Source organism: Liolophura sinensis, chromosome 6 (assembly GCF_032854445.1).
Source record: "Liolophura sinensis isolate JHLJ2023 chromosome 6, CUHK_Ljap_v2, whole genome shotgun sequence".
Taxonomy (NCBI): domain Eukaryota; kingdom Metazoa; phylum Mollusca; class Polyplacophora; order Chitonida; family Chitonidae; genus Liolophura; species Liolophura sinensis.
Genome location: NC_088300.1, coordinates 74,575,104 through 74,683,135, shown reverse-complemented (window position 1 = coordinate 74,683,135; position 108,032 = coordinate 74,575,104). Strand labels below are relative to the sequence as shown.

The window sequence follows — 108,032 nt, the reverse complement described above, 5'->3', positions numbered from 1 at the left end:
GCCCTTATTTTCGCGGAAATGTGTTTGCCGCGAAATCCGCAGATGTTAATACCACGCGAAAAAGGCATTTACACTAATTCGATGAACCTTTTCCAGAAATTGCCCTATTTCAACATGTTGGATAACACGTGAGGAATTTAGCTTGCTCTTTCACAGGTGATCACTGGGTTCAAGGTCTTACCTGAGGGAAACACACAATATATACTTGAGGAATGGGTCGTGACATCGATTGATTGGTTGTACCCAATAGTACTCAAGCAAGGCTCTTTAGAGAGGTGATACCATAGACGTTTGCAACACGTGACTAATTGTGAAGTCTGTAAAACCCCATTATGAAGTTAATCTGAGAATGAAGTCTCAGAAATGTCTGCAAAAGCTGGACGCGCTTCAGGTGGCCTTTCTTCACTGGTAATAATAATAAATCTAGAATATTGTCTTCTCCCGTGAACTGAACATTTTACTTTCTAAAGTGTGATATTTACTAGATTAAAAAATGCACCGAGGAAAAGTGTGAACCTCAAAATATATCGTCACTGTGGCCAAAATTTTACGAACATGTTCAAATCTTAAATGATCAAATTTATTTAGTGTGTGTATCACCATAGATCTGAATACAATAAAAACACAGGTAAACTGTGAATATATACTTTCCAATCGTACAGAGCAATATGACAAAAGAATTTGAATTTCTAATTTTTAGATATCCGAGAGGAAATAGATAACGTTAAGTGTTTATATAGAGGACATTAAAAGAAAGCGTGTTTCTGGCATTCTGTACAATTTAAATTACAAAAAAATTGTGGTAGGTCGTCAGTTTCCCCGGGGTTCCTCCAACCATATAAAGAACACGCCGTCGTATAAGTCAAATATTATTGAGGACAGCGTAAAACACCAATGAAGCAAGTAAATAAATTATATTAGCAAATAATTTATAAAACTTACAGAGCTTTGAGGTAGGGTGAATCTCGTGGATTCTTCCAACGGTAATATTTAAGCCATATGTTAAAAAAGGGAACTTGATGAAGCATTACTGGCGTTTAGCAGGTATACCGCGGTATTTGACGAAATCTGTATTCACTGTACAGTAGTCATATATGCTGCTTTTCTTTAGCCCTCTAACAAGTCTTGTCTGAACCTATCTCTTTCCTTGGCCCTCAATGAAAAAAACACCATCTGTTCATTTCCATCTGTTGATAAGGTCGTGCATAACCAAAACTTATGATCTAAATATTAAACATTTTACATCAGTGGCCCAAAATATGGTTGTCCATACAGTCTAGGTTGTGTAGCATATATAGCAGGTTTCTTCACGATATTTGTTTTCTGACCAGTACTTGAAGTAAAAGAAAACTACAATATGAAGTAAGGTTTTATTTCTATTTTTCTCTTGACAAAAATCTAAGAGATAAATGAAAGCATAATTATGTATAGTTTTAAGTGGTCTATTCAGTGATGCCTACTTCGACCTTTAGAGGTATTTTTCTTTAGTATACGGTTTGCAGAAATGTTACATTTCATTTTAAAACTTCCACATTCGCTCAAAGTCATCGTATTTGGCGCGCTTTCACCATTTCACAAAAACTGCAGGTTTGCAAACTGAATATTGAATTCGTTCTGACGAAACAATTGATACTGTGAGCCATCCAGCTGGAGTAGATTAAAGAAAACACAAAATCCGGTCAGCCGGACATGTGTTAAACAATTTCTATCGTTTCGACACTCACCAAAGTTGGGAACCCGTCACTAAATAGAAACAGTGGCTTACGCTTCTAGGCTTTCACTCACATAAATATACTGTGTCTGTAACTTTCTCTATTGATGAGTGTCGCAACGTAAGAAATTGTTTGACATATGTCCAGTTGACCAGATTTAGGGTTACTTTAATTACTTCCAACATTTCATATAGCTACTAAACCCCTAAAGTTCAGACCCTTAGTTAACACGGGCTTATGTTGGTATCGAATAATCTAAAAAAAACATTACACAGCAGTTCGCCCGTGTGTCACGTTGCGTCCCTTGCGTCAAGTGCGTCAAGGTATACACATCTTCCTTGAGACCCGCCATGTTTACATGCAGTTTTATAGATATGGACACTTGTGTGACGGAAGATACCACGACGTGCTCATATCACAAGGTATATGTACTACAATTTGATTTACATTCTTTAACGGCAGATCCAGTAAAGGCGTAAAGTGTCACGGACAGAGGATATCAGAGTGCCCAGGGTAAACCTCCTGGTTTTTTGGCAAAAGTTTTATAATGAATTTCATTTTGTGAGAGTAGTATAGGAGTTCCCACTGACTGTGAGCTATTTATATTTCCAAGCTGTGTATAAACATCTAATTTACAGTATGTTGCGCTTCGGTGCATGTGAGCAATGCTTTACGCGAGAACGTTCGTACAGAAGCTGATAAAGGAGCAATTAGTGAGTGGCTTGGTTGGACCAACTTGTTTCAGGCAGGCAGTATATCCCCTTCGTATGGCGTTCCATGTTTGAAAGACATTACTTTTTGTTTGGAAATCCCACGTACAACCGTGTCAATATCAGGATTAAATTGTAACCTCCAATGACATGTGCAGTGTTTTCTTACTAGATATAGGGTTGTTCCTTTACAGATTACGTTCCCCTGTGCAAGATCAGTTTTTCAGTCAATCGTGCCAGTTTGCATTCCAATCGTGTCATTGTAGAATTTTAGGGGTGCTTAACATTTTCCTTTGTGTGCAGGTCAAGTACATGCCGGGCTTACGTATTTTTTCATGACGGGTGTATAAATGCTGGCCTTTTTCTGTTTATTTCTAAGGCTTTTAGTTACTCAGCTCAAAGTATAAACATGCAACAAAACTTCCCTCCAAAGCGCTAGGTACCCCGAGATAGTTGCCAGATCGGGATAAAATTTTACACGCACTATCGCAATGATCAAGCCGACACGGTGTATCAAGTATTATACCGTAGATTCAGCTAGGCTCTCATGAGCATTTCATTCCATCACACATCCAACATTCACTGACTTTCTCGACAGCCAGTATTTAAGTTTTACTCCATACTGAGAAATACGGCCAGGATTATGGTCCAAGGAAAGACAGCAGAGCCCACGGGAAACCCACTTCCATCCGCGGGCTGCACACAGACCTTCCCACGTGCAAAAAGGAAACCACTATGAGCTGGACTTGAACTCAAGGCGATCACATCATGATAGTCTCCTAGGTTTGACGGCTAGTAATCTTTCACCATTACGTTCTTGTCATATTCAGCAGGTAATTTAGTCTACAATCTTTTGTTGCTATTATCACCATGGATGACGACTCTGATAAAAATATAACACTCACACGTGTGTAGACAAAAGCAGAGATTGTCACCATATGGATAATGACTCGGAGGCTGATGAAACTATAAAACTCAGACGCGTGTAGACAAAGCAAAGATTGTGACCATTATGGATGTACTACCGTGGCCAATGTTTCCGCGTGCGAGGAGCCGATTTTCCAGCAAAGGATACAATGACTGAAGAACAGTACATAGTAGTAGCAGTAGCATGCAAAGAATTTGACTTTGACAAAAAAGTTACTATGCATTAAAGTTTGCAGAATAAGAATTAGATTATACAAGAACATCTCACATTAATTTCGTTATACGCGACCTCCGAATACGTATTTACAGAATAAATTACGCTTTACCTAAAGCACACTGGCCACGTGACACTTTTGCTAGGTGGTGAGTATTTAACAACTCCGCATGCTCTGTCTTGCCAATTTTGTGTGTCAGTGGATAGTCAAATTTAAACCATTGTAAACGCTCACCCATTCAGTCTTTTATAAAGGCATGCATTTCGACGCCATGCCAAAACTGACGTTAAACGAACGTAATCAGGCGGTTGATATGCTTGTCGCAGGAGGTCGCAAGGCGGATGCGTTTGTCACAGAAATACCATAGCAGCGCTCGCCCCACGCCAGAGAATTTTCCAGGACGTAAAGGATCGTCTGCGCTCTGGACGTCCACGGAAAGCGACGCCTGCGGGAGATCAGTGGATTCGCTTGACACACCGTATAAACTGACGTCGAAGACCCGTAGAAACCGCTCGAATCATTCTAGGCCATCGTCGCATAAACCCACAAACCTTAGGAAATCATCTGCAAGGATTGTGTTGCGCACATCATCCCGCGATACGTCCGTCGTTGACGCCACAGCATCATCAATGCAAGATTTGGCGTCCTGCACACTGGTGGCCAAATGCACAGTTTACGGATAAATCACGTTTCCACTTTTCTCATTCATATGGGCGTCAACGTGTGTAACGTCGTCGGGGTGAGCGTTACTTTGACGTCGGTGTTTTAGCTGCGGGGCAGTGATGGTATGGGACGGTTTCAAATGTCTTGTTACTTTAATGAGACGGAAATGCACAGAAATCATTGATGCTCGGTCACACCAGTTACCGGGCTTACCAACCCTCGTTTTGACCCTGTCTCTGTCAATGACCTTGAACACACGTTAGCAATGTGACTTGAACAGCCATTTTTTTGCCTGCCTATTGACAATAGGTAGTTCGTCGACCATGAATAAAAAAATCACAGTATGTACTGGAAAGTGGAAGAACAATATATACAGTGCAACAAAAGTAAGTTCCCTCCAAAACGTTGTTTGATATCTCCCGTGGTATGTACCAGATCGCAATGAAATTCTGCACACACTATCCCAGTAATCCGGCGGACGTGGTATATCAAGGATTAACGTGCAGGTGCAGTTATGGGCTAATGGGCATGAGAAAACTGAAAATCGGTCTATTTGAAAATTTCATAAAATGAGTCAACCAGATTTTTCAATGGCAATTCTTTATTTTATCACAAAATTCGATCATTTTGACTAGATGACCAGTAGTTTTCAATATCATGTGTAGCCGCCACGAGATTGCATCACATTTCGACAGGGCGCTCGCATTGTGTTGATGAGGCGTGCGATACGACGTTGCGGGATGGCTAACCACACTTCCTGAAGGTGGCGCCTCAAATCGTCAAGAGTGGACTCCATTCCAACTCGACGATAAACTGATTGTTTCAACTGATCTCAAAGATGTTCGATGGGGTTGAGATCCGGAGAACATGCGGGCCACTGGATCCGGTCAATGCCTTCAGTTTGGAAGAAGTCATTCACAATCTTTGCACGATGTGGACGCGCATTGTCGTCCATGAAGACAAATCCATCTCCAACGGCGGCTGCGTAGGGCCATACATGAGGTCTGAGAACTTGAGCAACGTAGCCAGCAACGTTCAAGTTTCCCTCAACAGGAACCAGATCGGTCTTGCCTGTCAAATTGATGCCTGCCTTGACCATTACGCTGTCACCACTAAAGGCCGTTGCTGGCTGTACGCAGCAGTCTGTAGGCTGTTCACCCTGCCGACGCCACACACGTCTCCTAGAATCAACGTGACGGAGACACACACGAGTTTCGTCGATGAAAAGAACGTTGCCCCATTGCCGTCTAGTCCATCGAACGTGATTTGTCGCCCATTGCAGACGCGCTATCTTATGACGGCGGAGAAACAAGGGTTTTTCACCAGCCGCCCGGGACGTACTCCGACGGATTTTAGACGTTTCCTGATTGTTTGGGCACTCAACCGTCTTGCCCCGACACCAGCATGATCTCGAACCTCTAGTTCTGCAATTCAAAATGGATGTTAAGTGATATGACAAGCAAGTTGAATCCGCGCTAGAGTCGAAAATGGCATTGGTTTTTTTTTTTTTTTTTTTTTTTTTTTGGTGTGGCACACTCAAACCCTTATCCCTGATGTCGTCCTGTTCCTTAGTGTGACGTTTACGATTCGCCGATCTTGTCTTTGCGTGGTTGCCCTGGGCCTTCCACTTCTTGGCAGGTCCTTGACATCTCCCGATGCGAGAAACTTCGCTCGCAATTTCCGAATGGCGTTTGGTGTCACCCCCATTCGACGTGCAACCTGTTTTATAGGGGTGTTAGCCTCCAAAAGGCCAATTGCAAACGCCCTGTCCGTATTACATAATCGAGGCATGGTATACCAGTGTCACAAAACGTGCAACATTGATTGCCCAAGACTTGTGGACAGTAATGTGGGCGAACCCGATCCGAGAACCTGTTATTGACCATCTCAGACCTGATGCAGGTCATGTTTAAGCGCATGAATTTCTTGTGGTATGTGTCATGTCCTTAATGCCCACTGGCACGAATATTTCAGGAGTGGTAACATGAATTCTCTGATATCAAAATTTGGCGGTGAACAATCTGCTTGACTCCTTTTATGAAATTTTCCATAAAGCGCACAACTGCAACTGCACGTTAATCCTTGAAATGCCACGTCCGCCGGCTCACTGGGATGGTGTGTGCAAAATTTCCCTGCTATCTGGTACATATCAATGGAGGTATCAAACAACGTTTTCGTGGGAACTTATGTTTGTTGCACTGTTTATTTATATCTATGCAGTCACTGTATTGAACGAGTATATATGTCCAAAATATGGCTACTTTCAACATGGTTGTGTAGTGGCCAGAAAAATAGGCGCCTGCTTTAACCAGGCTATAGGCTTCATCCCCGAAATTTAAACAAATCCGTCAGTGATGTTAAGCATCACAAACGTATCCATGAACGTTAAATACCCATGAACTGTATCAAAGGTTGGGGGAATCACAGAATATGAAATATTCCATAAGCCAAAAGATGTGCACCAATTACAAACCTCTTATGTGGTCAACTTTAGCCTCAACTTCGTGTACCATGGATGGTCCTCTGATTCGTTTGCAAAACGCAATCGCTACACACCCATACCCATATAGGCCGTGTCTTTCAAGAGGGAAGCATAATTACGACAAATTCCACATTTGTCATGTAAATAGGCAATGTACATCCACTTAGGTTCCGATTGTTAATAGAGCCTTGTTCTGGTTTCACGTCACAAGTAACTAAGTGTCGTACAATATCAGCGTAAAATCTTCAGTGTGGAGGCGGCCAACATCTGATGGGTGGAAACCAGGCATAGCTCAAGGAAAACACACGACCATGGTTGCCATGCGGTTAGATGCAGGTAACGATACATTTTATGAAACCAGTCTTATGGGAGATTATTTCCGAAAAGAGAACAATTAGATGTCATATCCGATAAATACGTTTATGAATCATGTTTATTGGCAGACCTGGGGAAATGGATAGTGAAATGCGAGATATAACATCAATGAAAATGTATCACACTTAAGATCTGGCTACATACTGCTTTGAGAAAGTGGGTAAACAGCAATGTGGTAGTATTCCACACAATCTCACAGAAAATAGTGCCACGTAGTGATTGTTTAGAAAATAACTCCACTACCTGACGCATGTGCACGAAAAATGTCCCCAATGGAGGATTAATTCTATTTGTTGTAGGAACTGACCCTACGAAATCCAGAAACCATCTTGATTACGTCTACATCTTCATCTTTGTTTTAACCTCAATAAAAAGTACATTGGCACAGGCCTTTGAAAACAAATGATAAAATTTACTGACAAACATCAATATCTATGTTAAACTTCAGATATTTGACTTCTACATTTTTATTACAAACACTCTTTATCTAAATTCCATCACAATTATGAACTCTCATAACCAACGTATGTCAAGGAAATTCAAGACGACTTGCATAAAATCTATTGACAATCCCCTTCCCTTCCCCACTCCCCCAGATGTTCAAACAATGCTGCATCCTTAATCACTGTACAACTCTGGCCTTATGACATATAGTACAAGAAAGAATATTTATACTAATATTTGGTGATGCTATATACAAGATCAATATCACATCTAACTGAATCTATGATCGTGTCACACCAACAAACACAATAGATGACACACGTAAACTGGGGAAAAGGCTCGTATTTGAAGAGTAACTGTGGTTTCTTTTCTGTTGGTATGAACATAGTGTCGACAATGTATTCCATTCCCAAGGTATGTCTCCAGGCTGTTTGATGAGCATCACTCCCAAAAGCAGTCCAAGACTCAAATATTAACCTGTGATAATTGAGTTCATCAGTTTATTAACGCCCTCTCTCCCCTCCCCTAGTTACCTGGACAAAAGCACTAGTCAAAACACAGTGCTACTGGAATTAAACACTGTACATGTTCTGTAGGCCAAGCGACCATAAATTAGAAGTCTATCCTGTTTGACGGGCTGGAGTGACAGACTTGAGATCACAACCTCAGTTCTACATCACATTTAGTTCAGTTCCCAGATAGCTCGCCCACACGAATCGGATATCCCACTAACAGCCCAGTCAGAACAGGAACAACAGCGTCAGCACACAACAGCTGCCGGCTGACATTAGTTCTTGTCTTCTTTCTTCTCATCTTTCTTCTCGCCCTCTGGGGAAGAATCTGTGGTCGATTCACTGGACCCTGACGAGCCCTGCGCTTCTTTTTCTGAGGCCATCTGTAATTACATTATATTCACACATTACGCCAGTTATAGTTTTTTTCTATTCTGGAGGTATTTTTTTTATATTTCCGTTTTAATCGAAAATGAAATTAAGTTGTTTGTCCTGCCTCAGGTATGGCAATTAGTAACAAGTTACAAACAATTAACACAAAAAGAGCCTATTAACCGGATTAGTGTTCATCTCTTGTACGTCACTAGCTTGGCTCAGGTTACTAATAGCAACAAGTGTCAGTGAGATATCAATTACACCAAACTAATTATGCCCCCAAACTTGTCCAGTGCTAGGAAATAACTCACATACATTATTACTGCTTGTTGTACCTTAATACAGGATTTCTAGCTTAAAAATACTAACAACAGATCAAGAATACAAATCCTGGCCAACTTCTAGACATAGGGATTGTAAGGGAAGGTCAAACTCAGTAACGAATCAACGTTTTCTAAATTAATAATGGAAACTCTTCTTAACAATTTCAGGAAATGTGTTTCCTGTGCTTAACTATTAACCTAATGAAATACAAAAACACTGCAACATGATGGCATAAACCTCTCCATGAGTGGATCTCATAAGTCTGACTATCAATTACTCTCAAATTTGTTTGTGAAACCATCTTTACGAATGTCAAGTAGGCTCAGTTACAGTCTTCAGCATTTCCATTACAGATAAGAGACGAAAAATGACACATCACCGCCTACTGAGTACTGGTGTACAATATCACAGATAAAAGGTACCCTGTAAAACGTATCCATTTAGTAACTGAAGCTGTAAATTATTCAGGTAATCCCAGTAAGGTAATATGAAGTACAACAACAAAGCTATCACCTGTATATTGGCTCAGAAGGAAAGACAAACAGTTTAAGCTATACATTTCCTGTTCGTTTAATGCACCTTGCTGAACGCAAATGCCCACCATCTGGAGCAAAAACCAGTTCACATTACCTTTTTGTAAGCCATCTCAAAGAGCTTGAGTGATGCTTGCTGAAGATCAGAGGTAGCTTTCTTGATGTTCTCTCCAGACTCATTCTCTTTATTGGCCAGCAGGTTGCGGACATTGGTGATGTGTTCCTTCAGCTTGTCACACTGCCAACACAAACACATTATTAATCCAGGAAAAATCAAATATAGACAACTTAGATAATTTGTGATAGCTAGAATAAGCAGAAATCTGAACGTGGCTGACCACAAATGTACAAAATGTACACAAGAATTTCAAGTACATGTGTTGATGAATTTACATTGTTCGATAAAACAACATCAATTATAAATTCAAAATTCTTACATCTCTCAAAATAAAGTCTTCAAATAATGGATGATGATTTAACAAGCCAAGCACAACTGCTTTTATGACTGCTTTATACGGGAGTCGCAAGTGTGTTGTCTGAGGAAGAGGACGCTCAGGCCTACATGACCAGAGCATATCGAGTGTGTTGCCTGAGGAAGACGACCCTCAGACCTACATGACAAGAGCATATCGAGTGCGTTGTCTGAGGAAGGCAACCCTGAGACCTACATGACCAGAGTATATCAAGTGTGTTGTCTGAGGAAGACGACCCTTAGACCTACATGACCAGAGTATATCAAGTGTGTTGTCTGAGGAAGGCGACCCTTAGACCTACATAACCAGAATATATCAAGAATCCTTGAAATTTTTTATGGAATAATGTATTTTCTAAGAGAACAAAACTCCATCCATAATGCCTTGATGATGTCCAAGAAAACAAAGACATCGCTGACACACTGCTATTATATATCACTGGATTGGTGATGAAAAGTCTTTGTGGGTGGAGGGAAGATTGCTCCAAAACACACATTTCCATCTTATTTACAGAACTGCTGAACAGATTGATTGATGAAGTATTTCATCAAAATTCCCACTGCTCAGGTAGGCAACTCTGTCTTGGCCACCTGAAAGAATTGTCACCTGTAAGGAGATTGGCCACCTCATTTTGCACTGAGTATCTCTCTACCATTCGGTGTTTATTAAGTGTACTGTAAACTAAATGCACAATATGGAGATTGCCATATACCAGGAGCAGCCATCATGCTTGAGGTGACACAGGTCAGCTGAAATAATGTTTGTCCCTTCACTAGTGCTCAAGCATGTCTTTGTTTTCTCACCTGTGGTAGGCTTTTACACTTGTAAGCAGTTTTTTACGCATTTACATTGATAAAATCTTGACACATACACGAGATGCCTTGGGGCATACTTGTTACAATTTGGCCGTATAGATTTTTCTGGGAATATTTTGTTATCAGTTTATGATAGGTTATTTTGTTAGGAATTTTGTTCTTATTTGTTTCATAATTTTTGTCATTTCCTTTACAACCATGACTAATCATGCTAGCCAAATGTTATGTAAATGTTTTCATTCTAAACACAGATCAACTTACATATAGGTCACATGTTCTGTCATAGTTCACTTCATTACACCCTGTATTAACACAGATTTTCTAACTTTTTAACACATCAATCCTGTATGTCAAGTAATGCATGCCCTCAATTAAAACAAATGGCTTCTAAAGGCTAAATCAGTATATGGGCACTTAAAACTGGATCAAGCGACTGTTTGCCAAGTTTTGAAGGGGGAGATTTTGGGGTGGAGTGGGAGATTGTATATGTGTGTGTGTTGGGGTGTGTGTGTTGGAGGTGAGATTTGGGGGGGGGGGGGGGGAGTGGCTAAGCCTTGTACCTGTGAAAGAGTGTCACTACACACATACACACATCACGGCAGTATCAACGTACAGGATGTGTTCCTTCATAAAACAAGAATATAGCTGCCCACTTTTTTCATGAGCAAGTTATCCCAAATGGTGTCAAATGCAAGAGTTTACAAATAAAAAGATCATGAGTATCAATGCTGATACCCCAATACAGTCTGATCATTCATGTATTTTTACAGCCATACAATAAATATATTCTCTGGTATATTCAGAGTGCTGTATACAAAATTTTTATTGTTCAATACAACAAATGATTTGCACCAATCACAAAATACTCCATGTAACATGTCATGTACAGGATTTTCCTCAAAGTAGTTTTCAAGATATGAGCAAATTGCAAAATATGACCATCTTGTTACAAACAAGTGGACGTAACAGGCTAATTTCAAAGATATGCGTTCCACACTAAATATTTAGGGCTTTTGTTTCACTCATGCTGGTTTTCACACATGAGCGGAAGGTCGTTCATATTATTAAACAAATATCACATGTAAACCAACATGATCTGATGTGATGTTACAAAATTTTATCAAAAGCGGGCAATATTTATAGCAGGTATCATACAATATGAAATGCAATGACCAATCAGACTGAAGGACCTCAAGGAAAATGTCAACCATAAGTGCAAATCAGGATGGTTTTCGAACTTGGTCAGAGGTTCAACACTGTTAAAGTACTCAAATTGTTTTGATCAAAATCAGACAGTAGTTTGAAGCAGTCACAGCACAGGAACCAACAGCCAATCAGTAAACAGGAAATCAACAAATAGGCAAATTTACACACGGATCCATCAGGTCCTCAATATTAGTCTCCGGTTACATAAAATGAACATGCAATGAACAAAATTTGATAAAAAACCCACAAATATTTAGAGCACTATCATGCACAGAAATCAACAACCAAATCAGAATCCTGTAATGCTTATTCATGAAATATGCCAATCCTATGCACGGCTTGGTTATATATTTGATCTGACGTCTGACATATACAATGTAATCTGAGTGTCTGGATTCTCTTCTGATCTGATCCGTGTAAATAACAGAAACTGACTAGAATCCACTCCTCATCAACGAAATCATTCCATTTCCAAATCTTATGTATCATTATGGATATGACTGCTTTTCAACTTTAATCTCCAGTTACAATTTTATAAAAATCAAAATTTTGAACAGTTTTGGAAAAGAAAACAATGGTCAATGGGAACCACTGCACTCAATACATATGCTAAACTTATCCATGGATTGGACTCGTTTTCATACTTGACCTGAGGGCTTGCAGATTCAATAGTTTCAGGATTCTCCTCCAGCTGGTTTTCACAATACAAGCATATCAGACAACCATATAGAAAGCAATCGTTATAATAATGAAAAAGACTGATGGGACACCAACCCAGCCAAACTACAACATACCTCATCTTTGGGCAGCTGGTCTTTCCCCACTACAACATACCTCATCGTTGGGCAGCTGGTCTTTCCCAAACTACAACATACCTCATCTTTGGGCAGCTGGTCTTTCCTAAACTACAACATACCTCATCTTTGGGCAGCTGGTCTTTCCCCACTACAACATACCTCATCTTTGGGCAGCTGGTCCTTGTATTCTTCCACCTTGCTCTCTGTATCATGATAAAGACTGATGGGACACCAACCCAGCTACACTACAACATACCTCATCTTTGGGCAGCAGGTCTTTCCCAAACTACAACATACCTCATCTTTGGGCAGCTGGTCTTTCCCCACTACAACATACCTCATCTTTGGGCAGCTGGTCCTTGTATTCTTCCATTTTGCTCTCTGTATCGTGAATGATTCCTTCTGCCTGGTTCACGGCTTCCACCACTTCCTGTCAAAATAAATCCATGCCTCATTAAGGTAACCATAAAACTGGGTCTCATTACTCTAACCATAAATCTGTAACTCGTTACTGTAACCACAAACCAAGCCTCATTTTTGTGACCATACATCCATCTCATATTACTGTAAACACAAACCAAGCCTCATTATTGTGACCATAAATCCATCTCATATTACTGTAAACACAAACCAAGCCTCATTATTGTGACCATAAATCCATCTCATATTACTGTAAACACAAATCAAGCCTCATTATTGTGACCATAAATCCATCTCATATTACTGTAAACACAAACCAAGCCTCATTATTGTGACCATAAATCCATCTCACAATACTGTAACCACAAACCAAGCCTCATTATTGTGACCATAAATCCATCTCATATTACTGTAACCACAAAACCAAAACTTATATGGTTTCACCTCTATTTCACCTACAATGAAGGGTTTTTCTTGACATTTTTCCTTCCACTTCTGAATCCTACCAGCTGATCTTATATATATTTATGATTTTCTTTTGTGATCCTCAAAGGATATATGTATGTATATCTTAAGATTACTGTGTTATATGAACTTACTGAAACATACAGTTTTAAAACTGCTAGAAATGCATCCAAATTTCAGATTTCATGCAAGGGAACTGCAGCCTGTGAGAAGAGTAGCCCTGTAAGTGATCATTTTAAAGGATCTCACAAGAAGACTTAAAAAACTATAAGAAATGAATTAAATCCAAGGAATAATAGACACTTCCTTTTCTACCGCAGTTATCACAGCATATACCCAGTGAATGAAGTCATTATTTCTCTTCAATCTGTACTCCTTTTTCAAACTGATCAAATAGTCCATTTTAAACAACCAGAAGATCCACATGTTGAGAACCAGTGAGATTACCGTATTTCTTTATGTGATATGTTCACGCTGTCAGGTTGTTGGGTGATTATTCTACCGCGCTGTTAATATAATATATATATTAAATAGAAATGACCTTTCAAACATCGAGTGTTTCATGCAACACACTGGCTGGTGCCTTTACCTCCCCAAATAATATCAGTTCATGTTGTTTATTTGTACAAATGAAAGAATTTGAGTTTGTTTACTTGTTAGATTTGCTTTTATGATTTACATTATAGCAAACTATCGGAATTTCCATCAGACATAAACGTGTTACTTTGCACAGTTTAGATATGGCTTTTCTTTTTACACTTTTGATATTCTAGACCCAGTCGATGTGACCTGGAAAAAGAAACATTTGTTTCATGACGTTCCCATCTGAGCTCTGCCTTAGCACGTCATAATAAATGTACAGCAAACTTTTACACTCCTACATCACGTAACAATAAGACAGGTCATATGCCTCTGTGAAGCATCTAGGTCCACTCCAATGGTCAAGCTTGTCATTGAATTGGTCTAAAATACATGACTTCCGTGGAGGGAGTGAAAGAACGTCAGCAATACAGCTCATGAAATATGCCGTTTATGCATCATTTTCTTCATTCTTAGGGGTAGAATAGGCTTTCGTCTTGGTCTTTGTTGTGTAACCCGATATCGCTGTACCTTGTTTTGTACCAAGTCAATTCCCTTGGATGCTGTACATTCTTAGGATTTAACTCAGTATAATACAAGGTTCAGGAGTATTGGGTTACACAACAACCCCTTCCCCCCCTACGGCGGTGTTAAACCTTCAATCAGACAATGCCTGAAGTCCTCATGGAAAGATTTCAAAAACAGTTTTGAAATGTGGAGCAAAAGAGAAAAATACAGATGTCAAGCGCTACAAATGAAACTATGGCAGTCAGCAGCAGTAAGTACAACTTTGAGTTTGATATTTACGGAAAGGCAACAATTTGAGCTTTCTTGGTAAACAGAAAAATACTGACTTTTGCCAAAAAAAAGCTTTCTATGAATTGGAAGTACTGGTAATTCTGATTGTAAATATTACTAAGTATTATTCTGATACATTCATTATTCTTTTAGTTCTCAAGACCTGTTCAATGTTTATCAAGTAACAGCAAATGTTACCTCTGTTGTTTAACCTATCAAAAAAAAAAAAAAGGTCAGCTTTCAAGGACACTCAAATGGCATTATGGTGAACTATATTTGTTCGTCTTAAACATACACTTGCTAATAGTTCTCAAAGAAATCCTTGAAAAAACACAATGGTACACTTAAGAAAAGCTAGGTCACTTCATACTTATTCCACTGAAACTGCTGAAGTGCTACACTCAGAGTGAACATTCAACATGAATCATGATTACAATCATGCTTCAATACTGTTGACGAAAAATAAAGACATCACTGTGTAGCTGTCAGTGTTTCTAGCATGTTTCAGAAATCTAATGACTAGATTTGTAGGGAATTCCTGTATATTTCATTGCTCTGAAAACTTTTTGTAATATGTCATATTTATATCTTTACAGGATGCAAACTACTCTTCACACTTCTGTATTGGATACCAATCACTCTTCACACTTCGGAACTGGACATCAATCACTCTTCACACTTCTGAACTGGACACCAATTACTCTACACACTTCCGGATTGGACACTGATTACTCGACACACTAATGTAATGGCTACTCACCTTTTTCTTTTTGTCTTCCTCTGCATATTTCTCTGCATTCTTCACCATGTTCTCAATCTCGTCTTTACTCAACCCTCCAGATGACTGGATGACAACTGGCAATCAACAAAATAGAGATCTTACCACACGTCTAGTTCTATCAGGTTACACTAACAAAAATGTTTCAAGCTGTACATGCACACAGTCTTTTCTTCTGATTGTTAACATGCTAGATGTTGGCATGTAATTTAGGGTAATTAACGACCTCGTTGTACATCAATGATGAAATAGTACTATCTGTGAAACCTAAGCTCGGTATCTACAGTACCTTATGAGATAGTACCCTAAACACTAATTCTAAAAAGAGACCAAGTCTTTGAATTTGTTCAATTACAGTGATTAATACGCAGACAGGGAGTCAACCATGGAACATCCCAGGTATTACTGTGCTCTAATATGTTCATAACCTGAGCTCAGTAAGTGTTTCACTTCTCAACATACCAGTCTCACCATACAGCTTAACATTTCTTTAATGGGATGTTGACATCAAAAGTACAACATTAGCTCTAGCTTTCCTGTGTACAGGCAAGCTAAAAATTGTTGTCTAGTATGTCAGGACATGGTCACAGATATCTATTAATAGGGCATATACATATGGTAGACAGGCAGAAGGATTTCGGTTTCCCAGGTTAAAAAAAATCATGAAACCAATATTGGAGGATTTATGCAGTTTCCATGGTTTTGCAGTCACTGACTCAGTGAAAGTTTATAATTTTAAACGAAATGTTTGGGGGATTATGGTACTTTTCACTTCACGAAAATAAATGATCATTCAATCTTCAGAAAACACTTCACACCAAAATTTATGTGAAGGACTGCCATTACAGTGGACTCTCACAACACCGACATCTTGATTATTTATTTATTTATCTGATTGGTGTTTTACGCCACACTCAAGAATATTTCACTTATACGACGGCGGCCAGCATTATGGTGGGAGGAAACCAGGCAAAGCCCAGTGGAAACCCACGACCATCCGCAGGTTGCTGAGAGACCTTCCCACTTATGGCCGGAGAGGAAGATAGCATGAGCTGGCCTGACACCTTGATTAACAGACATCTTGTCAAAACTGACAACATTTCTTGGTCCGTTTCTGCTCCATTTTACAACAATGTTAACTGACTCGTCTATTCTGAACAAGGACAGTAGTTAGCAGTACAAATATTTCCACTGGGTGTTAATCTGTTTTGTCTGATCTGACGCAGCGTGTCGCATGACGTCCAGTGGAGTCTGAGTTTCACTTCAACTTGCTTGCTCGCCAGGTGACTGAAGATCAGTGGGAAGGGAGATAATCTGCTCATGTGACCTTTGCCCACTTCAGCAAGTGGTGATCCCGTCTTGATGCTGTACCTATATCCCTGCGGAGACCATACTTTGTTGCTATGCATCACTGTGCTCTTTAACAAGGTTAATTAAACGTATATGTATGTACAATACACATGTTGTTGTTGTTGTATGCTACTTGCCCATCTTTAATACACCAACATCTTGTCTACACCGACATTTTTGTTCTGTCCAGAGTATGGTTGGTTTACATAGAGTCTACTGTAATTATCACAGGTAAAGTGGTTCCTATAGCAGAAATTGCTGGGAAGCACAAGAATGTTCCCCAGATCAAAAGTTTATGGAACCTAAAAAATATTTCCCGAAAAAATTTCAGAATATTTTCTGAAATCCTCATGCTTGCTAAATCTCTACTGATGCAATGGCTGATGTTCACAGTATACACAGACGGGTAACACTTACTCTGCTGCTCCTTTCCAGTGCCCTTGTCACGCGCGGAGACATTAACAATGCCATTAGCATCAATATCAAATGTGACCTCTACCTGTGGAACACCTCGAGGAGCTGGAGGGATGCCCACCTTTAAAATTAAGTTACATATATCAGAACAAGGCAATGCAGACAAGAATATAACAAAACAGAATGACACAAGATCATTTTGGCTTTCTTGCACCCCTTCCTGCTTCATCAGAATAAAACAGGGACAAGATGTATCTGCCCATGACAGAACAAGAACACAAACTGCTTCTTGTGAAACTGTTTTCTCAACAAAAACAGGAATTTATTCTGGCTAAATGTATGTGAAGGCCATGTCCTAAAGTAGCAATTTTCTGTAATATTCTGCTATGCAAATTTCACTCACACACACACACATCCTGCCAGCAGACACCACAGTAATCCTCACAGGTACGAGCCTACACCTGTGCAGAGAATCCATCTGTTCTTTATAGTATATAACAATAATTAATCTACATGTTGCTGTGATTCATAGACTACAGTCTGCAGGAGACCCCAGTTGGTTTACACAACAGTTTACTGTACACAGTACTGAACGGCCAGTTTAACAACAGCAGCATGTCACCCTGGAGCTGGGACTGTGATTCGCAAACAATGATACATGACGACATGCTATGGACAGGGATGGAAAAGCAGAATGCAACTGTTTAAAAGTGAAAAACAAAATATCTAATTCTGAAACCCAGATTTCAATTATTTTCTCTCATCAGGAAGTACTCACTAATTTCTTTTCTATTAATTACATTTCACTATAAGATACAGTGTTCTATTTAATTCTATAATGGACTATTAACCAATTTCGGCGTTATATGATGTCAAATGTTATTCACCCAAACGACTTTATTTAATTTAAGTTGGAATAATGATAATGTACGTATATACATAAGCAGAGATCCCAGATGGTGTTAACAGCAGAGAAAATGAAAAAAAACAAATATGTGGCAAACAGCAGCATGTATACACACTATTACCAGGTAACATAATAAGCCAAGTCAAGGCTGCCGTGTGACAATGTCACTATCATTACTGAACTGATTTGTGTTTAACAACATACTCCTTAATTTCTTCCTTTCATGTTTGTGGTGGCAGTCAAGTTTGAATGTGGATGAAACCTAAGCAGTCAGGGTAAATCTCCTCCCTTTGCTAGGAACCAGATTAACCTGCTAACTCAATGCCAACAGGGCCTCCGTGGCTCAGTTGGTTAGCGTGCTAGCGCAGCGTAATGACCCTGGAGTCTCTCACCAATGCGGTTGATGTGAGTTCAAGTCCAGCTCATGCTGGCTTCCTCTCCGGTCGTACGTGGGAAGGTCTGCCAGCAACCTGTGGATGGTCGTGGGTTCCCACTGGGCTCTGCCCGGTTTTCACCCACTACAATACTGACCGCCGTCGTATAAGTGAAATATTCTTGAGTACGGCGTAAAACACCAATCAACTAAATAAATACATCAATGTCACCATTTAACAGGAGACGATTGGACTACGGCCTGCACGCTTGTTAATCGATGTTGTTGTGGTTTATATACCAAAGCCTCTATGGAAGCCCCAGTCAGTACCCACATCAGGCTTTTCTGTACACAGTTCTGAACGGCCAGTACAACAACAATACCATGTTATTCTGGAGCTGGGACTGTGATGATGGATTTCATTATTACACTAGTAAAGTATATCAAAAATAGATAACTATACATATTATAGTTATGTATATATCATATATTCTCCCTTTATGTGAGCTAATATTGAAATACAGTATTTATCTACTGGAGTGAAGTCATAGGTTTATCCCATGCCAATTTTTACACACCCTTGACAACTGTCTAAGAGTTTATTATCAGCTGTCATTTCTCTGCTCAACAGTTGGAACTGTCCTAACAGTTTATTATCAGCTTCTATCTCTAAACTCACCAGTTGGAACTGTCCTAACAGTTTATTATCAGCTTCTATCTCTACACTCACCAGTTGGAACTGTCCTAACAGTTTATCATCAGCTTCTACCTCTCTACACTCACCAGTTGGAACTGTCCTAACAGTTTATCTGCTTCTACACTCACCAGATGGAACTGTCCTAACAGTTCATTATCAGCTTCTATCTCTACACTCACCAGTTGAAACTGTCCTAACAGTTTATTATCAGCTTCTACCTCTCTATACTCACCAGTTGGAACTGTCCTAACAGTTTATTATCAGCTGCCATCTCTCGCTCCCCTTGATGCACTTTGATCTCCACTTGTGTCTGACCATCAGCAGCTGTTGAGAACACCTGTAATCATAAACACATCCAGGTATTGCAGGAAGGAGTTGTGAATCAGCCAAACCATAGTTAATGTCATTCAGGCCTGACAATCAGTAATAGCAGGGAATTCAAAAATGCCCTGCTGGCCAAGACTGGGATTGACCCCGCATCATGATGGTGGGTCGTGATGATAAAACGACATGAGTCTTCATAACTCCACCACAACCCAATCTAACAAAGCAGTGATGCCAGTCTTACCAATAAACTTCCCAGCTGTTTCTTACATGTAGGCTACCATATAATAGAAAACCTTCACATAAGCCAAAATTAAGCTGTAAAACAAAACATGTAAAAAACCAAACCATTTACATGTAGTTCTTGCCTTGTATCAATCTGCTTTTATTACAATAAATAAAGGGGTAGCCATAACAGGGTAGTATATGATTATTTTGACAACTAAAGGCTTACCTGACTCTTCTTGGTAGGTATGGTTGTATTCCTCTGTATCAGCTTTGTGAAAACTCCTCCCAATGTCTCAATACCCAGAGAGAGAGGAGTAACATCCAGCAGCAGCACATCTGTAACATCACCAGCCAACACACCTCCCTGCAAACGGAAGGAAAAAGATCTAAACACAAAACTCCTATGTCATAATCCCTCGAGAGAATATCTCCAGTTCATGAAATGAATCAAGCTGCACAACAAAGAAGACTTCCTAAGATAAAGATATCTGAATGTCACAGAAATGCTGTAGTACCCGCAGACCTGGTCAAAACAATATACGCACGTGTTGTGGGGTAAAGGGTGCAGGAGTAAATCTATGAGGCAGACAAACTCAAAACCTCACCCACACAAGCCTACAGCGGACGCAGGTACTCACCTGTATAGCAGCACCAATGGCCACAGCCTCATCGGGATTGACAGACTTACTGGGTGCTCTACCAAACAGATCCTGTACTGTGGTCTGAACCTAAAACCATACATTACAGTCAATTACCACTTTATACATGTACTTGTTCAGATAATAAATTAGGGAAGTTGAAACAAACACTGTACTGTTTTCTCGTATTATAGAAAATGGTACCAGTAACAGATGAATTGGAAATAATATTGAATGTTACCAGTACCAATCTCTGTCAAGACCATCGAACAATAAACATGTTGCAGAAAACGTCTTGTGTCACACTGAACAAGGCAAACGTTTCTTCAGTTTGTTGTTCCAAAGCTTTGGCCCTGCAAACAGGTGAAATGCTGTCAACAGGAATTTGACATACTTTGGTAAAATATCACTGGAATTAATTCAGCAATCTACTGACAATGAAAAATTGTCCATCTGTCATCTGTTTATTCCTTCATTCAGCCTAAATTTAAAAACTCCACCCATTATCTTCATATTTTTCAACAGTAAGAACTGTGATTTTCAAAATGTCTTACCTTGGGCATTCTTGTCATTCCTCCAACAAGAATTACCTCCCCTATATCTGATTTTTTCACCTCTGCATCCTGGAGAGCTTTTTGACAAGGGCCCACAGTTCTCTTCACCAGTTCTTCCACCAAACTCTCGAACTTGGACCGCGACAACTTCAAGTTCATATGTTTGGGACCGCTAGAATCCATAGTCAGGTACGGCAAGTTGATGTCAGTCTGCACAAAGAAAGGAAGCACAAATCAGCACTGTCACGCAAAGCCATAACTATGCTCAAAAAACTACCCTGCTCAAATGACAGACATGACATACATGAAAATACAGTGATCAACACTTACAATCCAATGCCCATGCACAAAGACACACATGTATTTATTTAAATAGTTTTGGGACTGTCAAATAATTTATCTGGCAACACATCAATATGTGGAGGTTTATCCCACAACTTACCACACAACAGCACAAAATTTAAAATTTCTTGAAGGCTGGTGATTCTTAAAGGGTTCAATGCCAGACACTGGAAGTGAGCCAACAACTTGCAACAACCACTTCCTCACCACAATGGCCAAATCAGCACTAAAGGTATATCAGCAGTTTCAAGAGAAGTGGATGTACTATCATACCTGCAGTGAAGACGAAAGTTCTATCTTGGCTTTCTCTGCAGCCTCTCTTAACCGCTGCATCGCCATCGAGTCTTTGGAGACATCAATTCCTTGCTGAAACATGGAACAGGATTAACCAGGATTAGAAATACAAACACACCGTTGGATTATGTTCATCAGCATTAAATATTTCAAATACATGTACCAGCATACTTATTTAATGAATTAGTGTGTTATACCACACAAGGATATTTCACTTATACAATGGCAGACACTAGGCAGAGTCTGGAGGAACTCGTGCATTGCTGACAGACCCTTCCCACACATATTGCAATCAAGTTAATTTTAGAAGAATATTATGTTATACTAGTTATACTAGTTGGTTTAGTAGTGCCATTTGAATATTGTTTTTTCTTTTCTTTCAAAGTTAAACGATCTGAATATGGGTTGATTCAAGTTTCATATTCATCAGTGCTTGGACTTACATCTCGTTTGAACTCAGTGACCAAGTAGTTGACCAGGTGGTTGTCGAAGTCCTCTCCCCCTAGGAAGGTATCCCCATTGGTGGACTTCACCTCAAACACACCCTTCTGTATCTCCAGGATGGAGATATCAAAGGTGCCTCCTCCTAAATCATACACTGCCACACTGTAAAAGCACAAAATATAAAAATATTCTCCATTAGTCTGCAGTAATCTTAGCCGCATTGACCGGCCTGGATACAAAAAAACAAATTATTGCACAAGCTGCACACTGTAGTCCATCGGTAATCATAAATGGAAGACATTTCTGCAAGTTTCTTTGAAAGTTCGTATTCATCATGAAAGCCAACATGTACGAAAACTTGTGTGACACAGTCTAGCATAAGTATTCTTTTCAAAATATGTATACATGAGGGACAACGGTAAAAGATTTTAATGGCAAATTTAACCCTGAGGAATGTTTTTACATAACCATTACAGCATCTGCAAAGGACACACCTAAAAAGCCAAAGCTTACATTTGTATGAACACACCTGACTACTCACATTTTGTCCTCGGATTTGTCCATGCCATAAGCCAGGGCAGCAGCAGTAGGCTCATTGATGACCCTCAGGACATTCAGTCCAGCTATCTGACCAGCATCTTTTGTGGCCTACAAACACAGACATTTCAATGTCTCAAGTTGTATTATCATGAGCAAATGCCTTGGCTACTTCATTCATCAAATCCTCCAGTGTTTAGACTAACGGGCAAGGTTAACCGTTCTAATCACAACCTTTATAGGTGACATTGCTACCATGCATGAAGGAATTTTATAAAATGAAACTTAATATGATGCATACTAAGGGCTTTAAGCCTGAACGAAAAAATGTACCCTTGTTAAAAATAGTTTTAAAACAGCTTGATCAGTTTGGGTGCCCTATAGCCCAGGAGCCCAAAGTTATCATGAATTACCGATAACAGACATTTACATTAAATGATGCTGAGTAACTGGTGTCCTTGTGTCTTTGTATTTGTATTAATTAATAGTGAGCCCCTGATTGTCATGTTGTGTGAAGTAGGAGATTGACACATAAATTTAAGTCCAATTTTCAATGAGATTAATGGGCGTCATTTAAGAAGTAGTTCAAATCGGCAGAGACCACTCTATGTTTCGACCATTGGCCATAAATGTGTTTCAATTTAAGCCCAGTTTTATCTGTCCAGACTAAGTACCAAATACTCCATATTAGGAAGAATCTGGTGTTTTCACCCCAATTTAACTTAAGTACATCAATCCATGTCAACCATCATCCCATTTTATGGGAGGCCTGACAGTGTGCTGATTCACCTGACAGTGTGCTGATTCACCTGACAGTGTGCTGATTCACCTGACAGTGTGCTGATTCACCTTACAGTTTGCTGATTCACCTTACAGTGTGCTGATTCACCTTACAGTGTGCTGATTCACCTCACCTGTCTCTGAGAATCATTGAAGTATGCTGGAACAGTGACAACTGCATTCTTCACCGTTTGTCCCACATAGCTCTCTGAAATAGATCACCACAACTCATGTAAATTACGCTAAGAGAAAAGCTCAAGACCAAGACGTTTTCCAGCGGCACTGTTTCATGTACAATTATATTCTGATCTTAAAGGACAGAAGCTGAAATATTCTTCCATGTCTTAACAGACACCTTTATCCACAAGAGCATTTCTAACAGCCAAAAATTTTTTCTTGGATCCGATTTTTCACATAACGGTAGATGAGTTTGAAATAAATTATAGTTTAAAGGAGATTTTAAAATCTTGGGGCCAAATACAACAAGGGACATTTTGCCATAAAATGCCCTTATTGCAACTGTCAATCAAAGCTTGTAAAACAAGAAACAAAACAATTTCAGTGGTGAGAACTTTCACATGTGTAACCTTGAAAAAAATACATGAACAACTGATCAACATATCTGAATGAAGTTAATCCTGAAATGTGTGAACACACGAGCTGGGATACTGGGAACCTACCTGCTGTCTCTTTCATTTTCACAAGAACAAAGGCTCCTATTTGACTTGGTGAATACACAGTTCCATTTGATTCCACCCAAGCATCACCATTCGATGCTTTAACAATTTTGTATGGAACAGTTTTCCTAGAAGACAGGGACAGAAATAAATGAAAATGGTATAGCGAATGTAGATACTAATATGGTTTTTGAGCAGTGCCTACTGCTACCCATTTCACTTCCCAGCCATCAACTATGTTCATGTAGACGGCAAGAAAGCAGTCTGTCAAGAGTTAAGGTAATCACCACACCTGGTCAGGTATCCTGTAACAATCCTCACCACCAAGTCAGCACACGGATTTGAACCCCGAAAGTCAAAAGTCATATTTTCAGTCACAGTTAATAATAGAAATAGCAAAAATTAAGCTTTCAGCAAATAATGCATGCTTTGGTAATTCAAATGGCCATATTTTAAACCAAAAATAAGTAACATAAAACTCAAACTTCACCTGTCTACCAACTCTTATACAACCAAGATGTATATGTATGTATAAAATCAACGGGTATTGGTGAGACTCCTGGGTCACTCTGCCATACCAGCACACTAACCATCTCGGCTGCCGAGGTTTCCCAAACGGTATTTATCTGATCTATACCGTTTTCAACTTCCAGTTTAAGTAGTTAGCTTAGTTACACCGTCACAATATTGTAACAAAGTTAAAAATGAAACATATAACCCAAATGAATGAAAGTCATACCCATACAAACTTTATATTCACTACAGGGATCAAAATTAACATTAAAAATATATCCAGTTTCACAAAAATCTGAATAAGAAGTAAGCGTGAATTTGCAATATCTGAGACTCATCCTACAAACTGCTACAAACTGGCCAAAGTGCATCACAGGAGAAAAAATAAAACCATTTCACTGTACATGTACGATCATAAACCCATACATACTTACATATCTTTCTGAACTTCTGAATCATCAAAGCGACGACCAATAAGTCTCTTTGTTGCAGAAAAGGTGTTATTTGAGTTTGTAACAGCTTGTCGCTTGGCTGGCATGCCAACAAGTCTTTCACCGTCTTTTGTAAAGGCCACCACAGAAGGTGTTGTTCGTGCACCCTCAGAATTTTCTAATACTTTTGGAGTTTTTCCTTCCATAATTGCAACACACGAATTTGTTGTTCCCAAATCTATTCCAATCACATGGCCCTTGACTTTGTCGGAGCTGTGTGGAGAAGACAAAAATACAGAAATAAATCTTATACAATATGTGCAGAAACACACTGATAACCGTTCATATGGTGCCTGTGCAAATGGGTTGAATAAAAAGCCTTTGTTCATAATGTAATTCTTCAACCTTTTTCCATGGTTGCAAGGAGTCTATTTAAACATATTCTTAAAACACTATTTCTCGTATTCTGATAAAATTATACTTTTTATTAAGTTCTGAAAATGATCACTGACAGCTGATCTTTCACATGAAAAAGATTGACGGATTAGGGTAATTTAATTCTCATGATCTTTGCTTCACTCAACCTTGCGATTATTAAAAATTTATTTCAATGTAACGACAAACAATAACAAACCATATCTCAGATATACCTTCATATAGAAACAGCAGACTACTTTGAATAACATTTACCAATACAAAAGACAAACCACCATTTCAATCAAAATAGGTCTGAAAAACATATCTGAGATATGTAAAAATCAGAGTGCTGTCACATTGTACAGTGACATTGATTCATTGAAGAATTGGCTTTTCACAATGAACAAGCAGGTCAGCAACCAATAAAGGCAGCAACCTCGTCTTTAGAACAGCCAAATATTTATACATCCAGAGAATAAAGGTAAACAGGGCATGTTTTTTCCATCATTACTTCAAGTAAGTTCAAGAGATCGAGTGCAATCCAAGGCCCCTGTAGAACATTGGGTTCAGTACATTTCCTACTGCCAGACGCTGTCTTTTACTCAATCAAAAGGCATCAAATTTCTCCATAGTTATTTATTTATTTGATTGGTGTTTTACGCCGTACTCAAGAATATTTCACTTACAAGACGGCAGCCAGCATTATGGTGGGAGGAAACCGGGCAGAGCCCGGGAAAACCCACAATCATCCACAGGTTGCTGGCTGACCTTCCCACTTACGGCCGGAGAGGAAGCCAGCATGAGCTGGACTTGAACTCACAGCAACTGCATTGGTGAGAGGCTCCTGGGTCATTACGCTGTGCTAGCGTGCTAACCAACTGAGCCACGGGGGCCCCTTCTCTATAGTACCTTGTTACGCTAACCTAAGAACAAAAGTCACGAGAATGTATAATTAATAAACACAGGCCAAACAATAACCTCACTGTAAATAAATAATCTTTAAACTTGGTGTCCCATGCAACATGTAAAAACAACTTACGCATATCTTCGATCCTGATGCCATGACTGTCTGTTAAGGAGGCGAGATAATGGGCCCTGTCAAAAAGCAACATCACAAATGATTTATTCAATTTATTTATCCGATTGTTGTTTATTGTCATACTCAAAAATTAAACTTACACGTACATGATGGCGGTTAGATCTATAGGTGGAGGAAAAAAAAATGAGAGGTAGGGACTTTTCACTGAAGTAAAAGACAGAGCGATATGAGGGTGTGTCAAATCAGAAATTAAAAAAAATAAAGTCCTGTTGTCTGGGACTGGTTTTAAAATACACCGGTAAACATTCCTTACCATACATTCAACATCTCTAGATAATTCTATCCCTAAATCTTCCAACTGTGATGCTTGTGAAAGCCATGCAAAATCGCAGAATGCTGAAGTTCGGCTATTTCACTTCCAGTTAATGGAAAAACCAGACTTGACTCCAGGGTTATTAAAAAGGAGAGAGTAAATATAATTTCAAATAAAACTGACACTGCTGAATACTTTAGGTGCATATCAGTAAGTTATGCTAAATTCAGCACCAATATCGGTCTCTGTGACGTATTTCTCTTGACATCAGTAAAACACATGTAGACTTTTGAGTTAAGTCCCTTCTGTTGTGTTTTTCCTCAATGCACAGGCTTGACCCGTTTGGGTTAAGGTTTTTAACTGTTATATGGAAATTCCTAGCAAGTGATCTTTTTCTGTTGTCGCTAATTATGCAGTACCTTTAAGCAAAGGCAAACGCTGTCAAACCCCTTCCACATCATAGTTAATTTCTCTCAAAAAACATCACTAGTAATAGTAGTACCATTCAGAAAAAAATATCTTGTGCAACCTACTGGAAAAACACGATTGAATCGCTGGAATAGCTAGAGTATGGCATATGGGCCTGATCAAATAATTTTCTATACATTAGCCACTTTCTCAGAGAGCTGTTTTTGTGTATGTAGATCTGACAAGGTACTCGTGTGTTATTACAAGACCAACGTAAATTTTTTAATGTGGCAACATCTAGCGGCACGTCTCCATGAGGTCAGATATGTGAGCCTCACTTTCGTACCCTCAACAATGACAGGAGGCCAGCGCACCAGAGAAAAAAAGAGAGTTGACAAAGTTTAACCCAAATTCATGGTTACAGAAACTGCCTTCATTGCTATAAAAAATCTACTCTAAAGCAAGTAGAAACATGTGGGGGCGGTGCGGTGGGTGTGCCAAGCAGGTTTTTAGGTTTATTTTGTTATTTATTTCCAACAGAGTTGTTCCATAACAAAGACAATAGGTCTGGACCTTCATTAAGAACGAAATTAACACTTAGCAACAAGACTCCAAGGACACTAGGCCAGTATAAGAAAAGGAGTTGGGGAGTCTTCCAGAGCTAATTTACAGCCTACCTTATATGCAGACTTGGGTTGTTGTAAAGACTAGGATTATATTTACGTGTTCCTTTCCAATGAGTAGTGACGTCACTCTAATCATGCTCCGTACATAGGGCCGAGTTGACAAAAGAATCGGAGGTGCACACAGACGGCTCAAAATGTAGGTCAGCACACTTCCGTAAATATCCACATAATATGAACCCCGCTAAATGCCTATCCCATTACCTGGACATAGTGGTTATATTGTCAAGACATATTCAGAAAATACGCTTACTTGTATTAGTGATGCCATGATAAAGCTGCTGGAGGGATAAGGACATAAGACGGTGCATGCGCCAGCAAAGTTAGAGTTTGGATAATTTCTGTTTTTCGCCAAGTGCCAGACCCACGGGGAAGCAGACAAGGATCAAGCAGCTACCTCATTCATGCCAACCTACTTTGACTAATCAGTCTATTTTCACATCCACACATTTGCCATAAACAAAGGCAGGGAAATCGGTATCATATGAGTATACATGTAGAACATACTACCACCACCACACATGACATGTCCACATGCGCATTCCAAGTTAATCACATTACACTAAAAAGGCTGTTATAAATAACTAGTTCTTCACAATCAATCACGTAGGGCAGTGGTATAGCCACTGGACCACAGGCCGCAGATGTTATGTGACAGAAGCTCGACTCAGACAAATTCCCCGATGAAAAGGTGAGTGTCACAGTTAGATAGATACGCTTCATTCATGTACAAATATTCATAACTCACTATGTTACATCCCTTCATGACAGGTACACAGGCTGGAACATGATGCACTGGGTGGGGGTATATTACCCAAATGTACGGTAATGCTGACAATATCAATCAACACCTACACTTTTTAACCCCCAAAACTAAAACATCTCCCCATTTTATTCAGATTCCTCACTAAAAAACACACCCCCTTTTTAGACACTTGATGAAGTAACCAACGGGACTTCTCAGGAAACATGTGAAAAAATACAAACAGAAATGAGTACGTAAATATAATCGTAGTCCTTACAACTCCCCCGACTTGACTTATACTAGTTATAGCAATGGATCATTTGAATTGGCATTGAAGCAGTATATTCCCACGGGCTAAATTACAACACTAAACATTAAACAATGTTCATACACGGATATGTACCACCTCGTAACACCAGACCTGCGATAATTCTGTATATGTCTGCAGTCGAAATATTCAGCCCCTCGCCCTGCCGGCCCTTACACACACTGTAAAGAGCCTTGTAGAACAACAACAACAACATACTGTTGGAGTGGCTCTGATTAACAAATAGTTTCTTCTTTCATTAAATAAATATGTTGGCGGCCTGATTTATGAAAAACGAACGTACCAATGACAAGTCAGACAAATGCTGCACCAAAATAAATGCAAAAATCCATTCTTAAAAAACTTTCTGACGCAAGTGCGCAGCACAAGGTCGCCCAGGTTTTTTACTGGGTCGCAAAAGGCGACTGGAAGATGCATCCATCTACTCACCTTTTTTGATATGTGCGAAATGTTTCTGACTGTGTTTAATTTACAACCTGCCATAAGGCAATTTGCGGTGAATTTTGAAGCTGTCAACATTTTCAAATACTCTACTCTTCTTCCTAAAAACTGAATTCCCTCAGCCTGCGTGAGCCCCTCGCACGTGTGGTGAACACTGTCAATCTGCGCTTGCGTCAGAAAACTGTGCGCAGCGCCATCCTCAGAGAAAAAAAGTAAAATACAGTTACCTCCCTTAGTTCTAATGATTTGGACTCGTATGGGTGTAAGTGCGATACTTAGAGGTGATCTACACCGAAAATGACGGTGAATTTGAAAACAACTTTCAGCACAAGAGTATTTGTAGGCGCTGCTAACATAACATTCGAAGACATTAGCTGTGGAAGCCGACAAAGGGTTTCAGCACAGGTGCAGAGACTAAAACGGGTCGGAAGTTGCCGGTCACGTGACCATCCTTTCGCGTCTAAAGCAAAATGGCCGACAAATGTTAAAGCATTGAGAAAAAGGTCACTTTTTGCCAATTCACTAGCGACCAGTAAGGCCTAGATGTACAAAATAACTCCACGAAAGCTCTGCAAAAACACTCAGACTATCTGGAAAGCTGACAATTATATAAATCCAATGGAAACAAGATCGCTGACAGCGATTCAAAAATAGGCATTTTCCCATGCAATGATGTCGGGAGAACAGTTTTCTTCACCTACGCCGTTTGTTACTAAGGAGATCACGTGGTCTCTAGCTTCTGATCCGTCTTTTAGAATAGGCATTCGAAGTTACCTCTCAGTCTCAGCAGCATAATCCAGTTTGAGTTGCATCTGAGTTTGACTGCATGTCATTTAATCAAAACTAATAAAGTTGTTCCATTGCCATACAATGGGACGAAGCAATGGCGTAGCAGTCAGAAGCAATGGCACAATATTGCAAAGTGATGGACTGATTTGACAGAATGAAGTTATTGAATAAAGCGATACGGAGTGAGTTCTGATTGTTTAATGTCGTACTTAATTTATCAGTTATACGACGACGAAGGAGTCCTTAGAGCACATGTATGTGTAATGTGCCTCCTTGTTGCAAGACGGATTTCCACCGCTCTTTTATCTAGTGCTGCTTTTCTGAGACATCTTACCGAAGGCAAGTAAGCTGCCCCACCCGAGCCATTATACTGATACGGGTAAACCAGTCATTGCGCCATACCCTTAATTTTGAGCGTCAAGTAAAGAAGCTACAACTTCCAGTGTTAAGGTCTTAGCTGTGACCCAAGATTCACCCTGACCGCCCCCAAAAGCGGACACTCTACCGAGTCATCGGGGCCAATCAAAACAATACTGTGAAGCGATGACACGGTACTGCAAAGTAATAGAACAATGCTAGCAATGACACAATAGGGCAAAGTCATGGAACACTGGCATGACTCGATCATTTCACAGTATTGCGTCATCACTTTCTTGCATCGTTCCACCACTTCATTCCATCAGTTGTTCCACAGCTTTGTTCAATCATTCGATTGCTTTGCTTCAGCATTCCACGACTTCGTTCTGTCTTCCATCCAAGAATCCTCACGTGAACAAAACAGCTGGTGGCATTGTGGTAGTCTACTGATACTTGACTCGGGCAGAAAATTTTCCAAATGACTGGTATTGGAGATACCTATATGAATTTTTTAGCCTGCCTTTTATTCCTCAACGACCTCTTTGGTTTTAAAATGAATTTATCAAGAATTCTGTGGGGATATATTCCGATTTGTTTGAAAAACAAAACCTCTTGGCATCTGATAGTTTTAAAGTGAGGAGAGGTGGACAGCAAAGGTGAGCATTCCATGCATAATTGTATCCGGCCTTTCTCTGAACCAATATCGGTATTACTTCAATACAACTATACATGTATATGCTTTTATGCAGCAACTTGCGTCACCCAAAAATCCTTTCAATACAACTATATGTGCTCTGTGCAGCATTTACAAACAATTTCATCACAAATATTTATGTAGATATTTACTTCAGATTCACTTTTTAGACAAACCAAGGAGTTGGGGGGAAGCATTTACACCATTAGCCAATACCACTGGATTGTTCCATTGAAGAAGATCTTCTAGGCGTAACATTGGTGATGCAGGTGTTTTCAGATTCATTTTTATAGCTTGTGGGTCTTAAAATCTTGAGATAAATACTTTCTTGCAACGACATGCATATTAGTATAAATCCCACTTATACAGGTGTCGATGATTTGAGCACAATGTTAATGACCAATGTTAGACTGTAGTAATCCAAATTAAGTCTGCTACCATGCATCTACAATATATCCCAGCAAGGATTATGGTAACTGACCCTACTCTTAATAGATCATTTCATAACTCGGACAATCAAGCTTCCAAGACTTTAGTAGGTTGTTCAAACGTGAACCAAAACCTTAAGCTGGATTTGAATCTGAAGACCGATGCATTGCCAATAGAACTTAAAACCAGACCAGGATTATATACATTTTCGAACCTCTGGGAACAATGTTTATCATGTGTCTCAGAGACTTAAGTCAAAAATTCAAACACAGCTACAATTAAAATGTTGTTCTTCAGGAAGATTAAAATTTCTACACTGTCTTTACTGTGGAAATATTAAGCAACAATTTCATTTCCTTTTCTCTTTTTTTTTCTTTTACACACTTGCAATTTATGACACTGTAAATCTTAACCTTTTGAACCTATAAAGCACTTTTTGCAGCACAATTTATGCATACAATTATGAAAATGGTGCTAGAAATGATTTGTCATAAATGACGCAAGCTTTCCAAAATTGTGAACATTATTCCTTTACATCCCATAGTCACAGTGTTTCAAAATATTGGTTGCACATTCGGTTGATAAGGTTGAAAAAATCTGGTTAAGTCTTGATAAACAAACCCTGGGGCCGGCTGTTTAAAAGTGTATTAAAAGTTAAGTGAGGTTTAAATTTTAATACCACTCTTGGTTTAATACAAAACCAATGACACTTCAGTAAAGACTAAAGTTAATACTTAATTTAAATGTTAATATAATTATTAACAACTGGTCCCAGACTTAGCCTACAGCAGGTAAATTTTGAGCTCCAGGGTTAATATGTTTATACATGATGTAGTGAACCAAACACATTTGACAAATTTATGGGAAATGAGCTGTGTTTTATTTATCTCACAAAAATATAAACAGAAACAAGCACGTTCAATGCATCAAGCAATAATTTTCATGCCATTTTCTCTCCAAAATTCTCTATATCCCCATCATGAAAATATCCCTGAAAAATAAACTCTTTCCATTCTAGGACATGGATCTGTGACAATTTCCACAAACACATTTGAGGGGGGGATAAAGAGATAAGCACTACCATGTTTTGGTTCTGGACGAATTTCATTCGTATGAACAGACCATTGCATCAATTCCTTTGAATCATCCATCATACACATACTCTCAATGTGATTCTCCACTCCAACACTAAAATGAAAACCAAATAGATCAAAGATAAATGCAAGCTAAAATGTAACGCTTAGAGTATACATAGTGTATCAGTATATCATCTACATGTAGTTTGTACAAGGCTAAGATATAAATCACCTGTAACAATATAAACAGCTGGACCCTGATGGATTATGCTAAGTCTCAGTTATCCTTGATAGCACTACCACTTACACCTCAACACAACCACAGCAAAGATATTAATTACCGGGATGATAGGTAATATATGGTGAAGAATAAGGATAAATGACCAGCTTCAAAACAGCTGTTCTTTTTACATTGTGCATGTCATGCACTAAATACACATATCAGAAGACTCTAATATCAAACTTCACACAAACAAACAGACCACCAGTTGACAGTCATCATAACAAAACTGAAAAACAATTTCTGAACAAATCTGCTATAGAGGCTTTGACATTAACAGCAATGCTATCAAGAACCAAAACTAGTAATGCCCACAAGAAAATAAAGAAAAATTTTATTAGTGCTTCTGTTACCAGACAGTTGTCTGTGAACGCACTGGATAGGATATTGCAGATATAATAAGGCATTTACCTTGCATGTGAGATCAAAAGGGGAAAGGTTTACCATTTTCTAATCTCCCAAACAACTAATAATTCAGTAACCCACAGCATTTAAACAACACATCACTACAGTGAAAGAAACAGCAGGAGCTCCACAAACATTTTCTAGTTAAGAGCAATGAGTAACACTGGTATTTCCTTGGTAAGTTAGTCTCTGAACAACAGAGCTCAAATCCTGTTGACCTAGTTAAAGTTAAAGCTTAGTATCCTAAAAGCAATAAAAAAAAAGAATTTCAGAGAAATATTTTGAAAGAGTAGGACCACGAGAAAGATCATCAATAATAATCACAAAAAGATGTTTTCAGATATGAACTAATCCAATACATGTGTTCTAAAGTTAACAAGTAAAATACATGCACCATTTCTCATGACAACTGGTTGGATATATTGTCGAAATAAGACTAACAAAAAAATAACCGACTGACAAATGACATGGATATATTTTTTTTATGAAGTTGAAATTACTGTTAAATTGTTAGAAATCCTTTTTATGTCTGTCACCATGCTAAATTCTCCTGATCACATCAAAATGTAATTCAAAGTATGAAAATACTACTGATGGCATACAGGTAAGAACTATCCTTGTCAGAAATAGAACAACTGTTCAGAATTCAATTGATTTACCAACACTGTTGAATCCTGCAAAATGTCAATTTCTTTACACATCTGTATCAAGAGTAAAAATAACTGAACAATAATGAAAGATTATCAAAGTTGACTGCATGGAGGAATGTCTCTTCACACTGAGTGTACATCAGGTTGAACTTGTTAGCTCTGCGATGGAGTTGCTTAGTAAGTACTTTCCTTAATTCGGCCCCCATCACCCTCAGACACAAAACGCTTTCGGCCCCTACAATACAAAAGCATAATAATCTATTAAGCTCCAATAACTCTGGCATTGCTTGGTATGGACAGAATCTGAGAAAATTTAAAAAGATGTATATTCCTTGGTTGATATGCTACACTTCCCAGCTCTTGGTACACTACACAGCTCAAACTGTTCTGAATTAAACCTAAAATGAGCACAAAACAAAATTAAGTTCTTTTAGCAAATTCATGTTCCAAATGAAAAAAGTAAAGCTTCTCAAGACAGCTATTCAAAGTAAACATTTATTTATTTGATTGGTGTTTTACACTGTTCTCAAGAATATTTCCCTTATATGACGGCGGCAGCCAGCATTATGGTGGGAGGAAACTGGGCACACCTTCGCCGCACAAAGCAAATACACTTCACAATGAAAATGTCCAACAAGTCTACAGAGCTTTGAATAGGATCATTATTATGATCTAATGCCCACCTCTGTGGTATTTCCTTCACCAGGGCTTCAGTAATCACTTTTTCTCTCAGGAGAACATTACAAAACTTCTCCAGCAATATATAGGCAGCTGGCACATCAATACTGATTTCAGGCATTTCCTCAAACACACGACGCATTCCCTAAAAATAGCAAAAACAGAATGGATTTGTTTTTCCATTGTCTTCACGATAATTTATCACGTTGAATATCTAGAAAAGGTTACATTATTATTTTTACGCATCAACAGCTTCCCATCAGACTTTCAAACTTAAAACTTTTATGTTTAAATAAATGCTTATTCATTTATTTCACCAGTATTTTCTATCGTACTAAGGAATATTTCACTTACACGACGGCAGTCAGCATTATGTTGGGATGAAACCAAGCTAAACCCACAACCATCTGCAGCATTTAAGTATACATATATATACACAGTGTTCTCTGTCAATACTATTGTTCAATAGTATCCATGAAGCCATTTAATTTCGTATCAAATTAAGCAAAATGCAATAATGCCTCTTCTAAATTTTCCTGTTAAATATTTTACTTTCTGCCAACAAGCAGAAATGTAGGATAGGTGTGAGAAAGGTCAATGAATGTTGAACTGTGCGAAGTGGGCAGAATTCTCACCTGAGCCATTTGGTCAACAGTAATAAGAACAGAATCACAGAACAGTTTCAGCAGTTTGCTCATCATATTGGCCACCCTCTCAGAGGAATCCTCTATCACCATGACGACAGCCTGAGGGAAAGGCATACATCAGAATATTTAATACATAATCATGTATGCAGCAACATTGCAGCTTCGAATTCATGATCTGTAGGTTTAACCTGTATGAACACACTGCTGAATAGGAGTCACATGTACAAATGCATAAACCTTTAACTGCAGTGTACATACACAGACATACACAAAGCATTTTGTTTAAGCTGTCGTATTATATACATATCATTTTAGGTAAATGAAGGGCAAATTCAAAATAGCACCAAGCTTTTCCACATAAACAGGCAACATTGTCATAATGATTTATTTTCCACAAGTGTTGAAGGCTGTTCTCAGTGCCCTATACTCATATGTACAATGGATACATTTGTCTGACCCTAAGTGTAGCAGTACTTTTAAAATAAACTAGTGATCTGACTAGTTGGTATCCCTCCCCCTCTATCAAAAAAAGAGACTCCAGAGGTTGGGCTATAAACATACATTAATAGCACCCTATGAATAGAAATGTCCCCACACATGGTTGTCAATCTAAAAAGCCACTACAATACATCTACACACATACTTTTTCTGCATTAAATGATCTTATATTAACATTCAGCCAGTTTGTCTTCAAGCTGTCTGAGTCGAATATAAAGGACATCCTCTTAGTTTCAACCAGTTTACTGACTGTTAAGATTTATTTATTTTTTTTTAGTTTCACGTTGTACTCAAGAACATTTCACTGATATGACAGTGGCCAGCATTATAAAGACCCTTTTGAAGCCTAAGAGGAAGAGCTTGTCATATTAAACTTAAATTGAAGGCGTGTATGACTGATGGCACATTAACCCCAAATACATGCACATTCATTCACAGAAACACTTAACTAAGAATAACAAGGTAAGTAAATTTTACAAAAGCTTTCATTGTAAGTGGGAATACAGCAGCTGGGATTACCTCATAGACTAGTTCATGGTGGAAGTGTGGCACTTCAAGCTCCCTCAGGCACCTGGCAGCCTCCTCTAAGTCACCAGATGACAGATACTCCTTCAGTAACAACTTCATCTGGAAAGTAAACACCCATTCTTTACTGGTCAATACTCATGGCTGACAGAGGTGCTTTCCTGCTTCATTACCGGCTGATTCGGGTGTTAAGTAAGATGTATTGCAAAAGAAGAAATCTGCATATTTAAAAACTTTAAACACATATTTTAACATTTTGGGAGGATATGGGGATTAGAGGCAAAAACAATAAGACACATCAATATGTGTCATTTCTGAAGGATTTTGGCTTTTGGGGAGAAATATTCAAGCTAAAAAGCGTGACTACCTGCTTAATAAGGAATTTTACAGGACGGATCCCGCCACCAGTGCCCCACACATTGTCCAGCCGCACGATGCCATGTTTCATTTTGAGCAACACATCTGCCTTGTCCAGGGCTTTACTGGAGAGGGATGAAAATAAAACCATGGTAATCAACAACTACTGTACTAAAACGGTTTCACTTGCAAGTGATACATTCTGTGTAAAAATAAAATGGTAAAATATGCCTTAATAAGTAATGTGAAAAAGAGCGATTTTGCAGTGCCTTCTTCCATGTCTTCTATTTCCATCCACGACCATCTGCAAGTTGATAGCAGACTTTCCCACGCACGGCTGGAGAGGAAGCCAGCATAAGCTGGACTTGAACGTACAGCTACTGCATTGGTGGAAGGCTCCTGGGTCATTGCGCCGTGCTGGCGTGCAACCCCCGTCGGCCACGGAGGCCCCAACATGGTACTAAAAGCATTGCTTCACGTCATAACCTCAACATAAGAGTATATAGTTGAATGCACATATAACAGACCACATCTAGCTTACACACAGCCAGACAGGGTCCCTGGTATCCAGGGCTTCCATAATCTTTTTGATCGACAGGATGTCCTGAAAAGGTAGCCAGTTACCAGACAGAATAAATCAAGTAAAATATGGGCCTTGTTCAAACTAGACAGCTACCTGCTCAATTTTCAGCAGAAGTAACAGGCTGCAAGAAGCTGCTAATCGACTATTAATAAACCCCATATGTATCACATAATTGTTTTCAATATTCTCACCTTGCATGAGGACAATCCACTTTTCCTTTATAACTCAACACAAATTTGGGAGGGAGACAATCATCAGCAACAGCTCTTGCAATGAACTGGCCAACAACCTATAACCCAAACAACAAGCTCAGATCATCACTATAAAATGTAACCACAGCATTCAGCGTATGCTAGGATGTACATGCAGTTGATTTATATACTTGTTTCATGTGTGGTGTATGAAACCTGAGTAAACCACTAACATTTGGCAGGTAACTGACCAACTTCACCAATGTGTACGAGAGATTTTCACCTATGGCCGAGGTTCAGGTTGAACCATTATGTCTGTCTCAGCAATCTGAAGACAAACATCTAAACCTCCTTGGAACATGTACAAACTGTTCTAAAACTATATGTCGGTATTCTACACTGTAAGAGGAATACAATTCTACAAAAGGCGAAAAGTTTGCTATGTATTATCACAAGTGATAAAATCAATGACATAAAATATTCTCAATTCTTACAAAAGTCTTGGCTCAAACTATCTTTTCCCCTTTTGCTTTGTGTAGCCTCTTGACAAGATATTCAAATTGACTGTGAATCTGATCATCAGTAGTGAACTCACTGTGGGAGCTTCTGGTGTGTCGATTGTGAGATCAGACAGACTGGTGAGAACGCTGTCGAAGCCCTTTGAGATATCTTTGCCGCGAAGTGTATTTCCATACAGGTCAGAGATGAGTTGGGACGTAAGCTCCCTGTGCGTGGCTTTGCGGTCTAGAGCCATATTAATAGCCAGCTCTGTCACCTTTGGCTTGAGCTGACCAAGATTTAATCCTTGAAGGTTTTCCTAAAATGCAAACAAAATGAGGAGCACAATTAAATGACATATCAACATGTAGAGTACGTTTTGCCTTATTTGGTGAGGCATTAACTTAAAAGATCAGAATATCACCAAAATACATGCAGTACAAAATGACACTATATACATTTTACATGTGTCAGGGGTATTAAGACATAATCCAGTGACAATGAACTATCTCAGATGACAATATACTTGTATTTCCAGTAGACAGATTCCAACATGTACAACCTACATAAATGTAGATTTACTTGCAAATCTGACAAAAAAAAACAAAACAATAAATTTATTTTAAATTTATTATATACATGAATCACACAGTACTGCCATCTTGCCCTTATAATGAAAGGCTTACCTCCACTTCCCTGCTGTCACCATTCTCAAAATACTCTAACAGAAGAGGTTCCACAACCCTCTTCAGTTCCTCATCCGTTACTGGAGGTTCAATGGACTCAACCACATATTCATCCTGAAAATATGTCAAATGTGGAACTCAAGAAAGTTTTAGCACTCAAAGCTTCTCATAGCATCTAGCATGTCTGGAAGCAACTGAAAGTATCTGATCTGCAGCGAACAACACCAGACTCCGTAGTTGGCCAGTTTGCCCAGCTGAGCAGTTTGCACACAGCTGATTAATGATGTTTCACATGCAACAGTCACATTACTACATCAGAGCAGATGTCTCGAGTATTAGTTGACCAATGCGCAAATTGAATCTGGTCAGATACTGGTACATGTACATAACAATGTTCAAAACTGCAGAGCTTTCCCAAGCTTGTCCACCTTGCCAAGGGTCCCAGATGTTCAGGGTTAGAAGTCGTCCAAACAACACATCTATGTGTCTGACCAGCCACAAATCTACTCTTTTAATTACCAACCACATAATACCTTATAATAAACGTTGACACTAGCACAAGAATATAAAATCTTTAAGTGAAGTGAAATTTTATTTTATCACTGCTTGTGTGTGTGCTGTGTACGTCTATCATTCCTTACTTCCTCAAAGCCTTGATCCAAAATTCACCTCACTGGCAATTTACAGTACACATGCTATACACTATTTAAGATAAACACGGAACACAAACAAGAGGGCAGAGTTCACTATGGAGTTACCCTAAACAAATATTACATTTTACCCACAGCTCTACAGGAAATTCACACCAGATTTTAGCACTTAAGGTCCACATTTAATGTTTCAGATCAAGTTCTAAAAATAATCTAAGTGTGTTGCAAGCTCTCCCTGTAAGACTGATTGCAGACTTCAAATAACTAAAAACAGATCTGTCAACAGGTAAAGCTATTTAATGAGTTCTGGGCAGCTTGACCTAGTTCATGCTGCATCAAATACTGCCACATTATAAAGCCATTGCACCTCTAGGGCCCCGGATGTGAGTTGACCTAGAAACACACAAAACACCTATTCACTGTTCAAATCTAACTAGATTGTCTGAACAGTGACTGGGCAGCCCAGAAAGTGACAGCTTGGTGTTTAGTAAACAGAAAATGCCTGGATAGGAGCCAAGCATCCAACCTTATTGATTGAGCACAGGTGGGCTGATCTCAAGTACAGATTCGTCCAGTATGCTGAATATCACATGTAGCTTGAATTATATACCCTACACCGATGTTCAAATGACATCACTGACAACTTATTGGATATGTTAATTAAACTACGCTCATACATATGTACATATGTCCCTTGGTTCACAGGACCAGTGCATACATTTATACGTACACTGCATCTCAAGAGAATATGAAGCCTCCATGTAGAACACAGAAAAAAATGCCTATCACAGTTAAGGGTCATCAATAATATCAATAGAGCTATGAGTTCTGACCTAGGGCCCATATACATTACAGTTGTTAAATCTTCCTCATCCACAGTTTTGTGCGGCTAGATCCTTCTGTGGCTCACAACAAAGCCAACTCTATCTGCAGTTCACATTGTTCAGTATGTACACGTATGAAGGGAAGATACAAGGGCATATTCTGGTTTACAACAGGTTAAATTTCTCCAGTTCAGTCAAATGTGCAAGTAAAGAAATTCACAAATAAATTTAAGAAGAACAAAATCATGGTGAAGAAGAAAAACTTAATATCTTACATATGTGGGGAAGACATATCTACCTCTATACACAGTCATTCAGGCTACACAATCAAATATATAACAATCATTGAAATGTCATGTAGGAATGCAGACTAGCCCAAATTAGTTGCCCTCATACTCTAGTCTGTCATCTACAAGCAGCCATAAAGACAAAACAGTTGTCTTCAATTATGACAGGAGAAGACATACAAGTACACAGATCCTCACTACTTGCTCAGGTTGTGTACAGGACATTGACAGTGATAATGATAAAGGAAGAAACTTGGCCTCATATCTCATATCTATATCCTGGGAAGTCACGACCTCTAGTCCCACTAGCTCCAAGTTTAACTGTAAACATGCCCCATATACATGTATGTATCAGTTTTAGCTCAACACTCTTGATTTCAACTTTTGTAGCACAGCAGGGGGCTCATATCTGGAGAAGTCTTCTTTACTATAAACCTATAAACTTGGCGAGGTGCTTTTTTTTCTTGTTTTGAATCTTTTTTTTAAGCATTAAGGAGTCCTATACATATATGCTGGTACGTAACCTTGAGATTTTCATATTTCAATTGCACAATCATAACCTCGAGTAAACCAGGTCAAAACATTTGTTCTTTTTTTTTTTTACTTTGTCATCCTCAAAGTGCACATGCCATTAACTGAAATTCTCTCAGCAGAAAATTGTCTGAATTAATTGTGCATGTAAATATACTTAAACCATTAAGAGAAAACAATACATGTATCTCACAGGCCCACAAAGCCATTTGAGAAGGCAGACAGAAAGCTATAATTCTAGACTTACGCAAGAGGTACCTATATCATATCAACAGCATTGAACAGTTATCGTTATGTAATTTAACTGCCAAAATCAGTGCACTAATATTAATAAGCAGCCTAATGCCAAGTACATTCTGAAGATGCAAAGAACTGAACAAAAGCAGAAATGACATACATGTAAGTTGGGGATAACGCAGCACCAAGTCAACTTACAGGTATTAAAATCATTGTACAAAGTTTTGAGACACTACAAGATCCCCTTGACAACAGAGGGATATACAGCTTTTCTGGGCTCTCACCTCACTTTCAGAGTCGTAGTTGGGATCACCAGAATCTCTGCACTGGCCATCTTCAAACATTTCTATACCTGGCGTTCCCCATACTCCTTTACCACCCGCTCCACCTGGGGACAGAGACGCAAAGTGCAGCCACTGATCATACAGCTGAATGTAACTATGAAGAAGTGCATAGGCAGTCAAAACAGGTTGAAATATTTGACAGTGACTTAACCACGCCAATAAGACAAGATAATTTAATACTGAAAACAAACATATCAAAAACAAGAAAAAAGTTGTTCAAATATCTAAACTCTATATAGCCAAAGCATTAATGATAATGAGACGGGCACAAAATCTTTTTATTTATCTCTAGTCAATGTCTCCAGTAAGTTCATTATTGATTAAAATGATTTGAAAACCAGTTTAGATGTGGTGGAAATAGGGGATATCAAGTGGGCTGTGTTTGTCGCTTTTCTGCCTATACAAACTGTACATGTCCAAATTATACATGATCCTACAGATCTGCCAAGACCATCTCATAACACGTCCTACAGCAGACACTCATTTTTTCAGCATTATCCACCCACAGTTTCACTTCCATAATCTTTAAGCTTCATCAAAATATTTCTACACTTACTTATTTCATTGTACAAAGGTAAGCACATGCACCGAGAATAAAAACACACAGGAAGACTACTTTATCTGTTGTGAGTCTATGTGTTAGAAGTGCAATTAACCATGTGCTACAAGTGCAATTAAACATGTGTTACAAGTGCAATTAAAAATGCTCATGTGCTGGAAATGGGCATGTTCACGCATCTATAGCTCATAATGCCAGCAACTGATTGTTAATTAACATGTAGCTCCCTGAAATCCTGCAGTTACTCAAGTGGTATGATTAACATTAAATGTCTACCCACTGGTCCTAAATAGATATATTAGTTTCTTTAATAACACCGGAGATTGTTGTAAACCCTCAACCAGCACACACAGACAGAAATCAAACTATCAAATAGTGAAAAGTTACTAAAGTGACAGTAATACATGGAACCATATGATATCAGACCTAAACAACTCCTTTCCACTTTGGACAACTTGAAAGCTACGTATTGTTGAATACACACTGATGACCATGAAGGTGTCCACTCCTACATCTTCAACGATATCACCAGAATATGGGTTGATAAAACAGGGTTATAGGGAGACTCCTTCAAATTAACAGTCTAAGCCAAAGTACATTATAACATGCTGTTTCGAGATTCTTTACATAGGATGACAAAAGGTAAAATGCATTAGATGCTGAGCTTTCTAAAGAATCTGAAGTCAAGAAACAGAAAAATGTCTCCTCACACTTTCAATACAATTTAATGTTCACCAACTACATGCATTAACCCTTTCATCTCCATAGCTAGGTAAAAATTGACATGTACATGTATGTATATCCGGTTACAGTAACAAGCACGCGTTTGTGTAAATTTGGCCATGAATATAATTATTCCTAATGTATAATCTATAAGCAATGAACTGTGCAAAAATCATTAATTATTGCACTGTGAAATGTACTTGAGTATTTTATTTATCAGAATTTCTTACTACAGTTAGCTTATTCTGAAGAGCTTCCCAATGAGACATGCTGATGTCACAAGGGGGTGGCGGTGGGGGTGGGGGGGTCGTAAGATGGAGGTTGCTTAGTATTAAGTTAAGGGAGGTTCCAGGGATCTACCCATGGAAAACAGCTGCTTTCTAGAGGAACAAAGCCTGCTTTTGTCCCAAGCTTTTGTAAGATTTTCATCTGGTGAGATTATTATCTGAAAAATCTGAGAGGTTTCTGATATTAAAAATGAGGAAGATAGCCTGCTAGATCAGGAATTTATGCAATTACATTGCGGGCACAATCATATGAAGGTTCTCCATCTTATTTGTCCCCTAGCTCCTCAACCCACGTTCCATGTGAGTGAGTTAAGGGTGACTAGATTCATTCCAAAGGATCATCCATGTCCAATTAACATGTAAATATCACTTTAACATACTACCATAAATACTAATCATAATTCAATATCAACTGAAAACATGGGAACATATACACTCGTTCTTTTTCTTTTTTTTTCTTCAAAATCAGTAATGTCAACCCTTCAAACTAAAATTTAAAAAAAAATCACAATATTTTACTAACAAATGGGCCAGGGCAATGTATACAGAATGTGAAAAATGTTTACACAGGGGAATCTGGATAACACTGAATCAGTGGATGCATTACTAGGTCACAATAATAATATTATAATTAACAGTTTGGTTTTGTTTCCCTGCTAGCAGACCCACATGTTTCCTTTGTCATATACCAAATGCAGACAGTGCAGAAAACAACAAAGTTCTCCAGACACGGATGTTAGTTTATAAATGAAAACAAAGGTGTGAATTCTTCACTTTCACAATGCACTGCTTGTTTACAAACAAACCATTCTGCCGCATACCACGTGGTACTGGGTGTATTAAAAGCCTCATGCCGACTCCTGCATTTCTCTCAGAGGAAAAGCCGTGAGTTAACTACACCTATCTTCCCTCACCTGAAAGCTTATAGAAATTATAAACGTCTAACCGTCGGTTACAAAATTAGAAATAATATAAGGATTTTGTCAAATAAACCAAGATGACATCATCGTGATCAATACCTTTCTTCGGCAAACCTCGGCCTCTTCCGTTTCGGGATTTTCGACTATTTTTAGAAAATGCTGCACGGTTTCCAAGAGAACTAAAAGTTTGTCCTTCGGGATCAGAGTCAGACCTCATCAATTGCTTGCTTGGTCGTTTTGCCTTCTTAATAACTCTGTTACTTTTGGAACTGTCAAGCAACGCCGAGTCCGTTGTAGACCGCGGCAAGTTTCCGTTGAAGTCGTCAAACCTAAGCTCGCCATTTTCACCATTTTCGACCGCCTGGTGCTTGTTGTTGATGTTGCCTTGCTGCTGTACAACCTCCATTATCTCTCAAAGCTTCTTTCAGAATTACCCTGAACAAAACTCCAACTCTCTGTTGCAAGAGACACGGGGCTTACAAGTCAGCAGAGGAAGCTCAACAAAACTGTGGTGTAGCGTGAACAAACGATACTCACAACAAAACAGACATGAAATTTTTAACGCAACTTCGGCAAATCTCGGTTAGTCAGATGACCCGTTTCCTATGCTCTTATTGGTCAATGCTGGAGGTCAAAGATCTCGGTCACCTTGACCGTGTTGTTTTTCCTCGCGAGTGTTTGGCTGAGCACAGCTGACTATGTGGCTGATGTGGCCACCTTGCCGCTATTCTGGGGTCCTTAACCGTAGCTCTCCCCGCGCAGGAAAGATATATACATACCTGTGTATATATAAGTGCGTTCAAGCCGTTGTTTGTCATATTTGCTCGTTTGAAAGACGTGTTACGTTAGGTAGATAATTATGGAAGCTGTCAATTCAAAGCCATCGATTAAAGGATGTTGTGACTTTAGCTCAGTCTGCACTAGGACACTGTTGTTTGAGCATATGCAGAGCTACATGTGCATGCTGTATATTACAATACGTTATATATCCTACGATATTAATAGCCTTTGTACAGCGCCTTTGTTCGTATAGAAGGCTGTTCAGTCTAATACAACTTAACTACCCATAAATATATATATATATATATATATATATATATATATATATATATATATATATATATATGTATCTTAGGAGTTTTACCTCGTTCCATAAATAAATGTAAACCTTTAATTTATTAAATAAAATTCCAACTGGATGTTCGTTTTACCGGTAGTTTTTGTACAGTATGCCTTGGAGTCCAATACGGCATTTAATTAAAGCAAAGCTTCATAACACTTTCGTTTTTGCTTTTTTTTAGTATTTGTGGTTCGTGTAAATCCAGATCATGCTGGCTTTCTCTCCGTCCGTAGTCGGTGTGAAGATAGGCCAGCAAGATACGGATGCATGGTTGGACGTGACTTTCCCCCAGGCTCTGCCCATTGTCCCACATTACATGTGCTGGCCGCCGTCATATAAATTGAAATATTATTGAATACGGCGTAAAACAGGAGTTAAATAATAAATAAATGCGGTAAATATTTTATACCTTAGAATCCATATGAAAGTAATATATGTTAATGATGATGTCATCACAAGTATTGTATGTATATTGAACTCAAGTTTTGCACATCTGCCTATATATAAGGATTCCAGCGTTGATGTCGTGTGTATACCCGTGAAGTTAGCTCCCAGTTCCAGGTCCCCGGTTAGACATTCAGAAAGTAAATTTGTTCCCAGTTCTCGGTTCCTGTTGTGTGGTGCATGCGCACATTTATCGTGAATTACAAAACTCATTATTTAGTCTTTCGAGTATTAGAATCATTATAGCTGTAAGTGTTATAAGGCAAATATCGGAAAGAGTAGGTATGGGAACCACAGAGTTCATGTTTTTCACACATCCACGCCATATCAAGGTAAATGCACTTAATTGTATTGAAATGAAATTTTTACATTCAGAGTTGGTATATGTGTCTTCTACAGGCGAGCCCTTTATATTTTACACCCGGTAGCAGTGCGACCAAGCCTACTTTCATCTGTGTTAATGTCATATATAAATGATGTGGTTACAAATTCAAGTAACTCTATCGACGTATATGTACTAATACTTAATTAGTCTTAATAGCATAGATGGTATACATTAGGTGTGTGTTCTACTCCAGCTGTATGTAGGCGTTTGTAATGTTTTTTGGGAATAATCAACAACAACGGAGTGTAAGACTGATTAATATACCCTCAGTTATTGTGAAACAAATAGTTAGCATACACTCGCTTAGTGCTCATTTACAGATTAATTTTAGTGAATACATAATTTCACAATATATATTCCCAATTTAGACACATTTTATACTTTTTTTTGTTTTCATTTTTACATTTTACGTTCTGCATGGTGTTTAAACATATACACATATGTGGTCATATATTGGGTTTAACAAAATTACAAACCTTGATATCGTTTGGCTTCAGTTTCTATCGTGAGTTCAGTGTAATGCCAGGCATATAAACCAGGCTGCGGCCATTCAAAGATTCACGAGTACAGCGCTGAACATCAATCAATAAATAAGTACATATTTCACGTATATGCATGTTTATGACGAATTACATGTGTTTTATACATGAAGTTCCAGCTGTGAAAAGAGCATACTGTATGCATAATCCTTCATGTATACCTCATGTATATATGCTACATCTTTAAAACGCATTTAAATTATAGCATATTTGTGCACTGTAGGCCTACACCGTAACAGGACAATTCCGTTTGATGTCTTCTTAAATGCACGCATATGGTATACCTTCTCGCCCAGAATAAGATCTAAACATACTTATAGCATCATAATATGTATTTATTTACTTATTTGACTGTTGTTTAACGCCGTACTCAAGAATATTTCACTTATACTACCGCGGCTGGCATTATGGTGGGGGGAAACTGGGCAGGGCCCGGAGGAAAACCACGATCATCCGCAGGTTGCTGGGAGACCTTCCATGGCCAGCATCATAAAATGTTCGTCACCAATTAATGGAACAATGGGGAAAAACATGCCATTCCTATGTATACGAACAAATATATATTCATCGGGGAGATTCAAAGCCTTCCATAAGCATGGCCATTGATATTATAAGGATATCTGACTAGTAACTGAATAGCTCTTCTCTGACGTACAAAGGCATGCGTGCATGCACTTATATATATATAATCTGTGCAATACCACATACATGTTTGGCTTGCTCTTCAGATTCCAGTGAAGTTTGCATGTCCTGTATAACTAAGAAGTATCAACGACCATGCTGTAGGCCTGAATATGTAATAGAATCAAATGAATACGGCGGAAAACACACATATGTATGCCAAAATTTCAAATGTGTTAATTAAAGAACTATTCAATAAAAGAGCAGTAATCGAATGAATGAATGATTATGGCTTAACGCCACATTGTCAGTATTTCAGCCATGTCGTGGCGAGAACATATTTGCACCATGCAGGAAGCCGTGAATGGTTTTCGATGTGATAATGAAAATATTCAAAATGAAATAAAACAGACAGACATGTTTAAGGCTAGTTAAGAGAACCAAACCTTATATGATTAAAACTCGAAAACTATGATCGAAGATACTGACGAACGCCAGGCATGCAGATGGGCCATATGGATTATCAAGTTTTGGCCTAGAGAGACCTTGGCTTTTCGTTTAAATTTGGCTGTTTCATTACTTTTTAATCAAGCGTAAAACCACACAAACGTACTTGGCTTGTATGGTATGTTGCCGTATAGCGTTTGTATGTCCGTCACGATTTGTCCATATCAAGTAAACACTTGGAGTCTTGAAGGCATGTAACCACTATAAACAAATTTATACCACAAGTACGCTTGGAAAAATCCTATTCATCGATCACTGGGGGACATTTAAGTTATATTTTGGCTTGTACCAGGCTTATATAAACACAATCCCTTTGTGGCATTTTTTTTATCGAATTTGTATCACATACACACCTGGTCGTGTATACAAGAAACCTTGTTTTTTTTAACTCACCTTGACATGTTTTGAAAGGTCGTTGTTTCTGTGACTGTTACCTTATAGACATTCCCACTGTCTCTTTCATCCCGGCTTATATGCACATATGTACACTTGGAGCTTTACGTCCTACTTTGCAATTTTCAGCCATATGATGTCGAGGATTCATTGCAGGTGTGTGTTGGCCTACATCATGATTCTGCCCGCCAAGTGAGGCAGCAACAAGTGCCATTTTCTTTGTCTTTGGTAAGTCCCAGCTAGATCTCCTGACTTATAGGCAGATACTCTAACCATTATGCCACCGAAGCGGTAACTTGGCTTATACCAGTTCGATGGGTATTTGGTAGACGGCCCCCTTTTGTTTTAGAACATATTTTAATTAGGGAACAAAATTCCTAGTAAAATTACAAAGTTGATCTGGTACCAGAGGAAAGTCTCCAAAATCTACAATCTGTATAAGTTAGACTTCAAGCTAATAGATAGAAATCAAAATCGACTGAATTTGGTTTGTAACTATATGAAGATCTATACTTCAGATGCTGGACAGCGAAAGCATCATCCATGATCATAACAGTTCTCGTCTCTGATAGCATTTTGAATATGATATATGTATTTTATACTTTATATTTATTTTATATGTATTTTACATATTTTATAACACCACTAATGCATCATCATATATTATTAATATGAAAAGGAAAAAAATCGCTCGTGGCAGTTTATGCGTGTGTGGACCAAACTTCTCTTGATTGCGGTATTTTATTTGATTGGGGTTTTACCTTGCACTGAAGAATATTTCACTTATATACGACGGCGGCCAGCATTATGGTGGAAGGAAACCCACGACCATCTGCAGGTTACTGGAAGACCTTCCCACATAGGAGCGGAGAGGAAGCCAGCGTGAGTTGGACTTGAACTCACAGCGATCGCATTCGTGACACTTCTGGGTCATTGTGCAGCGCCATAGCACGCTAACCACTAGGTTGTGATGGTCTCCTCTTATTTGCAATGTATTCGACAGTATACGACCGGCAAACATATGGTTTGTGATTTAATGCATGCAATCATGCACACATAAAAGATTTGTTAGTAAGGCTCTGTTACCACGACGGAAATAGCGACTCCTGCACTGTCAATGTCAGTTTGTTGGCATGACATCCTCTGGTGTTTAGCACATTCAGGCAAGTTGAACGCATGCAGTTGAAGATAGTGGAACGCATTCATGTTTCCGTTGGCCGGTTGTAGACTCACATGGCGAGTAGGAGTAGGAGTGCATATAAGCATATTATTGCATTCTCAGTGGAAGAAAAGATTTTCAAACCTTGACTGCATGCATTCTTCATGCATGAATTCGTCAGTCATATGTGTGCCCTATAGCCGTGCTTGCCGTCGGTGTATCTGAAGTCGTCTCATCTTTGCAATGCACATGAAAACTTCATGTTTAGCGGGTTTAATGAAGGTCGCGCGATGATCTCAGTGTACAGAAGAACGCCCCAGCCCCGCCTTTGGGCGAGTCAAGCTGACCTATCAGTTCTAGCACAGTCTGAAGTTCTCTTGCCCCCAACAGCATGACCTGTAAGCGTGTCGACCAGGCCGCCCTGACCATTCTGAATCAGCATTTGTAATACAAACCTTGCAACAACCCTCTGTCCCTCATATAAGTTAACGCGACCTTGAAACTGTGAAGATGTAATACTTACTCTATATATAAGATCAGTAAAAGCCTATATGCATATGCATACACGCAGTTGTAAATTTAGTTGCACGTACATTGCGTCACACAAGTGTTTTTTTTTTTTTTTACTCGCGCACATGTTATTGCCACTTCATACAGCACACATTGGCGGATAAAATCTTCCTGATAAGTACAGAAACCTCTTATCGAAGTGGATACCAAATTCGTTATCATTTGTTCAGCGGCAGTCCTGATACTAACTATTAATGTGTAATTCACATTTGAACCGGTATACCACACACGCAAACCCAACTAAGAACTGCTAATATTTCATACATTCCAGCAACCATGATTATTTTTTGTAGTGGAAAAGGGTAGCCTAGCTACACATACACATAGAAAATGAAGTATGAGCGTATATATCCAATACTACATGTAGGTCTGTCTTTTCTTCCTCTTTTCGAAAGCCTATTTTAACTAAAAACTAGAACCCATGAGTTTGGAAAGGGACCTGGTTCTTGTGCAGTGCAATTGCAGGGTGATTATAAGGTATTAACCACACAACTGTGGGTCAGCTGCTCTGACGATGACGAGTAGTACCGAACCACACTGACTAATGTGGTGTATATTAAACCGTTCTGTGACTATCGGCTGCAAAAAGATTAGGTTTTAAACGATGTTATGGTTAGATTTTTAGGGCCAATATTCATGGGATGAAGATGAATGTGCTGTAACATAGTGATTGAAATGAATTTTACTCTGACAAATGCCGAAACTAATTTCTGTAAATCGGAGCAGTGCAGTGGTTTGTGCACGGCAATATTTGTCTCCCGAAGAAAGAAATTCTCACATTTCCCGAAATAAAAAAAAAAGATTGAACTTACCCACAACAAACATTTTTTTAAGCATGGTCTTTCAGAGTCTCTGGAATTGTGACCATGTTTATCATGCAGCTAAAGTGCGAACAGACAAGGGTAAACCTTTATTGTAGGTGAACGTAATTTGACTGACACACGGCGGTAGCACAGTCTGACACAAAAGGCAAACAATGAAGACGAATGTTCAAATTTTAAGACGAAGATAATGGACCGCTTGAAGCGAGTATCTATATATGACGTCATTAACTTTGTTCAGTTCCAAACAACATATTTGCTAGTGTTGGAATAGCTTGTTCGTACGCATTGTTAGTCATTGGAATAGTAAATTTCAACGACAGGAAATTTCTCCAAAGGTAATAAATATACATGTATAATAAAATCATGGATGGCGGTGTCCAAAATCAATGATTCAGCATTTGATTCACTAGTGGTACAGTGGTTCTACCGCGAGTACGCCATAAACTCTAGATATGTAGCCTAAGTATACCTTAATTTCTCATTCATTAGGAGATTAACTGTTTACATTGTTCTTTTATATTTTCGTGCATCTGTCTCATTATGCACCGGGATATACCATTAAATGTAAGCCGTTATAATAAACATAGCAGAAGATGGCTGGGGAAGGATGCCATTAGCGAAACAAAATTGTTCTCCTGGCATATTTCCATGGCATTGACAGATTGATGCATAGTTTACCCATTTATTTGTTGGATTTACACGTATCTTGCATCCAAAAAAATGCACTTTAAACGGAAGAGGAGGGATGTCGTTGTTACGGACCCAATACATTTTTTCTGAACGTAGAGGTACATTTACACACAGCAGCAATCAAATATATGGTAAAATACTAAATCAAATCCCAATTTGCCACAATATACTTAGCAATTATAGCTGTATCAATAGTTAAACACTGTGAGAAATACAATGGTACCTGATCTGAATAATTTGCAAAAAAGAAACATTTCAGTTATAGCTATCATTAGCTCTAATTTCCACCCCAGCTCTGGCGACTAACAAAGGGGAACTACTCTGCAATTGTCTCCTGTCTGGCACGGGTGATCCGGATCCAGACCAAAATGTAAAGACTAAACTGCCAACATGTGCACCGATTCCATTCAAATCCCTGTGTATCCTTTCCCGAGAATTTGCTGATAGATAGACAGACGGACAAACGCTGGCAAAAATATGTATGTGTATGCACCTCAGGTGCATGACAGGTGGTTCATGGGCTGTGGGTAGTTTGGACGTGTTCGGCAACTCACTTATGTATACACCCCATGCAGCCGGCATTTTCCATTTGATAACATAAACTCAATAGTATTATGGGTCAATCTTGACATGATCCGAATAGTGGAGAGTGTCTACATGTAAACAATTTCTCAGTGTTGCGACAGACATTTCTACTGGCGGTGTCAGCATTTTCGGGCTAGGTTTCGTCGAGTTTCAATAGATTGCAACATTTTGTCACTTCATGCGTTGATCCACAAGCAGTAGGTAAGGTCTGTTATCTGCAAAATAGCAGTTTTTAATAATGCGGAAACATACAATCTTCTTGTCCACATGAACATGTTGTTGCAGGCCAGCTAACTGGGCGTTCTTACAGCCAGCGCTCGAATCCATCTTATGCTGGAAGTTAATTGAACTAAATTCTAAAATTAAACCCCGAGGTCATCGATTTCTAATATTTCAATAGGCTTCAGCGTTTAATTTAATTAAACGACAAATTTATTATGAGAAAGACTTAAGTGTTGGCATCATTTCATGCCTGTACCGGTAGGCCCACTGTTCTTCTGAAAATACATTGTGACAATGCTAGCCAGAAATTGGGAGAAATACGTATGTTGTTTTTATTTAGGTGGTGGTGACATACACGATTTCTGCATATGTCCTTGTTGGTGGTGATTGCAGACCTATACAGTAATCCTGAGCTAGAACTTGTATCAGTTATATGTATGAGTGTGCAGTTGTAAGACACAATGCCTCCAACGCTATCCAATCCTCAGCTGGGAGCAGGGACACTGGGATTATCCTCTAAGCCTGGTGAGTTTGTATTGTTGAAATAGCATAGGTCAACTGAAAGAAATCATCAAATACTGACTCCTCATCAACCAATACTTATGAGATATTTATATTGTTAGGAATGGATATGCAGTGTTGAGATGTTTATTGAGATTTAATTTGCAGTAATAATTTAATTTAATGTAGGAATTATTATCATAATTAATAGATGTATTACTAAATTATTAATGCTGGGAAATCAACCTTTTACTTTCATTTGATTTTTGACTGTAGATTTAGTGACCGGCAGTAGCCTATGTTTTCTGATGTCGTTAGCTATCAGAGTTTCTTTATATATGTACTGTATATGTACTTTCTGTGTGTTTTCAACATTGAAAGGTAATCTTAAGAGTTCCACCCCAGTGATTGGATTAAAGTCCTATCAATCATACCTGTCCAGCAGTCATGCTCTACTGTTATCTAACAACGATGCACAAGTTCTGGATAGCTCAATCTGTGGGCAACCCCAGAGAACCTCTGCAGGACGACTTGACACAGCTGTCTTCCAGCGTCTACAGTCTTCCCCTGATATTCAAAGGAAGAAAAAAGAAATGATCTTGAAGAAGAAGAGGGCTGCCTCTAAGAAAAGTAAAACCCCTGTCCTATCAGCATCTAAGTGTTCAAATGTTTTATTGAAAACTATTGATTCAAGCTTGGTAGTCACCTCACCTGGATTAAAGAAAACCTCACCTGGCTTAGTGAAGGCATCACCTGGTTTAATGACAGCCTCACCTAGGCAGACAAAGCTGACACCAGGTCTGATGCAGATGGATAAAGGCCTAACAAAGACTTCATCTAGTTTGCTGACTTGTCAGTCTGCCCTACTGAACAGCTTTCCTCAGATGAAGAGTGCTACTCCCACCCTGGGAGTCACCACTCCCTGCAGGTATTCAACACCTGTAACTACATCCAAACTGAAGAGCTTGAGTAGTCCAGCAGGCCTGGAAAACAAACTTCTTCTGTCTACCACTGGGAGTGGATTACGCAGCAGTGCTCTCTCTTCTCCCCTGTCCCTGCTGACACAGACTCCTGCAGGACATGGCCCATCTCCAAGTCTGACCAAAGGTACATATTCAGTTTTACATGTATCTCAGTTTTTGGCCATTTATGCTTTATTTATATTGAATGGTATTAAATTATTGAGCTGTATTTGGCCACTGGCATGATTACAACATACTACATTGTATTTAATTGATATGTTTTGAAATATTAATTTCACTAACTGCTTCATGGATTTGTGAACATTTATCAGAGAATAACCTTATGCCACAGAGTTTAACCTCAGACTTAAGATAATGTACTCATTTACAGGTGTCCAGTTATTTGATTTGTTCTTCTAGATTCAAATCTTCTGAAGTACACAAGTACAACAGGTACGAAGGGTTGGGACATGACAGAAGATAACCGTTGGATCAAACCTGGTGTGAAGATTCAGAAAACAGCCTCATCTGTCACACAAAAACTCAAGAAATGGGAGAAAACGGAGAAGAGATCCAGTGCTCCAGTTGGATCAAAGAAAATGAATAGCCCAGAGAAGGCTCATCTCAAGGAAGGAAGTAGAGACAAAGATATAGGAGCCCCAAAGTATGAGATGTTTATCAAACTGAGTGAGGATAAGGCTGTGCAGATGCCGGCATTCTCACCCTCCACTAGTGTCCCCATACCTGTGCTAGATACTTCCAGCAAAAAGGTATTCATCAGCATGTGAGAAAACAGTACTAGCAAAACTCCTCAGAGAATGACCCAGATTTTGTAGCAGACATCTAGTTCTCATCTCTAACTTGATGACAATAAATGCCAAAAACACACGACATGCACATCAAAAGTATATCATGAAGTTTATTTTATGTTAGATTTTAATCTTGTAGTGAAAATGTGTTGTGCTCTTTTTTTTTTTTTTTTTGGTTGGATTGAGATTTTTGTTGTTTTGATTGAGTCTGTGACTGATAATATTGTTGAATGACTGATAATCATTCCATTTATGAGTTTGTCCTAATGACTGTTGTAGATGGCGCTTTTGAATGCCATCAGCTCCTCACTTATTTGTTCACCAAACTTCAAGGATGTCAAGGATGAATCTCGGGCTCAGCTTATGGCCCTCGCAGAAAACATAGCCCTGTATGATCCAGAATTTGTTTTGAAGGTGAGCATAGGTGTTAATATTCCAAACTTTGCTCATAAGTCCGTTTTTCTTTGATATACATTTTGTTAATTTTATAAGTAGGATTCACTCTGAATATTCTTGCCTTTCTCAGACTGCCTTGTATACAAGACGAGAGCTAAACATCCGGACTCCTGCCAACTTTCTGCTGGCATTGGCGTCAAATGTCCATCCTTGTCGGACTTTCCTGAAAAAATACTTTAAGGCAGCCATATGTTTACCATCAGATTGGATTGATGTGGCAGAGCTGTATCAGGTGAGTAAATTGTCAATGTAGAAAAATGAAAAATAGAACACAGATGAACTGATTAAGTGACTATTGCAATGATTTCAGGGCTAAGAATGAGCCTGCATAGTGTAATAGCTGGGGTAAGGCTACAGTAGGATTCTCGTTAACATGAAATTAGTTATATTCTACAAATCATCTACCCAGTTAGGAGCTGTGTCAATGAGAGAAACAAGAATTTGTCACAAATGTCTTTAATTCTGGAACATTTTGGGTGTTTGCAGGCATTTTATGACAAGTCCATCAACTATGGATCACTTCCTGCTGCTCTCAGACGAGTCATGGTCACAAAGTTTCCTGATTTTGATAAATATCAGCTAGGTACGTCAGTAAATGGGCCTCACTTAAGTTCATACCTGCATTTCATTGAAACTGTACCATGTGTACATACATTAAAACTTACTGTTAGTATTGAAGCTGTTGGGCTAGTTTTTCTGAGTTTTTAAGAGATTGTAGAAATGGTGTTTAGTTTTCCTCATACAGGTTTTGCTGCATCAGGAGTCAGAATAAGTTGTGTGGTTTGTTGTGGTGTGGTTTGTTGTGGGGTATAAACAATTGTACAGAAACATTGTCTCCAGTCTTAGAATTAAATTCTATTTCAGATGTTAAGTTGGCTTTATGCATTTGCTCTTCTGTTTTTTTTTTTTATTATTATTATGTTTTGTTTAAATGTCTATGTTGTTTTCAGCAAAATATAACAAAGACAAATCAAAGAGTAAGAAGGTGAAGATTGCAAAAGACAAACGACCCTTTGATAAGACTAAATTGAAGGAAATATCTGAGGCAGAGAGCTCATCAGATGAAGAAGGAGAGACAGAGGATAACTCAGGGCGTTTAAATCGGGTAAACAACATAACCGTCATGAATGGCTGGTTTCTGTGGGATTTCATGTTAGCTCGGTGATAAGTTTGGAGATCTGTGTGAATGTCTGTCTGCCAGTTAGTTAGGCATTAGAACATCTTTGTATTTTTGGTCTGTCAGGTTGTTAGATATTTTTTATATCTGTCTATTTTAATCTGTTTTTGTGGTTCATGCATTCTGACAAATGTGTGTTTCTGTCTGTCAGATCGATAGTTAAATGTATGTAGACACCTGTGTAGCTGTGTATTTGAAGTGTTGCGATGTGGCTACATATTTCTTTCCATCAGATGGTGAGACCTTCTGTCAGGTTGTTATTTATTTTGACACCTGTGTGTTTCTCTTGGTCAGGTGGTCAGCACTGGTGAGGAGAGCGAGACAGAAGAGGAACTGGCCCAGAGAACCTTCACTCTTAAACAGCTCATCCGCAAACTTCATATCACTGAACCAGTTGAACATGTTATGTGCTTGATTGGAAAAAAGTGAGTGTTTTGATATTTCAGAAAAGCATTGTTGATATCTTTTATAATCCTAAATTCACTTTGTGGTTACTGGGATTGGCCCTGACGAATTTGTACAGTTACCTCTCTTGTGTTGCACACAGGTACCCAGAAAGTCTTGAGGAGTTTTATAAGAGTCGTTTGCCGGGGACTTGGGAAGAGGAGAGGTGTGGGAAGAGGATGAAACTTCCCATTCCTCAGACATGGGAGACTCAGGTTTCACTCAAAGGGAACAAGGCATCAACGTGGGAGGAGCTAATAGGTGATCATGGGTTACTTTATTTAGAATAATTATACCTTATAGGGTTATTCTCATGATATTCCACAAAACATGATGTACAACCATCACGTGCCTAAGGAATGCAACGACACGCTCACAAGGTAATATCCAGTGATCACATGCATTTATTCCAAGACAGCTATCTCCCTTTGTTAGCTCTCTGATATATTCTTGTTCGTAAAGTAAACATAGGGTTTACTTTTATAGCTCCTTTATCGATTTAAAAATTCCGCAATTTAATGACCATCCAAAAACGTACACTGTTTTTTTAGGTGTAATAAAACATATGGTGCATGCTGTGGGATGGGATATGAGGAATTGTCAGCACTCGACAAGTGATATTCAACTCTGGCTTTGTCCTTATTGAATATCACTTCTCTCCAGCTGAGAATTCCTCATATCCCATCCCATCCCATAATATACACTATCTGTGTAATATGGACTATATGAACCCAAAGTAATATTGACTGGCACGTACTTCCTTTTTCGGTATGACTATTTAGTATAGAAAACAAAATCTAGTTGTTCACCTGCAAAGCCTGCATGTGAATTGATGTAATGTGCAAGTTTAGTAATCTGTACATCATAATTTTTTTACATCTGTACGTGAAATTATTGGAAAGAGATCTCTTTCTAAAAACTTTAATTTGTGTAATCATCATTTGTTTTTGGTTTCATCTAGAAAGCTTAAGAGAAATTTCTTCCTGTATAAACCTTTTCATTTTTATTGGCCTATTTCTCTTGTAGACATGGTATAAGTGATATCTAGATTTGTGGTTGTTTGTTTGCAGACATCAAGAAGCTTCCCTTCATGGCCATGTTGAGGAACCTGAGGAATATGATCAAAGCAGGGATATCTCCCAAACATCACAACTGGGTCATACGCAAACTCAGCGACCAGGTATGGAGTAAAAACACTGCCCAGTGTTATTAGAGTGCTTTTACATGCATACTGGTGTAGGATCCCATATGGATCTGTAAGACTTCAGTTGCTATTGTGTTTTTTTTTTTGTTTTCTTTCTTTCTGTATTTTTTGGCAGTTTCCCTTGGGTAATAATATGTTTGGGAGTGTAGTATTTCTCTGGGAATCAGGAAACCCTTTTTCGAAATAGCACACATTTTTAGGAAAACATGTCCATGTACAATATGCATTTTTTTACATTTACATTTAATCACGCAAACATACAAACTGTTTAGCAATACTTGCTCGCCCTTCCTTTCCTGTCGTGTGGGAAGGTCTGCGCATGGCTGTGGGTTCTTCCCATTCCCGGTTTATTCCCACCATAATGCTGGCCGCCGTTGTTTAAGTGAAATATTCATGAGATAGGCATAAAACACCAGTGAAATAAATCAGATAAGTTAATAATGCTCAATCAACTGAGAGTAACTGTCCAAATTTATTGTATTTTATATTTTTGCTGTTTTTTTTTTATTATCTGTTTTGATTAGGGAGCGGTTATCTACAGCAAGCAGTTTCCATTCCGATTTTTCTCAGCTTACGAAATCCTTGACCAACTGGAGGCAGATTATCACAAGAACCGTAAGTATAGAAACACACGCTGGGGAGTGATCTTCAGAATCATTGGCTCTTACCTACACACTGAGGAGTGATCTTCAGAATCGTTGGCACTTACCTACACACTGGGGAGTGATCTTCAGAATCGTTGGCACTTACCTACAGACCGGGGAGTGATCTTCAGAATCATTGGCACTTACCTACAGACCGGGGAGTGATCTTCAGAGTCGTTGGCACTTACATACAGACCGGGGAGTGATCTTCAGAATCGTTGGCACTTACCTACAGACTGGGGAGTGATCTTCAGAATCGTTGGCACTTACCTACAGACCGGGGAGTGATCTTCAGAGTCGTTGGCACTTACCTACAGACTGGGGAGTGATCTTCAGAATCATTGGCTCTTACCTACACACTGGGGAGTGATCTTCAGAATCGTTGGCACTTACACACACACACTGGGGAATGATCTTCAGAATCGTTGGCACTTACATACAGACTGGGGAGTGATCTTCAGAATCGTTGGCACTTACATACATACTGGGGAGTGATCTTCAGAATCGTTGGCACTTACCTACAGACTGGGAAGTAATCTTCAGAATTGTTGGCACTTGCCTACAGACTGGGGAGTGATCTTCAGAATCATTGGCACTTACCTACAGACTGGGAAGTAATCTTCAGAATCGTTGGCACTTACCTACACACTGGGGAGTGATCTTCAGAATCGTTGGCACTTACCTACAGACTGGGGAGTGATCTTTGAGAATTGTTGGCTCTTACCTACACACTGGGGTGTGATCTTCAGAATCGTTGGCACTTAAACACACTGGGGAGTGATCTTCAGAATCATTGGCACTTATCTACAGCCTGGGGTCTGATCTTCAGAATCGTTGGCACTTATCTACAGCCCGGGGAGTGATCTTCAGAATCAATGGCACTTACACACACACACACACTGGGGAGTGATCTTCAGAATCGTTGGCACTTACATACAGACTGGGGAGTGATCTTCAGATTCGTTGGCACTTACACACACACACTGGGGAGTGATCTTCAGAATCGTTGGCACTTACCTACAGACTGGGGAGTGATCTTCAGAATCGTTGGCACTTACCTACACACTGGGGAGTGATCTTCAGAATCATTGGCACTTACATACATACTGGGGAGTGATCTTCAGAGTCGTTGGCACTTACATACAGACTGGGGAGTGATCTTCAGAGTCGTTGGCACTTACCTACAGACTGGGAAGTAATCTTCAGAATCGTTGGCACTACAGACTGGGGAGTGATCTTCAGAATTCTTTATCTTAAGAATCGTTGGCACTTACATACAGACTGGGGAGTAATCTTCAGAATCAGTTGCACTTACACACTCACTGGGCAGTCATCTTCAGAATCATTGGCACTTAGATACACGCTGGGGAGTAATCTTCAGAATCAGTTACACTTACACACACACTGGGCAGTGATCTTCAGATTCGTTGGCACTTAGATACACGCTGGGGAGTAATCTTCAGAATCAGTTACACTTACACACACACTGGGCAGTGATCTTCAGATTCGTTGGCACTTACATATAGTACACATTCTTCGATCCATTGTAAATTTGATTTTGATATATACAGTTTTCTGATTTTCTATGAAGATCACAGAAAACTGGATAATTTGAAATATTATCGTAGTTATAAAAATATCATTGTCAACAATTTTAACATGTGAATATGGGATTGTAGTTACTGGGAACAACAGTAGTGATCTCAAAATTTTGACTAGCTTAACTTTTTTGTAATCTTGCTGTACATTTTGTTTCGTCGTATCTCCCACTTCTCATAGATATTCCTCTCAGCTGGATATGAGATGTATTAACTCATTGGTTAGTCAGGAGGGGGAGAATGTGTGCATTGTTTGACAGTTATTTCACCTTAAATTTTGTCCATGACTAACTTGTCCATTTTCCCTTATTCTGGGAGTTCTATTGAGTTTAGAAAGGTGTTTTGAGGTTTGCTTGGATCATGGTATGATATTCTACTGGAAAATTGTAAGTTTCAGTATGGGAAATAATATTTTGTGACATGAATTTGCCTCTAAAAATGCACATCTGTAGGCGAAAGTTCAGGTCGTTCAGGGTATTTTGTATTAAAATTTTATGTCTGGCTTGATTTCTTTATTCATCTTGAAACTTCTGATGTTTTTAAATTTTGACTTATCTGTAGAGGAGGACATAGTGAAACAGGCAGTAGAGGCCAAAACGGGAGATGGGAGGAGAACCTGTCAACCCAGGCAGAAGTTGAAGAAATCAGAGGATGGCTCGGTCAAATGGTGGCTAAAGAAGAAAGGGAAGAAGAAAGATGGTGCTATCAGGTAAGACAACTCAAAAGACAGAACTGGCCCTGCTATTGTCAGGATTTGCTAATCTTACTCTTTTTTCATTTTGTTTATTTTTTTTTTCAATAATGCCTTAATATATTTACATATTGTGGGTGAAAATCCTTGTGTGGATTTACGAGACATGAACTACATATGCAAAAAATGTTGTGAAAGAGGGGCCTTCATGGCCCACGGGGGGCCTCCGTGGCTCAGTTGTTTAGCGCTGTAGCGCAGCGTAACGATCCAGGAGTCTCTCACCAGTGGGTCGCTGTGAGTTCAAGTCCAGCTCATGCTGGCTTCCTCTCCGGCCGTATGTGGGAAGGTATGCCAGCAACCTGTGGATGGTCGTGGGTTTCCCTCCAGTTTCCACCCACCATAATGCTGGCCGCCGTCGTATAAGTGAAATATTCTTGAGAATGGCTTAAAACACCAATCAAATAAATAAATAAATAATCGTGGCCCACGTGGCTAGCGTGCCAGCACAGCGCAATGACCCAGGAGCCTCTCACCTATGTGGTCGCTAGGAATTCAAGCCCAGCTCATGCTGGCTTCCTTCATACGTGCAAAGGTCTGCAACCTGGGGATGGTCATGAATTTCCCCCGGGGCTCATCCCAGTTTCCTCCCAAGTGAACTTCTCCTGAGTACAGTGTAAAACTTCAATCAAAGAAATAAATAAATTTTGTGTAAGACTGAATGGAATTGTGAAAATGCACCACACGAGAAAGATTCACTTTTTGATAATGGGTAGGTTTACCTCGTTTTGCCAGAACAGCCAGATTGCATTGAAAGGTTGATAATAATCTGAGATTATGAGGTCATTTAACTTCTGACACACTGTTCAAATATTGTTAAAGCTTTGCACATTATTCTGTCCTGAAACAGTATGGTGTCCTTGACTTTGAACAATATTTGCTGGTCATTATGCATTTTCCTTGGTTGTGTATCATGTGAATAGTAAATGCTATTAATTTGTTATTCGGGAAAAGTACGAGAGGACAGTATTTTAGCTGTTGTATTGTTTCAGAAAGGATTAACCTCTCTTTTTGCTGTGGACAAGCTCTGATCATCTGTATTTATTTCACACTGGCTTTGCAGTTGTTTCCAAATGTCTTTGTTGCTTTTGTTTTGTAGTGAAGTGCCCTTTGACCTGAAACTGTTAGGGCGCTATCGCAAAGCTCTTGACACAGCTGTCAAAATTGCTACAGTGTACAATGTTCAGCCAATCAAAGGACGCACTCTGATATTATGTGACGTAGGTAGCCAGATGGAGTTGCCCTGCACGGCAGCAAGAGGCTTGGGCAAACCAAGACAGGTAGGATTGCTTGTGTATTAGCCACATGCCTTTATGTGAAATTTTGTGTTTGTGTTTTCAAATACAGAAAATAAATAAACAGCAAATTTGAGCTCAGTTGGCCAATGGAGTAGTACTCCATTCTGCACCTCCCAACAAATACACAATTCTTAATGTTAGGGGACTGTATTTTGAAAACAAAAAGTCAACCAAGTTTTTGAAAATTTATGGAAAGGGAAAAACATCACTAGAATTTCACAAAATATTATTATTCTGTATACTTTGGTATTAACTTTTATTCTATTAGGGTTTGTGCTGAATTTTCCCTCCAAATTCAGGTTACCCTATGCTCTAATATTTGGAGGTATTGAGACAAGCTATTTAGTGTGGCATATTTTTTGAATTTGGTCCATTTGAGAATATGTTATTGATATGATTGGTTTATGATTTTATTGTTTATGGGCTTCCAGTTTGTCTCACTTTGTCGTCTATAATTTTCTTTCATCTAAAACCATAGGTAAATTTGAAATAAATTTATAGACTAAGGCTTATCCATCCATACAACTGTTCAAGTACCAAGATGACAATGTGGTTAAAACATGGTGTAATCCTGATCCATCTGGTCATTGGCAAATTTGATTGTCAAAACCTTTTATTTCTTGAGGAAGAATGAAAGTAAAATGATGTGGTTTGTGTTGTACAGCTGAAGGAAGTGGGCCTGTTGCTGGGGCTGATGTGTAAGTATTCTTGTGAAGAATGTACTCTTATTCTATACGACGACAACAACTTCACCTCCATAGATGTCGCCAAGGGAACCATACTGGACAACATGAACATCATCAAACAACTGGTAGGTGGACTTTTCATAACCTGTTAGTTTACCTGTTGAATACGGCTAAATGGTCAGGTGCTGCTATTTGATGGTGTGTGTTGGTTTCTATTCTTTTCTTACCCATCCAACACCCATCAGCAAGCTCTTGATTCCTTGTTATTGATGACATAAAGCTCCAATGCCAGCACTTTGTTATGACATCACATTGAATGTAGAATCGCATTGCAGTAGAAATCTAAGTCTACATTTTAGATGTCATGCTACTATAAATTGAATCTGGATGTATACGTGTAAGAGGGAGCCCAGAACCATCTTCATGGCTTACATGTAGCTCTGTTAGTATATAAACTATTGACAGTATGTATTACAGTATGTGCAAACAATTGACCATTAGCCTTACAGTTTGAAGTTACATTTAACATTTTTGATAAGAGATGCAAGGTGAAAAAGACTATTGGCCTAGGTAACCTGTACATGTAGTGCAGGATATGTCTTGTCAATCCAAGTCCCAATGATTGTTCATAGTTGGAAATCTTCTGGAAACAGGTGATTTAATTCGTACTTCACTGGGTGACTTCAGAGGGACTTCAAGTTGACTTCAGGGGGACTCATTTTGTTATCCCTGGAGCCTGCTTCACACTAATGCCAAATCACCACTTTGGCTAACCTCCATATTGAATATCTGCAATGGTGATATATTCAATCCTTTTTCATTTTCTGACAACTCCACCTCTCCCATCCCCATTTAAAAAAAAAAAAGAATTATTTTATGCTGTACAGAAAGAGTGATTTGTGTGTATGGTTTTACTTTTTTTAATACTGGAATGTAAAAATGGGATTTCATTAGTAACATTTTATATTGAATCACAGACTTAATTAATTTTGGAATAACTTAAAAGTTAAATCATCTCTTTTTTTTCTTTTGTACTTCAGGATTTAGACAAACAGGATTCTGCAGAGAAGACTGAGTTTGGATTTCCTAAGAAAAAGCTAATGGAAATTCTCAGGGATAGAGTTCAGGTAACTGAATTACTATTGCAAACTACCTGTAAATTTATGGGGGTTATATGCTGGCTTTAGCCGTTCACTGGTGCGCACTGAGAATGGTGTGTTTGAGAAAAGTTGTTACACCCTCTGAGGAAATCTATAGCTTCCTCAAACATTCTGCTGTATTTCTTTCAAAACTCTCATATTGAAATAATTAATATGAAGGGAAAATGTTGCAGTAACTCAGAAAATTTTGTCCATGATTAGGCAATAATTTTGCCTGATTCTATTCATCTTAGAAAGATATTTGCCTTTGAAGGTAGGATGATAAATGTAAGTTCAGAACCCAGTTTCAAATTTTGATGACCTGTAAAGTGCATCTAAAACAACTCTTTTCTGGAAAATACAGAATTTACATGAATGTCTTGTAAAATGATCTTTAGTTTCGAATACATTTCGGAAATATTTAATTACTGTGCTGTGGATTTATCAATGATAGGTGGACAACCTGATCAACCTATGGTCTGGGATTGATGACAGTGGTGACAAAGGGAGACTACTGGACGACTTCCTTCTCAAAATATCGTCGCATCGTTTATCCAGACTTGTTGTTTGTATCTGTGGCTCTGGCTGGAAAATTTGCAAGGTAAGTGTAAACATCTGCTCTGTAGTTTAAAGACATTTAACCTAATTTGCATTAAAGTAAAAGTACAGATATCTGTAAATAAGATCTTTTGTATTCTTATGATTGCAAAAGTTTTTTTTGTCTTCACATGTTTCATAACATCTAAGAATTTTTAAGAAGATTTACAGTGGTCACACAAACATGCATTCTTAGCACTGATGCCTTTAAATGCCCAGTTAACTGTCTGGTGTGAATACTTTTAACGTTAAGTATATATAACATAAAGTGGTACATGTAGTTGCACTGCAGTTTTGTATATATGATTTACTAAGCTTTCATCTCTTATTAATATTTTCCCTGAGCTATGTTTTTATCTGGCAATCTGCATTTATAATTGCTGTCGGCATGTGTTTTTGCTATTTCCTTTGTATACAGAGTAGCTGGTCATTCCTCTCACCCTAACAACATCCATGTCTCAGGCTACAGTGACCAGATCCTCAGGTAGCATTTACTTGTTGGTTTAGTGTTGAAATAAACGTTTGATTATGCTTGAAAAATTGAACGCTTTCAGGAGACATAGGAAGTTACATGTACATCTTGAAACATCTCTGAATTTTTACCTATTGTGTTAACAGTTTATCAATGAAACCCTTTTAATCTGCAGTGTAAACATTACAGTTGTGTAATTCTGATGGTCTGAGTTTAATAGTTCAATATAAACATGTCTATGACTTTAACTGGCAGAGTGGTGTAAAGTGGTTTCACTATATTGAACCAGCCATTATCTTTCAGGTGGTATATTCCAGCTGATTGCAGAATGAGCTGTACAACAAAATAGCTCTTACAATGTATATATTATTGATGCAGCTGAACATCATTATTACAACATGGTAATAACTTCTGTGTACAACATAATTACAACATGGTAATAACTTCTGTGTACAACATAATTACAATGTGGTAATAACTTCTGTGTACAACATAATTACAACCTGGTAATAACTTCTGTGTACAACATAATTACAACATGTCGACAGCTGTTGTGCACAACATTATTGCAACATGAGAACTTATATTATTGTATGACTACTACATTGTTTGTACAGATTTGTAGCAGAGAGAGGAAGTGGTGCCCAGCTGACCCATGTGGAGAACATTGACACTGCCTATAACCTGGACAGTGTCCAGATCTCACACCCAGAGAGGCTGTTAGCTTCCCCTCCCACCAACAGGCGCATTGAGGCCACAAAGACAGTAAATGCCAACCCCGTCCCAGTGTATGTCAGCAGTTATAGATTTTCTAGAGGCATAGACAGATAACCTTTTGTATTCAACCTGGCTCCTTGATTTATATCCACTTACATATATATCCATTTACACCAGATTGATAATTAACAAGGTTACAATGTTTCCTGTTGGCTAGATGGTGTGACTGCTTTCAACCATTCTGGATTTTCAAGTCAGTCGCTCATTTCTGTTAAACACTTATATTGAAAATGGTACTTTCTTTCATAATAATGCAATGGCAGTTAACCTGTCAGCTACTGAGCTTGGTGGTGCATAGGTGAAACTTTCACAATTTTCTGTTGGAATGATACATTCGAATGTATATGTCTGTTGTATAAAAAGTCTCACTAAAATAGCAGTTAGTATGGACAATTTTCTGTTTTGCTCACAGATGGCGCACTGTTCGTGTGTTCATATCATCAACGTTTAGAGACATGCATGGAGAACGAGACATTCTCACAAGATTTATCTTCCCTGAACTGCGAGCTCGAGCAAAGAAACATTTCATCAACATCATAGACATTGATCTTCGCTGGGGTGTCACTGAGGAAGAGAGCAAGAACAGGCAGTACATTTATAGCATTTACTTTCCACAAATTGTGTTTCGTTTTTGCAGAATTTGTACCTCAAGAAAAGCTATTGAATTCATGGTGAAAACCTTTGGCTATTTTTGATGCTGTTTGATCAAGTCTTGAGAATAAAAGACTTAATACTTGAAGTCATTGGAGAATATACAAAAAGGAAATCGCTTAGGGGGCAGTAGATCGGGTCTCACCTAAGACCTTAAAAGTGAAAGTTGTAACTCCCCTGGCTTAGCTTTCAGCATTACAGATAGTGCAATGACTGGTTGACCCATGTCAGTATAATGGCTCGGATGAGGCGGCTTGCTTGGCTTCGGTAAGTCGTCTCAGTGAAGGAGCACTAGATAAAAGAGTGGTGGAAATCCATCCTGCAGCAAGGCACATTACATACACTCTAAGAACTGCTTAGTCGTCATATGACTACAAAATTGTTAACTAAGCCATTATACCCCAATCACTCACTCATTAGGAAATCTGTTTGCTGAGAACATATTTGCATACACAGTATTTGGCTTGTTTACTCACAACCAAAGGAGCTTTGATCTTAGTTGGTTAGATATAGTATGTTGGATGACCCAAAGGTCACTAGCTTTTGTGCTTTTGCCCAGGATGTGTGAATTCTTCCTTGAAACCAAGGTTATCTTTGGTCCCTTTTCAGATCAGTGGAAATCTGCCTCAGAGAAGTGTTCAAATGCCAGTTTTTTATTGGCCTACTTGGAGAGAGACAAGGATGGGTCCCATTGAACTTTGACCTCCCAGATGACCCTGAATTTGATTGGTTGAAAGATCATCCCCAGGGTGCCTCCCTGACAGAGCTGGAAATGTACGCGGGAGCTCTGCGTAATCCTAAACAGGCTAAGGGACACGCTTTCTTTTATGTCAGGAATAATTCCTTTATCAGGTAAATGCAACTGGATTAACACAAATAAATGGGTGGGTAATAAAATTTAGAGATGAAATGTAAAGGTTTTTGATTTGAAACTACATCTGAGTATAAATACATGATGATTGTGCACTGTCTTTCTTATGTTGTTTGTTTATGTGTGTTCAGTTTGTAACTTATGTTGGCAAGAAAACCTGCACAAGTCTGGAAAATTTATAATTTGCTCAAAACTCCCCAGAAATTTCTGTTAAAAACAACATATTATATTCACAAAGAAAATGTCTACATTGTTGTAAAGTATCAGGAAAAGCCAGTTTACAATAATTTTTGAAGAAATTTAAAGCTCAGTAGTTCACATTTAAAGGCCAGTCTAGCTTAGGTCAGGCCCATCACCAAAGAAGTAGCATGCTCCTATCCAGACTTCTGTGTTGGCTTTGGCTTTAAGTCAGCAGTTTTGTCAGGTACCTGGAAATGACTGGTGGTTTGCTCAGTACGCTTTACCCATAAAGCTACCCATGACTGCTGTCATATAAGTGAAAAAAAAAATTCTTGAATATACCATAAAACTCCAATCAAATAAATGGAACAATAAACATTAAATGGTAATTGAAATAAAAGTATTGAGTCTTAAATTTTTGGGTCTTTCAGGGTGACCTTCAGAAATCATTATTCAGCATATGACCAGATAATATACTGCTGTATAATTGATGAAATGTAATGTTTTTCATTTAGAACAACAATTTTCTGTAACTGACTCTGACACACTGTCTTGTGTTTCTCAACTGCTGTGTGCTAATGTTTTGTTGTTTATCTGTATTGTCATGTTAATGTGTTGTTATTCATGTATATTGTCATGTTAATGCTTTGTTATGCGTCTATATTGTCATGTTAATGCTTTGTTATTGGTCTATATTGTCATGTTAATGTTTTGTTATTGGTCTATATTATCATGTTAATGTTTTGTTACTCAACTATATTGTCATGTTAATTTTCTGTTATTTGTCTATATTGTCATATTAATGTTTTGTTATTCATCTGTATTATCATGTTAATGTTTTGTTATCATATTCGTTTATATTGTCACGCATTAAGGACACAATATCTATTCTTTTTTGCTGAATATTTTTTGAAAGTGTTCTTTGTTTTCATTTTTTTACACTAAGTGATGTGCCAGAGAGTTACCGTAGTGACTTTGAGTCGGAGAACAGCGTGAGTAAGAACAGAATGGACGAACTGAAGGAGACAGTGAGGCAATCAGGACTCTGCTCAGACAAAAGGTGATCAAAGCGAAAAGTTTTCAAAGTGATTGTAGTTCAGAAAGTTGAGTCATATTTTGTCTTAAAGGTCTTAACCATAAGCTTATAAAATTAAAAAGATGATAAAAATATTTTTTCATTTTTACATCCTTTAAGAACATGTCTAATTTAAGCATATTTTCCCAAAATTTTCGAAAATGACATCATGAACTCTGTGGGAATTCGACCATCTTAGTGCCTCCCATGCTGACTCTTCAGTCCAAAGAGTTGTTTTGAAAGCTGTCACCATTGGTGTCAGCAGGTCAGGCTGCTTAATTTCCAAGCTGCAGTTTAAAGCCATTTTCGCCCTTGTAAAACTAAACCTTATGGCATTTTGTATGTCAGTACACATCGTGAACTGCACGTTAATAAATGAAAGAATAATTTGTTGTTATCTAGTGTAGTTTATGAATGTAGTGATTTGTGTGAAATGGCTTATGCCCTCTCTGTTACAGTTATCCATGTAGCTGGCAGGGAGTGGTGGATGGCAAGCCCTTTACTGGCAACCTGTCTGCGTTTGGGTGGAAGGTCCTGAATGACTTGTGGGGAAGCATTTTGATGCTCTACCCAGATGAGGTAAAAGTGACGGTGGTGATTGGGTGGTGGAAGAGTGGGGCGGTAGCCACAGTCAAAACAAAACATATTAAAGCTGTTATCCAACAGCATTGCTAGGATCCATGCTACTAGTATTTTACCACTTCTGATAGCCTGATGTCTAGAAACTTCATAATAATGGGGAAAAGGCGAAAAAAGGTTGGCAGGAATTATCTGGATTTGAATTAATGGCAGCTAGATACAATGTCCTTCAGAATTTATGTGAAGATCAGTGAAAAGAAAATTAACATTGCTCTCAGATAGCAGTGCTGGGTTACATGAACCTGTCACGGACAGCAATTTAAGGGATCAGCTCTGGGTGCTCTGCATAAATTATATGCTGTATAGTAAAGATATGGACAAAAAATGTGAAAAGATGGAAAGGAATGTAGCCTACTGGATTCGATCCCAAGAGCGCAAGGCATTTTTTTATATGGGCAGTCTTGCATAAAGCTCGATTGTTTAATGCTTTGAAATTCATAATCCAAAGGTCATGATATTCTCAGCAATGTTTTGTTTTGACAGTAATGTTAAAAATTACTTCATAGGCCTGTTATTAAAACTCCAGTTTTCAAGATATTGCAGTGACTAAGCTGACTGAGAATAATAATAATCTTAATGATTTCAAAAGGTGTCCCTCTAGGATAGCATAAACTGTCAAATATAACCTCAGTTGCTTAGGAAACAGACCTAGATGGCCACACCCATTTTTTTATGGTGTGCTTGATAACTTTGAATTGAAATTTTTGCAATCAAGACTATGAGATGTGCAGTGTTAGAAAACACAATGTTTTGTATCCTGTGTTCATATTGTTTACAGGCAAAACAGGGTTCGGGCGAAGTAAGCAAAAACAGCTGTATCCTCGGGGTTATAAATGTAGAAATAAGTCGTGCCTAGTTGGTTAAATTAACCAAAGACAAGATGGCCCTTGGGATTACTTTTTTTGATTACCTTGGACTGCTGTATCTCAGTTGTGTACCTACATGAGTATGTGGGATACTTTATCCATACATATACATGTACAGATTTGGTCTGGTGTTGTCAGTCTGTACACTGATACATGTATAGATTTGGTCTGGTGTTGTCAGTCTGTACAGTGATACATGTATAGATTTGGTCTGGTGTTGTCAGTCTGTACACTGATACATGTATAGATTTGGTCTGGTGTTGTCGGTCTGTACACTGATACATGTATAGATTTGGTCTGATGTTGTCAGTCTGTACACTGATACATGTATAGATTTGGTCTGGTGTTGTCAGTCTGTACACTGATACATGTATAGATTTGGTCTGGTGTTGTCGGTCTGTACACTGATACATGTACAGATTTGGTCTGGTGTTGTCAGTCTGTACACTGATACATGTCTAGATTTGGTCTGTTGTTGTCAGTCTGTACACTGGTACATGTATAGATTTGGTGTGGTGTTGTCAGCCTGTACACTGATACATGTATAGATTTGGTCTGGTGTTGTCAGTCTGTACACTGATACGTGTACAGATTTGGTCTGGTGTTGTCAGTCTGTACACTGATACATGTAAAGATTTGGTCTGGTGTTGTCAGTCTGTACACTGATACATGTATAAATTTGGTCTGGTGTTGTCAGTCTGTACACTGATACATGTATAGATTTTGGTCTGGTGTTGTCAGTCTGTACACTGATACATGTGTAGATTTGGTCTGGTGTTGTCAGTCTGTACACTGATACATGTATAGATTTGGTCTGGTGTTGTCAGTCTGTACACTGATACATGTAAAGATTTGGTCTGGTGTTGTCAGTCTGTACACTGATGCATGTATAGATTTGGTGTGGTGTTATCAGTCTGTACACTGATACATGTACAGATTTGGTCTGGTGTTGTCTGTCTGTACACTGATACATGTATAGATTTGGTGTGGTATTGTCAGTCTGTACACTGATACATGTGTAGATTTGGTCTGTTGTTGTCAGTCTGTACACTGATACATGTATATATTTGGTCTGGTGTTCATAGTCTTTACACTGATACATGTATAGATTTGGTCTGGTGTTCACAGTCTGTACACTGATACATGTATAGATTTGGTCTGGTGTTGTCAGTCTGTACACTGATACATGTATAGATTTGGTCTGGTGTTGTCAGTCTGTACACTGATACATGTATAGATTTGGTCTGGTGTTGTCAGTCTGTACACTGATGCCCCATGGCAAAGCACAGAGAGACTGACTGCTCTGTTAATACATGCTTTGTGAATGACAACTTATGTTGTCACCTTATGAAGTTAGATATTTGTGAATTTTGCTAATTTATTGTCATATTTCAAAATGCATTTTTCTCTACCATTGAAAGTTGCAATACTTTTTGACAGTGTTCGTTGTGTTGATTGTTTATATTAAGCTTATGATTTGAAAATGATGAATGAATGGAACCAGATATTTTACTTGTGAAGGCATCTGTTACCTGATTGAAGCTATAATGAAGATGTTTAAACTGACATTGCAGGAGATAACCCAGGATGAAGAACAACGCATCAACAAACTTCATCAGGCTGCATTAGCCATGCACACAGCCAAGTTTGTGGGAAGAAAATCCCAGGTGAAACAGTGCCTGAGTAAGATGGCTGACAACCAATCAGGGGTGCTTATCCTTACAGGGAAGTCTGGGACAGGGAAATCTGCTCTGCTGGTAAGGCTTTCTCTAATGAGTGGTACATGTCATTGTCATGAGATGTTAATGGTTGTTTATGATTCTGCTGAAACACTGTTTCTCATGTTATTGATTATGTTTTGATTTTTAGTAGTGACGAATACATATATTTGCCTTGATTAATTGAATCTGTTTAGTTATCATCATGAAAAGTAGTTAATGGGAAACTTAAGTTGTGTAATTAAAAATTTGGAACAGCATGCATTGTCAAATACTTTTGTTAAGAAGTTATTTGCTTTGTAGTCAGTTTTTTGCCAAAACCATAACAAGGGCACTCCAACATCCCGCATGTGGACTGCTAATATCTATCATGAGAGATTATACAGAGGCAAAAATTTAATACATTTTATGCTGGAAATTCAATAATGTAATGATACAGTTGAAGTAGTTGTGCTTCCTTAGTGCATTTTTATGCAGTGATAAATCATGATATTTTAAGATTTGAGAAATTGTGTGTAAAGTGAAAAGTTGTATGAGCAGTTTTAGTCCAGCGAGTTGTTGGTAATGAATCACAATATTTTGGAGATTTTCATCTTAACCCTAGTTTGCTTCTCTCTCAGGCTGCAGTTCATGAGGAGTACAAGAGTCTAGTATGTCAGGATCCTGACAGTGTACTGGAGCATGTGGTGGGATCTGCCCCAGGTTCTACCAGCCTTACCCCCACCCTTAGGAGGCTGTGCACAGAGCTGCAGCACAGGTTTTCCCTGCCAACAGATGTGCCGCAGGAGTACAAGTAAGAGACGTAAACTCTAAAATATAAGTGTCGGAATTCTTTGTCGTGTCAGTTAGTACTGGATCATTTCAGGGGGATACAGTTCATGTGATGAGAAATGCCGCCTCTCAACATGAATTGCCTTCAAAATGAGAGGACTGACACGTTAGCAGGAGTTACACTCAAGCCTCACTATAAAGCATGATGTCTGAATATCACACCCTGTAAAGAATGGCCCCTGCGGTAGGTGGGGATGAGTGGATGAGGTGGTGGTTGTTTGGGTGAGTGGGTGGAATTGGTGTGGGAGGGTATCAGATTTGTAGGACACGCTGGATATATCATGGCGAAGCTTACAACTCAACTGCTTCACTTATTTAAAACTTTCCACAGGTATGTAACCTTTCATTTTTGGTGATAAGCCTATTGAAGCGATCAAATTTGCAAGGCACATTATGGTGCACTGATATTTGTTGGTTCGATGGGTGTTTTACGTTGTACTCACAAATATTTCAGTTAGGGGAAACCCACGACCATTTGTAGGTTGCTAGAAGACCTTCCCATGTACGGCCAGGAGAGGAAGCCAGCATGAGCTGGACTTGAACACACAGTGACTGCATCGATGGGAGGCTCATGGGTCATTGTACCATGCTGCTGTTAAGCCCCTCAGTCACGGAGGTCCCCTGGTGCACTGATAGAAGCTCTGCAATCTGCGTTGCATACAATGTAGATCTTTATATTGCTCAATGCAGTGTTGTAAACATGTCAACAATGATTTTATACATGATGTCGCTTAGGACGTGACAGTCAGGAAATTTGTAAATGAGCATGATTTACCCCAGGCACTCCAGTCTCCTTTACACATGAAGTGAAAAATTCCTGATTACAGTGTGTAACACCAATCAAATAATCAAGTAATTAAATAAATAATATTTGAACTGAAACTTCCTATAAAGTTATCTTAGTATTCTTCCAGCCTATTCCTCTGAGTACTCAATGCAGGTCATATGAAATTCTGTTTTTCAGAAATCTTGTACCCAAGTTCAATGATGTACTGAAAGAGTGTGGGAAGCGTAGTGCAGGTCCCGTGGTAGTCTTTATAGATGGGATAGACTCTATGGATGACAGTCATCAACCCTCCAACATGGAGTGGCTGCCACAGCCCATCCCACAGGTAGGTAGTCATGTGACTAGCTAAGTCACAAATCTGTGATAGACCTTGGTTTGTTTGGTCGGCACGAGGTATCAAGTAGTCAAGTAGCCAGTCCCTACACTGACATGTCCCTATACACTAGTTAGTGAATTTAGGGAACATCTACTAGAACTGACTACAGTGTGATTGCCCAGTGTAAATATAATGCACAGATTAATCTTTTTTTAGAAGGCAAATATTCTTCCATGTAGTTTGGAAGTTACATGAATACTGTGTAAAACTAACTACGTTGCTCTGTTTTGTTCTGGTGCAGCTTTGATCCAGAACGAGCGGTAGATGTGCCCAAAGCCTAATACTCTAACAAACTGTAATAAAACAATGTTGTTGTTGTCGCATGTAAACTTTATGTACATTAAAGGTGGATAATTTGTAGAAGTTAGTGATGTTTTAATATGATTTAACTTTGTTGCAGAATGTGCTATTTGTGCTGACCTGTTTGGAGCATGGGCGCTGCCACAGGGCCTTAGAGAAACACCGTGTAGCTGAGGTTAATGTGGGGTCACTGGACCTCCTAGATAAGGCCAAGGTGGTGAGGTCAACCTTAGCCATGCACCGTAAGTCTCTGGAGGAGTCTGCCTTCAATAACCAGGTGAGTGATCTCATGCATAGCACTGTGACTGATTTGTGCTACAGCCATGTACATGTGTTAAACTGAAGCAAAAAAAAAAAAAAAACCTGCAATGTTTATCAGGGATTTACAGCTTGGAAACTCATTTGAACTTGTGACAAAACAATTTATGATAAATCCATGACTAAGAACTTTAATTTGGATTAAATATGTGATTTGTGAAAGTAAATTATTCACATGGACAATTCCAGCATTTCACCTTCCTTTATAATAGTGATAAATGCTGCAAGATGGCATGTCATTACTTTAGTGTCATTATACCAGTTTTGAAGTGCATGATATAGAGAGTATAGAAACCTACATGTAACTAAACAGGATACATCAGTCTTCTGAATTATGTTTTGGGGCGGGTTTGGGTGTCAAATATTGCAAAAACAGCAATAATTTGTCATTGGTAAGGAAACATTATCCTGTGCAGGGAGACACTACTCTGTTGTTGTTGTAATGCTGTAACTTGAAACCTGCATGTTATGTGGTGTATGTGTTTTGTAGATGAAGATCCTATTGTCCAAGAGAGAGGCCTCCAACCCTCTGTACCTGACATTGGCCTGTGAAGAGCTAAGGCTGTACAGTGTCTTTGAGAAGGTAAGTTGTGTCATGGATTCTATACTGCTGCAATAACAGCACATTGGATGCAAACATGCAGTTTTCACAACAGTATGGCTGAAATATTGCTAAAGTGGCATTAGGCCACAAGCATTTTTTTCTTAGAACAGACTTTATTGAGAAATGATCTTTGAAAAAATTTTATAGTGTTTGTGAAAGTATGTCTTCCAACTGATGGAGAGATAACTTTGTTGATTTGTCTTGCTGATTTGTGAGTATTGTCTTTATTTTCTCAGATAACTGGAAAACTGAGGTCCTTGCCCCATACTGTAAGTCAGTTACTTGGAGACATTCTGAGCCGTATGGAGACAGATGTGGGGAAGGGATTGACGCGCACCTCACTGTGTCTGCTGGTCACGTCCAGAACAGGTACGTTACTGTTGTTGTTGTCATAAGCGTCAGAAATTTGTTTATTGCAAATGCTGAGGAAAATTTGATCAAGTGTGCTTACATGTATGATGTCTAGACTTGGCAATGCCATGGAGATTGGGTGGCTTGTAATGGAGTTTTGTCCATAGCTGGACATTGTCCATAGCTGGACATTGTTCATGCATTATTATCTATGGCTTAACTGCTTTTAGAAGATATTTTTGTGGTCATGCTGTAGGTCTTGGAGAAACAGAGCTACATGATTTACTCAGCTTGCACAGAGAGATGGAGAAATATGATTGCAGTGTAGAGGAACTGGCTAAAACAGAGCTACCTGCCAGCAAACTTCTACCGGCAGCCACCTTCCTTCGCCTACAGAGGGCGCTGCATGCTTTCCTGCGGCCCTTGGACTCTGCGTCAGTAGATTTTTGTTATTTTATGTAAAAGACTAACATTTGAAACACTTTTATTTTACCTCCTGGACCAGTGTAAAAGCAGAGTAGCAAATTATCAGCATTATGGTAGTTAATAAACTATTAATTCAGAATTGTTTGTAAACAGAGTGGAATGATGAACTAGTAGTACTGTATTTCACCTAAAGTTTGGTAGGTAAACATACACTTTTAGTAGAACACAAAGGCTTTTGATACTTTTTCAGAAGTTGCAGAAAACTTCTGAGTGGCCCTATAAGGTAGATGAATCATTTTGAATATCAACTGTAATGTTTAACTTTGGATGAAATGCAGTATTTTGTAGAATTCAGTAATTGTAAGCTATTCTATTGTTCTATTCTGTTTTTTTTTTTTAATTTATGTGGTGCTTTCTTTCTCTTTATTTGATTATTGAAACAAGCTATAAATTTGGGTTTTGATTCATTTTAGAGGGGAGTGTTATAATTAGTGCATTGTCTGAATCGTGTGTGTGCCTTGTGTTGTAGGAATCAAACTTTCTGCCTGGCTCACATGGGGATGGAGCAGGCAGTACGACAGAGGTACATGAGCCATGATTCTGACGAGGTGCAACGTCAACTACATAAGCTTCTCTCAGGTCAGATTATGACAATATTTCTATTTCGCTTTACCTACAATGATCTATATTACTTTCCTGACAATAATCTGTTTCGGTTTCCTGACAATTTATTTCACGTTCCTGACAATAATCTATTTGACTTTCCAGCCAAGTCGTATGTACGTGTAGCAGAGCCAGTTTGGTAATGTGCTTGTTTTGTGAATATACGTGATCAGATAACAGACCGTTTGATAACTTGATCGGCACATGGACTAAAATACAACACAATTGTGCATTTTAAAACCCCATCTTATGACCTCAATCAGTGTCCCTGTGCTATCCCCAATAGGTTATTTCTGGCATGTGGCTGACCCCAAGGCTGACAGTACCTGGCAGGGGGGTGATGGGAAGGCGTTTTCGGAACTACCATACCACCTGGTGAGTGACAGGATTTGTCTCATTTGTTCGAGTCTAAAGCAGGACTGATTATGTCTAATTGTTGGCTGTCTAAATGCTGATATATTGCTGGTGAATAATGAAGCATTTCCTTTATCTCAACATGCACTAGCTGATTGTATTTACCATCTTTGTCAGATTCTCAGGGAAGAAATTCTCCCTTTATTTGCCATTTTCCTTACAATTTAGATAACTGACCTCACAGGAGACCCAGTGTATTTTTTAGAAAGAAAATAAGATGTGCCTTTTCCTTCATGCAGATGTGTAGTGGCCATTTTCAAGAACTGGAGACAATACTCTGTGACTTAACCTTCTTAGAGATGAAGTGTAGACAAGGGCAGATAACTCAGCTGATAGAGGACTTCTCCATCAGGGGTATGTGGTCTTTATTTGTCATCATTGTTATTAATCCCTTAATAATAGTGGATATGATTTTGTCCTTTTATCATAAGTGGGATAATTAAAGGAGAAGAAAATTTAAAATCAATCACACAGCATTGAAAAGAGTATGTATTTCCTTGCAGGTGCATGCCATAAAAAAAATTCCAATATATGTACCTCAGGTTGATAATTTATAAATAAAGTCAGCGCCAAAATCTGCTATGAGCGACTCCATTTTGCCTAAGTACTAGCCTGAAGTCCTCTGTGTTAGGAGGAGAATTGCTGTTGGAAACCACTGAAGTGCAGCTTGTACATTTTCGGTTGAACTTTTCTTCCCAGAAGGTAACGAACAGTACAGTTCATTTTCCACTTGACAATCGGGAAGCCGGACTGTTGATCGTAGGTTCCAAGTTTACACATAAAAGCTGGCAGTTTTAATGACTCTCATTGGCTGAGAGGCAAGACACCCCCGGCATAAATAACAGGGTGTTAAAGATGGAGGACGCCATGGACTCAACGATTTATGCCAGCTTTGCCGTTTTCAGGCTTTACATGTATGGCAAGGAAAAATCGCAAAATCATGCAGCAGGCACCACCAGATAGAAAAAAAAATGTGCTCTTTTTAGCCTATAGTGTCATGTTTTTAAGTTTTCTTCTCTTTTAAGGTATTGCCCCAAACTTGATTAATGTGTATGTAAAGCATGGATTCTGTCAGACATTATCACAGCATGATGATATGTTGTCTTTGCCTAGGTTGTTTTGAACATTCTGAAAATAAGTATAAAGTATGTGAAGATGAAAAACATGAGAGTATATTTTTGTGGTTAGTGTAAAGATTACATGGAGAAAGAAACATGTTCATCACTCTTACAGATTCCTGGAGAAAGTCCAGCAAGAAAAACCAGCAGAACTTCTTGGAGAAGAAGAAAGTGAAAGAGTACAAGTACTTTGTGTCCCGCCATGCTCACATCCTGGCTCGGTAAGGCTCTTTTCCTCCATATGCATGCATACATTGTACAGTATATGTGCACAATTATAACACCAAATTAAGAAAGTTGATATATGTTGTATGGAAATTACATGCCAGTCGTTTTGTTAAATTAAGGCAGGAATAACCCTGTAGCAATTTGAAATTAGTGGCATCCAGAGTGGAATAAATTACAAACTTGAAGACATACAACACCATGGATTTCTTTGAAAATCAAATTTGTTAAAATAAAAATAATTTTACTTAAAAGCTTCACAGACTTTCAGTAATTGTGTAGCAGACAAAAGGTTAAAAATGCACAGTCAAATCCCATTAGGATGCCATTACAGTGTTCATCAATTTTGTAATAATATTTTGATTGCAATCGTGAGACTGGACTGGTCCAAAAGCAAAACTGTAAAAGTATTTTCAGCACTATTGCTTTTGGCCTGTAATCAGGTATGTGTGTTAAAGAAATTTACACATATCTTATGATAGCCTCACCTGAAGCAAATGCTGGCTTGCCTACTTTGTATAAGTCTGTCTCTATTGGTTGTCTTTACACTGTGGAAAAAGGATATCCCTTGTAAATGGTAGATCAAAGGCTCAGTACCCGATCAAGACTTCAGCATCAGTGATCTTGGTACTACCTTGCTTTTCGCTCAGCGCAAGAGTGGGCCAAGTACTGCTTGGCATGGTGTCACTATAATGTGACTGGGTGGAGGGTGGTGTCTGATGTCTGGGGCATGGTGTTTGAGTGAGGCAGCTCTGTAAATATATCAGCATTGGGTGTGGCTTGGAAATCCTGTTGTGATATAAACAAAATAATGTTGAAAGCAATGTTAAGCCTCAAACAAGCAATCAAACAAAGAGTGGTATGCCAGTAAAAATGTACGCTTTATTTATACCCTGTCCATACAGCTGGCTGTATTATAACGCTGTTAGTACAATATATCTACATAAGACAGTCATGCTAATTGCCCTAGACGTTCCTAAATGTATATGCATATTAAAGGCACATTTTACCCAGTCTATTTCTACTTATTTGGTAATGGCAAAATGCATCATTACTTAAACCTCTTTCGGTCGAATCATTCTCCCTGTTGTTCCTCTGCCAGTCACCCAGGACTGACTCTCCAACAGGCCCTCAATGACTACACTGATTCCCAGCCAGCCCTGGATGCTGAGCGACTTCTAAAGGCACGTCCAGCGGGTCAGAACTCGGGCACCATCAGGTGGAACAACAGACCCCTGACCCCTGACCAGTGTATGCTGACCATTGCTGACCTACCCAGTGTGAGTAGTACTTCTTCTTGTAGACTTTTTAAATGTACCTATACAAAATCCGCACATGGATCACAGCAAATAAATTAAAATGATAGTAATTCCAATACTGTGTAATTTGTCTTCGCTTATTTCATTGTTGTAATTGTTTGGTCATGAAAACTTTTTTGACCTCTGATCTCCATGATATTTTCCAAATTTCTGAAACTTACACAGGAAGCCTTGTGGTGATAAATCTGGTATGTAACATATTGACACGGGTCTATGTTTTGAGCTCATTGAGTGTAATGTGTAACGTTTTATTAATTTTTGTTCACTAAAGCATTGTCTGTTGTTTGAAATATATTAAAAACAGATATCTTAGTGGTATACCATGTGTGTAATGAACAAATTAAGATAATGTAAAATCTAAAGTTTCCTCCGCGGCTATATTGCACATTTTACCTGATTCTGATATATGTAATTCTATTGATCTGGGAAAGATAGCTCTAAGTTTTATGGTAGGGAGATATCACACTGGTAAACTGTAAGTTTCAACACTGTCCAAAAGTAATATTTTATGATATTTATTCACGTTCAAAAATGCACTGTGTTTGATGAAATTTAAGGTCACTGTAATTCTTTTTCACATGTTTGCAAGTTGTTCATTCAAGCATATACTGAAGGGATTATTCTGTGTGGACAGCTAAAATTATACTTTTTGTGAAGCCCTGAAACTGGCCAGTCCAACCAATGTAGCTGTGTCTCGAAAATCAAGTTAATAATTGGCATAAATTGCACTGAATGTCTGTCCATGTAGGCGGTGCTTTGTGTGGCCGTGTCTCCCTGTGAGAGGATCTTGGCCTGTGGGGACGCAGACTGTATGGTGAAGCTCTATGACACCACCTCTGGAAAGGTACAGTGTTCTGCATGTGTATAATATATCCTTACAAGTATGTGTTGTTACACCTGGTTATGGTATTGGAAGTTGTCAAAATGTGGTAAAAGCGACGTCTACTCACTTGCATCTGCCACACTAAGCCAAAAGTTAAATTTCACTTTGGCGTGATTTTGAAGAGTCTTGTCAAAATATTTCATTTGTACTTGATTATTGTGGCCATGTCTTTGATCAGTGGACTGGAATTTCAGTGAGCTGATTATTCCCATCTGTCAGCTCACTGCCAACTCTGAATGAGTGAAAGTTTTTGCTTTCAACTAAATTGAAGGGCATATACCATACATATACTTGCTTAAATGCAGATATCCTCCACATTTCTGTATTTCGTCTAGTTTTTGGGACAATTGGTCTGCTCTTTTTAACAAATATACGTGTAATTGTAGCAGGGGTATTTAGTTTCTTTTCTGCTCACATGGTTAGACCATCTAATGAACGACTTACTCACATCTTTACTTTTTCAAAAAGCGGGAAAGAAATGTAATATTCTGTTTTCAGCACTACTAATACCTTTCCCAAAAATTAGAAGAATTAGGTATACCAAACTTTGTGGTGATCTGATAACAGTTTCTACTTCTGTCCTTGGTAGATAGAGATGGTCTAGCAGTATCAAGTATCGCCAACTATTTATGTAGTTTGTTTGGTTTCTATGTTTTCAGGTTTTAGAGTTGAATGAAGATCTCAGCATATTTTGTTGTGTTTGTTGACAGGAGCTGAGGACGTTCCATGGCCACAGTAACAAACTGACCGACCTATGTTTTGTGAATGAGTTACGTCTGGTGTCATCCTCCAAAGATAAAATGATGTTCCTCTGGGATGTGGCATCTGGACAACGGTTTGGAAAACTTTTCTTTTCAATTTGTTCTGTTCTGTCATACTTAAATTAATTTACATAAATGCAAAGCAAAATGTGGTAAATTTTATCTTTGAATGTCTGACTGTACTTGTGGCATAGCTTTATGACAAAGGCTTCCATTTTAGCGCGTACATGTATACATGTAGTTTGAAGATAAGGTTTTCTAACATCCAGGATTAGCATGAACAGATATAATTGTCCAGTTTGCGACAGAACTACATGACAAAACCCTTAGGTAACCTTGTTAGGAATTTTAGTAAATTTTTTTGACTGACTTCGCCTTAACAGTTTAGAGGACATGTTAGTTTCAGAGTGAGAATCTGTATGCATTAGATTATATTAAAGACTGTCTCTTCTTTTCTGTGCTTTGATGTCTGACCCATGTCTGTTCATTCAACTCCAGTGTATCCACATTAAAGGGCCATGGCCGATCTGTCAACTCTTGTGATTCGAATGGTAGCCTTATCGCATCGGCAGGTTGGGATTGTAACGTAAAGGTCTGGGCGGTCAAGGACGGCAAGGAAGTCTGCGAGTTCAAGGACATGTAAGGGCAATCAACAAAAAACATGTATTGTTGATATTGTACAGTTATTTTTCCAGTGATGTACGGAGTGTTTGAGACAAAAACATTTGCTATGAATACAGAACATGGAATACTTTCATTGTAACCGTATCTGCACAAACCCACATCCTTTCACTGTATCTGCCCAAACCCACATTCGTTCACTTTATCTACCCAAACCCACATCTGTTCACTGTATCTGCTCAAACCCACATCCTTTCACTGTATCTGCACAAACCCACATCCGTTTACTGTATCTGCACAAACCCACATCCATTTACTGTATCTGCACAAACCCACATCCGTTCACTGTATCTGCACAAACCCACATCTGTTCACTGTATCCGCACCAACCCACATCTGTTCACTGTATCTGCACAAACCCACATCCGTTCACTGTTTCTGCACAAACTCACATCCTTTCACTGTATCTGCACAAACCTGCATCCTTTCACTGTATCTGCACAAACCCACATCCTTTCACTGTATCTATGTACAGATACAGTATGGATTATTTGGCACAGACAACAAAGTTGTTGACACACTACTGTTTGGTTACATTTAGAAATCCTTTTAACTACAGACAATTGTTAAGTTGTTGACAAATTCTTAGCTGCTAATTTTTATAAAGTCAAACAAACTGTGCATCTTTCATTGCAGACAAAGAAGTTGTTGACACAAATTTGTTCATTATTTTCAGAAAGCCTATAAACTGTGTGTCCTTCCATCCTGAAGACGAGAGTGTAGTTACTGGGGGCTGGGATTCAACCCTTAAGATATGGGACATATTCAACAGAAGACGGAAAGCAGTGAGAATTAGAGAGCACTATTTGCAATGTTTACTCTTTACAAATACATTGTACATGTGCTCTACATGTACAAACCTGATAGTGAAGTAGTAGTGAAGTTGTGTGAGTTACAGTATAGACATGTATATAGTTAAATAACTGCTGGCACATCATAGATTTAACCAAAACTTGAAGTCATGATGTTTCATGTCCAATTTTCTCCAATTCTCCCTTTCTCTCCCATGTTAGTTTTGTCAGAATAGGGTGTCTTAAAGAGACTTAGACCCTCCCCCCTCCCTCCCCCGGTTAATATACATGTACATTATAGTCCACAAGTTCACATCATTGTGGTGTATTTGCTTTCTTTCATGTTGCATCACTGGCTGCTGTTTTGTCAGGGGTTGTTCATGTACTTGGCTGAGGGCCAGAGTTTTCTCCACCCATAAACCCAGCCACTGTGTTATACATGTAGATATGCATAAAGTGTATGTATATGTAAGTACAGTGCATGTTTTGTTGATATTAGTAAAGCGGTATGTATTTAAAGTGATGGGACTAATAAGATTGTAGATGTACCCATGCATCTATTATACCCAGTTATAATCCCCCAAGCTACCCTGCAAGCCACCACACCCCATCCCAAATACACAAACTATTTTTGGTGATTTGGTGTTTGTGTCAGATTTTACGTGGCCACAAGAGTTCTGTCAGAGAGGCAAGGTTTTCACCGTCTGGCAGGTACATAGCGTCTGCAGCTTTGGATGGAGAGGTCAAGCTTTGGTCAGCTCTGAACGGAGCACAGGTGAGAAAGCTATGTACCGCACATCTGTATTTTACATCTAAACAACAGCTAAACTAGCTGAAGGTTAAGATTTGTGAGTGGGAAAATAAAAGAATAACAGCTTGCTTACTCTTATATAGAAAAACTGGTTTCAAACAACCATGGAAAGATAATGATAAAGAAACTCCACACGACTGATCAGGCTAAACAGTGAGCTCACGTGCTCATTTGCGTCCCAAAACACATAATAGCTTGTATACCTACATGTACACACATTGCAAGTTTGGTTCACTGGATGAAGCAAATAATACAAACACATACATTTGTCACAGTCTTGTCATGAAAAGCATATTTGTTACTTGGTCCTTCACGCTCTAGTATTTAACCTGCAGATGCTTGTGGGTTTCCCCTGGGCTCTGCCCGGTTTCCTCCCACCATAATGGTAGCCACTGTTGTATAAGTGAAATATTCTTGAAACATCAGTCAAATAAATAACTAAATAAATAAATGTAAAATATTGATTGTTTCTATAAAATATAAATAACTAAGTAAATAAATCAAAATATTGATTGCACAGGTAGTTGAAAAGATTGAAAAATTAAGTTAGGTGTGAAGATTTATGATTTAGCAGTGTACTTGGTTGGTGTGTAAATTGTTGGATGTTAAATGGCTCATGACTTGTCCTTGTTTCAGCTGGGTGATATTCAGGGCCACTCTCTGCCAATCAACAAGCTGGTCTTTACTCCCTCTGGCAAGGAACTAGTCACTGTCAGCGATGATCAGAAAGTTAAGGTAAATTATAAATATACATTTGGCTGTACTTTGAAGGAATGCAAAGTGCATTTTTGACCTTTTTGAAAGTATGTCAGGAAGTGATTTTTATGTAATTCCTTTGACTGAATGTTGCTGACAGATTTGCCTGATATTTGTGGTTTGTCTTGCTACAGAAGTGTCAAGAAGTTTATCAAGAAAATGGTAAACCTGAGAACTGTATAATGTTTGGTTGGAAACAATGACTACGATATGTATAGATTCAACACAGCACGGCGCAATGACCCGGGAGCCTCTCACAAATGTGGTGGCTGTGAGTTCAGTTCGGAGTTCCTCTCTGGCCGTACGTGGGAAGGTGTTGCAGCAGCCTGCAGATGGTCATGGTTCTATCCCATGCTCTGATCAGTTTCCTCCTACCATAATGCTGGCTGCAATCATATATTTAAAGTGAAATATCCTTGAATATGGTGTGAAACACCCATCAAGTGAATAACTAAATATAGATTTAACCCTGAATACAGTGGCAAGACCTTCTGATACAGCATACATGTAGGTAGGCCTGTGCTTTTCTGCTTTAGAGCATGTATGCTGGCCTATTGTTTCCAGCATCAAGCATTACACTGAACACACTAGTACATGTAGAAAGGCATTGATCTGTTACAGTGGAATGGTCAGGACAAATTGTACAGCTGTTATTGTTTATACATCTCCAGATGTTTCATTGCCATTCTTTTGTAGGTTTGGTCTGCTCATCTGGGTAAACTGCTGCACAGCTTGGAGGATGAAGTTATCCCAGTTTCGGTCGCTCTGTCACCAGATGGCACTAGTGTTGCCGTGGGTTACCATTCAGGTCAGGTCCGAGTGTTTGATGTGGAATCAGGTGGGTATATACCACTATACATATTTTACATATATTGTAGGCATTGTATTATTTATTTATAAAGTTTAACTATTATAAACTGTTTCCTTAAGTTTATCACAAACGGCTCAAATCCTTGTTATTTCAGGTGTACAAGTATTTGGTAAATGTTGTTTTATTTTTGATGACTGTCTTCTGGGTGGAAACCAATAGCTTACACAGTATTACTGTACTTCATAAAAAGTGTGTCAGCTACCTTTTCAGGGCTGGTAATAGTTTCCTCAAGTATCTATCCAGATTATCCTATCCATACACATGCATGACTTTACAGGTTGAATTCAGTATTGAGATTCTCATAGCATGAAACATGCATCCAGGTAACAGATGTATGTTTTTCCAGCAGTCTTATGTTTTGTGATCAGCAAAAAGTACATTTGTTTAAAACTTTCTCCCTGAAAGCTCTTATTTTGCATGTTTTTTATGAGCATTTCTAAATGATTGTGTTCAAAGAGATATCTGTACGATGATACATAAGTTTTGTGAATTTATTGCCGCCCAGGATTGCTGAACTATGAAATAGCTGCGCATGCTGACCCAGTCAGGTGTATTACTTACACTATCAGTGGGGAGAATATCATCACAGGCTCAGAGGACTCCACCAGCAAGGTCGGCGACATGTTCACTTACATTCACTTTTATCATACCTGTTAATGAAGAACATGGGCCAACTTTTACAACACTTTGTAAGACATATTTTCTCGTAACTTTTCTTGTGAAGGATGCTGTATAGATAATAGGCTGTAAGGCAGCGTGAAATACAAGAAAAGTTCTGAAAAACTGAGTTTAGAAGTTTTGTGAAAGAGGTTCGTGGATAGCCCCTGCTAGGAGAAATTTGGCTAAGCATAGCTTGTCTCCTAATCAAGGTGCTAAATTAATCAGGTGTTCTGAACTAATACCAGATGAAAAATAAAATGTGGAAAATCTTTCTGACCACAGTAACACCTGGGATGTGTTTTATTTCATGCTTTCACAAAAAGCGTGGGACGTTAATTTTGGTCTGTTTTACTGTTTTACTATTTGTGGCCCCTTTTTCAACGTTTTACGAACTTGTATATTTTCATCTTATGTTTGCTGTTGATTTGCTGACCACAGGTTTTTGAGAGTGGGACAGGGAATGAGCTGTACAAGCTGATGGGTCACAGCAAGCCTGTCCTGTGTGTCACGGCAGGAAAGACGCTTCTATCCTCCACATCAGAAGACTTTACATGTTGTCTCTTCAGATACCAGACACCCTATAAACTCAAGATCACGGAAAATAAAAGGTACACGTGTACTACGTGTAGCATTTATCATGCTAATAAAGTCAAATACTTTCTGATAAGCTCTCAGGCAAGCGACCATTGGATTAATCAGCTGCTGTGTTGGAACTGATGTTTTGTCCAGGAATAAACAACTCATTTTACCAAATTCTAAGAGTTCTATTGATCTTAATAGAAATGTGTAGTAAGATTCTTTTGGGAGATAGGATAATATCCTACTGATCAATTTTGGCATTATTTTTTTTATAATAAGTGTGTGCATAAATTTCACTCGAAAAATTGCTTCAGTGGTTGAATGGTTGAAGATTTACAGTAATATATTTTTGGGGTGAAAATATCAGTGATGTGTTTTGTGTGCTTTACCTGTTTACAGTGTTTCACCCATAGAGGTTCTGACCGGCCACATTGCACCGGTAACCAGCTGCTCATTCAACCCCTCAGAGACTAGATTGGCCACTGCTAGCAGAGACATGGTCAGTTTGTAAATTGACGTTGTGGTAACAGTGCCTGTAATTTCACATACGGGCTGTTAAATATTTGGAAATGCTATGTTTTTATGATTAAAGGTCACTTGTTCTTGCTGTAAACCAATAGCAATGTGATGGTTTTATTAAAGACATGTAGCTGTTAGTTCCGTGCTGTAAACCAATGGCAATGTGGTGGTATTATTAAAGACATGTAGCTGTCAGTTCCGTACTGTAAACAAGTGGCAGTGTGGTGGTATTATAAAAGACATGTAGCTTTCAGTTCTGTGCTGTAAACCAATGGCAGTGTGGTGGTATTAAAAAAGACATGTAGCTGTCAGTTCCATGCTATAAACCAATGGCAGTGTTGTGGTATTATAAAAGACATGTAGCTTTCAGTTCCGTGCTGTAAACAAGTGGCAGTGTGGTGGTATTATAAAAGACATGTAGCTGTCAGTTCCATGCTATAAACCAATGGCAGTGTTGTGGTATTATAAAAGACATGTAGCTTTCAGTTCCGTACTGTAAACAAGTGGCAGTGTGGTGGTATTATAAAAGACATGTAGCTGTCAGTTCCATGCTATAAACCAATGGCAGTGTTGTGGTATTATAAAAGACATGTAGCTGTTAGTTCCGTACTGTAAACAAGTGGCAGTGTGGTGGTATTATAAAAGACAGGTAGCTGTCAGTTCCATGCTATAAACCAATGGCAGTGTTGTGGTATTATAAAAGACATGTAGCTTTCAGTTTCGTACTGTAAACAAGTGGCAGTGTGGTGGTATTATAAAAGACATGTAGCTGTCAGTTCCGTACTGTAAACCAATGGCAGTGTGGTGGTATTATAAAAGACATGTAGCTGTTAGTTCCGTACTGTAAACAAATGGCAGTGTGGTGGTATTATAAAAGACAGGTAGCTGTCAGTTCCATGCTGTAAACCAATGGCAGTATGGTGGTGTTATAAAAGACAAGTAGCTGTCAGTTCCGTGCTGTAAACCAATGGCAGTGTTGGGGTATTATAAAAGACATGTAGCTGTCAGTTCTGTGCTGTAAACAAGTGGCAGTGTGGTGGTATTATAAAAGACATGCAGCTGTCAGTTCCGTGCTGTAAACCAATGGCAATATGGCGGTGTTATAAAAAAAATGTAGCTGTCAGTTCAGTGCTGTAAACCAATGGCAGTGTTGTGGTATTATAAAAGACATGTAGTTGTCAGTTCCATGCTGTTAACCAGTGGCAGTGTGGTGGTATTATAAAAGACAAGTAGCTGTCATTTCCGTGCTGTAGACCAATGGCAGTGTGGTGGTATTATAAAAGACATGCAGCTGTCAGTTCCATGCTGTAAACCAATGGCATTGTGGTGGTATTATAAAAGACATGCAGCTGTCAGTTCCATGCTGTAAACCAATGGCAGTGTGGTGGTATTATAAAAGACATGTAGCTGTCAGTTCCATGCTGTAAACCAATGGCAGTGTGGTGGTATTATAAAAGACATGTAGTTGTCAGTTCTGTGCTGTAAACCAATGGCAGTGTGGTGGTATTATAAAAGACATGTAGTTGTCAGTTCCATGCTGTAAACCAATGGCAGTGTGGTGGTATTATAAAAGACATGCAGCTGTCAGTTCCATGCTGTAAACCAATGGCATTGTGGTGGTATTATAAAAGACATGTAGCTGTCAGTTCTGTGCTGTAAACCAATGGCAGTGTGGTGGTATTGTAAGAGACAGGTAGCTGTCAGTTTAAAACATCTCATGTAACTGTTGTGCAGAATATGAATTAATTCCACTCACTAAGTGCTTAAATCAAGCTGAACGTCATTTAGTTTTATCATTCTGTAAGAAACATTGGGGAAGTGATAGAAATTATTCCTACACTAAGCAATATTTGTTGGTGGTTTGGGTGTAAAATGCCTATTGATGCATCACAGAATTTATCTGTATACATTGTATACGTGTACATGTATTATTTGTTCCAGTCTGTGAGGATCTGGGATATGACCACCATTGACCTTGACCTAACTGACATTGAACCAATCAAAATCTTGCATGCCTGCCATGCTGATTGGATCACAGATTGTAAATGGTCCAACATTGGAGATTTCTTGGTCAGTATTAAATGCATGTAATTATTAAAACCCCAAACTTTTATCACATTTCTGGTTTTGCTTTCAATCAATATGATTATGGAATACAACAAAAGCAGAAAGCAGCGTGTTATTAAATGGAAATATTTGAAGAATTTGTTCAAAGATCATATATTAATCTGTATTTCTACAAAGAAATTTTTTTTTCATACTATCTTAAAGTTAAAACTAGTTTGTGGAGCTAAACTGATTCGCCTGGGTTAATCTTAAGTTTTGTCGTCATGTACATCTATGTAGATAAAGTTTCCCACATAAATTATCGCCCACAGATCACCTCCTCCAATGATTTCAATGTGAAGGTTTGGGACATCAATGCTGAGAAAGAGAGGACATCTCTGATTGGTCATTCCTCAACCATCAATGGCTTAGCCTACAAGGTGGGTACCTATGATCACTTAAGAGGCCATCGTGGCTGAATGGTTACTGTGCCCTATAGCACACTGATGCATTAGCCTCTCACAGATGCAGTCAGTGTGAGTTCAAGTCCAGCTTATGCTGGCTTCCTTTCCAGGTCACACGTCAGAAGGTCTGCAGCAACCTGTGGATGGTTGTGTGTTCCCCCGGCTGTGTCCGTTTTGCTCTCACCTTAATGCTGGCCACCAATCAGATCTGATCACTTGTTACTCGATCACTTTGCCTTTGTTCGACATCAGCAGTTTGTAAGCAGATATAGCTTCCATAGTGGGCAGATATTAAAAGCATCCTAATACACTGTTTTACCTTTGCAAACATGTACTGTAATTCTTTAACCTTTTCGCTTGTTTGCCAGGTGTTTATTCAAGCATATTCTGAAGACATTATTCTGTGTAGTTTGACACGATTATAATTGTTGTGAAGCCCTGAAAGTGGCCAATCCAACCAATGTAGTCTTGAAATGTAGTCCCCAGAAACAAATTATAAGTATGTATAAATTAATCTGAAAGTTTCATATTATTATATGATTATATGTTTTATAAGTTTGGTCATCATTTTAGTAAAGATAGATATACATTTTATATTAGACAATTGTGTATTGGTGAGTGAAGAATGATGTGGGGATTTTCTATTGCCGCTTGTTTGTTGTGTTTCAGTATGGTTGTGTGGTCACTGCGTCCAGTGATGGAACAGCCAAGGTGTGGTCCCATAAAGGTACAGAGATCACCACCCTGTATGGACATCAAGGTCGTGTGCTGGCCTGTGACATGCTTGTCAAGGTCACAAAGGGTGTGTATATGTGAACAATAATGAATTATACAGATGTGGTGAGTAAAGGCAGTTTTAAGAATTTTACAGTACTTTAAAAAAATACTTACCATGTGTAGTGCAGTAAATCGGAGCATTAATAAGTAGGCCACAGTTACATTTTCATCAAATCGACATGCTGAAAGTTTATACATAAGGTATTTTCAAGTACCATAGCAAGAAAAACTACTATCTTCTGTCATTTCTTAGTATTTAACTTCATCTTCATTCATAATAGGAAAGCGTAAAATTTATTTTAGGTGAAACTAAAAGTAAGTTCACATATTAAAGTGATTTCATCTTTGTTTAATCAGAGGAAGAAGAGAAGGAATCTGAGCCAAGCTGGGGAGATCAGGTTGAGGAACTGGAGAAGTCCAAGAAGGAGAAAGCTCCTCCTGTGTCATTTGAGGAGGTTGTTGTTGTAACCTGTGATGACATTGGCTCTATCAAACTGTGGAAACCCCTCCAGGTATAAATTGCAAAAAGTATTTGGTTTAGGCTTCATTTAAAATGGAAGGAAAGTAACTCTGAGTATTAAGGGCATAGTTGTCATAGTTTGCAATACAGCAGAAAGGCAAAACTAATCTGTGGAAGAACTGGACTTCAATGGTTAGAATGCTTCACTGCCAAGTTTTAATTTTCTGACCTAAACATGGCTTACTGCAACCTTCAATGTGGATGAAATATGGTTAACAAAATAATCTTGCAAGTTTTTCAAACTCATTTTTGGCACCTAAGTATTACAGATTATTGATTGAAACACAGTCCTATCAGTAATGTATGAATGATTCTTTAATGTATATTATACAGTTATATCCATACTTCCTCCCACCGTAATGCTGGCTGCCGCCATCGTCAAAGTAATATATTCTGGAATACGGCATTAAACATGAAATGAAATAAAATAAATAAATATATCCATACCTTCCACAGGCAAATGAAGTGACCTGTCTGACTGGTCATTCAGACCGAGTAGTTTCACTGGACTGTTTTAAATCTGGAACTATCTGCACCAGTTCCCTTGACAAGTCTGTGAAATTATGGGCTGGACAAGTGAGATCTGGGGATGTGATTGGTCAACACAATGGAGAGGTTACATGTGTAGCGTCATCGTGGGATGAGGCATTGGTTGCTACAGGCAGCAGGTTAGCTGCTAAAATGTCTTTCTGAAAGAAATTGTGGGAAAAGCTTGTATAACAAGTTCTGTAGTTTGTGTTTAACACTGAATGTGCCTAGTATTCATTCTCTTTTTGCTTGGTCAGCTTGTCATATCAGATTGACCCCTGCTCATTGAGATCCCAGGTTCAAATCCAACTCATGATAATTAGGCTACAGCTTAGGCTAACTACAACTGTGTTATGAAAAATTATTAAGTATAGCATCAAGTTACACAAATATAATGTCATAAACAAAATTTTTTGGTATAAACCATATGGGCATTTCAGGATTCTAATAATGTTGGGGTATTAATATGCTGATAGGCATGATTTTATGGTAGTTGATATAAGAAACATTGAGTTGATGGGTCCATTTATGATCAATCTAGCAGTTACGGTCAAATCACATCTTTCATCTGTATTAGGTTGCGATATTGCCCTCTTTGTCTCTCATAAACCTCTGTGAATTTGAGAGGATCTGCCACATCAGTGTATTGGTCCTCCTTAGCATTGGTCATATATTCGATAATGTTACACACCCCTGATTTGAAAAGGGCTTCCTTTCCTAACATGTCTATAGCATGCTTGTTGTGACATTGTAGAGATGGCTGCTTGAAGGTCTGGGTCAAAGGTCAGACAGAGGAGGCCAGTCAGAGCTTCAGACTGGCTGTGTCTGTACAGGTGAGGAGTAGAGCCTAATATACATGATTTTACATTGAATACACATCTTGCATGGTGGGATCTGTCAGATCAATGGTTCCCTATGACATCAACATAAAGTCACATCTTTTTAACAGTTGTGTTGATTTCAAAGAGCCCCCATCTGGTGTCACCTAAACTTGCATATAACTGAACATGTCAGGCTCCTGAAATGCTTCGCCACGATATGGCTGAAATATTGCCAGTGTGTGGCATTAAGCCAAAATCATTCATTCATTCCTGAAATGCTTGGCCGAATGTTGGAAGGTCTACCAACAACCTGTGAATTGCAGTGGGTTTCGCCCCTGGCTCTGGCCAGTTTCCTCCCACCATAATTCTGGCCATTGTCTCAGAAGTGAAATATTGTTGAGTACGCTGTAAAACATCAATCTAATAAATTCTAAAATGCTGCTTAGGCTTATTTTACAATATAAGTCAACCAGTGTTTGGTTTCAGAGAAAATAATTGTTCATAATTGATAATTGTTCATACATGTACTTTAAATAGATGTTTACAGCTGATATGGCAGTGTGAAGTCTTCCAGTTGGCCCAGTTATGAAGGACATTGGATGTGTACCTCTTCGTAAATTGTCGTGTTTAAGTGGAAGGTGCTGGAAACATTACATGGGAGCGAGCCTTTAGAGGAACTAACCTTTCATTCACTTGGGCACACTAGGTAGGGGTTCAAACCCAGCCTTTTGACAAGGACTTTTTAGATTCCCAACTTGCACTGGTTGTGAAAATAAGAAGCCTGGTGACAATAAGTGGTTGACATTCGTTAAAGACCACCAGCATGGTGTACTCATCTGTTCATCACATGAGGAAGTTCGTCAGTCATTACCACACCAGGAACGCTGATTTCCTCCAACCATCAAAATTCGTGGATGTTGTGTCAAGCAAGAGTCAAATAATATAAATAAATAAATGTGACCATTGTATTTCCCAGGCTCATGGTAAATCGCTGAACGCTATCTGTTTTGTGAGGGAGGACAGTCTGGCCACAGGGTCGGATGACGGCACTATCAACCTCTGGCGGATCCTGAGGCGAGGGAATGTGTGTCTGCGGTCAGTAAGAACATCATTCTACACACAACCTTGTCAGTTTAATGACACCAATGCGAGTGTTCTGTAAAGATGTAGACAAAATGAATACCTGATACATTGAAAATATGTGCAAGAAGAAAATTGGCAACTAAATCGATCTTAGCTGTGCATTTCCCTATATTTGTGACTCAGTGTGCAGCTTATTACATGTAATACATGCATATTAGTACCAGTGTCCTTGCTTCAGATTATCTGCCAATACAGTATCAGTTGGACTAGTGTTGTGAGGCATTACATTCTGTATTCATGGTCACTAAGAAACAGAATGCTCAAGTAGTGTATAATACTTATTGGTACATGTATTGTTTTACTGGACTTATAAGGCGAGGTTTGATGTTGTTCCCGATTTTATGATCTGTGTTCTGTGATCAATTTACCAGGCGAATGTTGTTAGAGCTGAGGACAGATAGCCCGATTAGCTGCCTGGCACACCATGCAGTTGGCTCCTTGGTGTCAGGAGAGTGGACTGGGGAAGTTAAAGTCTGGCATCTGGATCTGGATAATGACAAACTTCTCGCTTGTAACAGGTAAGTTATCAGCACACCTGGACAGTGTGTGCCTCCTCACTTGTAATAGAAGAATTATCAGCACACCTGAATAATGTGTGCCTGCTAACCTGTAATAGGAGAATTATCAGCACACCTGGATAATGTGAGCCTCCTAGCCTGTAACAGATAAGTCCGTCACACCTGGATAATTGGAACCTCTTCATCTGTAATAGATAAGTTATCAACACACCAGGGTAATGTGAGTCTTCTGACCTGTAACAGGTAACTTACTAACAAACCTTGACAGTGGGAACCTCCTCACCTGCAACAGGTAATCTTCCTTTAACTGCAGTTTTATTTTAAGCAACAAGCAGGGATAATGACATTCATTGTCATGATGTATGAAATGTTAAAAATCATTAAAACCTAATCTGTGAAACTCATTCTTTTCACATAATGTAAGTCATTAAAAAGTAGATCTGTGGCATAGTTTATTATGATTTAACGCCTTTGTTTTTTCTGACAGCTCCAAAGTTGGCTCAGTGCCGGGCCATGGTGACTGGGTAACAAGCATGAAGTGCCATAATCAGTACTCCTCCTACCTGTTCTCAGTGGGAGCGGACGGTAAACTGGGGCTCTGGCACCTCAATACCAGGAGTAAGGTGAGTACTGGTCCTCTCAGATATAACAGTTCTGGCCCTCTCAGATGTAACAGTTCTGGTCCTCTCAGATGTAACAGTTCTGGTCCTCTCAGATGTAACAGTTCTGGTCCTCTCAGATATAACAGTTCTGGTCCTCTCAGATGTAACAGTTCTGGTCCTCTCAGATATAACAGTTCTGGCCCTCTCAGATGTAACAGTTCTGGTCCTCTCAGATATAACAGTTCTGGTCCTCTCAGATGCAACAGTTCTGGTCTTCTCAGATGTAATCCACTGAAAAAATCAAAACAGCAGACCGTATTATTCCCATATCTGTATGATGGAGCCAATCTAACTTACTGACTGCATTTGTAATGAAAATTGTTTGAAAAAGTATGTTTTTAGAGGTAAATTAATATCATTTTTGGAGCAGAAACATTTTTCTAAATAGGATATCATCTTACCTTCCAAAAGGATAAATAAACCAAAACAGGTTTCAAAGATCGATTGAGCTCTCACAATAAGGCAAAATGAGGAACTTAGTCAAGATTGTATTGATTTATTTGATTTGTGTTTTACGCCCTACCCAAGAATATTTCATGTGTACAATGGTGAACAGCATTATGGTGGGAGGAAACCAAGCAGAGCCCAAAGACTGGAGTGGAAACCCAAGACCATTCGCAGGTTGCTGGCTGACCTTCCCATGTACAGCCGGATTGGAAGCAAGGATGTAAGTTTCAGGCTAGCATAGAATTGGTGTAAAGGTTTTGTTTGTGGAGACTGCCCTCTCCTGACCAATCAGTATACAGTGGTCTAGTCACTTGTAAGCAGGTTTCCTGATAGGTCCAGGCTTGTTTTGTCATACACAGACGTTACTAATGATCAAAAGGTTGGTTCGTCCAGGTTTCAATACAAGCAAGTGGAGGATAGCTTCTCAGATCGAACTTTACATGTTTCTTTCTTGAAAATTCCAAGTTTGACAAACTGAAGCAGGTTGTAATTTGGTTGTGACTTTATACATCACCTTACACCCAGCTGATGATTAGGTACACAGTTCACCATTGTTATGGATCTCCAATTCTATGCCTATAGGTAAGTCCTAATGTTTACTTTGAATAGAATCAACTGAAGATTTTCCCAGAATGCCAAGCTCTGGCAACTGTTGAGTCTAACAGTAAGGCCTGCCTCTCTGATGTTGGCGTGTGTGGAAAGGAGTGCTTTGTGGGTAACTCAGAGGGTTATCTGTCCAAGTGGGTACAGTCCACTCACCAGCAGGGTCTTCCTGTGACTGTGGAGCTTTTCAACACAAACAAGGTAGGTGTTCTCATTAGGCAAAAATGTTTACATGTACATATTCTGCGCATTACCTGAATGTATATATGCTGTCTGTTGTGCATAATTGTTTATTTACTTATCATAATACAGGCGTGTGTATTAACTGCCCATGAGAAATAAACTTTTCCATTTGTCAGAAAATTTTTCTTAACACCATCCCTGTTCACAACACAGCCATATTGCCTCATTCATTATTTGTGTTTTGTTGAACTTTTATTAACAATGTCAGACACATTTCTACACGTAGTTGCATGCTGATCCCATGAATATCAAACCTCATAACTGTTCTGCAGTAATCCAGAAGACTGCAGTGCACCTGTCATAAGAGTAGGAAGCCGACTGCATGCAGCTCTGAGATTGGTTGGCCAAGTTCTCAGCTCAGCTTCCACATTAAATACGCCTTAAGCTTATACTCACGTCATACCTGGAACTCAGTCCTGTCACTTGCACTGTCCTCAAAGTGTCAAAGATGAAGGAGACAAAAACAGGTTTCCTGTAATTCTAAATTCACATCACCTCATTATGCAGGAATAATTAAAGCCATTAAAGCTCGTCTCAAAATTAAGATCATCTTTTTTTACAGTAGTAGCTTACAGTTCTCTGTGTTTATTTTTGAAACACATATTAAAGTTAAGACTAACTAGGTGATATAAAGTCAGTATTACCCAAGGATTAAAGGAAACAGGTTTTTGTAGCATACAGTTTCGACATATTAGGGACAGTGCACTCGGAAAGTCTGAGTTACAGAATAGTGAATGGAAGACTGTTACGTGGTGGAACTAGATTTTCTGCATTTCCTCTTTTCCTGTTTAGGTCCATGATGGAGCTATATCAGCTGTTGTGGTCACCAAGCATTTAGTGTTCACAGCTTCTCTTGACAGCACCATTAAAGTCTGGACCCATGATGGTACTCAGGTGAGTGAATGTAGTTGAAACTTGTAACGCACGGAAAGCTGGTATTGTAGTATACAGGTACATGGACGAGTGGTTAGCTTGCTGGCGCAGCACATGACCCAGAAGCCTCTAACCAATGGGATAAGTGTTGAGTTGAAGTCTAGCTCATGCTGGTTTCCTCTCCGGTGGCATGTGGGAAGGCCATCTAGCAACCTGCGGATGGTCATGGGTATCCTCTGATGTCCTCATAATGCTCAGTCGAGCCCTATTTACAAATCTCAGTCAAAAGTTTTTGAATTATTTACCAAGTTTGAAGCTTATTCCATTGCGTTTTTCTCATGTTTGCTTGCTTCTGACTTACATAGGTTGGTCAGTTCTGTTGCCCCTCCCCAGTTACCTGTCTGAGGAGCAGCAGCCAGTCAGTGAAGAAAGTGGGAGACAGCCATGGCCTGATCTGTGGTGACAAGCTGGGCAATGTCTACTTCCTTACCTGGACCATGTGATCACTATCAAGCCTCTGGGATTTAAATGTTTAGGGGAACATTGTTATATTGTTTGCGAAACACTAGAATTTAATTTAATCTTGGACTATTGAACATTGTGTATATTTCTCAGTTGTTATCATGCACTCATGTGACACTGATTACTAATTTGCTTGACTTTATTGTGTTTTTGAAGTATATTTACAAGTTACAAAATTATCAGTTGCTAGAGTATAGCACTCTTAAGTGTGATCAAGTTGAATAGCATTTTTGATAGAATTTTGAATAATTTGGGAAGACTGTGATGAAAGTTTAGACAGTGGTTTATTAATATACACTTTACCTATGTTCTTGTTATGATGGTTGGAAACACTGTGTAGACCTGTGTACTTTAGCGAAGCAGTATTACATCGATACTCATCAGAGTGTATAAAAGGATTATGAGGATTGTGAAGTATTCAACATTCTTAAAAACTGACCTGAAAGGAAGTTTGTTGTTATATTTGGAAAATATTATCACAGTCTTCTCAAGACATATTTACTATAGTGGTATCATGAACTGATATGGCATAAAAATATTAGGTAAAATAAAACGTAGGGTTTTTTAAATGAATGTTCTGGTTATTTTTCATGAATTATCGTGATTGCTATCTCGTTATTCACTATGTATGCATTTTGAATACTTACATATTTTAGCAAATAGGGATATATATGTAGAAGACTCCATCATTGTTACAAGTGTTCAAGTGTTGCTGTACATAGTGAAGAATTCAAATGTAGCTTGCCATGTTCAAATCACCTAGATAAAACAGAGCAGGCAGGAGTTGTTGACTGTTTGAGAACATGGGGTCTATCAATCTGACAGATCCATCAGTCTCTCAGGAATTTTTCAAGGAGTTTTACTGATTTTTTTTTTTAACATTTTATCATACTGAGTTGAAAATTAGTACAGGGTTTTACAAAGACAAAGTTATAGACAAAGTTTAAGTTTTGGGCCAATTTGTGTAATTTTCTGGACATTGATATGGCTGTAGTAAAGAATTTTTCACTTGATGACCAGGTTGATGGGTGGAGGAAAGCAGACAGAGTGCAGATGAAATGATTGTCAGGTATGGCTGGTATCCAACGGACTATAGTCACAGGCAGAGTGCAGAGGAAATGATTGTCAGGTATGGTGGGTATCCCACAGACAATATGGTCACAGGCAGAGTGCAGAGGAAATGATTGTCAGGTATGGCGGGTATCCCACAGACAATATAGTCACAGGCAGATGAAATGATTGTCAGGCATGGCGGGTATCCCACAGACAATATAGTCACAGGCAGAGTGCAGAGGAAATGATTGTCAGGCATGGCGGGTATCCCACAGACAATATAGTCACAGGCAGATGAAATGATTGTCAGGTATGGTGGGTATCCCACAGACAATATAGTCACAGGCAGATGAAATGATTGTCAGGTATGGCAGGTATCCCACAGACAATATAGTCACAGGCAGATGAAATGATTGTCAGGTATGGCTGGTATCCCGCAGACAATATAGTCACAGGCAGAGTGCAGAGGAAATGATTGTCAGGTATGGCGGGTATCCCACAGACAATATAGTCACAGGCAGAGTGCAGAGGAAATGATTGTCAGGTATGGTGGGTATCCCACAGACAATATAGTCACAGGCAGATGAAATGATTGTCAGGTATGGCAGGTATCCCACAGACAATATAGTCACAGGCAGAGTGCAGAGGAAATGATTGTCAGGTATGGCGGGTATCCCACAGACAATATAGTCACAGGCAGATGAAATGATTGTCAGGTATGGCGGGTATCCCACAGACAATATAGTCACAGGCAGAGTGCAGAGGAAATGATTGTCGGGTATGGCGGGTATCCCACAGACAATATAGTCACAGGCAGATGAAATGATTGTCAGGTATGGCAGGTATCCCACAGACAATATAGTCACAGGCAGATGAAATGATTGTCAGGTATGGTGGGTATCCCACAGACAATATAGTCACAGGCAGAGTGCAGAGGAAATGATTGTCAGGTATGGCGGGTATCCCACAGACAATATAGTCACAGGCAGATGAAATGATTGTCAGGTATGGCTAGTATCCCACAGACAATATAGTCACAGGCAGAGTGCAGAGGAAATAATTGTCAGGTATGGCTGGTAACCAACAGACTATAGTCACAGGCAGATGAAATGATTGTCAGGTATGGCAGGTATCCGACAGACTATATAGTCACAGGCAGAACGCAGATGATATGATTGTCAGGTATGGCAGGTATCCCTGTTGTAGACAGGGAATTTGTAGGTTTTCCAGTTCTCATGAGAATCGATCGACGCTTGGGTGGCCGATTTGCGCGGTCTGACGTTTGTTGAACTCCAATCTCGTGTGCATATACTATATGTCACTTTCCATCAGACTTGCCAAGGTCAGCACTAGCCTCATTCCACTGTTCCAGATCTCCCCATGGCTGGGATAATGTCGGTTCCACCGTGAAAATTCTGCCATTCCCAGTGGCTGAGTGAATCAGAATTCCCTTCAAATGATGTGAGATCAGCTGGGCTCTGAGTGTTTTCAGTCAAACTAAGGTCATATATACAGTGTAATACACACTGTTAGACACAACTCTGGCCTCCAAGAAATCTCCATGCTGTACCATGCACTATTTTTGCTCACATAATGTGCGTGTCAGTGTTGCTGACAATGAAATATTGCTGTCGAATGATATATGGAGATTATATATCGGTACAATGGTTTCTTCAAGAACATACTTTCTGACAAAGTGAGCCTGCCGGAAACTTGCGATCATCGGCAGCTTGCGGGCAGACCTTTCCGGTCGTGAGCGGGAAGGTCTGCCCGTACGAGCTTGACTTCAACGTAAAGCGACGGCGTTGATGGGAGGCTCCAGGGTATGTCAGATATCATGGCATGTGATAATGTCACACCTACACCATTGTAAAGCTACTTTGAAACTTGTACGATTTTCCTTCCCGCAATGGCGCGCACTTCAGCGTGCCATGTCGTAGAGAAAATGTTGAAATATTAAAAAATTCAGCATACATCAATGTTTGTTCCATGTGCGTGCCACTTGCATGAACCATGTGTGAACACTGAGTGAACTCAGCGTGAACATTGCCGACGGAGGGTGTCCTGCAGATCCACTACACGCGCATACGTCATGCCATAAATATATATAATGGACCAAACACCCAAAAATTGGGTGTAGGGAGAAAAAAAATCTGAGGGAACTTCCATCAGTTTATTTTTGATTTCTTATTCCCTCCCCTTCCCCCAAACACCAATTTTTGCGGTGTTCTTTTCGTCATTTATTTCATTTCTTTTTTTTTGGGGGGGGGGTATTTCTTTTGGTTATTATTTTTTTTATTTTTCATTTTTTTCTTTTTTTGGAATGGGGGTGGTGTCTTTTTTTATCATTTTCTTTTACTACCTTTACTGAAAGCGTCCTTTCATTCCCATGTTCCTTCTGCCTTTTCTCTAGCTCATCAAGAAGTAATAGCCCTGCAGCTGCCAGATACATACACCTCTGTTTGGAATAACAATGTCTCTGGCATTCAGCATGTTGTATGGCCCACATCGAGTCGAGGAATGGAGCTAGGTGTGAAACATACAATATATATATATATATATATATATATATATATAGCGTGCCGCTTGCACGATTTCACACATGCACAATGCGTGGGGATGCAGGAAGACAGCGGGAACTCTGCATGTCGTGCGTGACACCGCTGGACAGAGCGGTATGGTAGATATGAACAATGCGTGAATACTTAACCTATGCGTATACAAGTAGTGCTATTGCGCATCAATGCATTTTTGGCCATGCATTGCATAGACAGTGCGTAACTTATGCCTGTACAATGTGCGAACACATCTTCATGCTCCACCACGTAACACCGAAATGGCACGCCTTGCCTCTACGCATTGCGCAGCATCACGGGGACAAAAATCGTGCAAGTGTCAAGGTGGCTTTAGTTTTTATGTCAAACAGACAACATAGCATATGATGACTGACACCTACTTCATGGTATGTGATAGTGTCCTACCTACGCTATAACGTGACAATGTCATACGTACACTCTAGCATGTGATGTCACACATACACTGTAGCATGTGATAATGTCACACATACACTGTAGCATGTGATAATGTCACACATACACTGTAGCATGTGATCATGCCAGGCACCATGATATCATGTGATAATGTCTCTTCTACACCATACATGTGCTTTGGTCACAGATACCATACGTGTGTTTAGGCCACACGGACACTGTAGCATATGATATAACAACATTTTTTTCAAATGGACAAGAAAGAGGCTTTATTGACCACTGTACATGTTGTCAACAATGTATTACAAAATGTCAAGGTTTATAGGGTGGATAATAATACAATGTCTGACGAATCCTTGAGAACCTCCAATAATACCAGCCCAGTACATCATTCAATTCAATCACCCTGCACGTAGAGTACACTACATGGAGTACCCTATACTTGACTTTTTGTTTCTGACAGAGTGCATACAGATTGTTACCTGTGATATCAAATGTTCTCACCCAATATCTGGAACAATTATTTTCATTTCTTTGATCACTAAAATGACTATGTCAAGCAAAAAATACTTTCAATATTGAAAAATTTCTGAAATGTCTGCTATTTTATAAAAGGAGTATTCAGACAGAATACAGAGAGAAAAAAAAAACTTCTGTGAAATTTATTTTACCTGTTGTATTACATCTGCATGCCCGCTGTGCAGCGAAAGTCTGTGGATTAACACAAACCCACGAGACCTTGGGAAAAAATTAAAATGAAAGACCCCACTAGCCCAAATTTACATGCAAATGACCAAATGCATTGATAAAATACATGTATCCCACACAATGTTTAAAAAGCATTCATTTTTATTTTTGTGATGTTGCATAACCAAGATAATGCAGTTCAAATTTAGCCAAAATGCAAACACTAACAAAATAAAAAGTGCTATCAAGTTATCAACTTCAATTAATGGAGTGCTAGTAATTTTTATCTCAAGAAAGCACCTGTATCCACTGAGGTCTTGCAAACACTGTTTCCCCTTTTAGCCATGAGCTTGGGGTATGGATAACGGGACTTTGTGTTTACAGTTGCTCTAACATACCCTAATATATCTAACGTATCCAATGGTATCATAAAAATTCCAGGTTGAAAGTTGATTCATAAAATTACAGTACCAAGTAATTCACAACAAAATGGGGGCGGTAGTTTAGGTCTGTTTCCATCCCTCTTCTGAAATACCTGAAGTTTTATTACCTGTTGTCTTTTCTTTTAATTTTTTATCTGTCACAATCAGTTTAAAGCAACTCAATGGAAAGTCTAATCCAACATATCCTGTATCAAATTATCATCATCAGGATGTAATAATAGATGTTTCTAGTTAATATTGAGTACATGTGTATATGCGTAGTAAATATACAGAAGTGAAAATGAGCATAGTTAATTGATTGAGGGGTCTTCTACCTAATTTTAGTATGTCTTGGATCCAGGGAAATATGGAGCAGTTCAAATGAGATACACAACCTCATTCAACCACTGTTCATTACAGAGTAATATCTGATGTTTTTTCAAGGTGTCTCAGAATTATTCTTCTCGATCAAGCCTGCGTGCTCATATAATCATGAACACTATCGACCATATACATGTGATGTTCCTTGGAAACTTGAACAAGGAACAAATCTTTTTGGTAAATGAACATACAATATAATGAGAGAATAATATAGAAATACAACTTTCACACATTTACATGAAATATGAACTTGTGCTTTCTCGGAGTAAAAGACTTGTCTCAACCTCGTCAAGAACTAAACTGAATTAGTGCACATTTTTTCACAAAAAAAAAAAAGTTAACATTTTGCTGAAAGAAAGGAAAATCACGGGTTTACAAACATTTGACAAGTTAGAAATTAACTTGCCTGAGAAAATCATTGGAAGGGATGAATTTCAACACAACACCTGCATTTCTTCTTTGAAGGGAATATTTTAAGAACATAACTGTTTTGTATCATACATAACTTCACTTTAATCAGGACAATGAATCTGGAATTCTGATATTATAGCACTTAATCAGCATAGAGCTGATACCACGAGAGCGCGAGTGCATACATGTAATAAGTAATGCTGAGCATGATGAGTACTGTTGCACTTCACACACAAGAATGTCGTACATAAGATATGATTTGTATTGGCGTTAGTCATGAGCACAATACATGTACGAGGCGGCAGTTTCATTCACTCGAAGTACACAATATGGACCAGCTTCCATACCAGGTATGGCTAATCATGGACTGTTCATGATCTCATTGCATGCCACATGGCGTCACAGAACATCACCTCCCAGGAAAATCTGTAACGCTGTTGATGTAGAAATGAAGTCACTGAATTCGCCATTTAACACAACACTGTTGAAGTATTTCTCCCTTACAGCCATAACATGAACTGAACAATTTTCACTTCATCTATGGTCGAATATTTACAGCTTCGTTCGAGGCATTATGTATGATACAAATCACCAGCGCCTTGTATAAGCAAGTATGATGAAGAGAAGTTAACGCCTTGTCAAGGCCCACTATTCTCCCAATGAAAGGGCAGGCAATCGGTCGACTGTCTCCATACAACACCTCCACTTAAACAAACCTCCACTCTTCCCTTGTGAACGAGATCGACAGTCAACAAGCAAGCTTGATGAGGCCATTGTCAACTGCTGCCAGCATCAATCATCCAGCATGATGTTATCCGGATTGATCTGTGGCTGTCCTGTCTTCTGTTCATCAGACATTCTCACAATAGTATATCCTGAAGTTCCTCTTTCTATAGTGTCCAATGTTCACCAACGTTTTTCACGAGAGTTGCTCACTGTTAATAGTCCTGGAGGAAGTTTATATTCACATTCTAGCCTGACAAGTCATTAGCTTCATATAAATCGGGGTCGTATTTTTCTGCTCTAACTATTCTTCCACCAAAGAACCTACCATTTAAATGTTTGATGGCCAGTTCCACTTCTGTCAAAAAAAAAAAAAAAATTAAAATCATTAGTTTTTATTAAATGAATATTGACAGAAGTCAATATTACACCCCTCTGCCTTGGCAAATACTATCGTCCTGCTGAAGCTGCCTTCTTGACATAGCAATACTCCTGGGACAATACTTGCCACAGGGAGAAGTTCAATGGGTTACAAACTGATCATAAAAGTAACAATTTCAATGAACATACCTCTTATGTCTGTATATTTCTTTACTCACCTTTTTGTGATGTAAATTCTACAAATATTTTAACAATGACTTCTGCGTCTTCTTCTTCACTCTGTTTTTCCTGATATATAATGACTTTGTTAACGCTGCCATATTTTCCACACTCGTCTGTCACTTCTGACTCTAAATCATCATCTAGATCTTCAGGGCCAACCATATTTCTCAACACCAGCACTCGATTCTGAAATCCCAAACATCAACACTTTAATTCATTTGGATTTACGGATGCGGAATCCTTATTGCCTTACACAATTCGAATCAGTTGTTGCAATTGCTTCCCATTTCCCTAACAATTAGTACTTTTGATCTCTCCATTTATTTCACTGGGATATAAACACCACATTTAAGAATATGTATCATCCACAAAGCCACAGTCAGGTTCAAGTTGAGTGGGGCAAACCAGATAGAGCACTTACAAAGACATTTGACAATCCTGCCTGCATGTAGACAAAGCCACACCTAGAAAAGAACAAACTAGTGCTCTTTGGCTGCAGTAAAACCATATCATAACGAGTCGGCTACCTGAACATTTATTTGTTTGAATGCTGTCTAACGCCATTCTCAAGAGATTTTCACTTGTATGGTGGCAGGAAGTATTATGAACAGAGAAACCCGAAGACTGCAGGGAAAACCAAGGACCTCTGACAAGTTACTGATGAACTTTCTGTATCGTTCCAAGTTTTCAATGGTATGTCTGGTAAACTTCAGCTTCTAGAGTCAATATAATGGAGTGCCAATGCTGTAACCATGAGGGAACAAAATGTCTTACATCTGACTTCCTCATAAGCTTCTGCATGACCATATGCCTGGCATTTGTCCCGCTGATCTTCATGTTCTCCTGCTGGTCTAAGCTCTGGGCAGGGTCTTCATCCACTAGCTTCTGCTGAGCCTCTGTTAGCTGCACATTGTTCGGCTCATGGAGGACAGGCTCAGCCACAGTGGGGGGAGGGATGGGCACAGTCTGCACAGTGTTGTGCAAGGAAGCCGCTGTAAGGTACAGACAAACCTGACTATCAGTGCCCACACACACCACATGGTTTGTATACAGAGGATCAACAGTAATGTTTGCTTCACTTCAATCACAAAGAGTGACAAGCAGGAATAATTAAGAGAAAATAACCACTTCTAAAATTAATTAGTAAGCACATATTCTACATTATAATTAAATGCAGACTAAATGAACTGATTTTAATGATGTAGTCACATCAGCTTGTAAGTGAGGGGAGAGAAAATACTTTTTCACAAACCAATTTCGAGGACTGATTTCTAGACAACTTTTTTTTCTTCCATCAACTGCGTTAATAATAAATATGCTTTAATCCTCGGAACAAGAAAGAACTGATGGTTGTTTTCGTACAGTTTAGATCATAGTTCTTATGACTAGGGCCACAAACCTGTGACTTGTGCTGACAATATGGCTGCTGAGGCTTGTGCTGCCTGGAGTGCTGGATTGCCCACACCAAACGGGGCAGCGATGGCTGCTGCTATCCCCATGGACTGGGGCGTGGCCAATGGAGGCACCGGCTGGACCCTTGCAACTGGTGTCAGGTCTCTGCTCTCAGGGGTGGCTGGGGTAGACCCTAACTTTGTGGGGATAGCCAGCCCTGGGGGAGCCTGAAACAAATGCAGACATTGGGTACCGGCTAGAGAACAACAGAAAGGAAGGTTAGAATATCAAGTCAAGAATATCTCCAGGTTTGTCATGAACATGTACATCAATCTCAAGTGCAGTGAAGAAGAGTCTAACACACTGAACAAACCAATTGTCTCAAGTGTGATTCTGAGTATAGGATTCCCCTTACCACAGTTGTAGCCTGCTGAGCATCCATAGCCGTTATCTTGGCCGTCACAGTTGCAGCTGCTACTGCAGCGGCTGTGGGCATACTGCTGGGGCCGGCAGGAGGCTGGAGAGCATTGGGTGGAGTGATACACTACAAGAACAACATCACGCAATTATAAGGAGTGTTCACAATACTTAATGTAAAAGTGTCACGCTTCAAACTTTTCATTACATATTACCTTTACATTTTCAAAGGAACACAAGAGGCAAAATAACATAAAATGCTTCATGTAAATATAGAATGAGCACATAATTGTGTGTAGAATTCTGCATTCAAGTAAACACACGTACGAGAATGTGTACATGTAACTATGTTACTTGTGTATTTACCAGAAATGTAATATTTATTTATTTACCTGATTGTTGCTTAATGTTATTCTCAAGACATTTATTGGAGGACCATCAGTTTTATGTGGGGAGGGAATAAATGTAATATAAAGATTAGATAAATAATTCATATGTTACAATCTTGTAGCAGCTGGTCTTAGCCTTAATATTTTACCGCACCCAATTACAACAAAGGAAAAGACTGAAAGTACGCTGTAAGCCAGTGGTGGGTTACCTTGCCCACTCTGAGGTACTGGCCCCCGAGGTCAAACAAGTTCATAGAAGAGACAGCATCCTGTGCGGCTTGAGGCGTTTCATACTCAATAAATCCATACCCTCTGAAATGCAATAGATTCTTATTTACAACAAGAAATAACTGTCCTTATAAGCTGCAAGTAACATCAAAATCACAAGTTTAAAAAATGATATTTTATCTCATAAAGGCGAACACACATGTAATTAATCAATCTCTGAGTGCTGTACATTATTCATATTGTGGTAAATGTCAGAGCATTTACTGAACTAAATAAAATGGAAAACTTTTTCTTGAATGTGACAACTATCAAATTCAACAGCTTGTTGTTTCCTGAAAAAATGATGCTGTCTGTGACGCCCTAGACAGACAAACCCAAAAGTAAAATGATGCTGTTGGTGATGCCCTAAACAGACAAACCCAAAAGTAGCTTGGTTTCCAAGATGAAATTATTGAAGTACACAAAGGCAATCAAATGTGCCTATGTGAGGAAAACATACTGGGCAATTAGGACATCCCTTACTACACCAAGTTAATACCCAATTACAAAGAATTTCTCTTCAAATCAAAGTGAAACCAACCAGAGCCATTAAGTATTTATCAACACAACACACATTTAATGATGGCGGACATATCTGAGAAACAACACCTGTTCACACAAGAAAGTACACGTACAATAGAAAGACAGCAATTGAGCACTCACTTGTGTTTACCGGGTTTTGTTGAATCTGGCGCCAGCCGACAGGTCTTAATAGTTCCAAATGCTTCAAATACACTGCAATATCAGACCCAAAAGTATTCTAAATTGTCACCACGCTATTAAATTTCAAAAAAATAAGTGATAACTGGAATATTAATAAAACATTTAACTGCAAACCTACAATAGACAAATTTACTCTGAGATCAAACAACAAACTACAGCTATTCATTCACAACTGCATTTCTTAACTACATATATGACATTACCACAAATCTTATTAGACTGTACACTTTATCTTCCTAAACCTGCTATGTCTGAGGCCATAATACCGTGAATCTCCCAATGATGCTGGTTTTACGAAGATCCTCATTATCAAATCTATCAATACTTAACATCAGTTTCTGTCGGAGGAAGCATATGCATAAGTGTGTATCAAAATTTGCTGAAGGTTGTTTCAATAAGCTCAGTTAAATTGGACACCAGTTCTCGGGATGTTTTGTGATACAATATCCTACCTTTTCATGTCGTTTTCTGTCAAATCACTGTGTATGGACGCTACATAACACCGGTTGTAATGAGTGGCCTCTTCCGCTAACTGTTCTATGATGGGTTGAGCTTGGGGCATGTTACTTGGCCGGCCCACCTACAATCAGGAAAAATCCATGCATTC

The 108,032-nt window shown here is 38.9% G+C and overlaps 4 protein-coding genes across 7 annotated transcripts in view; 1 reads left to right on the top strand and 3 right to left on the bottom strand.

The window, feature by feature from the left end:
* Window positions 1-7,674: 7,674 nt before the first annotated feature.
* Window positions 7,675-29,634, bottom strand: LOC135466689 (stress-70 protein, mitochondrial-like). Its single transcript, XM_064744330.1, has 17 exons — window positions 29,469-29,634; window positions 26,563-26,618; window positions 25,110-25,379; window positions 24,166-24,290; window positions 23,620-23,693; window positions 22,710-22,816; window positions 22,168-22,330; window positions 21,704-21,796; window positions 21,089-21,298; window positions 20,535-20,624; window positions 20,123-20,260; window positions 19,577-19,681; window positions 17,371-17,488; window positions 15,586-15,680; window positions 12,901-12,993; window positions 9,370-9,510; window positions 7,675-8,423 (listed from the first exon to the last, which is right to left on the bottom strand). Exons 1-17 carry the CDS (start codon window positions 29,556-29,558, stop codon window positions 8,316-8,318), a joined length of 2,076 nt encoding a protein of 691 aa, XP_064600400.1. The 5' UTR covers window positions 29,559-29,634; the 3' UTR covers window positions 7,675-8,315.
* A 2,972-nt stretch (window positions 29,635-32,606) lies between these two features.
* On the bottom strand, window positions 32,607-44,766 carry LOC135468116 (programmed cell death protein 4-like). The gene is made up of 10 exons (XM_064746186.1): window positions 44,285-44,766; window positions 41,637-41,740; window positions 38,824-38,937; window positions 38,235-38,456; window positions 37,640-37,737; window positions 36,876-36,990; window positions 36,503-36,610; window positions 35,474-35,584; window positions 34,844-34,983; window positions 32,607-34,395 (listed from the first exon to the last, which is right to left on the bottom strand). The coding sequence occupies exons 1-10, from the start codon at window positions 44,589-44,591 to the stop codon at window positions 34,335-34,337; spliced, it is 1,380 nt and encodes a 459-aa protein (XP_064602256.1). The 5' UTR covers window positions 44,592-44,766; the 3' UTR covers window positions 32,607-34,334.
* A 7,378-nt stretch (window positions 44,767-52,144) lies between these two features.
* Window positions 52,145-97,522, top strand: LOC135467553 (telomerase protein component 1-like). The gene is given in 60 exon segments (XM_064745324.1): window positions 52,145-52,223; window positions 52,585-52,769; window positions 53,127-53,852; window positions 54,128-54,477; window positions 54,796-54,930; window positions 55,043-55,204; window positions 55,459-55,555; window positions 55,923-56,077; window positions 56,444-56,574; window positions 56,697-56,854; window positions 57,664-57,773; window positions 58,322-58,412; window positions 60,601-60,748; window positions 61,887-62,067; window positions 62,750-62,896; window positions 63,812-63,898; window positions 64,365-64,439; window positions 64,441-64,511; window positions 64,926-64,991; window positions 65,597-65,767; window positions 66,169-66,345; window positions 67,017-67,259; window positions 68,405-68,518; window positions 68,992-69,112; window positions 71,613-71,795; window positions 72,377-72,549; window positions 73,552-73,699; window positions 74,151-74,327; window positions 74,859-74,951; window positions 75,209-75,341; window positions 75,580-75,757; window positions 76,279-76,388; window positions 76,699-76,787; window positions 77,066-77,180; window positions 78,060-78,165; window positions 79,272-79,449; window positions 80,237-80,332; window positions 81,082-81,206; window positions 81,631-81,771; window positions 82,490-82,598; window positions 83,260-83,379; window positions 84,052-84,150; window positions 84,868-85,009; window positions 85,548-85,654; window positions 86,141-86,310; window positions 86,681-86,780; window positions 88,742-88,870; window positions 89,179-89,286; window positions 89,980-90,112; window positions 90,445-90,599; window positions 91,064-91,275; window positions 91,890-91,968; window positions 92,933-93,051; window positions 93,471-93,617; window positions 94,105-94,240; window positions 94,477-94,502; window positions 94,808-94,946; window positions 95,336-95,530; window positions 96,365-96,466; window positions 96,811-97,522. Coding segments are annotated over 59 exon segments (8,490 nt in total). The 5' UTR covers window positions 52,145-52,223; window positions 52,585-52,705; the 3' UTR covers window positions 96,949-97,522.
* A 3,729-nt stretch (window positions 97,523-101,251) lies between these two features.
* LOC135468771 (poly(U)-binding-splicing factor PUF60-like) overlaps window positions 101,252-108,032 on the bottom strand; it is a 14,999-nt gene continuing 8,218 nt past the window's right edge. For all 4 annotated transcript variants that reach the window (XM_064747190.1, XM_064747189.1, XM_064747187.1 and 1 more), the window contains exons 6-13: window positions 107,878-108,005; window positions 107,366-107,437; window positions 106,645-106,747; window positions 106,045-106,173; window positions 105,637-105,856; window positions 105,012-105,229; window positions 104,234-104,423; window positions 101,252-103,992 (exon numbers count right to left, since the gene is read on the bottom strand). In XM_064747190.1, the coding sequence (XP_064603260.1) occupies window positions 103,883-103,992; window positions 104,234-104,423; window positions 105,012-105,229; window positions 105,637-105,856; window positions 106,045-106,173; window positions 106,645-106,747; window positions 107,366-107,437; window positions 107,878-108,005 (1,170 nt within the window). In that variant the 3' untranslated portion in view covers window positions 101,252-103,882. The remainder of the gene's footprint in view (window positions 103,993-104,233; window positions 104,424-105,011; window positions 105,230-105,636; window positions 105,857-106,044; window positions 106,174-106,644; window positions 106,748-107,365; window positions 107,438-107,877; window positions 108,006-108,032) is intronic.

Excerpts from the sequence above, each read along its gene's own strand:
- LOC135466689 (XM_064744330.1), bottom strand. The coding sequence starts at position 29,558 with ATGTTGACAGCTTCAAAATTCACCGCAAATTGCCTTATGGCAGGTTGT. Across the intron at positions 24,291-25,109 it reads TCAGAAGTTCAGAAAGATAT|GAAAACTGTTCCATACAAAA; the intron begins GTAAGTATGTAT and ends CCTGTCTTCTAG. Across the intron at positions 23,694-24,165 it reads GAAAATGAAAGAGACAGCAG|AGAGCTATGTGGGACAAACG; the intron begins GTAGGTTCCCAG and ends GATCTATTTCAG.
- LOC135468116 (XM_064746186.1), bottom strand. The coding sequence starts at position 44,591 with ATGGAGGTTGTACAGCAGCAAGGCAACATCAACAACAAGCACCAGGCG. Across the intron at positions 38,938-41,636 it reads ACTACGACTCTGAAAGTGAG|GATGAATATGTGGTTGAGTC; the intron begins GTGAGAGCCCAG and ends ACATATTTTCAG. Across the intron at positions 36,611-36,875 it reads TAAAATTCCTTATTAAGCAG|ATGAAGTTGTTACTGAAGGA; the intron begins GTAGTCACGCTT and ends TTTACTTTCCAG.